The sequence below is a fragment of the Hordeum vulgare genome, chromosome 4H (assembly GCF_904849725.1).
Source record: "Hordeum vulgare subsp. vulgare chromosome 4H, MorexV3_pseudomolecules_assembly, whole genome shotgun sequence".
NCBI lineage: Eukaryota > Viridiplantae > Streptophyta > Magnoliopsida > Poales > Poaceae > Hordeum > Hordeum vulgare.
In genome coordinates this window covers 489,318,713-489,462,891 of record NC_058521.1, presented here as the reverse complement: position 1 = coordinate 489,462,891, position 144,179 = coordinate 489,318,713, and the positions used below count along the sequence as shown (strand labels likewise).

At 45.4% G+C, this 144,179-nt stretch overlaps 1 pseudogene; it reads right to left on the bottom strand.

Annotated features, from left to right (window-relative positions):
• Positions 1–46,865: 46,865 nt before the first annotated feature.
• Positions 46,866–110,484, bottom strand: LOC123450649 (annotated as a pseudogene).
• Between the last annotated feature and the right edge of the window lie 33,695 nt (positions 110,485–144,179).

Here is a 144,179-nt window from a genome sequence, read left to right as displayed (position 1 = left end):
GAAGTGCTCATAGGAATAGGGTGTGTGTGTGTTTATATAAATGAGTGTATGCATATTTATATGGATGCTTGTGTTTGTACTATTTTTAAGAAAAACAAAAGAGAATATCATACGGAAACCAACGTTCGATGAAAACTGATAAAAACCACGAGAAAATGATGTTTTAAAGTTTTGAAAAAATCTGGAAAAAAATACGGAACATTAAGAGGATGATATTTTATTGCCACATAAATTTTCAAGTTGAAACACATTAGAAGATGTGTAATGTCACTATTCAACACTGATTTTATCTTTTTTCATAGCTCACTTCTCGTAATATGTTTCAACTTGTGATTTTGCATGGCAATAAAACATCACCCTCTTAACATCCCATATTTTTGTATTTTAAAAAAAAACTTTAAAATGTGGTTTCCACAAAGCTTATTGATTATTGGTTTTCGTATGATATTCTTTCGTGTGGCACATCAAGGAGGGGGAGTAGGAAGGGGAAAAGGGGATGTGCGATATCTCGAGTAAGAACAACTTCTCTCGCCTGGTTCGGTCTTTACATATCCTACATTCTTAAGAAGTTGCTCCCAATTCTCTTTACATGCACGGTGTCCACGTCATATGGCTAGAAGGCATTCTCTCAATCTATGGATTCTCCACCTCAACATTGCCATATCACCACGCTTCTCAGTCCGTCCCCGTTTGATTGACCATACATGGTTCAGATCTGCAGCCAAAAAGTTCATCCCTGTTTAGAGTAGAGATTGAGAGGGAGTTGAAACTGATATATGAATGAACAATGTATCCTTATTGATGATAAACAAGGCTATATATACAAAGTGACGGGACGAACGAACGCGACCTTTACAAAGGACGCCACAAAGGCGGTAACCAGTGGCGGTTACTTATCTAAGGCGGTTGTTAAGCACGAATTATTAGGATTGTAATTATTCCTTAACACTTCCCCTAATCTATGCTTGTCTTCAGTTATATGCACCATCTTGATAAAGACTCCTTTAGTATGTTTGCCTTGGGATTGTTTATCATCTTCATATTGAAAAATACTCCTTCGAAAACCCAGTGGGAAAAATATGAGGAAAATAGTGTAGATACATTGTTGAAACTCCTTTAAACCCAGTGGGGAAAATAAGGATAGAATGATGCAACTTATAATGATTATTATCTCTTCATAACTCATATGAGAAAAACCTTTGAAGAAGGAGAAAACTCATCGATAAGTTTAGAGAACAATTAATATATCTTGAGTACTTCCTTTAGAAACCCGATAGGGAAAATAGAAAGTATGATATATGATCTTTGAGAAGATATTGCCTTGTTAAAAACCATTATGAGAAACTTTGAGAGAAAACTCATAAGGGAAAAGCGTGCTATCTAATATGCCATTGAAAACTCCTTTAAAACCCAGTGGGAGAAATATAAGGACAAAATGATATGGCATATATGGACACTTGTGTTTATATTGTCTCATTAGAAACCTTTTATGAGAAAACAATAGGGGAAAACTTATTAAGGAAAAAGAATACAATATATGCAATCTGATGATTGCTAACATGTTATAGTTTGGGAAATTACTCCCCCTAAACTTTGCAAATTTGGTGGATGTGTCATACCAATTACATTGATATGATCATGACATTGTGAATAATCTGTTGGATTGTCACAATATTCTCTTTGCAAATTGTTTCCTTACTTTTCAGTGATTTGTGAGGATAAGTAAGTTTTGAGCATTCTTATTTATGATATTGCTCTTCAAATAACATGTAGGTATTGAGAAACACAAGTGGAAGTATCTTGATAAATCAAGTTAGGTGATTCCGATTAATCTCAACCACATGATTTTGAGTGTGGTTAATCATTATGCTAAGCGATGTATATTTTGTAATGCTTTTAGATAAAGCAATTATGTTCGAATGATAATTGGAAATAACCATTAAAGTCCATTTAGATGACTTGCATACGAAGGCTATTCTAGTAAATCCAGTCATTGATATGACTCGTTGGGATCAAATAAAGAGCCAATATAATTATATCATATCATGGTCATATCTTGTATTTCTTGATGGAAATATCCAAGATTTACTGTATCCTTCAGATATAAGATGATATTCCTTATATCAACCATATACGTTTTGTTGGGGTTGCACTCTGAATAAAGATAGCAAATATAGTGTCAGGCGTGACATAGTTTGCAATTATATGAGTGATTTGACATTAGTGAGATATAGAACTTCAGGTCCTAGCATCACTTCATTAGCACCCCAGGTATGAATGGATTTGTGCCTTATCAAAGGAAGTATGACCATACTTGTATTTTGTTGTTATTGTATATCCACATTGTACTTCTCATATATGTTTTCGATATATGTAGACTGAAATGTTTTCCTGATAGAATGTTCAAGTTGTAAGCTTAAGTTAAATTTGGTTGAAACCAAATTTTCCGTCTTGAGATGATTTAATGTATTTTTAGGTCTTGTAGAGATATTGATGATGAAATCATTGACATACAATGAGGTGATGTAAGGAAACCAAATTTTGGGATTCCTTTATTAACACATAAACAATCATCATTCTTTGAGTAGTCCTTTCAATAAGGAACTCAGCTAGTTGGTAATTGTTGGAAATATGCCCTAGAGGCAACAATAAATTAGTTATTATTATATTTCTTAGTTCATGATAATAGTTTATTATCCATGCTATAATTGTATTGATTGGAAACACAATACTTGTGTGGATACATAGACAAAACACTATCCCTAGTAAGCCTCTAGTTGACTAGCTCGTTGATCAAAGATGGTCAAGGTTTCCTGGCCATGGGCAAGTATTGTCACTTGATAACGGGATCACATCATTAGGAGAATCATGTGATGGACTAGACCCAAACTAATAGACGTAGCATGTTGATCGTGTCATTTTGTTGCTACTGTTTTCTGCGTGTCAAGTATTTGTTCCTATGACCATGAGATCATATAACTTACTAACACCGGAGGAATACTTTGTGTGTATCAAACGTCGCAACGTAACTGGGTGACTATAAAGATGCTCTATAGGTATCTCCGAAGGTGTTCGTTGAGTTAGTATGGATCGAGACTGGGATTTGTCACTTCGTATGATGGAGAGGTATCTCGGGGCCCACTCGGTAATACAACATCACACACAAGCCTTGCAAGCAATGTGACTTAGTGTAAGTTGCGGTATCTTGTATTACGGAACGATTAAAGAGACTTGCCGGTAAACGAGATTGAAATAGGTACGCGGATACTGACGATCGAATCTCGGGCAAGTAACATACCGAAGGACAAAGGGAATGACATACGGGATTATATGAATCCTTGGCACTGAGGTTCAAACGATAAGATCTTCGTAGAATATGTAGGATCCAATATGGGCATCCAGGTCCCGCTATTGGATATTGACCGAGGAGTCTCTCGGGTCATGTCTACATAGTTCTCGAACCCGCAGGGTCTGCACACTTAAGGTTCGACGTTGTTTTATGCGTATTTGAGTTGTATGGTTGGTTACCGAATGTTGTTCGAAGTCCCGAATGAGATCACGGACGTCACGAGGGTCTCCGGAATGGTCCGGAAACGAAGATTGATATATAGGACGACCTCATTTGATTACCGGAAGGTTTTCGGAGTTACCGGGAATGTACCGGGAATGACGAATGGGTTCCGGGAGTTCACCGGGGGGGCCCACCTACCCCGGGGAAGCCCATGGGTGTTTGGGGTGCCACACCAGCCCTTAGTGGGCTGGTGAGACAGCCCAATAGAGGCCTATGCGCATAGGAAAGAAAATCAAAGAGGAAAGGAAAAAAAAGAAGGAGGTGGGAAAGGGAAGAAGGACTCCACCTTCCAAACCAAGTAGATTTCGGTTTGGGAGGGGGAGACCTTCCCCCTTGGCTCGGCCAACTCCCTTGGGAGTCCTTGGAACCCAAGGCAAGTCTCCCCCCTCCTCCTCCTATATATAGTGGGGTTTTAGGGTTGATTTGAGACGACTTTTCCACGGCAGCCCGACCACATACCTCCACGGTTTATCCTCTAGATCGCGTTTCTGCGGAGCTCGGGCGGAGCCCTGCTGAGACAAGGTCATCACCAACCTTCGGAGCGTCGTCACGCTGCCGGAGAACTCTTCTACCTCTCCGTCTCTCTTGCTGGATCAAGAAGGCCGAGATCATCGTCGAGCTGTACGTGTGCTGAACGCGGAGGTGCCGTCCGTTCGGTACTAGATCATGGGACTGATCGCGGGATTGTTCGCGGGGCGGATCGAGGGACGTGAGGACGTTCCACTACATCAACCGCGTTCACTAACGCTTCTGCTGTATGATCTACAAGGGTACGTAGATCACTCATCCCCTCTCGCAGATGGACATCACCATGATAGGTCTTCGTGCGCGTAGGAAATTTTTTGTTTCCCATGCGACGTTCCCCAACAGTGGTATCAGAGCCAGGTTCATGCGTAGATGTCTTCTCGAGTAGAACACAAAAGTTTTTGTGGGCGGTGATGTGCGTTTTGCTGCCCTCCTTAGTCTTTTCTTGATTCCGCGGTATTGTTGGATCGAAGCGGCTCGGACCGACATTACTCGTACGCTTACGAGAGACTGGTTTCATCGCTACGAGTAACTTCGTTACTCAAAGATGACTGGCGGGTGTCAGTTTCTCCAACTTTAGTTGAATCGGATTTGACCGAGGAGGTCCTTGGATGAGGTTAAATAGCAACTCATATATCTCCGTTGTGGTGTTTGCGTAAGTAAGATGCGATCCTACTAGATACCCATGGTCACCACGTAAACACATGCAACAACAAAATTAGAGGACGTCTAACTTGTTTTTGCAGGGTATGCTTGTGATGTGATATGGCCAACGATGTGATGTGATATATTGGATGTATGAGATGATCATGTTGTAATAGATAATATCGACTGCACGTCGATGGTACGACAACCGGCAGGAGCCATAGGGTTGTCTTTATACTAACGTTTGTGCTTGCAGATGCGTTTACTATTTTGCTAGGATTTAGCTTTAGTAGTAATAGCATGAGTAGCATGACAACCCCGATGGCGACACGTTGATGGAGATCATGATGATGGAGATCATGGTGTGACGCCGGTGACAAGAAGATCGTGTCGGTGCTTTGGTGATGGAGATCAAGAAGCACGTGATGATGGCCATATCATGTTACTTATGAATTGCATGTGATGTTAATCCTTTTTGCACCTTATCTTGCTTAGAACGACGGTAGCATTATGAGCTGATCTCTCACTAAAATTTCAAGACGAAATTGTGTTCTCCCCGACTGTGCACCGTTGCGACAGTTCTTCGTTTCGAGACACCACGTGATGATCGGGTGTGATAGACTCAACGTTCACATACAACGGGTGCAAAACAGTTGCACACGCAGAACACTCGGGTTAAGCTTGACGAGCCTAGCATGTGCAGACATGGCCTCGGAACACATGAGACCGAAAGGTCGAGCATGAATCGTATAGTTGATATGATTAGCATAGAGATGCTTACCACTGAAACTATTCTTGACTCACGTGATGATCAGACTTGAGATAGTGGATTTGGATCATGTACCACTCAAATGACTAGAGAGATGTACTTTTTGGGTGGGAGTTCTTAAGTAATATGATTAATTGAACTAATTGTCATGAACATAGTCTAATGGTCTTTGCGAATTACGACGTAGCTTGCGCTATAGCTCTACTGTTTTTATATGTTCCTAGAGAAAATTTAGTTGAAAGTTGATAGTAGCAAACTTTGCAGAGGATTGTCCTCGTTGCTGCGCAGAAGGCTTATGTTCTTAATGCACCACTCGGTGTGCTACACCTCGAGCGTCGTCTGTGGATGTTGTGAACATCTGACATACACGTTTTTGATGACTACATGATAGTTCAGTGCAAAATACTTAATGGCTTAGAAGCAAGGCGCCGAAGACGTTTTGAGACGTCACGGAACATAAGTGATGTTCTAAAGAGATGAAATTGTGATTTCATGCTTGTGCCCTTGTTAAGAGGTTCGAGACCTCCGACAAGATTCTTTGTCCACAAAGTAAAGGAGAAAAGCTCAATCGTTGAGCGTGTGCTCAGATTGTCTGAGTACGACAATCACTTGAATCAAGTGGGAGTTAATCTTCCAGATGAGATAGTGATGGTTCTCCAAATTCACTGCCACCAAGGTGTGAGATCTTCGTGATGAACTATAACATATCAAGGATAGATACAATGATCCTTGAGCGATTCGCGATGTTTGACACTGCGAAAGTAGAAATCAAGAAGGAGCATCAATAGTTGATGGTTTGTAAAACCACTAAGTTTCAAGAAAGGCAAGGGCTAGAAGGGATACTTCGTGAAACGGCAAAACAGTTGCTGCACTAATGAAGAGACCCAAGGTTAAACCCAAACCCGAGACTAAGTGCTTCTGTAATGAGGGGAACAGTCACTGAGGCGGAGCAACTCTAGATACTTGGTAGATAAGAAGGCTGGCAAAAGTCGAAAGAAGTATATTTGATATACATGATGTTGATGTGTACTTTACTAGTACTCCTAGTAGCATGAGGGTATTGGATACCGGTTCGGTTGCTAAGTGATTAGTAACACGAAATGAAAAGCTACGGCATAAACGGAGACTAGCTAAAGGCGAGGTGACGATACGTGTTGGAAGTGTTTCCAAGGTTGATATGATCAAACGTCGCACGCTCCCTCTACCATCGGGATTGGTGTTAAACCTAAATAATCGTTATTTGGTGCTTGCGTTATGCATGAACATGATTGGATCGTGTTTATTGCAATACGATTATTCATTCAAAGAGAATAATGGTTACTCTATTTGCTTGAATAATCACCTTCAATGGTTTATTGAATCTCGATCGTAGTGTTACACATGTTCATAATATTGGTGCCAAAAGATACGAGTTAATGATGATAGTACCACTTACTTGTGGCACTGCCGCTTGAGTCATGTTAGTATAAATTGCATGAAGAGGCTCCATGCTGATGGATCTTTGTACTCACCTGATTTTGAATCACTAGTGACATGCAAATCATACCACATGAGCAAGGCCTTGTTTTCATTGAGATGAAACAAGATAGTAACTTGTTGGAAGTGATACATTTTGATGTATGCAGTCCAATGGGTGCTGAGGCACGCAGTGGATATCATTATGTTCTTACTTCAATGATGATTTGAGTAGATACTAGAGTATTTACTTAATGAATCACAAGTCTGAAATATTGAAAAGTTCAATTCTGTTTCGGAGTGAAGTTCGTCGTAACAAGAGGATAAACTGTCTACGATATGATCATAGAAATGAATATCTGAGTTACGAGTTTTGGTACGCAGTTAAGACAATGTGGAAATTGTTTCGCGGTTCATGCCACCTAGAACATCATAGTGTGATGATGTGTCTGAACGTCATAGCCGCACACTATTTGGTATGGTGCATACTATGATGTCTCTTATCGAATTATCACTATCGTTTATGGGTTAAGCATTGGAGACAACTGCATTCACTTTAAATAGGGCACCACGTATTTCCGTTGAGATGACACAACATAGACTGAGGTTTAGAGAAATCTAAACTGTCGTTTCTTGAAAGTTTGGGGTTTCGACACTTATGTGAAAAAGTTTCAGTCTGATAAGCTCGAACCCAAAGCGGATAAATGCATCTTCATAGGATATCCAAAACAGTTGGGTACATCTCCTATCTCAGATCCGAAAGCAAAGTGTTTGTTTCTAGAAACGGATCCTTTCTCGAGGAAAGGTTTCTCTCGAAAGAATTGAGTGGGAGGGTAGTAGAACTTGATGAGGTTATTGAACCATCACTTCAACCAGTGTGTAGCAGGGCGCAGGAAGTTGTTCTTGTGGCGCTTACACCAATTGAAGTGGAGGCTGATGATGGTGATCATCAAGCATCGGATCAAGTTACTACAAGCCTCGTAGGTCGACAAGGTCACGTACTACTGCAGAGTGGTACGGTAACCCTGTCTTGGAGGTCATGTTGTTGAGCAACAGTGAACCTACGAGTTATGGAGAAAGCGATTGTGGGCCCGGATTCCGACAAATGGCTGGAAGCCATGAAATCCGAGAGAGGATCCATGTATGAAAACAAAGTGTAGACTTTGGAAGAACTACTTGATGGTCATAAGACTATTGAGTAAATATGGATCTTTGAAAGGAAGACAGACAATGATAGTGACAAGTCACTATTAAGAAAAGCTCGACTTGTCGCAAAGATGTTTTCGACAAGATCAAACAGTTGACTATGATGAGACTTTCTCACTCATAGCGATGCTAAAGGTCTGTTAGAATTATGTTAGTTGTTGATGCATTATTTATGAAATATTGCACGTGAGATGTCAAAACGTTGTTTCCTCGACGGTTTCCTTGAGCAAACATTGTATGTGATACAACCAGAAGGTTTTGTCGATCCTAAAGATACTAGCAAGTATGCAAGCTCCAGTGATCCTTCAATGGACTGGTGCAAGCATCTCGGAGTTGAAATATACACTTTGATGAGATGATCAAAGATTTTGGGTGTGTACAAGGTTTATGAGAAACTTGTATTTCCAAAGAAGTGAGTGGGAGCACTATAGAATTTCTGATAAGTATATGTGGTTGACATATTGTGGATCAGAAGTAATGTAGAATTTCTGTAAAGCATACAAGGTTGTTTGAAAGGAGTTTTTCAAAGGAATACCTGGATTGCGCTACTTGAACGTTGAGCATCAAAGATCTACGGAGATAGATCGAAAGCGCTTAATAGAAGTTTCAACAAGATGCATGCCTTGACAAGTTTTGAAGGAGTTCAAAATAGATCAGCGAAGAAAGAGTTCTTGGTTGCGTTGTGAGGTGTGAATTTGAGTAAGACTCAAAACCCGGCCACGACAGAATAAAGAGAATAGACGAAGGTCGTTTTCTATGCCTTAGACGTAGAATCTAAAGTATGCCATGCTGTGTACCGCACCTGATGTGTGCCTTGACTCAAAGTCTGTTGAGAGGTACAGAGAGTGATCCATGATTGAATCACTAGCAGCGGTCAAAATTTATCCTTAGTAACAAATGGACTAAGGAATTTTTCTTGATTATGGAGCTGGTTAAAGAGTTCGTCGTAAAGGGTTACGTCGATGCAAGCTTTGACACTAATCCGAATAACTATGAGTAGTGAAACGGATTCATATAGTAGAGTAGATATTTGGAGAATTTCCGAATAGCACGTAGTAGCAGCATCTATAAGATGACATAAAGATTTGTAAAGAACACACAGATCTGAAAGTTTCAGAACCATTGACTAAAACCTCTCTCACGAGCAAGACGTGATCAGACCCCATAACTATATGGGTGTTGGATTCGTTGGAATCACATGGTGATGTGAACTAGATTATTGACTCTAGTGCAAGTGGGAGACTGTTGGAAATATGCCCTAGAGGCAATAATAAATTAGTTATTATTATATTTCTTAGTTCATGATAATCGTTTATTATCCATGCTATAATTGTATTGATTGGAAACACAATACTTGTGTGGATACATAGACAAAACACTATCCCTAGTAAGCCTCTAGTTGACTAGCTCGTTGATCAAAGATGGTCAAGGTTTCCTGGCCATGGGCAAGTGTTGTCACTTGATAACGGGATCACATCATTAGGAGAATCATGTGATGGACTAGACCCAAACTAATAGACGTAGCATGTTGATCGTGTCATTTTGTTGCTACTGTTTTCTGCGTGTCAAGTATTTGTTCCTATGACCATGAGATCATATAACTTACTAACACCGGAGGAATACTCTGTGTGTATCAAACGTCGCAACGTAATTGGGTGACACTATAAAGATGCTCTACAGGTATCTCCTAAGGTGTTTGTTGAGTTAGTATGGATCGAGACTGGGATTTGTCACTCCGTATGACGGAGAGGTATCTCGGGGTCCACTCGGTAATACAACATCGCACACAAGCCTTGCAAGCAATGTGACTTAGTGTAAGTTGCGGGATCTTGTATTACGGAACGAGTAAAGAGACTTGCCGGTAAACGAGATTGAAATAGGTATGCGGATACTGACGATCGAATCTCGGGCAAGTAACATACCGAAGGACAAAGGGAATGACATACGTGATTATATGAATCCTTGGCACTGAGGTTCAAACGATAAGATCTTCGTAGAATATGTAGGATCCAATATGGGCATCCAGGTCCCGCTATTGGATATTGACCGAGGAGTCTCTCGGGTCATGTCTACATAGTTCTCGAACCCGCAGGGTCTGCACACTTAAGGTTCGACGTTGTTTTATGCGTATTTGAGTTGTATGGTTGGTTACCGAATGTTGTTCGGAGTCCCGGATGAGATCACGGACGTCACGAGGGTTTCCGGAATGGTTCGGAAACGAAGATTGATATATAGGATGACCTCATTTGATTACCGAAAGGTTTTCAGAGTTACCGGGAATGTACCGGGAATGACGAATGGGTTCCGGGAGTTCACCGGGGGGGCCCACCCACCCCGGGGAAGCCCATGGGTGTTTGGGGTGCCACACCAGCCCTTAGTGGGCTGGTGAGACAGCCCAAGAGAGGCCTATGCGCATAGGAAAGAAAATCAAAGAGGAAAGGAAAAAAAAAGAAGGAGGTGGGAAAGGGAAGAAGGACTCCACCTTCCAAACCAAGTAGATTTCGGTTTGGGAGGGGGAGACCTTCCCCCTTGGCTCGGCCGACTCCCTTGGGAGTCCTTGGACCCCCAAGGCAAGTCTCCCCCTCCTCCTCCTACATATAGTGGGGTTTTAGGGCTGATTTGAGACGACTTTTCCACGGCAGCCCGACCAGATACCTCCACGGTTTTTCCTCTAGATCGCGTTTCTGCGGAGCTCGGGCGGAGCCCTGCTGAGACAAGGTCATCACCAACCTCCGGAGCGCCGTCACGCTGCCGGAGAACTCTTCTACCTCTCCGTGTCTCTTGCTGGATCAAGAAGGCCGAGATCATCGTCGAGCTGTACGTGTGCTGAACGCGGAGGTGCCGTCCGTTCGGTACTAGATCGTGGGACTGATCGCGGGATTGTTCGCGGGGCGGATCGAGGGACGTGAGGACGTTCCACTACATCAACCGCGTTCACTAACGCTTCTTCTGTACGATCTACAAGGGTACGTAGATCACTCATCCCCTCTCGTAGATGGACATCACCATGATAGGTCTTCGTGCGCGTAGGAAATTTTTTGTTTCCCATGCGACGTTCCCCAACAGTAATACCATATGATTCACGACTATTTTGAGTCATAGATTGACTTATTGAAGGTTTACACGGTACATGTTGCGATTTTTTGATTCAAAATTGTAAGCCCTCCACGGACTTCAATATAGAATTCCGAAATGAGTGACTCATATGAGCATGTAGCCACTTCATCCATCAACTGCATGGATCGTATTATTATTTTTATTAGCAATGACATTTAGTATCAAAATATAGTTCCACTCATACCAACAGGGTATTTTACATCGTAATCGTTGTTTGGTCTCTGCGTGATCCCTTTTGCTACAAGGCTCGCTTTTTCACCACCTCGTTGACTTTATATATGAATGAGAAGTTTTAGTATTCCATATGAAAGATACTTATGAGGAGTAGGTATTACAGTGGTAAATAGCACTTGTTTGCAGATCGAGTGCTATTCTTCATTACTTGCTTCCTTCTATGTGAACCAATATGAGTGCAAGAGGCACTCTACCATGGATTTTGGTTCAGGGCCCAAAAGGTTTTAGCAATTTTGTGAAGAAATATATGTCGACAAATGTAGACTTTTGTTGTATGATTCTAGAGGAACCGATGGAATTTGTGGAAATAATTTTGTTCCCTTTAACTCATTGTGATTTCCTACAACAATGGAGTCAAGGTGTTTCGATGCCCCAGCACCAAAACATTTGTGCACATTTATGTCGGGCTTTAGATGATGAGCATCCTGTGAGATGTTTTTCAACTTGATGTTGAATTACATGTACTGGTTGAGGATTTGATTTCCTTTGTTTCGCGGAAGCATATGCAAGATTATATCTCGTGTAGTTAGATTTCTCCCCATGTTGCTCTCATTTCGGGAGAATAGTGGTTTATGGGGTGCCTTCACTCCTTGTGACACTATATTGCAAGAATATAAAATTGAGTGACACCTTTGTCATGGTTAAATGTATGTGGTAGATTTGCAATGTGTTGCAAATATGTGATTCTAAACTTCTAGTTCATATTTTTTTTACTATGTGGATATAAGGACTGAATGTCAATAACATTTCTAATTCATTTCTCGGCATTCTTTGTGGTACTTATCTCCCCCTAATGCCGGAAATGTCTTTATTGCTCATGCAAACAACATACGGGCTATGAATAATTTTGATTGACGGATAAACTGTTATTCCTCACATAGACCCCTCATTTTCTATGAGAGCCCATTGATGTACCCCGGAGTGGTGATATCGGTATGTAACTGAATTATAGCAGATAGGAAATACTTTGTTGGTTTCCACGTAATTACTACAAGGGGAAAGTAGTATGCAATGCAGTTGGTATGGTTTATATCATACTTACAGTGTGTAAGGATGTATGTGTCTGGCAAGAGGCTGGTAAATTTATGATTCTTTAGGATTGGTCATGTAATTAATTTCACCATCTTTGATAAGTTATTGAATTAAACCATTATGTGTATATACATAAAGTATTATATATAATCAGACATTGCTTGTGAAATGAGTTCAACGAAGTTGTCCATTCGAATGAATTTATCCCTTGTTTAGGATAATTTGCTCTTACTTTGAGAAGTTGAGCAATTAATTTAGTTATATCATTCATGGTTTTTGTGACAATAGACACACTTGAAATCTTATAAATGTTTTTATGAGAACCATGAAGTACTTATATAATACAAATAATGGTTGAGTAATCCACATATCTTCTGAATGTCTTCAAGAAAGAATAAGTGGCGCATTTGAATTTTTTAGGTGAGAGAGCCTTAAAACTTATTTCCCCTATGGCACATGCGGTGCACATAAAATCTATTGATTTGGGAAATATTATAACTTAAAAAGTTATGATCAATAGAATTGCCAATAATTTTCCTAATCAACCCCAAACCAGGATTGTAAGGCTTAAAGCCAAATATTTTGTAAGATTTAGAAAATTATTTTGGACGCAACAAAACTGAGTATGAATTGATTCATACCTACAAAATTTATCAAATATAATGTCCAAGAAATAGGATATTGGACATTGCACTACATGTAGTAGTACAAGTACAGGCAAGCAATATTTTGGGAATAATCAGGATATTACATGAGGTCTTCCATATTACTGAAAAATGAATTACGCAAACATATCATAGGTGCAAAATAAATGATCATTCGTATTGCACTATATTTTTGGTTCTCCTTCTGATGAAGATTTGAGAACATCATTTACTAGAATAGTTTCTAGTTGTATGTTTGCAAATTTTCAAATATCCAAGTGAACTTATTTGCCTTTTTAATAAATTTGTGGTGTGGTTTGACTATATGTTTGAGGGTTTGGTAATCATAGGTATGATATTTATATAACCACGCACTTGACAAACTTGAGAGTTGTCTTTGTGATCGTTTGAAAACGATATATTCAAGGTGAAAAAATATTCATCCGTCATGTACTTAGCTTGAGAACATATAAAATGCAATATGTACATACTTAGCTATTAAGAGAATAGCCATAACACATTTTCCTCAAGGTGGAGTTATAGTGGCAATAATACCATGGATGAATACAATGATCGATGTCATGAATCATCTTAAAATAAATACTCTCACCTAACATGAATTTAGTGCATTTGGAAATGTCATCCATATGTTACATGAAAATGCTCATGCATTTATTTAGTTTACTTCTAGGAGTAATAAATATCTATTGGTTTATTGATATGCTTGAGAACAATCATGGCCAAGGTGATCGTTGGTGAACCTGGGTGTATCCTTCAATACAATGCATGTGATGAAATCATTGCTAACGTTTTGGACTTCATTCTTGAGGAAGTGTGTGATTTTAGAGTCACTGCCAAAAAGCATAGAATTTGGATTTTCAACACTGGTTAGTCACTATGAAACTATAACCACAATGTAACGTGGACTTTGCAACAGTGTTGAGACACTCAATTGTTTCTATAAATTATGTTATCCATCTTGATGTATGGACGACACTATAATTAAAAATAGCGACGTAGGCTCTATTGCCATGTATTTTACCAATGTAACAGAAGGTAATCATAGATATATGCAAATATTTCCGTAGTTTCCTATGACATATTCAAGAAAAGTGTGCAAGAACAATATTTACTATGAGAGTAAATTATTTTAATGAATAAAAATTTGCTTCACATGAGCATTTAAAAGAACATAGTTGATGCTTTTCTAAACATATGTGTAGGCCTCAATTTATATAGGATAACACTTCGAAGATAATCACCGAACGTGGTGTAGATCTCACAGTAATAGAAAACATAGTCTGACTTTCGTCGGTAGATGTTCATATCTCTATTACCTTATGTTATGCTAAATGTATGAAATCACTTTGAAGGTAATCATCTGTCAAAGTGACATGATGTAGACCTTGCAATAATAGTGAATAGTCTGCAAAATTTTGAAGTAGATGCCAATATTACCTTATGATATCTTGAGGTAGTCACATATTAATATTTGAAAGAGCACTCTGAAGGTAGTCATATTATCAAAATGACAAGACGTGGACCTCACATTAGTGATGGATAATCTACAAATTATGTAGTAGATGCCACCAATACCTTGTGATTCACAAGTAAATTTTGAGATAGTCAAATTAAACAAAGTTTGTACCCTAAGCAAACTATTCTTTTGCAATAATATTATTGTGGTAATATTTTTAAATGCAAACGTGGACTTAATTATAGCAACTGGAAGGTTAAAGTGCTACAAACAATTAGCCTCATGGTTAGGCTATGTAGTCCAAATAGTCTAATGACTAGGTTGCAAATTATAGTAAGACAGAGATCTGACTTGAAAACTTTAAGGATTTATACTGGATTAGCATATAATCCCAAGGCCGGTTGCATACTTGACTAAGCCTGAGAGCTTATAATAGATAAATCTAATACCTAATCTCTTTATAAGTAAAGTACAAGGGCTAAATTGAATAACGGACGAAGAGATAAGGTCCGTCGAGGGCCTCCCTTTCTCTCGTATGGTTCAATTGGGAGGAATTCCCAAATCGATGCTTGCCCCTAGCCGGGCCGCCGGCCGCAACCACAAACGATGCCCGCAGAATTGTGCCGCCATATCCCGTAAGAGCAACTTCAACCGGCCGAACCAAACGGACGGCCATTTTGTCCGTTTTTTGTCCGTTTGGGTCGGCCCATCGGACACCCACGTCCGCTTCGGTGTTTGGGTTGACGCATGTGCCCAACGCTGGTTCGATCCGTTTTTGTCGACGTGTGAAAAAATATAAAGGATTTTTGAAAATAATAAACAAGCATAATTAAACATTAAAAGCCGGCCACGAAGACCGACGTGAGTCCACGCTTCCCCATTACATTAATTAAACATAAAAAAACTAAACTAGGAGGCGATCCTAGGCGGCGACATCGTCGTCGGGTCCCGTGAGGTCAACCAGCGTAGGCGCTGGGCCGGCCAAGGGGAACGCCGTGTTCAAGAGCGCAACTGCCTGCGCCTCCATCGTTCGTCCCGCTGGCGCTGACTATGCTGGTGGCGGTGGTAGCACAGCAGCACGGGCATGCTCCTCCTCCTCCATCTCCTATCATTCCTCCTCCGCCTCCTTCTCCAACTCCATCAACCGACGGCCTTCGGCGCGCTCCGCTCGTAGGTGCTTCGTCTTCCAGTGCAGTAGGTAGGCTTGCTCCTACTCCAGTGTCACGCCCATCACTGACCCACTCACGAACGCAACTGGTCCACTGGTAGATCTCCCGCGGCTCCGTGGGCTCGGTCTTCAGCGGAGGTGACACGACACAACCGCTACTATTACGCCTCCTCCTCGTCATCGGCCTTGCACCGCTCTTCCTCCTCGCTCTCGCAGAGAACAGCTGCCAGCGCCGCCTCCTCCTCCTCGGCCTTGTGCCGCTCTTCCTCCTCACTCTCGCATAAAACAGCTGTCAGCGCCGCCTGGTAGGCATCCTGAGCCCCGTGGTCCTCTTCGCTGATGACGGGCGGGGGCGGCGGAGGGCCTCCTGGCTGCACGCTGCGCACACCATGCCGATGCTGCTCCTCATGCTCGACCACGAACTAGAGCTCCCAATGTGGGGAGTTGGCCGCGTAGGCAGGGTTGGGCCGCTGCTCCGGCGTCAGCAGACGCCGACGGTGACTCACCTCCTCCGCGTGCAACCTGTGGACCGTGGCATGGCGGGCATCGAGATCCTCTCTGGATCTAGGTGACAGTGGTGCGGGAGGGTGACATCGGGGTAAGCAAGCGGCACACGATGCTCCCAGTGCCATCGCGCTTGGTGCACCGGGACGCTGACGCGCTGGCGAGGCCGGCGAGAAGACGCCGATGGGGAGATGGCGCGGGAGTAGAGGGGGCCTTGCCCTTGTTTTGGAAGGAGCTGGCCATGGCACGTAGCTAGGGTTTGGTCACCGATGAGGTGGCGAGATGGGGATGGGTGGGTTCTGGAAGCACATGAGGCAGAACCCACCGCACGGGCATATTAAAAAAGATCGACCACGGCCGCTGAAGCGTGGGCCCGAGGAGGGCGGCCGTCATAAATAATGTTGACCGTGGGTGGTTGGGCGGACACCGAGAGAGTGCGCGTGCGTCCGCTTCGCGTCCACGTCGACGCATTTCAATCCAAAGTTTGGGTCAGAAATGGGTCAGCGCGGACGCGTTTTGGCAATGGGTCGGCGCGTTGGGCCATCCGTATTGTCCGCACGGCCCCAAACGGACGGCGGTGGACGAAATGGGTCGCCCGTTGGAGTTGCTCTAAGAAGGTCCATACTATAGCGTGTGCTTCTCCCGATTGCAGCTTGTGCCACCGGCGTGCGAGCCGCGTCCGAGGGAGGGCTACGCACCGTGACGTGGCCGTGCTCATCCTGAGGGAGGAGCGCTGAGTTGGATGCTGCTCCCGAGAGGTGGAGGACGTCGTCGTCGCCAAACGCCCAGGTACGCTTTGCTGGGGATTCTTCCCTTCTTTTCTCTCGATGTTTTGGTGTTGATGATTCTTTTCTTCTTGATTGAGAATTTCTTCCTCGACTAATCCATCTCACCACGAGCATACGCCGGATGAAGGGATTTACAAAACATAACTAGTTATTAGATTTTTTGATTGACTGCAAAAAGACAAAAACAAATTGAAGAATTTCCTGATCGAGTTTTCCTCTTTTGTAGACGCATGTCCATTGAGTCCTCATTGCTGACTGCGACGCCGGTCCGTTCGGCGTTCGTAGTGCTTCAAGAGGAGGATGTGGCCGCTCGCCACTCGGAGCCGGTGATTGGAGCACATCCGTAGAAGGCTATGCCTCCCGTTTCTCGTCGGTCAAGGCCAAGTGGTGTCACGACGTTGGGCGCCATACACCATGGAGTGCTGCGTCGGGAGGAGCAGCGTTGGGCCGATGGCTACCGCATTCTTGGCACCGGAGGGTGTCCTCGCCTCGACCGTGCACCATAGTATCTCCCACGGCGAGCATGGCCTCGTCGTTGCTTCTCTCTTGTTGTGGCCTAACGCTCTCAATAGAGGCGTGTTGATAACGTGTTTAGAGTAGAGATTGAGAGAGAGTTGAAACTAATATATGAATGAATAGTGTCTCTTTAGTGATGACAAACAAGGCTATATATACAAAGTGAGGGGATGCGTTGAACGAACACGACCTTTACAAAGGATGCCACAAAGGCGGTAACCAATGATGGTTACTTATCTAAGGCGGTTGTTAAGCATGGATTATTAGGATTATAATTAATCCTTAACAATCCCCAAGTTCTACATGACCCTCGTGTTGGATCCTCCGTCAGCTCGCCTCCCGACCTACTCTTTCCTCTTCAACTTATCCGATTGATATGTCATCCTCTTCGCCTTCCCCTATCTCCAACCATAAACACACATGAAATAGATGGATGCATGTGAGTCGATGTTGTCGATCCACCTTCAACACCCGTCCAACATTTTATTCCCCATCTCCTTCCGATGACAGGGTGAATTAGAGCAGCCTTGGAATCGTTGTCTCCTCTACGCCCGTGTGCCGCCGCGTACGCTTGCTTGGTGAATCTGATTCCCTCTACTTACACATTTATAAACCTGAGTTGAAGCCCCACCATGACTCATCCAAATCCACCATCCCGATGTGCGGCTGCATCTTGTTCTTCCCAAGTGTAGCGGGGTGCTCAAAGAACACCTCATGGAGCACCACGGGCGGCATCTCCACCACCTCCCCTATGGCAAGGAGCCGAAGACCGACCATGGAGGTGGACTTACACGCACTCCTCCACGTCGACGTCAACTATCTGTTCCACCTCGGCCTTGAGGGGGACGAAGCGTCAACACGGGGATATCCATCGTTGACATCAGGTTGTGAGGCAGAGTTAGAGAAGACACATCGAGGTTGGCTATAGAGGATGTCATCAATTTCGGGGGTATTCCGGATCCCTCAACTGGGGAGCGACGTTTCAGTGGACGTATTCAGGTGCAGCCGGGTGCCGATGATATACAGCTGGGGCGTGCTATGAGGGCCGCTAAGCTTCGTGATATCGAGGCAAATACATGTATGCCAGTTAATACAGATTGTTCTATTCTTCATTTTTCTGAACATGAAATTTTAGACAAGACAAATAATCTAGGAATTTCATTGGGAGAGTGAAAAAGAAACAACGAAATCTATTAATGACATCCTAGACTTAGAAGTTGAGCGTGCCATTGAAATTATCACAAACTTAGCAACAGTCAAACCAATGGATGAAGCTGATATTAGTAACTTGGGTGCCACAAAATTACAGGATGTATGTGAGTTATTAATGCAAGCGGAAGGTGAGGTGATGTAGGACGAAGATTTGGGATCAGAGGGGGTATATGGCCCCTTTGATGCCCAGCACCCTTCACAATACTACTCCCACCAATGACCACGATAGCTTTATAGAGGATAAACTTTAAAAACCTTGGAAGAGGAAGGTATATCATGTATCAACGGTTAGGAGAAGCGCGAGAATCAAACAAAAGAGAAAATTCCATGATGAAATATGAGAGGAATATTTTGGAATAGCACAGGTCTAGCGGACTTGGCTAAAATAAGATTCCCGTGGGAGGCATCACATGAGCATAAACTCAATTTTATCACGTTGCAAGAAACGGGCAGAGATAACTTTACACCTAGTTTCTTAGCAACATTACAGAAGGAGTTGAGTTTGATTGGCACTGTTTACCACCGAGAGGTAGATCCGGTGGGATCCTTCTTGGGGTTAAGTTTGACACATTAGAGGTTATAAACGTGGTGTATGGTGAGTTTGCCGTCAAATTTCGTGTAAGGTCGAATGTTGATGGCTTGTGATGGGCTCTGGTGGCTGTATATGGGGCGACACAGCTAGAGGTAAAATCTGATTTTCTGGCTGATTTAGTGAGAACGTGTGGTGATGAAAGGCTTCCCATGCTGGTTGGGGGAGACTTTAATATCATCACAAGGAAAGAGGAAGAAAAAATGACAACTTCGATGGAAGATGGTCATTCATGTTCAATATGATTATTGAGAGTCTCGATCTGAGGGAGATTGACCTCATAGGGAGACAATTCACGTGGGCTAACTCATTACCAATACCAACTTATGAGAAGCTGGATAGAGTTTTGTGTAGTGTAGAGTGGGAGCAAAAGTACCCGCTTGTCTCTGTTCATGCTATGCAATGTGCAATTTTGGACCACACACCCCTACTAGTCGATTCCGGGGAAGTAACTCATGTGGGTAATAAGAATATCTTCTCTTTTGAATTAAGCTGGTTTGAGAGAGAAGGATTCACGGACCTCGTTGCTTCCGAATGGACAAGAGACTATGGTGGATCGTCTAGTATGGACAGGTGGCAAAACAAGATTTGGCACTTGCGTCAGTTTTTGAGAGGTTGGGCAAAGAACCAATCAGGAATGTATAAAGTTGAAAACAGACTTATCCAACTCATCAATGAATTGGATGTAAAAGCCGAATCTGCACTTCTGACCATCTCAGATCATAATGTCAAGACTGAGGATGAGAAGAAGTTGCAAGCTCTTCTAAGAGAGGAGGATATGAAATGGGCACCTCGAGCAAAGGTTTTGAAGGTCGTCCATGGGGATGATAACACTCATTTCTTTCATATGATTGCGAATGGCAAAAATCAGAAGAAAAAATTTATAAAGTTAGAGCAGGATGAGGGTACAATCATAGGACAGGAGAACCTAAAATTGTACGTTTCAAAGTATTATAAGAAGCTCTTTGGTGAACTGGAACACAATTTTGTCTCTCTTGATGAGAATGATAACGGTGACATGGCTTAGCTGAGTTCGAATGAGAATGAGATTCTCTCATCACCGTTTACAGAGAAGGGGGTGTTTGATGCAATAACACAAATGGAACCAAACAAGGCGCCGGGACCGGATGGGTTTCGAGCCAAGTTTTATAAAAAAGTGTTGGCACATCACTACTAGAAAAAGGCTGTTTGTGGCGCACCTGTTTTGGCTATTAATGGCGCACTATAGGTGCACCACTATTATCACGCCACTACTAATAAATAGTAATGGCGCACGCCTGGTGCACCACTGTTAATCTACATAACAGTGGTGCGCCATTACTAGGCCCAGAAGTGCGCCACTGCTATGGGTTACTAATGGCGCACTTTTAGATAATGCGCCACTGGTGTGTTTATTTATGTGCGCCACTAAAATGCAATATGGTGCGCCACTACTATGAATATTAGGATTTTTTTTGCTTTTCTGATATTTGCACAGGTTACAAAATACATTACAACACAGAATAAAAACAGCACACCACATAAGGAGCAGATTTATCGAATACAATAGAAGATTAGTCTCCGAATACAATTCATCATATTAGTCTCCGAATTCAAAATACCGAACAAAGTTAGAACATTACAAGTCACGAGACCGCGAGTAGCGAGTTTGTCTTCACATTACAAGTCGATATCTAAACTACCATCACATAGAAGAGGGTTGCGGTCACGATGAGCATCATCGCGATGAAACTGATCTTCATCCGGTTCCTCCTCCGCTCCCTCCTCTCTCCCGCTAGATAGCGCGCGTATCTAGCTTCCGCATCCGCCCTAGTGGTGTACCCTTTGTAACTGTTACCGCTGAAGGAATTCTTCTACCTCGCTGAGTTGAAACTTGTATAATTTGTAATTTATATAATTTGTAACATGCAATACAGACCTTTAACAAAGAGGGTGGTTCGTTGTGAATGTAAAAAGGAAGCATGAGTAGAAGTTCATTTTTGGGGAATATTGGTACTTTGCTGTCACATGTTCATTGACAGATATAGTAACAGAGAGTGGGGTATCATTTTTATCTCTTTTAACAAAAGAACATTTGAAGTTAGCATTCTTCGTTGTTATCTTTACATTGAACTGCAACGGTCCAAAAGGTAAAGATTTTACAGTAGGAAACAATGGTGTTAATGTGATCATGTGTGTACTGACAAGGTAAAAATCTCTTGTCACTACAGGAATTAGCTTCTTTGTGGTCTGCCATCACAGACGGTAAAGAGTAAATCCTGGACGGCAAAGAGAATATCATAGACGGCAAAGAATCTCACGGCCGGCAAAATTTCTGTGTCAGCCTACGACGACATCGTAGCTTCTTTGCCGTCAGTCTCCCCAATGCGGATGGCAAAGAGCTTTGCCGTCAGCCTTTCATAGGAGCAGTCGGCAAAGTGGTCGAGACGGCAGCCGACAGGCGTTGCCTCCGTTAGGGGCTAACGGAGGCTTTGCCGTCAGCCTCCCCCCTCTTCTTTGCCGTCAGCCTCCCCCTCTTCTTTGCCGTCTGCCTCCCCCCTTCTATGCCGTCTGCCTCCCCTCTCCTCTTCTTTGTCGTCAGCCTCTACCTCCTCCACCCCTCCTTTGTGCCCTCTTCTTTGCCATCTGCCCCCCTCGAAGCAGACGACAAAGATACTATATGACCAGTTGCTACTGCCCAAGTTGCACAGCTGGGTGCCACGTGGCACCTTTGCCGTCGGCCAGCTGACGGCAAAGGCCTTTGCCATCAGCTGGCGGACGGCAAAGAGCCTATATTGTCACATTTTTGTTTATTTTTTCTATTTCACATCACATATACATATAATTCATAGCACATATATGATAAATAGGTCACAACACATATATGATATACATATAAAGCTCATCAATGCCATTTGTTCATCAACGTACAACCCATATATCAAAAGAACCAACACATACAAAGTTTCATCCATATATACATACATATAGTTGCACATATATTGTTCATCCATATATACATATACATATAGTTCCACATTGTTCATCAACTCAAATAAAAACGGAAACTAAAGCACTCCAATGCCAGCTTCCGTGCATGTAGTACATCCAATCTGCAAAATGGGAATAAGAAAGTCAGAAGAAGAAGAACAACAACATATATATGACAAATAAGCTAAGTTGAAGAAGAAAGAGAAGAAGGAAGAAGAGAACAAGGAGAAGAAAAACAAGAAGGAGGAGGAGGAGGAGGGGAAGGGGAAGGAGAAGGAGAAGGAGAAGGACGAGGAGAAGAAGAAAAAAGAAGAGAAGGAGAAGAAGGAGGAGAAGAAGGAGGAGAGAAGAAGAAGGAGAAGAAGGATGGCTCCTTCTCCTTCTTCTCCTCCTTCTCCTTCTTCTTCTCTTCTTCTCCCCCTCCCCCTTCTTCTTCTCCTTCTCCTTCTCCTTCTCTTCTTCTCTTCTTCTTCTTCTTCTTCTTCTTCTTCTTCCTTCTTTTCATTTCTCCTCTTCTCCTCTTCTTGGAGCTAAATTAGCTAACTATGTCTTTTTGGAGCTAAATGGGCTAATTATGTCATTATAGAGGAAAACAAGCTAAGTATATAATATTAATGAGCTAACCAAGGTTCTTATGCCATTTTGAGCTTATAATGTCTTTTAGGAGCTAAATTGGCTAATTATATCATTGTTGGGGAAATTAAGGCAAGGATAATATGAAAGAGGAGAATAAAGAGGAGGAGGAGGAGAAGAAGAATAAATAAAGAAGAAGGAGGAGAAGGAGGAGGAGGAGGAGAAGGACTAGAAGGTCCTTGGCCTTCTCCTCCTTCTCCTCCTCCTCCTCCTCCTCCTCCTTCTTCTCTTCTTCTTCTTCTTCTTCTTCTTCTTTCTTTTCATTTTTCCTATTTATTCTCCTCTTCTCCTCTTCTTGGAGCTAAATTAGCTAACTATGTCTTTTTGGAGCTAAATGGGCTAATTATCCCATTTTAGAGGAAAACAAGCTAAGTATATAATATTAATGAGCTAACCAAGGTTCTTATGGCATTTTGAGGTTATTATGGCATTTTGGAGCTAAATGGGCTAATTATGTCATTGTTGGGGAAATTAAGGCAAGGAGAATATGAAATAGGAGAAGAAAGAGGAGGAGGAGGAGAAGAAGAAGAAATAAAGAAGAAGGAGGAGGAGGAGGAGAAGGACTAGAAGGTCCTTGGCCTTCTCCTCCTTCTCCTCCTCCTCCTCCTCCTCCTCCTCCTCCTTCTCCTTCTTCTCTTCTTCTTCTTCTTCTTCTTTCTTTTCATTTTTCCTATTTCTTCTCCTCTTCTCCTCTTCTTGGAGCTAAATTAGCTAACTATGTCTTTTTGGAGCTAAATGGGCTAATTATCTCATTTTAGAGGAAAACAAGCTAAGTATATAATATTAATGAGCTAACCAAGGTTCTTATGCCATTTTGAGCTTATTTTGGCATTTTGGAGCTAAATGGGCTAATTATGTCATTGTTGGGGAAATTTAGGCAAGGAGAATATGAAAGAGGAGAAGAAAGAGGAGGAGGAGGAGAAGAAAGAGTAGGAGGAGGAGAAGAAGAAGAAATAAAAAAGGAGGAGAAGGAGGAGGAGGAGGAGAAGGACTAGAAGGTCCTTGGCCTTCTCCTCCTTCTCCTTCTCCTTCTCCTCCTCCTCCTCCTTATCCTTCTTCTCCTCCTCCTTCTTCTCCTTCTCCTTCTCTTCTCTTTCTCTTCTTCTTTTTGTTCGTCCTTTTCATTTCTCCTCTTCTCCTCTTCTTGGAGCTAAATTAGCTAACTATGTCTTTTTGGAGCTAAATGTGCTAATTATCCCATTTTAGAGGAAAACAAGCTAAGTATATAATATCAATGAGCTAACCAAGGTTCTTATGCCATTTTGAGGTTATTATGGCATTTTGGAGCTAAATAGGCTAATTATGTCATTGTTGGGGAAATTAAGGCAAGGAGAATATGAAATAGGAGAAGAAAGAGGAGGAGGAGGAGAAGAAGAAGAAATAAAGAAGAAGGAGGAGAAGGAGGAGGAGGAAAAGGACTAGAAGGTCCTTGGCCTTCTCCTCCTTCTCCTCCTCCTCCTCCTCCTTCTCCTTCTCCTTCTTCTCTTCTTCTTCTTCTTCTTCTTCTCTCTTTTCATTTTTCCTATTTCTTCTCCCCTTCTCCTCTTCTTGGAGCTAAATTAGCTAACTATGTCTTTTTGGAGCTAAATGGGCTAATTATCTCATTTTAGAGGAAAACAAGCTAAGTATATAATATTAATGAGCTAACCAAGGTTCTTATGCCATTTTGAGCTTATTATGGCATTTTGGAGCTAAATGGGCTAATTATGTCATTGTTGGGGAAATTAAGGCAAGGAGAATATGAAAGAGGAGAAGAAAGAGGAGGAGGAGGAGGATAAGAAGAAATAAAGTCGGAGGATAAGGAGGAGGAGGAGGAGGAGGAGAAGGACTAGAAGGTCCTTGGCCTTCTCCTCCTCCTCCTCCTACTTCTTCTCTTCTTCTTCTTCTTCTTCTTCTTCTTCTTCTTCTTTCTTTTCATTTTTCCTATTTCTTCTCCTTTTCTCCTCTTCTTGGAGCTAAATTAGCTAATTATGTCTTTTTGGAGCTAAATGGGTTAATTATGTCATTGTTGGGGAAATTAAGGCAAGGAGAATATGAAAGAGGAGAAGAGAAACTTACCGTAGTGGTCATCAAGGAGGAGAAACACCTGGAGAAACCGCTCGGGAGTTATTCTGGAAAATAGATACTTCACAATGTCTCAGTTAGCATGATGACACTCAATTATTAATACTAGTTTATAATGAAACTCACCATGCCAATCAAAGAGAAGACGGGCATCGGCGGAGGGACTTGACCGCTCTTCTCGCACAGACCGTGAAGAGTGGGTCGTATTAGTTAGTAATGAAATAGACATTACACACATGATATGGCTAATGTGAAAAAAACTTACCACAAAAAGCTCGTACAGGGCCCGTTGACCCGCCTCATTCCGGGACCTCTCCTCCTCAATCAATCGTGCCGTGGTCTGGTCCCTCTCATCAAGAGCAGCCTGACTTGCCAATCTCTCTTTCTCAAGAGCAGCCTCAAGAGCAGCCTAGCTTGCCAATCTCTCTTTCTTAAGAGCAGCCTGGTTTGCCAATCTCTCTTTCTGAAGAGCATCCTGAAACACCATTCCTCGTAACCACAGTAATGATCAATGGTGACACACATAATGAAATGGATGAAAGTGCTGTTAGTCCGTACAACTAACCTCGATGGCAAGATCGACTGGCCGTGGACGACGCATTATCTCAGGACAGCTGGTCGACTGGCGCGCCTTGATCTCCGGGAGAGTGAGTGGACAACGTATTATCCCATCTCCAATGGCTATCGAGACATGGGGCCTCCCGCCACCAGATATTATCACCAGCTCTTGATCCAAAGGTTCCTGGCTAGGGTTAAAGTCATCCCCTTTCGTAGCCTTCCCCGCGTCCCTGTATGCCACGAGCTTCTGGTGGGATGATATGTTGGTGAAGTTATTGGGATCATCCAGGTCAGACTCAGAGAATGCCTTCGCCTTCTTGTACGAGGCAGTATGGGCCATGCCATAAAGGTAGTACAAGTGTGGCATCTCCGTCTTATTGTGATGCGCCTAAAAGAGAGGAACAAAATATTAGCATGAAGAATGAATTGCATGAATCATGAAGCAAATCACATACCCAGTTTCGTCCGAACTGAAGTAAGTTGGCGCTGCCTTGATGGTGTAGCACACCAACCATTTGGCTACGCCGATCCTTCGCATTCTTGTGGACGGCTCGCCAGCTGCCTGTGCACCACTCATCAACCAACGCCTCCCAACAATCCATCTTATCCGCGCACAATCTCGGGGGCACCTGTAAGTTATTAGAAAGAGTTTTGAGCGCTAAGCCTATGAATGAAATCAAGAAAACTACGTAGAAGGACTTAAGAATAGGTAATTACCTTCATGTATTGCTCCTTCTTCAGAAATTTTCCACGGCAATCCTTCTTCTGCTTCTTAATACCACGCGTGGCATAGTAATCTCGAATAGCCTGCGACCGAGCCTCGTGGCGTAAGTTCTGTAGTAACCGCCTACACTCGGCCTCGAGAACCCTGGCCTCCTCCTCCTCATATCCATCCTCACACCTATAGAAGGTCTGCAATCAAACGTGAAAACACCGATTAGTACAATAATTAGCTATATTGTTAATTTTAGATTATGTAAAAGGATAATTTACCCAAAAGCTCTTGATCACCATCTCGGCCCTCGTGTGGCACAAGACACCATCTATAATCTCCTCTGGCGGGGCCTGCGCAGCCTGGTAGTGCTCCCAGGAAAATCCTAGTGTAGGAACCTGACCCTCACCAGGCAACGTGACAACCCCCGAGAAATTTGTCCGGCAAAGCACACCAAGGACGGAGTTCAGACTGCAGACTCCAAGAGGGTGTACCCATCCCCTACAGTATGATAAGGCCAACACATTAGATATTTGAACAAACTTGAAGGCAAAAGCTAAAAAAAGAGTAAATGTACTTACCTATCTCCTTCAGGTTTAATCACCGGCCTCTGCTCGCGGGTAGCCGGCACGACCGGGAGATGTGTGCTACCATGCTTGTACACGGTGGCCCCGTCCACCTGCACATCGCCCTCACTATTCGTAAGCTCATCCCCGCCATCTCCGCCCCCTGAGCCACCCAGACCCTCGGTCCAATCCGGCAACTCGGTCCGATCCAGCCAGGTCTCCCATCTGGGCCTCTCCACGTCGGTGAAGCCTCCGAAACCGTAGTCTCGTGGGCCAAATGCAACTCGACCCGAGGCTGCTCCTGGACCAGAGTCTCATGGGACGAATGCCCGTCAACACCAGGCTCCTGGAACGGAGTCCCGTAGCCTCCTCCGCAAACGGGTCGACAATAGTAGTCCTATGCTCGGGTGAATGAGCTGGTGGTGGTGGCGAGGATGGCTTAACAGTCCTCATGGATCTTCCGCGGCCACCACCTCTCCCTATACCCTTCCCCTTCTTCCCTACCCGACCAGGACCTCTCCCAGTGGGCAATGCCGCCGACGAAGAAGAACCCACGGGTGGTGTCGACAGACTGTCTGCCAAGGCTCTACGGAGAGATAGGGGCGGAAGGGAAGTACCACCCCTCGTGCGGGGCGCCTGGGAAGAACCCGTCGAGCGATCTGGACCAGCGCCCACCATCTTTCCACACCTGGTGACCTGCCATGATAAAGATTAAAACAAATTAGTACAACATAAAAAAATTGAATAACTGACATGAATAATAATATGTACATGAATAATAAAGATTAAAATATATATAATTTAAGTTGTGAATCTTACAAACTAATAATAATCATTAATGAATGCATCATCGTCATCACTATCACGCATGTCTTCATGAATGACGTGCTCGTCGGGTTCAACGACGTGAAGTTGTGAAAGGCCTTCCTTTAATCATTGAAGCATTGACAGGTCATCCGCATCAGTAACCTCTACGAGTTCCAGGTCTTCTGGTTTCGGCTCAGGGCTGGAGTCGGATTCATTATCGCTGTCTACTTCCATGTTCTTGGGTGAAGCACGGCGGTTCTTGAAACGTTTCTTGGAAATACGTGTTTCTTGGAAGAATTCTCCATCATATGTGTCTGGGTTAATGTGAGGCTCATAATCCTGTTCATTTGGGAGAGGTGGTCAGACATGTGGTGGCACTTCATAAATAACATACCAACCTTCCATATTCTTATCCGTTTGGCATGCCCACGGTAGATAGAAAACTTGGGTCGCCTGTTGAACCGTAATATAGACATCGAGAACATCTAAATGGGTGTTTGGATTGATTTCAACTAGTCCTATATGTTCATGAGTCCTTCTAGTCTTCTTCGGCTGGAACCAATAACATTTGAAGACTACGATGTTCGGTGGGTTTTCACCATAGAATTGAAGTTCATAAATTGCTTCAACTCTTCCATAATACTCGATAACACCTTCGCCGATAGCAGAGACACCACAATTTGTAGATTTCCGATCGGGCATAGATAGCTCTTTGCCAAAGGTACGAAAGAGATACCCGTTGATGTTGTATTTCTCAAATGAACGGACCTTATAGTCAAAACCATTAGCGACTTGTATCAATTCGGCATCCATAGACTCTGAATTAGCCTACAAGTTTAATACGAAACGATTGTTGCATTAGCCGCAAGTTAGACCAAGAAATGAAATGGTCCATTATTGATAATTACCGTTTGTTTGAACCAAGAGATGAAACCGGGATAGCCGCCTCCTGTCTTTGACAGAAGCTCATACTCTTCAACGGAATAGTTTTCGATCATTGCTCCATCCGAGAATTTGGCGACGTAACGGCTGTTCGAAATATCCGGGAATAAGAGCAGTTCAAATGAATTGGAAGTTACGGGAAAATATGCCGAGAACTCACTCGATGTACGGCCGCACTTCTGTTAGGTTGTTGAAGATATACAATGAAATGTTCCGCCATTCTTCGACATCCAACGTTATTGGTTTCGAAGCACTGGCTGGCGCGAGCTTCCCTTTGAATAGGCTGAGGTTGGACCCACCTTTTTTAGGGTCTGCATCATTGTGCCGAGGCTTCGGATTATGCAAATGATGATTTTTGGCTTCGTAGTGTGCTGTCACAAAGTTTGCCACCTGCTCAGTAATGAATGCCTCAGCCATCGATGCTTCCATTCTACGCTTATTTTTACATTTATCTCGAAGGGTCTTCTGCATCCTCTCAGTTGCATAGCACCAACGATCTTGCACGGGCCCACCCAATCTTGCCTCGGTCGGTAGATGTAAAATCAAATGCTGCATTGGATTAAAGAAGCCCGGTGGAAAGATCTTCTCTAACTTGCACAACAACTCCGGTGCAAACTCCTCCATGTCTTCTACCACGCCAGGCGACAATTCTTTCGCACAAAGAACACAGAAGAAATAGCTCAGCTCCGCTAGTACTAGCCATTCATCCTCAGGAATAAAGCCACGTAACATCATCGGCATTACCCGCTCTAGCCATATGTGCCAATCATGACTCTTGAGACCAAAGATTTTTAATTTTTCAAGACTCGCTCCCCTCTTTAGATTCGCTGCATACCCATCGGGGAACATCAAGTGCATTTTGACCCACAAGATAATTTCCCTCATAGCTGGCCTTCCAAGATTGAACGAGGCCTTTGGCTTCGACCACTTCTGCTTTCCTTTGCCTTCTCGCATGTTTTGTAACGGTCTATGACATAGTGTCTCTTGATCGACTCTAGCCTTAGTATTATCCTTTGTCTTCCGATCTATGTCGAACAATGTACCAAAAATAGCCTCTCCGATATTCTTTTCAGTGTGCATCATGTCGATATTGTGTGGAAGAAGGAGGTCTTTGAAGTAAGGCATATCCCAAAAGCAAGGCTTGTGAGTCCAGGCGTGTTTTGAATTATACCCCTTGAAATACCCTGGACGCTCTGGATCAGGCTCGAGGGCGTTTAACTGATCCAGGATCTGTTGGCCAGTGAACGCAGGTGGTGCCAAGTTTTTGACAACTTTACCTTTGGTAAAGTTCTTCTTGTATTTTCTGGACTGATGGTCAGGATCCAGGAACTGTCTATGCAAGTCAAAGCAAGAATACTTCCAACCCTCCTGCAACCAATGAAACTGAAGAGCTGCCTTGCATTGGGAGCACGGGAACCTTCCATGCACACACCATCCAGAGAATAGCGCATACGCTGGCAAGTCATGCATAGAGTACATGTACCACACATGCATTTTGAAGTTTTCTTTTCTAGCGGCATCGTATGTCTTGACCCCATTATCCCAAGCTTCTTCCAATTCATCCTTAAGCGGTTGCAGGTACACATTCATATTCTTCCCCGGATAATTGGGCCCTGGAATTATCAACGTCAGAAATATGTTCTTTCTTTGCATAATCTGCCGAGGGGGGATATTGAGTGGAATGACAAATACAGGCCAACAACTGAATTGGGTTGCCGTCATGCCGAAGGGATTAAAACCATCCGTGGTGGCGCAGACTCGAGGATTCCTTGGATCTGTCGCTTTATCCTGATGCAATCCATTGAAATGTTTCCACGCTTCCCCATCCGATGTGTGTACCATCATCTTATTCCCATCCGCATCTAGTTCGGTTCTTTTGCCCAATTTGTGCCATGTCATCTGTCTGGCTGTCTCTTCGACCATGAAAAGACGTTGAAGTCTTGGTACGATTGGCATATACCGAAGAACACTAACTGCGATTTTGGTCTGCCTCTTCTCACCCATACCATTGTCTACCACAAGATACAGTTGGGACAAGACTCGCAATTGGGACAATAGTCCAAGTGTGCATACTCCTTCCTAAATAAGACACATCCTTTCTCATATGCATCTATCTTCTCATAGGGCATCTTAAGTACACGAAGTATTTTGTCCGACTGGTACAGGTTTGCAGGCATGACATGGCCTTTGGGTAGGAAGCGTCCAAATAGTGTCATCATCCCGTCGTAGCATTCTCTTCCCAAGTTGAACTGAGCCTTCAGAGCCATTACTTGTGCAATTGCATCCAGCTGACACAGCTCAGTGTGCTCATGGAGAGGACGTTTTGAAGACTCCAACATTTCATAAAAGGCCTTTGCAGATTCCTCCATCTCATCTTCCGAATCCCGAGCATCATCAAAGTCTTGCACCATGTCTTCGATCCCGGTACCATGCTCGTCCGTGCGACGATGGACCACCTCAGCTCTTGTGCGTTGATAGACTCACCATGAAATTTCCACACCGTATAATTAGGCTTAAAACCCCTCCTCTGCAGGTGTTTAATCATTACAGCCTCTGTCGTCTTTTTATAGTTGTCGCATCCAGGACAGGGGCAATAGTTTCTTTCCTGGCCATTTGCGAATGCGGTTTTCACAAATTCCTTTGTTTTTACAAACCATTCTTTCGTCATCTCTTTCTGACTAGGGTGACCGGTATACATCCACGCACGATCACTCATCTTGCGTAGCTAATAAAGACAGAATAAATATATTTATATATAATTTAGCATTTATATTCATCGGTTAATCAGGTTCGCCATTTTTATTACGTCCAGGCAACCTACACGCTAATAGGTAAAGATAGGTCCTAATCCCACCCGAGTATGTGTAGATTGGGTTCGTTTTCCCATGCTCTGCTCCGGATCCAACGCAAAATTTCGGTAGCACCTCCCCGCTGTTCTCCTGATACACGTCTCCGCAATAAACAGAGAGGATGTGCATCCGGAGAACAACAGGGAGGCACTGACGAAATTCTGCATCGGATCCGGAGCACAGCATACGGGAAAACGAACCCAATATACACATACTGATAAATTAATTTAATTACTTAAATCTAGAAAGTTTCATCCAAAAACCGAGCCACAGTAAATGAAGGGGCGGGGAGGAGATGAAATTTGTACTGACCCACGAATGCAGGGGCGGAGCTCGTACAACGCACGGGCAGGTCTTTGCATAGCAGACCTCATAGCGACGAGACAACTATCACATGTAAATCCACCCGATCAACACAAATATTCTAATTATGTCATTTTAGAGGAAAACAAGTTAAGAATATAATATTCATGAGCTAACCAAGGTTTTTATGCCATTTTGTAGCTAAATGGGCTAATTATCTCATTGTTGGGGAAAATAAGGTGAGGAGAATAAGATAGAGGAGAAGAAAGAGGAGGAGGAGAAGAAGAAGAATCCAAGAAGAAGGAGAAGGAGGAGGAGGAGAAGGAGGAGAAGAAGGAGAAGGTATTTTTCTTCTCTTCTTCTTCTTCTTCTTCTTCTTTCTTTTCATTTTTCCTATTTATTCTCCTCTTCTCCTCTTGTTGGAGCTAAATTATCTAATTATGTCTTTTTGGAGCTATATGGACTAATTATGTCATTTTAGAGGAAAACAAGCTAAGAATATAATATTCATGAGCTAACCAAGGTTCTTATGCCATTTTGGACTTATTATGGCATTTTGGAGCTAAATGGGCTATTTATGTCTTCTTCTGTTCTTCTCTTCTTCTTCGCTTCTTCTTCTCTTCTTCTCCTTCTTGTTTTTTTCTTCTCTTCTTCTTCTTCTTCTTCTTCTTCTTCTTCTCCTCCTCCTCTTTCCTCCTCCTCTTCTTCTACTTCTTCCTCTTCTTTCTATTAAGCTAACTAACTAACTAACCTAACTAACTAACCTAACTAACCAAGCTAACTAAACCTATCGCTAAACCTATACAACACTAAACAGCAAAAAAATAACAAAAACATAATCTACCACTAAGTAACTAAAAAAGAATCTAGCTACCACTAATTAACAAAACAGAATTTACCACTAAACTACCTACTAAATCTACTAATTAACTAACTAAATCTACTAACTAACTAAACTACCAACTAACTAAAGATAATCTACCAACTAACTAAACTGCCACTAAATCTACTAATTAACTAACCTACCAACTAAACTACATATACCACTAAATCTATTAATTAGCAAAAAAAGAAAAAAATCACCTTGGTTAGTAGTGGGCAGCCGGGGTGGTGACGGTCGGGGCGGTGGGTGACCTGGCCAGAGCTGGTGGAGGAGGGGATCGCGGGGAGGAGAGGGAACCAGGGCGAGGGGTGGCGCAATGGTGGATGAGAGGGGGTCGCGGGGAGGAGGGCACCAGGGCGATGGTGGAGCAGGGCACGGAGAGGAGGGGGCGGTGGTGGAGCAGGGGCACGGTGGTGGAGGAGGGGGGCGCGGGGAGGAGGAGGGGGCGAGCTCTGGCGGTGGGTCACGGGGAGAAGGGCGAGCTCCGACGGCAGGTCACGGGGAGGAGGAGGGGGCGAGCTGCAGCGACGGCATGGGGAGAGAGAAGGGGGCTGTGGTGAACCGTCATGGGGGAGAGAGAGGGGGTGGGGTGGGGGTTGATGACGTTAGGTCTAGTTGCCTCTTTGCCGTCTGCCCCCGACGGCAAAGTGGTAATAGGCTGACGGCAAAGTGTTGGACCGCTATGGGTTAGAGGGCGGTGTGGGGTGGGTTCTTTGCCGTCTGCGTGCATGTGCTTTGCCGTCAGCTGGCAGACAACAAATAGTACACTTATGGCAAAGAGGATGTTTTCCATCCACCTGCTCTTTGCCGTCTGGTTTTGGGTAGCTGATGGCAAAGAGTATCTTTGCCATTAGCTAGCAGACGGCAAAGAAGCAGCAGCTGGCAAATTCTCTGATTCCAGTAGTGTGTTAAATTGAACTTACAACTGAAAGGGAGGATCAAGAGGAACAAAAAAAATAACTTTAACAATCATAGTTTTGTTTTCCCTTCCAACCCAAAGTATACAATTTTAGTGGACCCCTAATCATTTTTATCTGTTTTAACAAAAGAACATTAAGTTAGCATTCTTCGTCATTATGTTTACATTGAACTGCAATGGGTCTGTCGTGGGTATAAGTGTGACAGTAGATGTGTAGGGTACGAAAGGATGGGTAGAGCCTTAGCTACGGCGAGGTTGTATGAGTTCAGGCCCCTCTGCGGTGGAGGTAAAAGCCCTACGTCTCAGTGCTCTTGGGAGCTTAGTGTCGAGTGGAGTATAGGATTACAGTGAATGCCAACCCCTGCACCAGTGGGGAAGGGCGGCTTATATAGAGTGCGTTGCCCTTCACAACGGTCCGGTGGACAGGGGTGGAGTAGTGGCGAATAAATGCCTACGTTACATGTAACGTATGTCTTAAATGCTAATAATGGTGTATGAAAACGTACGACCGTTGCCCTCCCGGGAGGTTACGATGTGCAGAGTGGAATTCAGTCGGTACGATAAATACGCTCCGAATGCTCGTCACTGACTGGATGATGGGGGGTCCTTAGTTCAGTCAGAAATGTCTAAGGGCCTTGCCCTCTGTGAAGGGTAGTCCTTGGGTAGGACCTATAGGGCAGGCCTATGACCCTACCCTGGGACTATAACCCCATCACTAGTCCCCGAATGGATCGGGGTTGGAACGACGAAGTGGTACTTGGAGTACGGATCGGACTGGTATGGATGTGACTTTGGCGTTGCTAGCCTCGGTCCATTTTATCCTTTCGACTAGTGATCCGAGTGAATATACCAGTGAAACGAACCGTCAGGGACCGAGTGCTTCCGCGGAATCTTTTGATGTGACCGGTCAAACGGACAGCGGCGGATTTTCTGGGATCTTCAAATTTTGGTTGCCGCGCGCTCAGCGGGGATGTCGACATCGTCATCGAGTAGTTTCTGCCGCCTCGATTACCGCGCCTTTATCTTCTCCACTAATATCGCAGCAGCCGGTCGGGGGATAAGATTTCGGGGCCACCTGTTAGTGACCCAGTCGGAACCTTATTTAAGCCTCTCCGGTGGGGTTTCTTGTTGCGCTGCCCTTGTTACTCGCACTCGCCCCGCTTCTCCCGTAGGTCACTATGCATTCCAAGCCTCCTCCTTCCTCTCCTCCTCTGCGGATCTGCTGCCTTCACCATGACGAAGGGGCAGACGAGCAAGCTCGAGTCACAGAAGAAGAAGAAGAAGAAGGCGGCTCCTGCTCAGCAGCGACAGCGAGCACTACCGGCGGGTTGGATCCAGGGGGATTTCCTCCCCTCCACGGTGACGACAAACGACCTGCTGGAGCTGGTGGAGCAAGGCATGATTGCCAACAAGTCGTGGAGGTTGCCGGCGGAGGGAGAGATGGAGCCGGCGCCGCAGGAGGGAGAGCGCGTCTTGCTGCTCAGCCACGTGTACAGGGGTTTCTCCTTGCCTCCCCACCCCTTCTTTAGAGGTATTATGAATCACTTCGGGGCGCAGCTCCATCATTTTCCTCCCAACGCAATAGCTCATCTCGCTGCATTTGTCACTCTATGCGAGTGCTTTATTGGATGTCCCCCCCATTGGGGGCTCTTTAAGTATATCTTCTCCGCTAGGTCTCAGATTGTCAATAAGCTTATCTAGTCGGACGATAAAACCCATCTCCTCCAGCTCTGCGGGGGCTTAGGCTTCCAAAAGAAAACGAAGAGTAGCTACCCCCCTCTCCAGTTGTCCGAGTCAGTTAGGAACTGGCAGTCTACCTGGTTCTACTGCGAGGACATAGCTTGTCCGAATGCTGCGACTGGGTTGCCGCCCTTTAGCCTAGACCGTCCGGCTCCTCCCAGACAACTTGCACTCTCCAAGTTGGAAAAGATTCAGATCCAGCCTCTGGTCGACGCGCTGATAACCGTCGTCCGCAAGGGAGTCACCGGCACGGACTTGCTGGAGACCTTTCTGGGTCGGCGCATCCAGCTGCTGCAAGCCCGACACCACGCCATGTGGCACTATGTGGGGCCTGAGGATTCCACTCAGACTCACCCAGAGTGCGTGACCGGGGAGACGGTGACAGCGTGGGTCCGTGGCATCACAGGCGCATGCGACAACCCCCAAGGAGCCCGGCGAGTGAGGCCCTTCTGCGCCGACAACCCTCCTCCAAATGAGGTGAGCGCATCTTGTCGAGTGCTTTCAATCTTCTTAGATTTATCGCTTTTCTTGTGTCGCCGCTTGGTGTCTGACGTTGTCGACTATATCTTGTGCAGGAGTGGACCAACTGGCATTCTCCCGTCTCGAACGGGAATCCCGCTGAGGAAGAGGAGGGTAGCCAGGAGGGCAGCGTGGATAGCGCCGAGTACGTCTCCGACAGTGGGGAGACGGAGGAGGAGTCTGAAGAGGAGGAGGGGGAGGCTGGGGAGCAGAGCTCGCCGCCTCCACCATCAGAGCCTCGAACTAAGCACCGTCACGAATCCGCGGCTCCGCCTGCTCCTCCAGCAGCTCCGAGTGCTCCGCCTGCTTCTCCCGTGGCTCCGAGTGTTCCGCCAGCTCCTCCCGTGGCTCCGAGCACTCGGAGCGTGAAGAGGACCAGGGACGCTGCTGCCGAGCCTACGGACCAACCGTCCAAGGTGGCCAAACCGAGTGGGCCCAAGCCTCGGAAAGCTTTGCCTCGGATGAGGATCGCTGTTCCAGTTGCCTCAGCGTAAGTGTCTTGTTCTCTCCTCTTCTTTCGATATTCGACTGAACTCATGCTTATCGGACGAGTGGATTTTACTCGACAGAGCTGCCACCTCCGCCACCTCTCTGCCGTGCCAGGACGATGATCCCATGGATGCGGATAACGTTGCCACATCTCAGCAAGGTACGTTGTGACGACTCCGAGAGTTTGCATTATTGTTTCGCGAGTGTTGTCTTTAATCTTGTCCTTTTTCTGCAACCTCATGTTGTTTAGTCGGGCTTCCTTTGGAGGTGATTCATCTGGAGGAGGACGACCAAAGGGGATCAAGGCCAACTTTGGCGCCTGTCCTTGAGGTTGTTCCATCTGCTGCTGCTCCCACCGTGGATGCGCCGCCGACCGAGCCGATGTCGTCGACTGAGGCGGTGTCCCTCGCGGCGAAACCGACTGGAGCAGGACTTGGGATGCCCAAGGAGTCTTCTGTCATGCCAGGTCCATCGACCGTCCAGTACGACGCACGACACCTCCCGGAAGACCAAGTGGGAGCCGCCAAGGAGGCCATGGTGCAGATGGAGTTGATGGTGGGTGATGCCAAGGGAGCGTACGACTCCGTCGCGTCTTTGTACAAGAGAAGCTTGGAGCTCCGAGACGATATCCGAGTAAGTGCGCTAGTAAGTGTTTACTTCCCTCTTGTAACCCACTGGGGGTCCAAGTGATATACTCGGATACAGTAGGATTATTTTGTAGTGGGTTCACTCAGAGTGAACCCAGTGGGTGTAGTCCCCAAGACTTCTGTCGAGTGCTTGCACCGGCAGTTGTCTTTATATATATTGCCCGTTATCTGAGTAGATCCGAGCTGGTCTGCCCCAATGTTGCCAGTGGGGGCACTCGGAGTGCATCCACTGGATGTAGTCCCCGAGAGTAGTGTTACTCAGGTCGGGTAATAGCATTCGCGTAGATTTGTCTGTTTGTCATGTAGCTCAATAGGGCCGACCTGTTCGAGCTTCATGCCAGTGGGGTCACTCTTAGTGAACCCACTGGGTGTAGTCCCTGAGACCGCTGTCGAGTGCTTGCATCGGCAGGGGTCTGAAGAACTTTGAGCTTTGTTTGTTTTCCTTGTTGAATGTGTCTGAGCTTCCCTTTGCGCTGATTTGGCAGAAGACTTGCAAAATGGGATCCGCGTACAATACTCTGAAGGCCGAAAAGGTTCAGCTTGCTGCGGAATTGGAGGCAGCTGTGAATGACTTGGCTGGTGTGAAGGGGGCTCTTGCCGACCGAGAGAAGTCTTTGGAGGAGTCCCGGGAGACCAACAATGCATTGGTGGCCGAAATTGAGAAAATGGGCAAGCAAAGAAGTGAACTGATGGGTCAAATGAAGGTGATGAACCGTCGATGCATTTCGCAGGAGAAGTATGTGAACGACTGGGCAAGGAAGATGATTGCACTGCTCGGTGGTAAGCTTCTTGCCGAGTGCTTCTTGACTTTGTAATTCATTCTGCGCTTAGTTTCTGCTCTTCTTTTCTTTGCAGATTTTTGTCTGGACGCTGAGGCTGAAGCGGCCGACATTGAACGGTCGGTCGTTCTGAACGTTCCACTCGACGACGAAGCCAATCGGGACATGCTCCGAGCACATATTCGCCTTGGCAGAGTGGGACCTTTCATCGGCCGTTTGAGAGAAGTCATCGACCGGGTTGACAAGGAGCTGTGGACCGAAGACGATTCCCGGCAGGAAATAGAAGGGTTGATGACTCGGCTCGAGGACGTCCCGAACAGAGTGCAGGCATGGAAGAAGTCTGTCGCTCGTTGTGGTGCGGACGTTGCGCTATCGCTGGTCCGAGTGCACTGCAAGGAAGCTTGCGAAGAAAAGCTGAAGGCGTTGCAGGTCGCCAACGCCAAGAAGCTTCGATTTGAAGATTTCATGGAGACCTTCCTCGAGACAGCCACTCGTATCGCGGACGGGATCGATCTTGAGACCTTTCTGGAGCCTGCCAGTCCCGGTGCCAGTCCTGATGACGCTTGAAAAACTTTACCTCGGTATGCCGAGTGGTATGTGTATGAAACTTGGGCCACTGCTGTTGGCCGTCACATTCGTGGTTCGGTGTGGGTAAGCTTAATCCACACCGAGCCGACTATCGTAGATCCAACTTTGAATTCGAATAGAATATTTTGCTGTTCTTTCGCCAAGTTTATTTTCTGACACAATTTTGGCTCGTGGTTTTTGTTTGGCGTTTCTTGGTGAAGCCAATGGCAAACATGCGAAGCATGTAATTGTGAGTTGTCTTCACACCCACATGAACCTCAATGAGGGTCTGCTAAGCCTCCGAGTGGATCTCGAGGATACACTCGAAGGAAGCTTTTTTACTTAGGCGATTCTGGATCGCAGCTAAGTCTCCGAGTGCATGATCTCGTGCGCACTTGGAGTGAGTTGATACTCATGTAGTTGTCAGTTGTCTTCACATCCACATGAGCCTCAATGAGGGTCTGCTAAGCCTCCGAGTGGATCTCGAGGATACACTCGAAGGAAGCGTTTCACTTAGGCGATTCTGGATCGTAGCTAAGTCCCCGAGTGCGGCATCTCATGCGCACTCGAAGCGAGTTGATACTCATGTAGTTGTCAGTTGTCTTCACATCCACATGAGCCTCAATGAGGGTCTGCTAAGCCTCTGAGTGGATCTCGAGGATACACTCGAAGGAAGCTTTTCACTTAGGCGATTCTGGATCGCAGCTAAGTCTCCGAGTGCGGCATCTCGTGCGCACTCGGAGCGAGTTGATACTCATGTAGTTGTGAGTTGTCTTCACATCCACATGAGCCTCAATGAGGGTTTGCTACCGAGTGGATCTCGAGGATACACTCGAAGGAAGCTTTTCACTTAGGCGATTTTGGATCGTAGCTCAGTCCCCGAGTGCGGCATCTCGTGCACACTCGGAGAGAGTTTTTTACTTAGGCGACTCTGGGTCGCAGATAAGTCCTCGAGTGTGGCTGTTAGCGCACACTCGGAGAGAATTTTTACTTAGGAGGCTCTGGGTCGCAGCTAAGTCCTCTAGTGCGGGTGTTAACGCACACTCGGAGAGAATTTTTACTTAGGCGACTCTGGGTCGCAGCTAAGTCCCCGAGTGCGGCTGTTAGCGCACACTCAGAGAGAATTTTTTACTTAGGCGATTCTAGCTTGCAGCTAAGTCCCCGAGTGCGGCTGTTAGCGCACACTCGGCGAGAATTTTTACTTAGGCGATTCTGGATCGCAGCTAAGTCCCCGAGTGCGGCTGTTAGCGCACACTCGGAGAGAATTTTTACTTAGGCGATTCTGGATCGCAGCTAAGTCCCCGAGTGTGGCTGCTAGCGCACACTCGGAGAGGATTTTTTACTTAGGCGATTCTGGATCGCAGCTAAGTCCCCGAGTGCGGCTGTTAGCGCACACTCGGAGAGGATTGTTACTTAGGCGATTCTGGATCGCAGCTAAGTCCCCGAGTGCGGCTGTTAGCGCACACTCGGAGAGAATTTTTACTTAGGCGATTCTGGATCGTAGCTAAGTCCCCGAGTGCGGCTGTTAGCGCACACTCCGAGATGATTTTTTACTTAGGCGATTCTGGATCGCAGCTAAGTCCCCGAGTGCGGCTGTTAGCGCACACTCGGAGAGAATTTTTGACTTAGGCGATTCTGGATCGCAGCTAAGTCCCCGAGTGCGGCTGTTAGCGCACACTCGGAGAGGATTTTTTACTTAGGCGATTCTGCATCGCAGCTAAGTCCCCGAGTGCGGTTGTTAGCGCACACTCGGAGAGGATTTTTTTTAGACCGGAGTCTGCAAACACGGAAGAATTTTGGACCTGCAAAAAATCAGTCTGCTTTGTATTACTTCAATGATACTTGTTCTTTACATTGCCTCCGTCGGCGGTCACGTGTAGAAGCGCTTCAGGAGATCTCCGTTCCATGCTCGCGGCTCGTCCGTTTCTCTGTCGAGGTTGTAGAGTCGATATGCTCCGTTGTTCAGCACCTTAGAGATGATGAAGGGTCCTTCCCAGGCGGGAGCCAACTTGTCAGGCCTCTTCTGATCCACTCGGAGCACCAGGTCACCTGCTTGGAATGTGCGACTCCTGTCATGCCGCGCGTGAAAGCGCCGCAGATCTTGTTGATAAATTGTTGAGCGAGTCTGTGCCATATCGCGCTCTTCTTCTAGTAGATCCACTCCGTCTTGCCTCGCCTGCTCTGCTTCGGCTTCGGAGAAGAGTTTGACTCATGGAGAGTTGTGAAGCAAGTCACTCGGAAGGACAGCCTCTGCTCCATAAACGAGGAAGAACGGGGATCGCCCTGTAGATCTATTCGGAGTTGTGCGGAGGCCCCACAACACCGAAGGCAGCTCGGTGACCCATGCGCCGGCGGCATGTACAACTTCTCGCAGGAGTCGAGGCTTCAACCCTTGAAGAATAAGTCCATTCGCCCGCTCTGCTTGCCCGTTGGTCTGAGGGTGCGCCACAGATGCAAAATCCACTCGGATACCTTGGCCTGTGCAAAAACCTTTGAATCTGTCCGAGTCAAAGTTTGTGCCATTGTCAGTGATTATGCTGTGCGGGACTCCGAATCTGGAGATGATGTCTCTGACAAATTTGATGGCTGTAAGGGCGTCAAGCTTCTTGATGGGCTTGGCTTCAATCCACTTGGTGAACTTGTCGACTGCCACCAACAGATGAGTGAATCCCCCTTGGCTTGTTCTGAACGGACCGACTGTATCTAATCCCCACACTGCGAACGGCCAAACAAGAGGGATTGTCTTCAGCACAGATGTTGGCTTGTGGGACTTGTTCAAATGGAACTGACAGCCTTCGACCATATCCTTTGCCATTTCATTCGCTTGTAGCCAGAATAAGCCAGCTCTGAATGCTTTGGCGACGATTGCTCTTGAGGAGGCATGATGACCGCAAGTTCCCGAGTGAATTTCTTCCAGGATTAACTGTCCCTCCTCAGGGGAGATGTATCGCTGAAGGACTCCTGAAACACTTTCCTTGTACAACTGGCCGTCAATGACGGTGAAGGACTTCGACCTGCGGACGATCTGCCTCGCTTGGACTTCGTCCTCTGGTAATTCTTGCCTCAGGATGTATGCAATGAACGACACAGTCCAATCGGGGATGATAGCAAGAATCTCCATGATCAAATCAACCACAGCGGGGACCTCGACCTCAGTCGGATCTGTTGAGCTCTTCGGTTGTACCGGTTCCTCTGTAAAGGGGTCTTCTTTCACCGAGGGGAGATGTAGGTGCTCGAGGCATACATCACTCGGGACTGGTCTCCAAGTGGATCCGAGTTTTGCCAACTCATCATCTGCTTGGTTCTTCAGTCGCGGAACATGGTGAAGTTCCAGACCTTCAAACTTCTTCTCGAGCTTCCTTACTGCGTTGCAGTATGCAGTCATGGTGGGGTTCCTGACATCCCACTCCTTCATCACTTGATTAACCACCAAATCTGAATCGCCATAGACCATCAGGCGACGGACGCCGAGTGTGATGGCCATGCGCAATCCGTAAAGGAGAGCTTCATACTCTGCCTCATTGTTGGAGGAATCGAAATGTATCTGCAACACATACTTAAGCTTATCACCTTTCGGCGATATGATCACTACGCCAGCGCCGGAGCCATTCAACATCTTGGACCCGTCGAAGAACATAGTCCAATGAGCCGAGTAGATGTGAGTCGGTTGCTGTTGTTCTACCCATTCTGCTATGAAGTCAGCCAGAGCTTGAGACTTTATAGCCTTCTTGGCTTCAAACTTGATGTCGCAGTATAACATCTCCATAGCCCACTTCGCCACTCGGCCTGATGCGTCTCGATTGTGGAGGATTTCTGACAACGGAGCATCAGAAACGACAGACACCGAGTGGTCTTGGAAATAGTGAGCCACCTTCTTTGCAGTCATGTAGATCCCATAAATAAGCTTTTGATAATGGGGATACCTCTGCTTGGGAGGAGTCAGGACTTAGGAGACATAATATACTGGCCGCTGAACCTTGTACGCTTTGCCTTCTTCTTCACGTTCGACTGTGAGAACAATGCTGACGACTTGATTTGTAGCCGCGATGTACAGAAGAAGGGGTTCTTTACTTAGCGGGGCAGTAAGAACCGGCTGGGTGGAAAGCAGGGCTTTGAGGTCGTCGAATGCAATCTGGGCTTCGTCTGTCCACTCGAAAGTATCTAATTTCTTCATGAGTCGGTACAGAGGTAACGCCTTCTCGCCAAGTCGAGCGATAAACCTACTCAAAGCCGCTAGGCAACCTGTGAGCCTTTGAACATCATGTATTCTGACAGGCCGCTCCATTCGGACGATGGTCCCGATCTTTTCGGGGTTGACATCGATTCCTCGTTCGGAAACGAAGAAACCGAGTAACTTTCCGCTGGGAACACCGAATGAACACTTGGCAGGGTTGAGCTTGATATCGTACCTATGAAGGTTGGCGAATGTTTCTGCCAAGTCAGTCAGCAGGTCGGAACCTTTGCGTGATTTGACTACGATATCGTCCATATATACCTCCACGTTTCGACCGATCTGGTCAAGGAGGCATTTCTGGATCATGCGCATAAAAGTTGCTCCTGCATTCTTCAAACCGAATGGCATAGTGATGTAGCAGAAACACCTGAATGGGGTGATGAAGGCTGTTTTTAATTCATCCGGACCATACAGACGGATCTGATGATAGCCCGAATAGGCATCAAGGAATGATAAACGCTCGCAACCCGCAGTCGAATCGACAATTTGATCAATGCGGAGGAGCGGGAAATGATCTTTCGGGCAGACCTTATTGAGACGCTTGAAGTCGATGCACATACGGAGGGACTTGTCCTTCTTGGGCACCATGACAACATTGGCGAGCCACTCGGAGTGGTGCACCTTGTGAATGAAGTTGGCTGCCAAAAGTTTAGCCACCTCCTCTCCAATTGCCTTCCTTTTGTGCGCGGCGGACCGACGCAGGCGTTCTCGGACGGGCCGAGCGGTAGGATCCACATGTAGTCGGTGCTCAGCCAACTCCCTGGGTACACCCGGCATGTCAGCGGGCTTCCATGCGAAAATGTCCCAGTTCTCACGGAGGAATTGGATGAGCTCGGCTTCCTATTTTGGATCAAGGGTGGTGGAGATGTTCGTCGGGGCGGCGGTGTCGTCCGTCAGGTGGATGCTTACTTTCTTCGTGTCGCCCGCCGACTAGAATGCGGACTCCGAAGATGGCTTCTTCGAAAGCATCAAGTCAGCGGGGTCGACCGTCTTCTTGTACTCATCCAACTCGAGGATAGCCATCTGCTGATCGACAATCCGCGACCCCTGCTGCAGACACTCTTCGGCCCGCTGCCGATTGGCTGTGATGGTGATCACACCTTTGGGACCCGACATCTTCAGCTTCAAATACACGTAACATGGACGGGCCATGAAACGTGCATAGGGCGGACGACCCAGAATTGCATGGTATGCACTCTGGAAGTCCACCACCTCGAATGTCAGCTTTTCCTTGCGGAAGTTCTTGTCGGAGCTGAAAATGACGTCCAACGCGATCTGACCGAGTGACTTGGCCTTTCGTCCTGGGACGACTCCGTGGAACTGCATGCTGCTCTCGCTAAGTTTGGACATCGGAATGCCCATCCCCTTGAGAGTGTCAGTGTACATGATGTTCAAGCCGCTGCCGCCATCCATGAGGACTTTGCGCAGTCGGTCTCCTTCCACCACCGGGTCGACTACCAGAGCCTGCCTCCCCGAGATGGGTACGTGTGCTGGATGATCCGACTGATCAAAGGTGATCGCAGTCTGAGACCATTTGAGGAACGTGGGGTTGGTCGGGGTGGCCATGTTCACCTCCCTGTTCACCAGCTTCAGTCGACTCTTGCTTTCCACATCAGCAAAAATCATTAATGTTGCGTGGACTTGGGGGAACGGACCCTCCTTGTCCTCATCATCCTGCTCGTTGTCCTTTTCACTCGGCTGCCCTTCGCCGAACCCTTGGATCAGGAGGCGACATTGCCGAGTGGTGTGCTTCGGGAATATGGCGTTGCCTTCTTCATCCATCTTCGTGTGGATCGGACATGGCTGATCTAGGATGGAGTTCCCGAACTGCTTCTTCTTGGGGGTATACTGAGCTTTCCCCTTGCCCTTGAACTTGGCATTTGTAACTGCAGCTACCTGTGCCTGCGGAGTGGACGGAGCTTTCTGCTTTTGCTTCCGATTGCTGTTCCCATCTCCGTCGGCGACTACCTTGTGCTTGCCGCTACGTATGCGGTCCTCTTCTTCGCCATTTGCATAGCGTGTGGCTATATCCATCATCTTGCTCATGGAGATGTCGCCTGTCCGACCGAACTTCAGGTACAGATCTCTGTACTGCACGCCTGCCTTGAACGCGCAGACTGCTTGATGCTTAGTGACGTTCTCCACCGTGTGGTAGAGGGTCGTCCAGCGCTGGATGAAATCGCGGAGGGGCTCATTCTGCTTCTGGACGCAGTGCTGGAGCTCCATGAGACCAGCAGGGCGTTTGCACGTGCCCTCGAAGGTCCTGATGAACACTCGGGACAGATCTGCCCAGCTGTAGATGCTTGATGGAGCCAACTGATTCAGCCACGCTCGTGTCGAGCCGTCGAGCATCAGGGGGAGATGTTTCATGGCGACCTGGTCATCTCCGCCACCGATCTGGACCGCCACTCGGTAGTCGTCCAGCCATGTTTCTGGCTTGGATTCTCCTGTGAACTTGCTGATCCCCGTCGCTAATCGGAAGTTGGGAGGGATGTCAGCTGAACGGATGGCCCGACTGAAGCACTCGGGGCCAGAGACGATGGTCCTGCTTCCACTCGGACGGTCTCTATCGTGACCATCACGGTGGGCTCGACTCCTGTCGACCTTCCTCTGGGCGATGTGCCCTCTTGCGTCGGGCCTTGGATCATACGTGTCACCGACTGAACGTCGATCATCATGTTGTCGGGGCCCGTAAGGCCCATCCTGCGGAGGGGTGCGTGAACGGTGACGATCTTCGGGATTCGTGGAACGGCTGCCCCCTCCGCGTCGCTGATGAGAGTGAGGGCTGTAAACCGACCGATGCGTGTTCGCGTGAACAGAACTGTTGTGGATCTTGTTGTGCGACTGGGAGGCCGCCGAATTCTGCTGCTGCGTCGTGTGCAACAGGGCACGGATCTGCTCGATTCCTCTACCAGCCTCCGAATCAGTCGGTTGGAGGGAATCGGCTATCTTGGCAGCGGCAGCCAGGTTGAGGACGGGTGTACGAAACACCTCGACGCTGCTCTGATGAGTGCGTCGACTGGCAGAACGGTGATGTTGACGGCGAGCGCCGGACGATTCGCCGACCTCGTGCTCGTTCCGGCCAGTCCGGTGGGGACTTTCATGGGAATTTGCCATGAGAACTTCGGCTGCAGGCCTTCGACCCAAGTACTCGGAAGGTAACTCAGTCGGAACTGAGTCCAAGCACTGGGACGGCGGCGCGACCACAACCAACTCGAGGACCGCCACTTGAGAGGACATGTTCTGGCGCGCCTGGGCGTGTCGCACCCAACGCTGGAGCCGCGGACGACGGGACCGCTTGTTGCGGCGCGTGACGGGGGCGAAGGTCGACACCGGGGCCGACTGCTGGAGAAGAAGGCCGCCGCGGGCACTGGCACGGAAGTGCGTAGCCCCGCGACTGGGGAGCGCCTTGACATCGAGAGACGCATCTCGAAGCCACGCGGAATCATCGACGATGAAGGAGAGTGCGCCGAAGAGGATCTCCCGACCCATGGATAAATCTCCGGCGGACGACATGATGAAAAGATGAAGCTGCAAACTCGCCGGAAGTCGCTTAGACGCCTGCCCCACGGTGGGCGCCAACTGTCGTGGGTATAAGTCTGATAGTAGATGTGTAGGGTACGAAAGGATGGGCAGAGCCTTAGCTACGGCAAGGTTGTATGAGTTCAGGCCCCTCTGCGGTGGAGGTAAAAGCCCTACGTCTCAGTGCTCTTGGGAGCTTAGTGTCGAGTGGAATATAGGATTACAGTGAACGCCAACCCCTGCACCAGTGGGGAAGAGCGGCTTATATAGAGTGCGCTGCCCTTCACAACGGTCCGGTGGACAGGGGTGGAGTAGTGGCGAATAAATACCTACGTTACAAGTAACGTATGTCTTAAATGCTAATAATGGTGTATGAAAACGTACGACCGTTGCCCTCCCGGGAGGTTACGATGTGCAGAGTGGAATTCAGTCGGTACGATAAATACGCTCCGAATGCTCGTCACCGACTGGATGATGGGGGGTCCTTAGTTCAGTCGGAATTGTCTAAGGGCCTTGCCCTCTGTGAAGGGTAGTCCTTGGGTAGGACCTATAGGGCAGGCCTATGACCCTACCCTGGGACTATAACCCCATCAGGGTCAAAAGGTAAAAGATTTTACAGTAGGAAGCAATGGTGTTAATGTGATCATGTGTGACTACTGACAAGGTAATAATCTCTTGTTAAATTGAACTTACAACTGAAAGGGAGGACCAAGAGGAACAAAACAATAACTTTAACAATCGTAGTTTTGTTTTCCCTTCCAACCCAAAGTATACAATTTTAGTGGACCCCTCGTCTCCTAGATCAGACCAACTCCAGAAGAAAAGGATCTCCTGAAGCCATGACTCTGATTAGGTTTACAAAATCTATTTCATTCTGAACCTTCATAGGGTACACTGCATGTACTTCAGGAGTATATATCGTCGAGAAAGTAGTATTTGATGGCAAGTTTGTCCGATAAGCAAGTTTTCCCAAAGCTTTGGGTTCAAAATTGCTCGATGCATCCATTGCAAGGAACAACATGGGGATTGCAATGGTGTGATGGATGTCTAAGTTTCCAATAACTTTAACGATGTAGGAGAAGTCACCGGCGTACCGCCGAGGTATGTAGAATATCTCACTGCTGCAATGACTTATCTTATCTTCACCTATGCTTCTTTTGCAATTGGCTTGATGATGAACTGGGAAACCGTCAACCGCCTTTTTTACCATATTTCCTTGGTTCATAAACCATTCATTGTTATTTCCCCGTAGAGGGACATCGGACCATGATTCCTTCACCTGGTGAGAACCAGAGAAGTTACTTTCTAGAGATCAGAAAATTTTAATGCTCGACAATTCATAATTTTCATAAACCAGGAGAAGGGTAGGCACCTTGTTGGTTATCCTGAGCTTGGATTTATCAGCATCCAATAGGTTCCAGTAATTTAGGACCATATAATCCTGAAGGAATACAAATCCTTCAGCGCCTGCAAACCGATCAAACACCTTGGGCAAGTACCTGTGATGAGAACTTACCGGTAAGTGCTTAAGCAATTGTACAATTTTGGTATCCAAGCAATAGTAGGATTTATGGAAAGATGAAGAAAATTGCAAAGTTACAGATCAAGCTGATTGAACTCACTTGTATGCATGTGCAAAGTTGCTGGATTCGACAACAAGATCTGAATTGCCTTGCTATGAAAGAATAACTACTGCCCGGAAAATCCGACCATAAAGAAGCCTCCACTCAAGTGGAGTCCGGTCCATAGGTCCGGTGCAATGCAATATAAGCTCAACATCACCAAAATGTTTCCTCCATTTTATGAGATTGCCAATCTCAGTGCTAACTTCCCCAATCTCCTCCACCCCAAGATGGACAGAAGGCAACTTCTTGGGGACAAACTCGTGCTTATCCCCATGACCAATGGCCGCTCTTGGGAGGTCGATCTCCAATGACATCAACCTTGGCTGCCTGTACCCAACAACAACAAGATCTTGCAGCCACGCGACCATGAAATGCAAATCCTTCTCCCACCGGAAACCCTCCTCCGCCATCGCATAGCTCAAATCGAGAATCCGCTCAAAGAGTGTCGGTTTCGTCGATCGCCACCCCATCAAGAAATTTATCAGCCTCCCTACATTGACATGGATATCCTTCTCATCATCGAATGGATGAGCGTGCACATTATCAGTGCGATGCACAGTCGGTGGGTAGACCACCAGTTGGCCCCCAATCTCCCATAGTATCCTCTGTGCCCAATACCCACGTATAACATCGGATGCCATCGGACTCACCGAGACCGGCAATGCAAGACCCCAAAATGCTGGTGCATGGAACATTGTATTCAGTGAGTTCACTGGTGCCATCACGCCCTGTGGCAATGCTACCTTGGGTGCGTCTGCATCAAAATGGACATTGAAGGACTCCATTTCCAGTGACTTTCGTGTGAGGTAGAACACGACGTCAACATCTGTAAGACCATTGCACATCCCCTGCTGTATGAACTGCCCACCGCCATACACTTCTGTGTAGAATTCCTCGGTGCCGACCTCCCCGGCCTTGTCCAGCGGCAGCCCCCGCGGCCAGACTGACGGCTGCCCGAAGTGCACGTACGGGTTCACGACCGTGCGGTTGGGATTGACGTGGTTGTACTACAGCAGAACGGAGCCGCCGCCCTGGCGATGGTCCAGATCGACATCGAAGTGCCTGGTGAGGTTGTTGCCCGCGACGGCGTTGCGGGCATCGGCGTGGTAGACGACGTGCGTGCCGTGCTGCACGGTGAAGAGCTACGCGACGGCCTTGCGGGCGTGGCCGCAGGCGGGGAGGAACTCGACGGAGCGAAAGCCGAGGCGGGCCTGGTCGGCGAGAGTGAGCAGCACGGCGCCCGGGTGGGATCAACCGGGCGTGGTGGCCTCGTCCGCGACGGCGAGGATCTGCCACCCGGGGGCGGCGAACAGCGGGCGGTGGCGTTGGTGGTGGGGCGACGCGGAGAAGACGACCCAGTGGGAGGCGCGGAGGTCGGAGGCTAGGGTTCCGCGGGGAGAGGGGGAGGCGAGGTGTGATACGTCTCAAACGTATCTATAATTTTTGATGGTTCCATGCTATTATATTGTCAACTTTGGATGTTTTGTATGCATGAATATGTTATTTTCTATCTTTTTTGGGAGTAACCTATTAACTCAGTGTCAAGTGCCAGTTCCTGTTTTTTCCGTGTTCTTGACCCTTTTCAGAGAAGAATATTAAATAGAGTCCAAACGGAATAAAACCTTCAGAATGATTTTTTCCGTAACAGAAGATACACAGGGAACTTAAGAACCAAGGCAAAGGACCCCAGGGGAGGTCACAAGCCCCCTAGCCGCGGCCTGGGGGCACCTACCAGGCTTGTGGGCCCCACGTGGCTCCTTTGCCCAACTTCTTCCGCCTATAAATTCCCTAAAATTCCAGAACCACCAGAGAGAGCCACGAAAATACTTTTCCGCCGCCGCAAGCTTCTCTCTCCGCAAGATCCCATATCGGGCACGTTCTGGTGCACTGCCGGAGGGGGATTCGGACACGGAGGGCTTCTTCATCAACACCATTGCCTCTCCGATGATGCGTGAGTAGTTCACCACAGACCTTCGGGTCCATAGCTAGTAGCTAGATGGCTTCTTCTCTCTCTTGGATCTTCAATACAAAGTTCTCCATGATCTTCATGGAGATCTATCTGATGTAATCTTCTTTTGCGGTGTGTTTGTCGAGATCCGATGAATTGTGGATTTATGATCAGATTATCTATGAATATTATTTGAGTTTCCTCTGATCTCTTATATGCATGATTTCGTATCCTTGTAATTCTCTTCGAGTTGTGGGTTTCGTTTGGCCAACTTGATCTATAATTCTTGCAATGGGAGAAGTGCTTGGTTTTGGGTTCATATCGTGCGGTGTCCTCACCCAGTGAGAGAAGGGGTAGCGAGGCACGCATCATGTTGTTGTCATCAAGGGTACAAAGATGGGGTTTATATCTATTGCATGAATTTATCCCTCTACATCATGTCATCTTGCTTAAGGCATTACTCTATTTGTTATGAACTCAATACACTAGATGCATGCTAGATAGCGGCCGATGTGTGGAGTAATATAGTAGATGCAGACAGTAACGGTCTACTTGTCTCGGACGTGATGCCTATATGTATGATCATTGCCTTAGATATCATCATGACCTTGCGCGGTTCTATCAATTGCTAGACAGTAATTCGTTCACCCCACCGTAATACTCGCTATCATGAGAGAAGCCTCTAGTGAGCACTATGGCCCCCGGGTCTACTTCACATCATATTTTCAGCTCTACACTTTTACTTTGTTGCACTTTCCACCTTCAGATATCATCTTGCAATTAATTGTGAAGGGATTGACAACCCCTTTATAGCGTTGGGTGCAAGTTTGTTTGTTTTTGCGTAGGTACATTGGTGACTTGTCTTGATACTCCTACTGGATTGATACCTTGGTTCTCAAACTGAGGGAAATACCTACTGCTACTGTGCTGCATCACCCTTTCCTCTTCAAGGGAAAAACCAACGCAAGCTCAAGAGGTAGCAAGAAGAATTTCTGGCGCCGTTGCCGGGGAGTATCAAGTCAAGAATAGTCTCCCTTCAACGTGTCAATTTCTGGCGCCGGGGACTATTCTAAGTGAAGCACATCCAAGTAACTATCGTAAACTCATCTCTTGCATTTTTTTTGCCTTTTGCCTCTCGTTTTCCTCTCCTTCACTTCTGAAAAACAAAAATTTACAAAAATACTTGCCTTTTTCATTTACCTTTCCTTTGCTTGTGTGCTATGTGCCTTCAATATGCTTGCATCTTCGCTTGCTGAAAATCTATTGGTATGGATCCTCATCCACTTGCTAATCTCTTTAAGAGATCCAATTATGTTGATCCAATTGCTAGTGAGTTGAGTGCACTTGACTATATTTATGAAGTTTTGCTTGAGATGCGTGAATCTGAAAATTGTGATGAAGAAATTTATGAAGTGATTCACGAGGGCTCCTTGAATGAAAAGCATGATTGCAATGGTTTCACTATAAATCCTATTAGTGTCAATCATGCTAAAAATATGCAAAACCCTAAGCTTGGGGATGCTAGTTTTGCTATGTCCACTACTTGTTGCAATGATCATGATTGGGGCAATGCTTTTTATTATGATTTTTAAAATTGGTTTAAGCCTCATGATGAATATGATATTTGCAATAATATTGAAAGTGGGTTTGGAGAAGTCATGACTTTAGTTGATGATAATCCCACTATTTTTGAACGCGTCAACTTTGCATGCATGTGGATCATGAAAAGAATATCCTATATGATAGCTATATGGTTGAATTTTATTATTATCCCACATGCAATTGTTATGAGAGAGGAAAATATTGTGGTAGAAACTTTCATGTTACTAAATTACCTCTCGTTTTGTTGAGATTGATATTGTCTCTTTCTTCTTCCTTGCATATGGTAGTTATTGCTTGTCTTGATAATTTGTTTCCCTATAAAATGCCTATGAATAGGAAGTGTGTTAGACTTAGATGTGATTTTCACATGCTTTATGATGCTCTCGTTGTGCTTCAATTCTTATCTTTTGTGTGAGCATCATTGAATTATCAATGCCTAGCTAAGGGCATTAAACAATAGTGCTTGTTGGGAGGCAACCCAATGAATTTATCTTTGCTTTTTGCTTTCTGTTTTGTTGTGTCCACAACATCATAATTCTCTTATGATTGTGTTTCTTATGTTTCTTTTTGTGTTTGTGCCAAGTAGAACCTTTATGATCAGTTTTGGGTGATGGTTGTTTGATCGTGCTGAAAAAGACAGAAACTTTGCGCTCACGAAATTATTTTTAATGCTTATCCAGAAAGATCTTTTGAGTTGATTCTTTTTGCTGCTGGTTTATATGCAAATTTCCCTAATTTTCGTAATTTTTCATAATTTTTGAGATACCAGAGGTATACGAAGTATACAGATTGCTACAGATTGGTCTGTTTTCGACAGATTCTGTTTTTGTTGTCTTCATTGCTTATTTTGATGAAACTATGGATAGTATCAGGGGTACTAGCTATGGAAAAGTGAGAATACAGTAATATAACACCAATATAAATATAAATCAAGATTACTACAATACCTAAAGAGGTGGTGGTTTGTTTTCTTATGCTAATGATATCACGAGTTTCTGTTTAAGTTTTGTGTTGTGAAGTTTTCAAGTTTTGGGTGATGTTCTCATGGACAATGGGATAAAGAGTGGAAACAGCTCAAGCTTGGGGATGCCCAAGGCATCCCAAGCCAAATTCAAGGACACCAAAAAGCCTAAGCTTGGGGATGCCCCGGGAAGGCATCCCCTCTTTCGTCTTCAATCCATCGGTAACGTTACTTGGAGCTATATTTTTATTCACCACATGATATGTGTTTTGCTTGGAGCGTCGTGTATTATAGGAGTCTTTTCTCTTTGTTGTGTCACAATCATCCTTGCTGCACACCTTTTTGAGAGAGACATGCACTCATCGTGAATTTGCTAGAATACACATTGAGTTTCACTTATATCTTTTGAGTTAGGCAATTTAGCTCGCATGTGCTTCACTTATATCTTTTGAGCTAGATAACTTTGCTCTAGTGCTTCACTTAGATCATTGTAGAGCACGGCGGTGTCATAATTTGGAGAAATAAAAACTCTCGATCTTCACTTATATCTTTTTGAGAGTGCTCTCTCTAAGTAACTTGGTAGTTGACGTGTGCCATGAAAGAGTCCTAAAGATGATAGGCATCCAAAGAGGATATAATAAAAACTTCCATATTCAAGTGCATTGATTAGTAAGAGAAGTTTGATTCCTAACAATTAAGTTTTGAGATATGGATTTGGTGATATTAGAGTTATGTTAGGAGGGTGTTGTGAATCTAGAAATACTTGTGTTGAAGTTAGTGATTCCCGTAACATGCACGTATGGTGAACCGCTATGTTAGGAAGTCGGAGCATAATTTATTTATTGATTGTCATCCTTTGTGTGGCGGTCGGGATTGCGTGATGGTTAACACCTACCAACCCTTCCCCTAGGAGTATGCGTTTAGCACTTTGTTTCGATTACTAATAAAACTTTCGCAATAAGTATATGAGTTCTTCATGACTAATGTGAGTCCATGGTATAGATGCACTTTCACCTTCCACCATTGCTAGCCTCTCTAGTGCCGTGCAACTTTCGCCGGTGCACAAACCCACCATATACCTTCCTCAAAACAGCCACCATACCTACCTATTATGTCATTTCATAGCCATTCCGAGATATATTGCCTCCGAGATATATTGCCATGCAACTCCCACCGTTCCGTCTCATGACTTGTGCCGTCACTTTCATATTGCCATTGCATGATCATAAGATAGCTAGCGAGATGTTTCAACGTCATATGCTAAGCTAGATTGTTGCACATCCCGGTACACTGCCGGAGGCATTTCCTATAGAGTCAGCATTGCTCTACGTATTGAGTTGTGAGTAAATAAAAGTGTGATGATCATCATTGTTAGAGCATTGTTCCATGTGAGGAAATAAAAAAAGGCCAAATATGCCCACCAAAAAATGAAAATAGGCCAAAGAGCCAAAAAAAAGAGAGAGAAAAAGAGAGAAGGGACAATGCTACTATCTTTTTCCACACTTGTGCTTCAAAATAGCACCATGTTCTTCATGATTGAGAGTCTCTTGTTTTGACACTTCCATTTACTAGTGGGAATTTTCATTATATAACTTGGCTTGTATATTCCAATGATGGGCTTCCTCAAAATTGCCCTAGGTCTTCGTGAGCAAGCAAGTTGGGTGCACACCCACTAGTTTTGCTCTTGAGCTTTCACACACTTACAGCTCTAGTGCATCTGTTGCATGGTAATATCTACTCATTCACATTGATATCTATTGATGGGCATCTCCCACTACTGAAAATCAAAAATTTGCCGTCTGCCTCGGCGGACGGCAAAGGGGGGAACCATGGACGGCAAAGGCTTTGCCATCGGTCAGCAGACGACAAACTAGACGGTAAAAAAAATCCGGTGAAGAGGTTCTTTGCCGTTTGCTTTGGTAAAGCGGACGGCAAAGAATCTTTGCCATGAGGGGGCATACGGCAAATTAACTGGGACATCATATACTGCAACGACCCCGTTAAGTGTTAACGGCAGGCCTCCTCTCTTTGCCGTCTGCCATCCCACCCTTTGCTATGTGGGGGCAGACGGCAAAGAGGGGAGAGAGAGGGGGCTGATTCACCCCTTTGCCGTCTGCCCACCCCCCTTTTCCATCTGGGGGCAGCCGACAAAGAGGGGAGAGAGAGGGGGCTGATTCACCCCTTTGCCGTCTGCCTACGCCCCTTTGCCATGTGGGGAAGACGGCAAAGAGGGGAGAGAGAGGGGGCAGATTTCCCCCTTTGCCGTCTGCCATCCCCCCTTTGCCATGTGGGGGCAGACGACAAAGGGGGGAACCAGCCCCTTTTTAATTTATTTTTTATTATATCCAGCATTTTTAACAATGATCAGGATATATATATATATATATATATATATTTGACATAAATAAATTTCTTTCCGTACTCATAACCATATTAAAATAACTCTCATCCATAGTGCATACATATTATGCAAGTTGCATCCGTACCAAACCATATATTACACCGGCCAGTTTCATCCACATGCATACAAAGTTTCATATATGTCCATATAATACAATAGTTTCAATACAAGCCATGGTACAAGAAATCATCTTCAAGCATTCCATCAATATAATCCAAGCTTCCCGTGAAGTGAAGGTAATCTGCAAAATGACAAATAAGAAAGTTAGAAGAATAATACTAGATGAAGAAGTGTATATATAGGTTATTTCGGAGAGAAATTAGCTAGGTATAGACCATTTAGGAGCTAACTAAGCTAATTATGTCATTTAGGTGGAACCCTAGCTAACTATAGGTCGTTTCGGAGCTAACTTGGGTAAAATAGGTCATTCCCGAGCAAACTATGCTTATTAAGCCATTTTGGATCTAGCTAGGCTAATTATAGGCCATTTAATACCTAAGTTAGGGGGAATAGGTCATCTTGCAGCTACGTAAGCCCTATTATGTCATTTAGGAGAGAACTTAGCTAACTGTATGTCATTTTTTATTAAATATATCATTTTGGAGCTAACTAAGCTAATTATGTCATTTTGTAGGATAATTAGCCAATTTAGCCTTTCTTGGATGAGTCTAAGCTACATAGAAGAAGAGAAAGAGAAGAAGAAGTAAAAGAAGGAGGAGGAGAAGGAGAAGGAAGAGGAGAAGAAGAATAAAAGAAGAAGGAGAAGGATAAGGAGGAAGGAGGAAGAAGAAGGAGAAGGAGGAAGAAGGAGGAGCTCCTTCTCCTTCTTCTCCTCCTTCTTATCCTTCTTCTTCTCCTCCTCCTTCTCCTTCTTCCTCTTCTCTTCTTCTTCTTCTTCCTTCCTTTCATTTTTCCTCTTTCTTCTCCTCTTGTCCCCTTCTTCGGGCTAAATTGGCTAAGAATGCCTTTTTGGAGCTAATTATGTCATTTCGAGGATAATTAGCTAAGTATAGGTCATGTTTTATTAAATAGACCATTTAGGAGCTAACTAAGCTAATTATGTCATCTAGGTGGAACCCTAGCTAACTATAGGTCGTTTCGGAGCTAACTTGGGTAAAATAGGTCATTCCGGAGCAAAGTATGCTTATTAAGCCATTTTGGATCTAGCTAGGCTAATTATAGGCCATTTAATACCTAAGTTAGGGGGAATAGGTCATCTTGCAGCTACGTAAGCCTTATTATGTCATTTAGGAGAGAACTTAGCTAACTATAGGTCATTTTTTATTAAATAGGTCATTTTGGAGCTAACTAAGCTAATTATGTCATTTCGTAGGATAATTAGCCAATTTAGCCTTTCTTGGAGCTAACTAAGCTAATTATGTCATTTAGATGGAAGTCTAGCTATATTTTATTAAAACACTAGAAATAACATACCATTATTGTCATCACAGAGGTGAAGCACGGTGGCTCTGGCTTGTTTCACCTGGAGAAGGTTGCCCTGGAGAAGGCTCGACTGTAGAAGGGTCGTGCGATGCGTTTTGGGAGATATTCTGCACCAAACATCGTTTGCAATGTGTAGTTAGCATGAGGACACTCTTAAGATCACTGCACTGAAATGAAACTCACCGTCCCCGCCACGTTAATGACTGGCATCGGCGGAGGGACTTGGCCGTTCTTCTCGCACATAGACCGTACATTTGGTTTCGACAAGTCAAACTTTTTATTTATTAATGAAACGGACATTCAAATGCAAGATTTGAAATAAGATGAAGAAGAAACTTACCACGAAGAGCTCGTATATGGCCCTGTTAGACGCATCATTCCGTGCCCTCTCCGCCTCCACCAATGCAGTCGTCCTCTCCTCCAGCTCCCTAATTTCCTTATCCTTCTCTGCCATAGCCGCCTACATTGCCTCTCTCTCTTTCTAAATAGCAGCCTGCAACACAACTCATTGTTAGCAATGTAATCATATTGGTTCCAACGCACAACATAATGCGGAAAGATAGTTGAGTCCATTAAACTAACCTCGATGGCGAGCTCGACTCGCCATGGACGACGTGTTATGTCCGGACAAGAGCTTGTTTGGCGTGCCTTTATCTGCCGGAGAGTGCTAGGACAACGTATAAGGCCGTCTCCAATGGCGATCGAGCCATGAGGCCTCCCGTTGCCAGCTATCATCACCAGCTCTAGATCAATAGGCCCCTCGCTCGGGTTAAAGTCCTCCCCTTTCCTTGCCTTCCCGTGATCTCTATACTTCACGAGCTTGTGGTGGGAGGAGATGTTGGTGAAGTTTTCTGGATGCTCGAGGTCAGACTCAGAGAATGCCTTGACCTTCTTGTACGAGGCAGTATGGGCCATCGCATACAGGTCATACATCTGTGGCGCCTCCGTCTTATTGTGACGCGCCTAAAAGAGAGAGAGAGGAAAATTGTATTAGTAAAGGACTCAAGATAGCATTAAGAATGAATTGCATGAGGCATGAAGCAAACCACATACCCAGTTCTCGCCAACTTGGATTAAGTTGACGCTCCCTTGATGGTGTGGCATGCCAACCATTTTGCCACGCCTCTCCTTGGCATTGTTGTGGCTGGCCTCCCATGTTTCGGAGCACCACTGATCCACCAAGGCCTCCCAACAATCCATCTTATCCACACACCATCTCGGGGGCGCCTAAGTTAATAAAGAGAAATTTGAGCGCGTAAGAACCAAATCAAGGAAACTAACTACAAAGCCTTAATAATATGTAATTACCTTCATGTAATGCTCCTTCTCCATCTTAGCATCACGGCACTTCGCCTTATCAATCCTAATACGCCGCATGGCATAGTAGTCTCGAACAGCCTGCACCCGAGCCTCGTGCCGAAAGTTTTGAAGTAGGCGGCGACATTCGGTTTCGATAACCTTTGACGCGTCCTCCTCATATCCCTCCTCACACATGTAGTAGGTCTGCAAACGAGACAACACTGATTAGTACAATAAATAGCTATGGTTGATTTATAATTGTGTGAAGGAGAAATTACCCAGAACTTTCGGATCACCATGTCCGCCCTCGTGTTGCACAAAACACCGTCGATCTCCACCTCCGGCGGGGCCGGGCACCCAAGTAGTGCTCCCAGGTCATTCCTACCTCTCGCTCCCGACCGGGCAACGTAACAAACCCTGGGAAGTGTTTACGGCAAAGAACACCAAGGACGCTGTTGGGCTTGCGGACACCCTTGGCAACAATCCAACCCCTACAGTATGACAAATTAAAGCCAAAACATTAGATATTTGAGAAAACGCGAAGGAAAAAGGTTAAATAAGAGTAAATTAACTTACTTGTCCCCATTTGGCCTAATCGACCACCTCTGCTCGGGGGTCGCTGGCACGAGCGGGAGCCCCGAACTACCACGCTGGTAGACGGTAGCCCCCTCACCCAGCTCCTCATCGCTACCAGCATCCCACTGGGTCTCTTGGGACGTACCCTCATCCCTGCTTTGCTCTGGAGTCGCGTGGAAGGAAGCCTCTGGGACACGAGTCTCGTGGGTCGAAGGCTCGTCGACCCGAGGCTCGTGAACCGGAGACCGTGTAGCCTCCACCTCAGACGAATCCACCCTAGAAGTCCTGTGCTCAGGTGAATCAGCTTGGGGTGGTGGCGGAGACCGTGTAGCCGCCACCTTAGAAGGCGTGGCAGCCACCGCCCTGCCTCTCCCGCGGCCACGTGTACCTTTAGTACAACATAAATACCAACATGAGTAATAAAATCTATATAAATACCAATATGCATACAACATGAGTACAACATAAATACCAACATGAATACAACGTGTACCTTTAGTGCCTCTCGGCTTCGCGGGGGGTCGACCTCCTCTCACGGGGGGCGCTCCTTGCATAGTAGAGAGCAACACTCTCCGAAGAGGCGAGGCAGGAATGGAAGTACCCATCCCATCACCCGCCGACGAAGAAGGAGCCGCGGAGTGCTTTCGACCCTTTCCCACATCTTTCAACACCTGTCATGACAAAGAGTAAATGAAATTAGTACAACATAAATACCAACAGAAGTAATAAAATGTATATAATTTAAGTGTATCATCGTCATAAATACCAACATGACTAATAAAAATTGAATACCTAACATGAACTCAAAATTTATATATAGTATAATAGTTGAATACCTGACATGAACTAATAACAATCGTGCTCGTCTATATATGCTTCAGGGTCAATAAATGCATCATGATCATCACTGTCATCAATAAATGCATCATCATCATCATTATCACAAAGAACATGTGGAAGGCCACCATTATGTAATCGGTCAAGAAGTGACAGGTCATCCGCAGCAGTATCCTCTTCTTCTTCCAGCTCTTCCTGTTCGGGCTCAGGGGTTAAGACGGATTCACTGTCGCTGTCTACTTCAATGTTCTGGGGTGAAGTAGAGCGGTTCTTGAAACGTTTCTTGGACATACGTGTTTCTTGGAAGAATTCTCCTTCATATGTGTCTGGGTTAATGTGAGGTTCGTAATCCTCTTCATTGAGGGTAGGTGGTATAAAATGTGGTGGCACTTCATAAACGACATCCCAACCTTTGAGATTTGGATCAGTTTGGCAGGCCCACGGTAGATAGAAAACTTGTGTCGCCTGTTGAGCCATAATATAGACATCGGGAACATCTAAGTGGGTGTTTTGATTGATTTCGACTAGTCCTATATGTTCATGAGTCCTTCTAGTCTCCCTCGGCTCAAACCAATAACATTTGAAGACTACGACGGTCGGTGGGTTTTCACCATAGAATAGAAGTTCATAAATTGCTTCAACTCTTCCATAATACTCGGTGTCTCCTTCGCCGATAGCAGAGACAGAACAATTTGTAGACTTTAGGTCGGGCATAGATAGCTCTTTGCCAAAGGTACAAAAGTGATACCCGTTGATGTTGTATTTGTCAAATGAACGGACCTTATAGTCAAAACCATTAGCGACTTGTCTCAACTCGGCATCCATAGACTCTGCATCAGCCTACAAGTTTAATACGAAAGAATGGATGCATTAGCCGCAAATTAGACCAAGAAATCAAATGGGCCCTTAATAGTAATTAATTACCCTTTGTTTGAACCAAGAGATGAAACCGGGATAGTCGCCTCCATGCTTTGCGAGAAGCTTATACTCTTCGACGGAATCCTTTTCGATGACCGCTCCATCCGAGAATTCGGTGACGTATCGACTATATCAAATATCCGGGAATAAGAGTAGTTCAAAGCAATTAGAAGTTGCAGAAGAATAAATTACCAAGAAGTTACTCGATTTACGGCCGCACTTCTGTTAGGTTGGTGAAGATATACAATGATCCGCCATTCTTCGACATCCAACGATTTCCCTTTCGAAGCACCGGATGGTGCGAGCTTACCTTTGAATAGGCTGAGGTTGGATCGAACTTTTTTTCGATCACCATCATTGTACCGAGGCTTCGGGTTATGCAAATGATGATTTTTGGCTTCGTAGAGTGCTGTCATGAAGTTTGCTGCCTCCTCAGTAATGAATGCCTTGGCCATCGATGCTTCAATTCTACGTTTATTTTTACACTTAGCTCGAAGCGTCTTCTACATCCTCTCAGTTGCGTAGCACCATCGATTTTGAACGGCCCCCCATTCTTGCCTCGGTCGGGAGATGCAAAATCAAATGTTGCATTGGATTAAAGAAGCCTGGTGGAAAGATCTTTTCTAATTTGCAGATCAACTCCGGCGCCAACTCTCCCATTTCATCTAGCACGCGAGGCGATAGTTCTTTAGCACAAAGAGAACAGAAGAAATAGCTCAGCTCTACGAGTACTAGCCATTCATCCTCAGGGATAAAGCCACGCAACATGACCGGCATTACCCGCTCAATCCATATGTGCCAATCATGACTCTTGAGCCCAAATATTTTCAATTTCTCAAGACTCGCTCCCCTCTTTAGATTCGCAGCATACCCATCGGGGAACATCAACCGCATTTTCACCCACAATAGCATTTCCCTCATAGCTGGCCTTTCAAGATTGAACCATGCCTTTGGCTTCACTATGCTTTGCTTTCCTTTCCGTTGTTGCAAGTTTTGCAACGGTCTATCACATAGAGCCTCCGGGTCGATTCTAGCCTTAGGATTATCTTTTGACTTCCCCTCCATGCCGAACAATGTACCAAAAATGGTCTCCGCAATATTCTTTTCAGTGTGCATCACGTCAATGTTGTCTGGGCAAAGGAGGTCTTTGAAGTAAGGCAGATCCCATAAGCATGACTCGTGAGTCCAGGCGTGTTCCGTATTATACCCTTTGAAGTATCCTGGATGCAAAGGATCAGGCTTGAGAGCGTTTAACTGATCAAGGGTCTGTTGGCCTGTCAACGCAGCTGGTGCAGTGTTTTTGACAACTCTACCTTTGATGAAATTCTTCTTGTGTTTTCTGAACTTATGGTCAGGATCCAGGAATTGTCTATGCATGTCGAAGCAAGAATACTTGCGACCAGCCTGCAGCCAACGGAACTGAAGAGCTGCCTTGCATGTGGTGCACAGGAACCTTCCATGCACACACCAGCCATCGAATAGCGCAAACGCCAGATAATCATGCGTCGAGTACATGTACCACACATGCATTTTGAAATTTGTTTTGGTAGCCGCGTCGTAGGTCTTGATCCCATTATCCCAGGCTTCTTGCAACTCATCCTTAAGCGACTCATGTACACATTCATATTCTTCCCCGAATAGTTGGGCCCTGGAATTATCAACGTCAGGAAAATGTTCTTTCTTTTCATAATCTCTCCGGGTGGCAAATTTAGTGGAATGACAAATACAGGCCAACAACTGTATTGTGATGCCGTCATACCATACACATTGAACCCATCCATGCTGATGGCAACTCTAGGTTTCCTTGGATCTTCCGATTTATCCTTATGTAATGCATCGAAGTGCCTCCACGCAAAGCCATCTGAAGTGTGTACCAGCATCTTGTTCCCATCCGCATCTAGTTCGGTTCTTTTCCCAATTTGTGCCATGTCATCTATCTGGCCGTCTCTTCGACCATGAAAAGACGTTGAAGTCTTGGTACGATTGGCACATACCGAAGAACACTATTGGGGATTTTGGTCCGATTCTTCTCACCCATGCCGTTGTCTACCACAATATACCTGGAAGAATTGCAAATGGGGCAATAGTTCAAGGCCGCATACTCAAGCCTAAATAAGGCACATCCATTCTCACAGGCATGTATCTTCTCATAGGGCATCTTAAGTACACGGAGGATTTTCTCTGACTGGTACAGGTTTGCAGGCAGTACATGGCCTTTGGGTAGAAAGCGTCCAAATATCGTCATCATCGCGTCGTAGCATTCTGTGCCTAGGTTGAATTGAGCCTTCAAAGCCATTACTTGCACGATGGCATCCACCTGACAAAGCTCAGTCTGCTCGTGGAGAGGACGTTTTGAAGACTCCAACATTTCATAGAAGTCCTTTGCAGATTCCTCCATCTCATCGTCCGAATCCCGAGCATCATCAAAGTCTTGCACCATGTCTTCAATCCCGGTACCATGCTCGTCGGTGCAACGACGAATCACCTCAGCTCTGGCACGTTGGTCAGACTCACCATGAAAAGTCCACACCGTATAATTAGGCATAAAACCCCACTTCTGCAGGTGTTTACCCATTTCAAACTCTGTCTGTTTTTTCCAGTTGTCGCAGTTGGGACAGGGGCACCATGTTTTTTGCTGGCCATTTGCAAATGCAGCTCTCACAAACCCCCTGGTTTTTGTTAACCATTCATGGGTCATGTCTTTCTGACTAGGGTGACCAGTGTACATCCAAGCACGATCACTCATGTTGCCTAGCTACCTATGGGGGCACAAGAAATAAATATATAATTCATCATCTATATTCATACGCTAATCAAGTTTGTCAGTTTTATTACGTCCATGCAACCTACACGCTAATAGGTAAAGATAGGTCCTAATCCCACCCGAGTATGTGTAGATTGGGTTCGTTTTCCCATGCTCTGCTCCAGATGCGACGTAGAATTTCGGCAGCACCTCCCCGCTCTTCTCCTGATACACGTCTCGGTAATAAGCAGAGAGGATGTGTACCCGGAGAACAACAGGGGAGGCACTGACGAAATTCCGCATCGGATCCGGAGCACAGCATACGGGAAAACAAACCCAATCTACACATACTCGGGCTGTCCATGGATAATGTTGGACAATTCGAAAGGATGGCGGTTATAAATATGCAAAGAAATGCATATTTATAGATGTCGCCCTTTCGAACGGGAGACGCATACTGGTCACACATACTCATGATTGAAGAAACCTATAGCTAGCAAGTTTCATCGGCACGAAGACCGGGACAGAGCAAATTAAGGGGGTAGGAGGAGAAGTCATTTGTGCTCACCAACAAACGCAAGGGCGGAGCTCGTCCAACGCACGTGGAGGTCGTCGAACAACTGCACATTGAAATTCACACGATCAACACAAATATGATGTTTTTATAATTAACATAATCGGAAAATATGTGACCTAACTCATAATTTACAAAACTATGACCTCGTGGGCCTCTGGAAGGCCGAAAAGCACCTTCTCGTTCAAAAGAAGGCAGAAGAGGTGTCGGGGTCGGGGCTTAGTGGCGTCGGGAGTCAGTGCCGTCGAGGGTCGGTGGTGTCGGGTGTCGGTGGCATCGGGGGTCGGGGGGTTAGTGGCGTCGGTTGTGGGGGGTCAGTGGCGTCGGGGGTCCAGGGTCAGTGACGTCGGGTGTCAGTGGCGTCGGGGGTCGGGGTTGGTCGCGTCGAGCGTCGGGGGTCGGGAGTCGTGGGCCGAGGGTTTGGGTCGGGGGTTAGTGGCGTTGGGGGTCGAGGGTTAGTGGCGTCGGGGGTCAGTGGCGTCGGGGGTCGGAGGTCGGGGGTCAGTGGCGTCGGGGGTCGATGGTCGGGGGTCAGTGGCGTCGGGCATGAGGGGTCGGGGGTCGAGGGTCAGTTTCGGGGTGCTGGGGTTCCCTTTTCCTCTTCTTTCTTCTTCTCCTCTCTCCTCTTTTTCTTCTTCTTCTTCTTCTTCTTCTTCTTCTTCTTCTTCTTCTTCTTCTTCTTCTTCTTCTTCTTTCTCCTCCTACTCCCCCTCCTCTTTTTCTCCTCCTATTCTTTTTCTTCTTCTTCTTCTTCTTCTTCTTTTTCTTCTTTCTCCTCCTCTTCCTCCTCCTCCTCCTCATCTTCTTCTTCTTCTTCTTCTTCTTCTTCTTCTTCTTCTTCTTCTTCTTCTTCTTCTTCTTTTTTATCCTCCTCCTCCTCCTCCTCTTCTTCTTCTTCTTCTCCTTCTTCTTTTCGTTCTTGTTCTAATTATTTTCTTCTTTTCCTTTTTTCTTTTTCATTTTTTTCCTTCTGCTTTTCCTCTTTTTTTCTTCTAACCTAACAAACTAACCTAATTAGCCTAATAATCTAACCAAATAAACTAACTAAATTACCCTATATATAATAAAAAGCTAACCTAATAAACTAACTAAAGTAATTAACTTTTTTAAAAAGGAAAAGAAGAAGAACTGCAACTCACCGCGGTGGACGACGGCAGGGGGCGGCTGTGGCGGCGGTGGACGACGGCAGGGGGGCAGGGGGCGCGCGGCAGGTGGCCGGCGGGCGGGAGGGGAGGTGGCCGGCGGGGGGGAGGGGAGAGAGCCGGCAGGCAGGAGCAGAGGCGGCCGGCGGGCGGGGAGGAGGGGTGCCGCGGGCGGGCACAGGGAGGAGGACGTGGGGAGGATGCCGCGGGGAGGAGGGGGCGGCGGCCGGCAGGCGGGAGCAGAGGCGGCCGGCGGGCGGGAGGGGAGGTGGTCGGCGGGGAGGAGGGCGCGGGGAGGAGGCCGCGGGGAGGAGGGCACGGGGAGGAGGCCGCGGGGAGGAGGGGGCGGCGGGCGGGCGGGGAGGAGTGGTGCCGCGGGAGGGGAGGAGGGGGCGGGGGAGGAGGCGGCCGGCGGGAGGGGAGGCGGCCGGCGGGCGGGGTCGAGCGGCTGAGAGTAACTGTCGGAGCGGAGGAGACTGTCGGAGCGGATGAGAGTGAGAGGGAGAGGGATACGGCCGTTAGGGGGGGGCTCGCTTTGCCGTCCGCCCCCGACGGCAAAGAGAAGGAGGGCAGACGGAAAAGGGAGCGCCCGTTATGGGGTGTGAGGGGGTGTACGGTGGCACCCCTTTGCCGTCTGCCACCCCTTTGCCGTCCGCCTGTGGTTCCTTTGCCGTCCGCTGGCCGACGACATAGGGAAGGCCGACGGCAAAGATTTTTTTGCCTTAGGTGTTCTCTTTGCCGTCTGCTTTGCGCCAGCTGATGGCAAAGAAGCTCTTTGCCATGTGTCAGCACACGACAAAGGAAAGGCAAACGACAAATTTGTGAATTCTAGTAGTGTCCATAGCCCGTTGATATGCCAAGTCAATGTGACAATCTCCTCCTTTTTGCCTCACAACCTCCACCACACTCTATTCCACCTATAGTGCTATATCCATGGCTCACACTCATGTATTGCATGAAAGTTGAAAAGGTTTGAGAAAGTAAGAGTGCGAAAACAATTACTTGGCCAATACCGGGGTTGTGCATGATTTAAATTCGTTGTGTGGGGATGATGGAGCATAGCCAGACTATATGATTTTGTAGGGATAACTTTCTTTGGCCTTGTTATTTCAAAAGTTCATGATTGCCTTGCTAGTTTGCTTGAAGTATTATTGTTTTCATGTCAATAGTAAACTATTGTTTTGAATCTTACGGATTTGAACATTCATGCCACAAGAAAGAAGTTACGAAGGACAAATATGTTAGGTAGCATTCCACATCAAAAATTCAGTCTTTATCACTTCCCTACTCGAGGACGAGGAGGAGTTAAGCTTGGGGATGCTTGATACGTCTCCAACGTATCTATAATTTTTGATGGTTCCATGCTATTACCTTGTCAACTTTAGATGTTTTGTATGCATGAATATGCTATTTTCTATCTTTTTTGGGACTAACCTATTAACTCAGTGCCAAGTGCCAGTTCCTGTTTTTTCCGTGTTTTTTTACCCTTTTCAGAGAAGAATATTAAACGGAGTCTAAACGGAATAAAACCTTCGGAATGATTTTTTCCGTAACAGAAGATAAGTAGGGAACTTGAGAACCAAGGCAAAGGACCCTCAGGGAGGTCACAAGCCCCCTAGCCTCGGCCTGGGGGGGGCACCTACCAGGCTTGTGGGCCCCACGTGGCTCCTTTGCCCTACTTCTTCCACCTATAAATTCCCTAAAATTCCAGAACCACCAGAGAGAGCCACGAAAATACTTTTCCGCCGCCGTAGGCTTCTGTCTCCGCAAGATCCCATCTGGGGCACGTTCTGGTGCCCTGTCGGAAGGGGGATTCGGACACGAAGGGCTTCTTCATCAACACCATTGCCTCTCCGATGATGCGTGAGTAGTTCACCACAGACCTTCGGGTCCATAGCTAGTAGCTAGATGGCTTCTTCTCTCTCTTGGATCTTCAATACAAAGTTCTCCATGATCTTCATGGAGATCTATCCGATGTAATCTTCTTTTGCGGTGTGTTTATCGAGATCCAATGAATTGTGGATTTATAATCAGATTATCTATGAATATTATTTGAGTTTCCTCTGATCTCTTATATGCATGATTTCGTATCCTTGTAATTCTCTTCGAGTTGTGGGCTTTGTTTGGCCAACTTGATCTATAATTCTTGCAATGGGAGAAGTGCTTGGTTTTGGGTTCATACCGTTCGGTGTCCTCACCCAGTGAGAGAAGGGGTAGTGAGGCACGCATCATGTTGTTGCCATCAAGGGTAAAAAGATGGTGGTTATATCTATTGCATGAATTTATCCCTCTACATCATGTCATCTTGCTTAAGGCGTTACTCTGTTTGTTATGAACTCAATACACTAGATTCATGCTGGATAGCGGTCGATGTGTGGAGTAATAGTACTAGATGTAGACAGTATCGGTCTACTTGTCTCGGACATGATGCCTATATGTATGATCATTGCCTTTGATATCATCATGACTTTGCGCGGTTCTATCAATTTCTTGACAATAATTCGTTCACCCACCGTAATACTTGCTATCATGAGATAAGCCTCTAGTGAACACTATGGCCCTCGGGTCTACTTCACATCATATTTTCAGCTCTACACTTTTACTTCGTTGCACTTTCCACCTTTAGATCTCACCTTGCAATTAATCGTGAAGGGATTGACAACCCCTTTATAGCGTTGGGTGCAAGTTTGTTTGTTTTTGCGCAGGTACATTGGTGACTTGTCTTGATACTCCTACTGGATTGATATCTTGGTTCTGAAACTGAGGGAAATACTTACTGCTACTGTGCTGCATCACCCTTTCCTCTTCAAGGAAAAAACCAACCGCAAGCTCAAGAGGTAACAAGGTGCGGGGCTTACGAGGGCGCGGTGCATGTAGAAGGCGTTCTGCTAGACACCAGCGATGCCCTCGGCGAGCCAGTGCTCCTCATCGTCGCTGCTGCCGTCGGGCAACATCCTGGCGGGCACCGTGTTGTCCGCCTCTGGGGGCGTGGCGGATCTGGTCGGCGGTGACAACTCTGGCTCGGGGGGTTGGGGATCTCGTCGCGCGTGTCTCCTGCCCCCTCAGGTTTGGCTGCGTGCGCGTGTCCGTGTTCGTCGCGTGTTTGTTTACGTTCAGTTTACCAATGGCGCACCTCCTAAGAATGCGCCGTTGGTAACCAGGGTTACTAATGGCGCACCTGGTGTGTGGTGCGCCATTACTAGTTTAAAAAAATGATTTTTTTAGTAGTAGCACACCGTGGGTGTGGTGCGCCATTACTAGTTCAAACTAGTAATGGCGCACTTTCCCCTGGTGCGCCACTTCTAAGTCTGGGAAGGGTGTCGGGCCAGGACACAACTAGTAATGGCGCAGCACACACCAGGTGCGCCATTAGTAATATGGCCATTAATGGCGCACCTATATCTGGTGCGCGAGTGCTACATAGCAGTGGCGCACCACATACATGGTGCGCCATTAATGTCCATATTAGCTATAGCCGTTTTTCTAGTAGTGCATTATAAAGGATGATCTCATGCCTATGTTTCATGATTTGTTCGATGCTCAGCTTCATCTTTTTCATCTAAACTATGGAACAATAACGTTGTTGCCAAAAAAGGTGGAAGTCACTCGCATTGAGCAGTTCAGGTCGATCTGCTTGCTAAATGGGAGTTTCAAAATTTTCATAAAGGTTGGCACGAATAGGCTCACGCAGATAACACATTATGTTGTTCAACCGACTCAGACAACCTTCATGTTTGGAAGACACATACTAGAGGGGGTGGTCGTCTTACACGAAACGTTGCATGAAATTCACAAAAAGAAACTTGATGGGGTTATCTTTAAGGTGGATTTCGAGAAGGCATATGATAAGGTCAAATGTCCCTTCCTTCAACAGGCCTTGCGTATGAAAGGGTTTAATGAATCCTCGAGGGATCATGTTTCCTCTTTCATACAACAAGGAAGTGTTGGGATTAAAGTTAATAATGATATAGGTCATTTTTTCCAGACTCATAAGGGACTGAGACAGGGTGACTCAATGTCACTACTGTTATTCAACATAGTAGTGGATATGTTGGCACTCCTTATAGGTCGGGCTAAAGAGAATGGTCAGGTAGGAGGGCTAGTCCCACACCTAGTGGAGGGGGGGTATCCATACTACAATCTTGCAAAAGCTAGAAACATGAAGCTTGTGCTTTGTCTTTTTGAACAATTTTCTGGACTCAAAATCAACTTTCACGAAAGCAAGTTGTTCTGCTTTGGGAGAGAAAAGGAGGAACATAACGCTTATAGATAGCTATTTGGATGTGAAATGGTCTCATTACCCTTTAGTTACCTAGGAATCCCCATTCATCATAGACGGTTGATGAATAGTGAATGGAAATGTATTGATCGTAGATTCAAAAAGAGGCTAAACTGCTCGAAGGCCAAGTTGATGTCTTATGGAGGAAGGCTGGTGCTGATAAACTTGGTGTTTTCAAGCCTGCCGATGTTCCTTCTATCTTTATTTGAAGTACCGTAGGTCTACGGAAAAGATTAGATTTATATCGCTCTCATTTTTTCTGGCAATCTGATGAGGCTAAGAAGAAATATAGATTAGCAAAGTGGGATATTATCTGCAGACCAAAAGACCAATGGGCTTAGGGATAGAGAATTTAGAGGTTAAAAATAGGTGTTTTCTTAGCAAATGCCTATACAGTCTGTCTACTGAGACTCGCGGGATGTGGATACAAATTTTGAGAAATAAATATCTACATTCTAAGTCTCTAGCTCACGCCACGAGTCGTTCTACTCACCTTTATGGAAGGGGTTAATGAAGGTGAAGGCAATATTTTTTCAGAGGGTCAAGTTCTTAGTTGGCAACGAAACCACGACCAGATTCTGGGAGGATACATGGTTGGGAATACACCGCTAGCTTTGCAGCATCCTACCCTATATAATATTGCACAACGTAAGGAAGACTAGTTGCGACAATATTACAACCAATACCTCTAAATATCCAATTCAGGCGAGCGCTAGTGGGATAAAGATGGAATGACTGGATACACTTGGCCACACGTTTGATGGATGTTGAATTGTTGGACCAGGTAGATTCCATTCACTGGAAATTATCTACATCGGGTAGATTTACCGTGAAGTCGATGTACATTGATCTAATTAATTCTTGACCACTTTCGAGAGCTTTACATATTTGGAAGATCAAGAAGCCGCTTGATACGTCCATTTTGCATCATGCTTTCATGTTGTTTTTTATTGCTTCTTGGGTTGTTATATTACTTGTGGTACCATATTTATGCCTTTTCTCTCTTATTTTGCAAGGATTATTTGAAGAGGGAGAATTCACGCAGCTCGAATTCTGGACTGGAAGGGGAGCAAATCCTAGTCCACTATTCTGCACATCTCCAAATGCCCTGAATATTTACGTGGATTTTTTCTGGAATATATTAAAAATACTCGGCGAAAGAACTACCGGAGGGGGCCCACCACGGCCCCACAAGCCCCCACTCCGCCACCACCCCCTGGTGGCGGTGGGCAAGCTTGTGGGCTGCCTGAAGGCCCACTAGCCCCCCTCTTTTGCTATATGATGCGTCCTGACCTGGAAAAAATCATACGGGAGCTTATTCGTGGTTTCGCCGCCGCGACGAGGCGTGAGTAGATCCAATCTAGAGCTCCGGCAGGACGATCATGCGAGGGAAATTTCCCTCCCGGAGGGGGGAATCGTTGCCATCGTCATCACCAACACTCCTCTCGTCGGAGGGGAGGCATCTTCATCAACATCTTCATTAGCACAATCTCCTCTCCAATCCCTAGTTCATCTCTTGTAACCAATCTTCGTCTCGCGACTCCGATTGGGACTTGTAAGGTTGCTAGTAGTGTTGATTACTCTTTGTAGTTGATGCTAGTTGGATTATTTGGTGGAAGAGTTTATGTTCAGATCCTTGATGCTATTCATTACACCTCTGGTCATGATTATGATTATGTCTTGTGAGTAGTTACTTTTGTTCCTGAGGACATGGGATAAGTCATGCTGATAATAGTCATGTGAATTTGATATTCGCTCGGTATTTTGATATGCTGTATGTTGTTTTTCCTCTAGTGGTGTTATGTGAACGTCGACTACATAACACTTCACCATATTTGGGCCTAGAGGAAGGCATTGGGGAGTAGTAATTAGATGATGTGTTGCTGGAGTGACAGAAGCTTAAACCCCAGTCTATGCGTTGCTTCATGAGGGGCTGATTTGGATCCACTAGTTTAATGGTATGGTTAGACTTTGTCTTAATTCTTCTTTTGTAGTTGCGGATGCTTGCGAGAGAGGTTAATCATAAGTGGGATGCTTTTCCAAGTAAGGGCAGTACCCAAGCGCCGGTCCACCCACATATCAAACTATCAAAGTAACGAACGCGAATCATATGAACATGATGAAACTAGCATGACAGAAATTCCCGTGTGTCCTGGGGAGCGTTTTTCCTCCTATAAGACTTTGTTCAGGCCTGTCCCTTGCTACAAAAGGGATTGGCCCACTTGCTGCACCGTTGCTACTACTTGTTACTTGTTACTCTTTGCTTGCTACGTTTCACCTCGCTACACCATCACTTGTTACCGCTACTTTCAGTGCTTGCAATTATTACCTTGCTGAAATCCGTTTATCAGAGCCTTCTGCTCCTCGTTAGGTTCGACACTCTTACTTATCGAAAGGACTATGATTGATCCCCTATACTTGTGGGTCATCAAGACTCTTTTCTGGCATCGTTTCCGGGGAGTGAAGCGCCTTTGGTAAGTGGAAATTGGTAAGGAAACATTTTTATACCGTGCTGAAATTTATTGTCACTTGTCACTATGGAAACTCTTCCTTTGAGGAGTTTGTTCGGGGTATCTTCACCACAAACGGAAGCACGAGGAGTTGCTCCTCAACCTGAGGTACCTACTAAAAATATCTTCTATGAAATTCCTTTGGGTATGCTTGAGAAACTACTAGCTAATCCTTTTACACGAGATGGATCTTCACATCCAGACTTTCATCTAATCTATGTAGATGAAGTTTGTGGTTTATTTAAGCTTGCAGGTTTGCCCGAGGATGAGGTAAAGAAGAAAGTCTTTCCTTTATCTTTTAAGGACAAGGCGTTGACATGGTATAGGCTATGTGATGATGCTGGATCATGGGGCTACAATCGGTTGAAATTGGAATTTCATCAAAAGTTATATCCTATGCATTTAGTACATCGTGATCGGAACTTTATTTATAACTTTTGGCCTCGTGACAGGGAAAACATAGCTCAAGCTTGGGGGAGGCTTAAATCAAAGCTATATTCATGCCCCAATCATGAGCTCTCGAGAGAAATCATCACTCAAAACTTTTATGCTCGGCTTTCTCATGAAGATCGTACCATGCTAGACACTTCTTGTGCTGGTTCTTTTATGAAGAAGGATATTGATCACAAGTGGAATTTATTGGAGAGAATCAAACGCAACTCTGAAGATTGGGAGCTAGAGGAAGGTAAGGAGTCAGGTATGAATTTCCAGTTTGATTGCGTTAAATCTTTTATTGAGACAAACACTTCTAGAGATTTTAGCGCTAAGTATGGACTTGACTCTGAGATAGTAGCTTCTCTATGTGAATCTTTTGCTGCTCATGTTGATCTTCCCAAACAGAAGTGGTTTAAATATCATCCTCTTGTAGAAAGAAACATAACCAAAACTAATCTAGTTGAGGAGAAAATCATAGCTTTTAGTGATCCTGTTGTTCCTTGTGCTTACACTGAGAAACCACCATACCCTGCTAGGATGAAGGATTATTCTAAAGCTCCAACTGTGATACGTAGGGGTTACATTAGACCACTTGCACCCCTTGAGGAGATTAGAGTTGAACCTAGTGTTGCTATTATCAAAGATCTCTTAGCCGAAGACATAGACGGGCATGTTATTAAATTCTATGAGGACTCCGCTAGAATTGCTAAACCTCACGCGAAAGACAAACACGGACCTGTAGTTGGCCTGCCCGTTGTTTCTGTTAAGATAGGAGATCAATGTTACCATGGTTTATGTGATATGGAAGCTAGTGTTAGTGCAATACCCCGTTCTCTATATGATGAAATCAAAGATGAGATTGCACCTGCTCAGTTAGAACCCATTGATGTCACTATTACACTAGCTAATAGAGACACTATCTGCCCTTTGGGAATTGTGAGAGACATAGAAGTCCTGTGTGGTAAGATGAAGTATCCTACTGATTTCCTCGTCCTTGGTACTGCACAAGATAGCTTTTGTCCCATCATATTTGGTAGACCCTTTCTCAACACTGTCAATGCTCACATTGATTGCATTAAGCAGTCTGTCACAGTAAGTTTCGAGGGTGTGTCTCATGAATTTAACTTCTCCAAGTTTGGAAGACAAACCCATGAAAGAGAGTCGTCTGGTAGAGATGAAATCATTGCTCTTGCCTCTATTGCCGTACCTCCTACGGATCCTTTAGAGCAATATCTGTTTGAGCATGAAAATGATATGCATATGGAGGAGAGAGATGAGATAGATAAAATTGTCTTAGAACAATATCCTATTCTCAAGAATAATATGCCTGTTGAACTGCTTGGGGATCCTCCCCCACCAAAGGGTGATCCTGTGTTTGAGCTTAAACAGTTGCCTGATACTCTTAAGTATGCCTATCTTGATGAGAAGGGGATATATCCTATCATTATTAGTGCTCTCCTCTCAGAACGCGAAGAGAAGAAGTTACTAAAAACTCCAAGGAAGCACCGCGCTGCTATTGGATATACTCTTGATGATCTTAAGGGTATTAGTCCTACTCTATGTCAGCACAAGATTAAAACTCATCCTGACTTTAAACCAGTTGCTGATCATCAAAGGAGATTAAATCCTAAGATGAAAGAGGTCGTTAGAAAATAAATATTAAAGCTTCTGGAAGAAGGAATCATTTATCCTATTGCTCATAGTGATTGGGTAAGTCCAGTACATTGCGTACCTAAGAAGGGAGGTATCACCGTCATTCCTAATGATAAGGATGAACTAATCCCACAGAGGATTATTACCGGCTATAGAATGGTGATAGACTTCCGGAAACTGAACAAGGCAACCAGGAAAGATCATTATCCTTTGCCGTTCATCGACCAAATGCTAGAAAGGCTATCAAAACACACACACTTCTGCTTTCTAGACGGTTATTCAGGTTTCTCGCAAATACCTGTTGCACAATCTGATCAAGACAAAACCACTTTCACCTGCCCTTTCGGTACCTTTGCCTATAGAGGTATGCCTTTTGGCTTATGTAATGCACCTGCCACCTTCCAAAGATGTATGATGGCTATATTCTCTGACTTTTGTGAAAAGATTGTCGAGGTTTTCATGGATGACTTCTCCGTTTATGGGTCTTACTTTGATGATTGCCTCAGCAACCTTGATCGAGTCTTACAGAGATGCGAAGAAACCAACCTCGTCTTGAATTGGGAGAAGTGCCACTTTATGGTTAATGAAGGTATCGTCTTAGGACACAAAATCTCTGAAAGAAGCGTTGAAGTTGATAAGGCTAAGGTTGATGCAATTGAGAAAATGCCTTGCCCCACAGATATCAGAGGTATACGAAGTTTCCTAGGTCATGTTGGTTTCTATAGAAGGTTCATTAAAGACTTCTCTAAGATTTCTAGGCCTCTTACCAACCTCTTGCAGAAGGATGTTCCTTTTGTTTTTGATGAGGATTGTGAGGAAGCCTTTGAAATACTTAAGAAGGCTTTGATAACTGCACCTATTGTTCAACCACCTGACTAGAACTTGCCCTTTGAAATCATGTGTGACGCTAGTGATTATGCTGTTGGTGCTGTTCTAGGACAAAGAGTTGACAAGAAGTTGAATGTCATTCACTACGCTAGTAAGACTCTAGACAGTGCCCAAAGAAACTATGCCACTACGGAAAATGTATTTTTAGCAGTCGTGTTTGCATGTGAAAAGTTCAGATCTTACATAGTTGACTCCAAAGTCATTATTCACTCTGATCATGCTGCTATTAAGTACCTCATGCAGAAGAAGGACGCTAAGCCTAGGCTGACTAGATGGGTTCTCCTGCTACAGGAATTTGACTTGCACGTCGTTGACCGAAAGGGTGCTGACAACCCTGTAGCAGATAACTTGTCTAGGCTAGAGAATGTCCGTGATGACCCACTACCAATTGATGATAGCTTTCCCGATGAGAAATTAAATGTCATCTGCACTTCACTTAGTGCACCGTGGTATGCCGATTATGCAAACTATATCGTAGCCAAATACATACCACCCAGTTTCACCTATCAACAAAAGAAGAAATTCTTCTTTGATTTGAGACACTACTTTTGGGATGATCCTCACCTTTATAAGGAAGGAGTAGATGGTGTTATTAGATGTTGTGTGCTTGAACATGAACAGGGACAGATCCTGCAGAAGTGTCATTACGAAGCCTACGGAGGACACCATGCTGGAGATAGAACTGCCAATAAGGTATTGCAATCAGGTTTCTATTGGCCCACTCTCTTCAAGGATGCCCGTAAGTTTGTCTTGTCTTGTGACGAATGCCAAAGGATAGGGAACATCAGTAAGCGTCAAGAGATGCCTATGAACTATTCACTTGTCATTGAACCATTTTATGTCTGGGGCTTTGATTATATGGGACCCTTCCCGAGTTCCAATGGGTACACTCACATCTTAGTTGCTGTGGATTACGTTACTAAGTGGGTAGAAGCTATCCCCACTAACAATGCTGATCACCACACCTCTATTTAGATGCTTAAAGAAGTCATATTCCCAAGATTTGGAGTCCCTAGATACTTGATGACTGATGGCGGTTCACACTTCATTCATGGTGTTTTCCGCAAGATGCTAGCTAAGTATGATGTCAACCATAGAGTTGCATCTCCTTATCATCCTCAGTCTAGTGGTCAAGTTGAGTTGAGTAATAGGGAGATCAAGTTGATCCTACAAAAGACCGTCAATAGATCTCGAAAGAACTGGTCTAGCAAACTTGACGATGCACTATGGGCTTATAGGACTGCTTATAAGAATCCCATGGGCATGTCACCGTATAAAATGGTTTACGGTAAGGCCTGCCATTTACCTCTTGAGCTAGAACACAAAGCTTATTGGGCAATCAAAGAGCTCAACTTTGATTTCAAACTTGCCGGTGAGAAGCGGTTATTTGATATCAGCTCGTTGGATGAATGGAGAGCCCAGGCATACGAGAATGCGAGGTTGTTCAAGGAAAAGGTTAAGAGATAGCATGACAAACGGATACAGAAACGAGAGTTCAATGTAGGTGATTATGTCTTTCTATACAATTCTCGTTTGAGATTCTTTGCAGGCAAGCTTCTCCCTAAATGGGAAGGTCCCCATGTTGTCGAGGAAGTATATCGTTCCGGTGCCATCAAAATCAATAACACGGAAGGAAATCTTCCTAGAGTGGTAAATGTGCAAAGAATCAAGCATTACATCTCTGGTACTCCCATAAATGTTGAGACCAATATCATCAATGTCATAACTCCAGAGGAGTACATAAGGGATGTTTATCAGCCTGTTTCAGACCTTGAAAACGAAGATGTATCTGTTTCGGCAAGAAATTGGACTCAGGTACTTTTCCAATAGGAAATTTCCTCAGTTTTGGAATTTTTGGAAAATTAGAAAAATATAAAACAGTCCGGAGAGCAAACGAGGCAGCCACAAGGGCCCACTCCACCACCACCCCCTGGTGGCGGTTGGCAAGCTTGTGGGCACCTCGTGTGCCTCTCGGACTCCGTTTTCTTGCGGATGACTCCTTCTAGCCCAGAAAAAATCAATATATAGTCGCCCGAAGGTTTTGATCTCCGTACCGCGCAGTTTTCCTTTGTTTTCGTTTCGAGCTTGTTCTGCCGCAGATTTAGGTCAAGATGTCTTCTCAAGATTCAGAGGGAGAGAGCTATGTGGTTGACTACCTTGCTAACCCCAAGGTCTATGGGGACTTGGAACCATATGGCTGGACCACTGATGAGGAAGAGGACTATGAGCCCAAAGGGAAGGAGCAAACGAGTTCCGATGAAGAGGAGGCTCCTCTACCTCAACCTGCAAACACCCATGTGGAGTTCAAGAAGTCAAGCCTCCCTGACCATAGGAAGAAGCCTAAGACCTTGTTTATCCCTTCTCGTTTCTTACAGGAGAGTAAGCAGGAACTTTGCCATAGAGTCTTGAAACTTGAGGAAGAAAATGACGATCTAAGGGAGCAAAACTTTTTGCTCAAGTGGATATTAGACAAGCTAAAGACTGCTCCAACAACACCACCATCACCACCAAAGGAAGACAACTAAGCATTGGTATGGGCAATCCCCTTGGCTTCTTCCAAGCTTGGGGGAGTTGCCCTGGTATCGTATCACCTTTATATCTTTTGATATTACCTTTGTTTTAGTTCTTTCCTTTTTATTTTTTATTTCTTCTTTTAGAGGAATAAGTCTTTAGTTTTTAGTTTGAGTCTTTTTCTTTTGTCTCTCCCCCGATGTATTCGAGCTTACGAGCTATATAATAAAGAGTGTCGTAGTCAAGGGCTTTGCTTTGTGCCATGATCAATAGTATGAAAAGAACGATAGCATGAAAGATCATGAGACGATCTTATGGAAAGTGAGAACTTCACTTATGACACGTATCATTGTTGAGAATAAATCAACATAGGCCTCAGTCATTGTTGCAATTAATAAGAAGTAATAAGGAAAGAGAGGTTCACATATAAATATATCATCTTAGACACTTTTTACAATTGTGAGCACTCACCAAACTATTACATGCCTAGGAGTAGATGTTGGACAAGGAAGACAACATAATGAATTGTGTTTGCTTGGTTCCAAACAATGTTATATGATTAGAGATCCCTTAGCATGTGACGATTGCTTCCACCTCATATTAGCCAAAACTCCCGCACCAAGTAGAGATACTACTTGTGCATCCATAAGCCTCCAACCCAGTTTTGCCATGAGAGTCCACCATACCTACCTATGGATTGAATAAGATCCTTCAAGTAAGTTGTCATCGGTGCAAGCAATAAAAATTGCTCTCTAATATGTATGATCTATTAGTGTGTGGAAAATAAGCTTTGTACAAACCTGTGATAAGGAAGACATAAAAGCGACAAACTGCATAATAAAGTTCTTTGTCACAGGGGCAATATAAAGTGACGTTCCTCCGCACTAAGAGGACACACATTCAAACCTCAAAAGCGCATGACAACCTCTGCTTCCCTCTGCGAAGGGCCTATCTTGTACCTTTACTTTTTACCCTTGTAAGAGTCATGGTGATCTTCACCAATTCCCTTTTTGCCTTTGTCTTGGGTACCGTCACATGCTTGGGAAAGATCTATATTCATATATCAACTTGGAGTTGAGTACTCATGCTTTATTGTTGTTGACTTTACCCTTGAGGTAAACCGTTGGGAGGCAAAACTATAAGCCCCTATCTTTCTCTGTGTCCAGCTGAAACTTTGACACCATGAGTACCACGTGAGTTATAACAATTGTGGAAAACAAAAGACATGATTGAGTATGTGGGTTTGCCTTACAAGCTCTTATTTGACTCTTTCTGATGTTGTGATAAATTGCAATTGCTTCAATGACTATGGACTATTGTTTGTTACTTCTCGGTAAGGTTTTTGCTTCATGCTTTGCTTTGTGAAGGAATTGTTACTTTCCCATAAGAATCTTTATGATATATTGCTGTTCTATGTGTGATCATGACGCCCTCATGTCCGTATTATGTTTTATCGACACCTTCGTCCCCAAACATGTGGACATGTTTATATGGAACTTGGTTTTCGCTTGAGGACAAGCGAGGTCTAAGCTTGGGGGAGTTGATACGTCCATTTTGCATCATGCTTTCATGTTGATTTTTATTGCTTCTTGGGCTGTTATATTACTTGTGGTACCATATTTATGCCTTTTGTCTCTTATTTTGCAAGGATTATTTGAAGAGGGAGAATTCAGGCACCTGGAATTCTGGACTGGAAGGGGAGCAAATCCTAGTCCAAATGCCCTAAAAATTTACATGGATTTTTTCTGGAATATATTAAAAATACTGGGAGAAAGAACTACTGGAGGGGGGCCACCAGGGCCCCACAAGCCCCCACTCCGCCACCACCCCCCTGGTGGCGGTGGGCAAGCTTGTGGGTTGTCTGAAGGCCCACTAGCCCCCCTCTTTTGCTATATGATGCGTCCTGACCTGGAATAAATCATACGGGAGCTTTTTCGTGGTTTCGCCACCGCCACGAGGCGGAACTTGAGCAGATCCAATCTAGAGCTCCGGCAGGACGATCCTGCCGGGGAAATTTCCCTCCCGAAGGGGGAATCGTCGCCATCGTCATCACCAACACTCCTCTAGTCGGAGGGGAGGCATCTTCATCAAGATCTTCATCAGCACCATCTCCTCTCCAATCCCTAGTTCATCTCTTGTAACCAATCTTCGTATCGCGACTCCGATTGGTACTTGTAAGGTTGCTAGTAGTGTTGATTACTCTTTGTAGTTGATGCTAGTTGGATTATTTGGTGGAAGAGTTTAGGTTCAGATCCTTGATGCTATTCATTACACCTCTAGTCATGATTATGATTATGTCTTGTGAGTAGTTACTTTTGTTCCTGAGGACATGGGATAAGTCATGCTGATAATAGTCATGTGAATTTGATATTCGTTCGGTATTTTGATATGCTGTATGTTGTTTTTCCTCTAGTGGTGTTATGTGAACGTCGACTACATAACACTTCACCATATTTGGGCCTAGAGGAAGGCATTGGGGAGTAGTAAGTAGATGATGGGTTTCTGGAGTGATAGAAGCTTAAACCCCAGTCTATGCGTTGCTTCGTGAGGGGCTGATTTGGATCCACTAGTTTAATGCTATGGTTAGACTTTGTCTTAATTCTTCTTTTGTAGTTGCGGATGCTTGCGAAAGAGGTTAATCATAAGCGGGATGCTTGTCCAAGTAAGGGCAGTACCCAAGCGCTGGTCCACCCACATATCAAACTATCAAAGTAACGAACGCGAATCATATGAACATGATGAAACTAGCATGACAGAAATTCCCGTGTGTCCTCGAGAGCGTTTTTCCTCCTATAAGACTTTGTTCAGGCCTGTCCCTTGCTACAAAAGGGATTGGGCCACTTGCTGCACCGTTGCTACTACTTGTTACTTGTTACTCTTTGCTTGCTACGTTTCACAGCTACACCATCACTTGTTACCGCTACTTTCAGTGCTTGCAGTTATTACCTTGCTGAAATCCATTTATCAGAGCCTTATGCTGCTCATTGGGTTCAACACTCTTACTATCGAAAGGACTACGATTGATCCCCTATACTTGTGGGTCATCACCGCTCACAATTAAGATTTTCATGTGCTTTATACACAAGGGAGTGGTGTTAACCAAACATAATTTGATAAGAAGACGATGGATAGGCAGTCCTAAATGTTGCTATTGTGATCAAACTGAAACAATAAAACACCTCTTTCTTGATTGTCCATTGGCCAAATTATTGTGGCGCACTGTGCATATAGCTTTTAACATCTCTCAACCAACCAACATTAACACGCTATTTGGGATGTGGCTCAATGGAGTAGACGGAACGATAGCGTATCATATCAGGAATGGAATAAGTGTGCTATCTTGGGCTATATGGAACACGAGAAACGATCGTATCTTTAATGGAAATGGTATCCACAATTTTTTGCAGGTTATATATAGAGCTACAACTTGGATCTGTACATGGTCGTTACTCAGCCATGTGGACTCCAGGGAGCTTATGGTTATTGGGTGCAACCGGTGGGAGACGGTCGCACGGGCTATCTTCAGCCGGTTTGGATGGCGAGCTACTAATAGACTAGGTGTATAGGCATCGTAGTCTATTTATTTGTTTTTGCCGGATGTGGCACTTCATATTCGCCTGTGAGAATTAGTTAGTGAACTTTGCTTTGTACTTCACAACTTAAGACTTTGTTTGGTTACTTCTTTAATAAAATAGTGCATGCATCGATTGATGCAGAGGCCGGGGGTTGTGATCCTCCTTTTCCAAAAAAACATGTTGCCTATAAATAACCATGCTCTGATTTGCAGTTGAGAATAAGATGATGACGCATGGAACATTCAGCCCTTGCTAGGAGCCCTATACACATAACACTCAAGAATATACCCCTCCAAGTGTTAGCTTTGCAAGGGGTTCGCCTATTCTACCAAGTCAAATATAATAAGGCCATCTAGCATATGTTAAAAAGTTTTTATAAGGAGATGGTGTGCAGTTATTTTCTTTCAGCGAATCTTTCTTATGCTCGAGTATGTATGTGTGAATTTGGTTTGCAATTTATGGACGATGATGGGAAAACACATGAGGTAATTATTTGATATTAGGGAGGACTGGGAGTACTACTTTAGGTTATGCCCTCAGACTAATATTTTTGCAGGCTCGATATATAGATTTGTTTGGATGATTTGTGTTGCTGTCATTTATTTAAAATTTGTTATTCATTGACTATTTGTTTTGATTTGAGCAGTAATACCAACACCTTGGGGTGGCACTAATCTACTAATAACTCGCCCACTCTGATCTTCTTTATGCAAATCTTTGTTTTTCCATGTCGACAAGGTTAGTTAATGAAAATTCAAACAAGGTGCAAGTGAGGTGGACCAATGTAATTGTATAATGTAGTCGAGGTATACTCCCATCTCCCTCGTGTTATTTCTAATTCCACGAAGTCATTAAGTTGTTTTTTACTCTCTTATGACTACTGTTGATAATGTAGGAAAGCTAAAAATATTTTGGTATCCATACATATACTAATATACAAAATGTTAGAGATGTCCTCCTTTCTCATTATCATGTTGTTTTATAGACATGAAGGTAGTAAGATATATATGTACCCTGAAATCAAAGATTTACAAATTTTATGCCAAGTGATGCTCTTTCAGACTCCATGCTTAGTCCCAAGCATGTGTTCTTTGTGAGAGCTTCTGGAGTCTGGACATAAGTTTGCCAAAACAACCAGGCTATCACAATTATTAAATGCCATGTTCAACCATTTAACTATCATAGTAGTTCCTCATTTTTCTTCCCAAGTTGCTAATTGGTCATACAACATTGATATGTGGGGTTAATGAGAAGGCACATGTATCCGAGTCATGGTAACAACTGTAGAATGTCACTCAATTTTGTACGAAGCCAGAAAAGTGAAAACATGGTAGGCAACATCTAAGGAGCAAACAAACAAACGTTCAAGTTTTTATTGTTTCCTGGTTGCTTTCTGGGCTTGAATTTCTTACAGTATAAATATTTTGAGTTGTTTAGATATAGTAGATATTGGTACTTGGAGTTCAGCTATCAATATAGTCATGTGTTTATTCTCTATTTTAATCAAATTCTTCTATAAATTATCGCAACAACGCCGGGGTATCATTTAGTTACTAAGAGTTTGTATTGTTTCCTGGTTGCTTTCTGGGCTTAAATTTCTTGCAGTATAAATATTTTGAGTTATTTAGATATAGTAGATATTGGTACTTGGAGTTCAGCTATCAATATAGTCATGCGTTTATTGTCGATTTTAATCAAATTCTTCTATAAATTATCGCAACAACGCGCGAGGTATCATCTAGTTACTACGAGTTAACCCTCCCACTCACACAACCCAAACTCTTTAAACACACTCGGCACGCACGCCTCCACCAACCGCACTAACATGCGGGGCCCAATGGTCAACGTCTCCACTAGCCGGGTGCTCTATGATCCCTCCTTCTCTAGTTCACTCGTGCCCACTTGCTCGCTTGAGGGTAGGGACTTGCGAGCCATGACCGTCTGAGAGTCTTGTGTTTCACCTTGCCCCAAAGACGATGACGACGAAAAGTGTTGTTATGGTGTTGATGGATCCTCCCAAGTCGACAGCAAGACTGGGAGCTGGCTCCATTGGACGCGAACACGGGCGCGCATTATTCTGCCACTCGCTCCATCTTATGCTCCATGACTCGCATGGGGGTGTAATTAGCCTACATGGTAGAATTTTCAATAGAGGGGGACCAGAACTCACTCGAACTATTGCACCTTTGACTTTCTTCACTTGCAAGACATGGAGCATGGGGTGGATATTACTGGTTGCCGGCAGCTGAGTCTTCTAGGCCACCACACCCACTCGCGTCATGTAACAGCCAAAACCGACGCTCTAGAAGATTCGCTTTTATTCCGTTGTCGTCGTGTGATTTATTTGGTTGTCGGATTCATCATCGCATCATGCGCATCATCCACATTGCATCGGCACTACGTTGCTGTTATCTTTTCAAAACTTGCATCCGTTGTTAGTTGTTTGTTCCCTCCATTATTATCATTGACTGCTTTGGGACCAACAACACACACATGCGTTCACGACATATTTAATTATTATTTATAAAAGTGTGTATGAAACTTTCTCGAAATGGTTTGAAAGTTGGCGTGCGGTCTTAATATAGTGTAGTTAGCCCTCCTACCAAATTTCATCGCAATCGGAGTTTGTTTGATACCATATCCGTTAAATGTATAGAGGCACTATAGTTGGGTTTAAAGTGAGACGTTTTTGGTGTTTAAAATCTTTGTCACGGGACACAAATCCCCCTCTCTTCTCAGCCTAAGACACCCTACACAACCCATCGAAACGGTGCAAAATTCTCTAGCCTAGCCCTCCCTTGCTATAAATAGACTACCAAACCGTCCAAATTTGGCCAAAAACCCTAGACCTAGCGTTACCACGCAGCCAGCAGCCTCCCTCATTTTTTTCCATGCCGGCCAAGTCCGTCGCCGCCACTTGGCACCGTCCCGCTCGCCAGCCGCCACGTGCACCGCTCCCACATCCATTACCAAGCTGCCACGTCGCCTCCCGTGCCACCTTGGGCCCGACAGGCCCGCCCCAGGCCTGGGTCGACACCACCAGGCTCGAGCGCTGCTCCCGCATGCCCCATGGTCAGGGAAGCCAGCGCCAGTCCCGCTGCCCCGTCGGCGAGCCGTCACCCCACCAGACCACCGCGCCCCGCCGTTAGTCGTCCTTCTTCCTCCTCTTGTACTCCCTATAACCGCCTGCCGACCCTCTCTCTTGTAGGTCAACCCCAATGCCATGGACACCGAGGATCCCGCAGTCGGCCTCGTCGCCTTGCTCCACCACTAATACTGCCCGGATCGGGCGCCGGCTCACCAGATCCGGCTGCCCCGGAACGCCCCACCGTGGACCTCCTCGCCTTCAGCCTTCGTCGCCATCACCCTGCCTTTGCCCGAGCACGAAAGAGAAATTAGGGATGCGCCCCGTTGATCCGCACGTGGGCCTCGCACAACAGCCAGGCCAAGGCCGAGCCGCACCTTTGCACCCCAATGCCCAATTACCCCGTGCTCAAGCCCAACCGAGTCATTTCTCCTGCCGTCCCAACCACGCCTCAGCCTTCCGGAGCCCACATGGGCTTGGCCCGCGAGGTGAGCACTCCTACGGCGACAGAAATCTTCCGTCGTCTCTTGAGCTTGCGTTGGTTTTTCCCTTGAAGATGAAAGGGCGATGCAGCATAGGAGCAGTAAGTATTTCCCTCAGTTTGAGAACCAAGGTATCAATCCAGTAGGAGAATCATGTCAAGTCCAGAGTACGTGCACAAACACAAAAGAGGTTGCACCCACCTCTATAAAGGGGTTGTCAATCCCTTCATGATTGATTGCAAAGTGAGAACTTGAAAGTGCGTTATATCGACTAGAGGGGGGGTGAATAGGAGATTTTTAGAATTTCATCACTGAGGAAATTCCTTTTGAGGAAATTTCTCACTGATGACTAACTTACAGCGGAAACAGTTAAGGATCAGACGTGCAAACGTTCACAACATCAGTATTACAGAGTGAAGGTTGTGAAAACAGATTGCACAGTAAGCAGGCATGCAGAATACAGATGATGATTAACTTAAGTGAAGAATTTGGGGTTGAGGAAATTCAGAGAAAGTCTTCAGCAAATTCTTCAAACAGTCACGGTGAAAGTCATCAACACATAATACAGAGAAAGTAAAGAGTTGAGGAATTAGAACCGATTCTTGGTGAAGACTGTTGTTGATGACCCAGTTCCAACTGCTGTGACAGTTGTACATCTGGTTTGGAGCAGCTTGGTATTGAAACCAAAGGACACCCAGTCCCGGGACACACAGTCCCTACCGTATTCTCCTTGAGCTAAGGACACACAGTCCTCGCCCAACACTCGTGGTAAGTCTTCAGGGTAGACTTCCAAACCCTCACAAACTCGGTCACCCGACGATCCACAATTGACTGCTGGATTGCTCTAGACCATGACGCCTAACCGTCTGGAGGATGAACAGTCCTCAAACGTAAAAGGCTTCAGTCCCACACAGGAACAACTTCTTCAGTGATGCTTAATCACTAGGTTTGGTTTGTGGTTTCGGTGTGTGGTGTATTTCCTCACTGATGATTTACTCTCGAAGGCTCTGAGGAATTTGGGTTGCTCTTATGTCAAGTGTCAGTTTCTAATGGAGCAGCCAACCAGCTAGTGGTTGTGGGGGGCGGCTATTTATAGCCTGGGAGCATCCTGACATGATTTGACACTAATGCCCTTAAATAATATGACCGTTGGAGTGGATAAGACCAGTGACTTGGCGTGGTTATCGAAACGGTCGGGACCCTCAACTGTGAGAGTCCTCATGTCACTCATATTCCTCACTTGAGGCTTTTGGTAGGATTTGGCTTGGGTTGAGCATCATGAGGAAATTCATTCCATAGTGTTACTTTGACCCCCTTTAACAGTACGGTGTTCCTATTCATCAAATGCGAAGAAAGTAAAACAGAAAACGAAAATCTTCACGCTTCAATTTCTTCGGAATGATTTTCTTCAGGAACCACCGGTCTTCTCAATATCAATATCTTCATGAGGAATATCAATTTCATCACAGATTTCTCGTGATTCATTTCTTCAGCTTCAGACCAATTTCTTCAACTGAAGACATATATTTTTAGGGGTTGATATTCTTCAAATATCTCAAACTCCTCAATGACTTATAGATCCTGTGTACACTTATAAACACATTAGATACTTAACCTATAAGTCTTCAAACCACCAAAATCACTAAGGGGCACTAGATGCACTTACAATCTCCCCCTTTTTGGTGGTTGATGACAATTAGGTTAAGTCTTCAACAGGGAATAAAAATGTGGAGTGTAAATACTCAATTGAGGAATTTGAAGACAAGATTCACAGAGACTCCCCCTGAAGATGTGCATACCTTGAGGATTCTGCTTTTATAGCAGATGCACGTTGATGATTTATATCATGGAGATCTCCCCCTGAATCTTGTAAATCATGCATACATATAGCATATCATATGAAGAAAATGAAGATGCATGATGGCAAATGGTATCTGACGAATTCCAGCATGCGTGCATTAAAACTTGAGGAATAAGCATGCGAAGAAAAACGTTCAAAAGCGTCAGAATACCATCGGGCTTAAGTTACAACTCATTACATAAAAACTTCAGAAGAGCCAAGAGTTTGTAACTTAAATATAGTTCATAGGCCCCAAAAATAAATCCCGTTTGAAGACTAACTCTCAAGTTTCTCCCCCTCTGTCATCAAGTGACAAAAAGGGACAAACTGAGGACTAACGCCCGTGAGGACTTCATTTCTTGGCGGTTGATGAAGATCCTTGACGCTTCTTGGGTGTAGTCTTCTTCCTTGGGCCGGTTGCGGTGTCGAGTTGTTCCTCATCAGACTCAGCAGTGCGGAATGAAGAGAAGGAGTTGTCTTCAAGATCTGGCACTAGAATGGGCCTGAACTTCTTCTTGGGAGGCCACGACCACTCAAAGTCTTGCTCAAAGTTCATTTCTTTAAACTGGCCATCAAGGGGCCTGCTGCCTTCGTCAATCACAGACTTTCCTTTTCCCTCAATGGGCTCGAAAGTCTTCTTGTTGACCCGGATAGGAGGCATATAACCAACATGGTTTTGGAAATCAGCATGGAAGTTGATGCCTGTCCTTGTCGTGATGAATCTCATGATCCATGGGGCATAAATTTTGTGATCAAAGGGGCACATGGCATTGTCGGCCAAAGTCCTCAAGAAGAAATCATGGATATTCATAGGAATACCGTGAATGATGTTGAAGAGGATATTCTTCATGAGGCCGACAACATCTTCTTCATCGTCATGGCCTTTGATTGGCGCGAGCACACTGCAGAGAATGCGGTAGACAGACCGGGGTGTGTACTTGAGCTCATGGACGAGTAATGTGGTTCTTGAGGGTTTTCCTGCAGCCAAAGGCTTCATGAGGACTTCCATCATTCCATTTGGCAACTCACGCTCACCATAAAGCTTCACTGCCCCATCTGAAGGAATTGGTACGGGCAGTTCTCTGAGGAGTTCAGAAGCAGGAGCCTTGTAGTGAGTGTTTTGGGTCATCCAATCAAACACCCAGGTGTTGATGTCATCAGCATTGCCAGAGATGTGCAGAGTTGCATAGAATTGAAGAATAAGCTCACTATTCCAGTCTGTTATATCTGAGCACATAGGGAGCAAACCTGCATCGTGGAGTACACTAAGGACTGGTTCCATGCAGGGTATTGCTTCAAGCTCATCATGAGGAATGTGCCTGTGCTGGAATATCTTGTTGCGTCCACAGAGCACAGAAGCATAGTAGTTCATCTGAGTCCTTGTCCAAAACTTCAGATGCGTCATTTGAGGCTTGTCATAAGGATTCTCTCCGATGAAATACATGCGTTCCTCAAAGAAATTTTCTTTCTGAAACTTTGGCCGCTTCGAGAATGGCTGGCGCTGAACTGGCTTGACATTGTGCTGAGGAATGGGAGGGGAAACAATCATGGCAGTCTCTGGGTTGAGCACAATGAATTCATTGTCAGGGGCGGGAACATTTTCTTCAGCATTTTCCTCAGGTTGAGGAATTTCATCAGCTGGAACTTCTTGCTCTGGCTGAGCTTCAGACTGAGGAATTTCTGCATCTTTCTCAGCTTGAGGAGTTTGGTCAGCCTGTTCAGAATGAGGAGGCTGCTCAGGATGGACATTTTCATCAGCTTGTTTTTCTTCAGCTGGCTTTGTGGCAGAGGCATTTTCATCAGCTGCTGCAGCTGAAGCTTGAGGAATCTCTGTCTGAGGAACATGAGGTTGAGGACTGTCATCAATCTGGATTTCCTCATCAGTGTGTTCCTCAGAGGCAACATCCTACATTTCCTCATTTGCCCTTGTAGTTTGGTCACCAATGACGACCATTTGATATGAAGGTGCAACATTTAGAGGCACCGGGTCCAGAGGGGCAGATTCTTCAGTTTCCTTGAGGCGCTTTGCCTCTATCTTTTCTTCTGCTGAAGAAGCTTTTCTCTTCTTTGCTTCCTTCTCAGCAGCTCTTGTCTTCTTCGCGTCTGATGCAGACGAGATTGTCTTCTTCACCTTTGAAGCTTTTGGTGAAGGTGTTCTTTCTGCAGATTCTTCAGCTGGTAGTGAGGAACCAGCTGGAACAGAGTCATCAGCCTGCTTTGAGGAAGCAGCTGGATCAGGAGCAGTTGCATCAGGGGTTGCAGTTTCATCAGTGGCGGTCTCGGTGATGATTTCTTCAATGGCCGACTCATCAGCACGGCGCTGTTGGTGTTGTTCCTCAGCTTGAGGAATTTCCTCCTCATCAGGAGATGCATCTTCTGGCTGCTCAACCAGGGGCTGAGGAGTTGGTGCTGGTGGTGGGTGCCGTTTGTTGTAGTCATCAACAACACTAGTGGCTAGCTTGATGAAATTGCGTTTGATGCCTTGGCGGTCTGACAGTTTGTCACACTTGTCAGTCAAGACTTGCAGCTCTGCCTGGGTTGACACCAGTGCTTCAGGAGTCAGCTTGAGGAGATTTTGCCTGAGGAATTTCTCCTTTTTGGCCTTTGCAATCTTTGCCTGCTTGGCCTTCTGTTCCTTTCACTTGGCTTCGTTTACGAAGGTGGCCACCATGTGGCTGATGCCAAGAGGAAGTTTCAAATCATCAATGGGTGTGTTTGGGTCCTCATACCATACATTGATGAAGTCGAGGAGGACCTTGGGGTCCATGGCCAGAGGAATAGCACTGCCTGATGCTTGTGCTACCCGTTCTTGCTTGTTTCTGATGATGGCTTGCAGGGTTTCATCATCATACTCATCACTTCCCTCTGATGCAGACGGGACTATGATGATTTTGCTGGGGCTTGGCAGAGGTGCACGTTCAGTAGTTGCCAAAGTCTTCACAAGTGGTGTTGAAGACTTTGTCTCCGAGCTAGTTGCAGCCGGGAGTGAGGAGCTGGAGCTGGCGGTCGTAGGCTTTACGACATTCTTCTGTACTGGCTTTAGAGGTGGAGCCGAGGATTTTGGTGTAGATGAGATGGGTGCTGAGGGTTTTGGCGCTGATGGTTTTGGTGTTGACGGTTTTGGAACCGAGGGTTTTGGAGTTGAGGGTTTTGTGACAGAAGCCTGTGTAGACTTCTCTTGAGGCTTTGAAGCCTTTCGCTTTGTTGGCGCAGACTGCTTTTGAGGAATCTCTGAGCCTGAAGTTTCTGCTGCTGAGGAATGAGCAGCACCGGAGGCAGCAGCTGAGGATTCATTAAATTTCTTCACTGCAGTTTCAGCTTGCTTCTTGAGCTTGGCCAGATGCCTTTCTTTTTCATCTGGGTTGTCATCAAGTGTCATAAGACTTGAGGGATGAGCAACTTGATGATCCTCAAGTGGAGCCCTTCTGCCAGGAGGCTTCAAAGTGAATTTCTTCGCATATTTTGGAGTCACAAACCTGTACTCCTTCCATTCCTTCGCCCATCTGCGTTCAATCTTCTGCAGCCTAATCTTTTTCTTGGCCATTGTCTCAGGTTCTTCTTCAGGCGTACAATAGTCCAAGTATACGTCCTCAGGAATATCAGCAGCTGTGTTCTGCTCCAGTTTCTTTCCTCCCTTCTGTTTCCTTTCTTCCTCCATTTTCTTCACACGAGGAATTTGCTGATTATTTTGAACTCTTGATGATTCTGATGAGCCTTGAAGAGTTTCTTCCAGAAACGCTGTAAATGAGTTAATGTGATGAGAACCAAGAGATTCATCAGCTGACATGTGTGTACCTGTGAACAGAGTATAGTTGCGAGTAATTTGGAGAGGTAATATGCGTTCTCAGATTTGAAGAAAATGAAAAAGTTTGACAGTTTGAGGAATATAACCAGTGGTTGAGGAATTTGCCTAAGCATACTGTTCTTGGGTTCCAGAGTTGTACATATCCGAAAATTTGCACAATTGAGGAATCTCGTGAAAATCTTAGATGCTTAGCTAGTTCATCAATGATTGTGGTGATAGATAGTTTTTGAGGAATCACGTGCACATCGTATCTTGAGGAAAAACTGATTTCTCATAGAAGGGGTAAAATTTCAGATCTAATCTGCTGTAAAAATGGGATATATTTACCCTGGAAGGTGCGAACGAAGAACACAGAAAGTAGTGTTGGAGAGGCTCTTCGGTCGAGTGTCCAATGCACCCTAACTTGGTAGCAGAGGACGTCTACGGCGGCAGCGGACGTAGATGTTCCGACTCCGGCGTGATCCTGGTGACGAAAAGGTCGAGGCAGTGAAGCTCTTCCTTACCGGCGACAAGACTACCAGCGGTGGCGCTAGGGTTCGATGGAGAGTGCGATGGCAGAACAGTGATGAGGCGAAGAAGAGGATACCGAGGGGGATAAGGATCTATTTATAGCCCGAAAGTTACTGTTTGGCGCGAAAGTTTCGGACCGAATAGCCCCTGCCTCTACGTCTCGGCAGGACACGTGTAGCTCCCGTACGATGCGGTGGAGATAGTGGAGATCGTGGTTATCCGATCGTGGGAAGTGGGGGTTCAGTTACTGTTCCTTTGAAGAAAACAATTTTTGAAGATTTGAGGATTTTTGTTACAAAATCATCAGCTGACAAGGATGTAGTAAGGATTTTGAACAAAGTTTCAAGTAGAACGCATATGAAGAATTGAATAGACTGGATAAGTATAGCATAGAGGGAAAGTAGGGTCCGATCACATTCACTTAGCAGAAACATCAACTTGAAGAAATAGCAATAAGTGAATGCTGTTGAGGACTAGAAATCACAGTCTATCTAGGCAAATGAAAGTCATCAAGTGTTTTTGAAGATTTTGTAATACATCATCACAATGAAGAATAACTATTTTGAGGAAAAAATGCATTGTGAGGATATTGATCATTTGGAGAAAATCAACTTTGAGGAATTTCACATTGGGCGGTGGCGTTACCCACCATATAAGAATGTTGATTACAGACGCCGCGTACAATTGTCGTAGGGCCCTGAGAATCAATTTCTTCGTTAATTTATTCACATTCAGAGAGACTTTCTTCATTAGTTGAAGAAAATCGTCTCATCATGTGTTGCACATCTAAGTCATCAACTTTGCATAAGTGTTAGGATGTGTGCATGTTTTTACAAAACATTTGAAGACTCTAAGATATTTAGCTCACATCGCAACTTACAAAACCTTTTCTCATCCAAGGGCTTAGTGAAGATATCAGCCAGTTGATCATCAGTCTTCACATGGTAGATGAGGATATTGCCCTTGAGGACATGGTCCCGAAGAAAATGATGACGAATCTGGATGTGCTTGGTCTTCGAGTGTTGTACTGGGTTATATGCAATCTTGATAGCACTCTCATTGTCACAGTAGAGAGGCACATTCTTCATGTTGATGCCGTACTCCTTGAGGGTTTGCTTCATCCATAGTAATTGAGCACAGCAAGAACCAACAGCAATGTACTCAGCTTCGGCAGTGGAGAGTGATACGCAGTTCTGCTTCTTTGAGGACCAGCAAACTAGTGATCTTCCGAGGAAATGGCATGTGACAGATGTTGACTTGCAATCCACACGGTCACCAGCATAGTCTGAATCAGAATACACTACCAGATGAAGATTGGAGCCCTTGGGATACCATAATCCTAGTGTTTGTGTGTGAGCTAAGTATCGAAGAATATGTTTCACAACCTTATGGTGTGATTCCTTCGGTTTTGCTTGAAAACGTGCACACATGCAAACACTAAGCATTATATCTGGCCTAGATGCACATAGATACAATAAAGAGCCAATCATAGAACGGTATACCTGCTGATCAAAATCTTTACCATTTTCATCAGTGCCGAGGTGGCCGTTGGTAGGCTTCGGAGTCTTGGCACCTTTGCATTCGTGCATGTCGAATTTCCTCAGAACATCCTTGAGGTATTTCTCCTGTGATATGAAGATTCCATTGCTTTGTTGACGAATTTGAAGACCTAAGAAGAATTTCAGCTCCCCCATCATGGACATCTGGTATTCTTCACTCATCATGTAGGCAAATTCATCACTGTATCTTTTGTCAGTACAACCAAATATGATATCATCAACATATATTTGACATACAAACAACTCATTATCATAGGATTTTGTGAAAAGAGTTGGATCGAGTGAACCAGGTTTGAAGCCTTTCTTCATGAGGAATTCCTTCAATGTATCATACCATGCCCGAGGGGCTTGCTTGAGACCATACAGAGCCTTTTTGAGTCTGAAGACTTTGTCTGGATTCTTTGGATCCTCAAAACCTGGGGGCTGAGCAACATATACTTCTTCCTCAAGCTTACCATTGAGGAATGCATTTTTCACATCCATTTGATATAAGGTGATGTTATGATGATTAGCATAAGCAAGTAGACTTCGAATAGCTTCAAGTCTAGCAACAGGTGCAAAAGTTTCATCGAAATCTATTCCTTCAACCTGGGTGTAGCCTTGGGCTACAAGTCGTGCCTTGTTCCTCACCACTTGACCGTCCTCATCTTGCTTGTTTCAGGAAATCCACTTGGTGCCGATGATGTTATGCTTGCGAGGATCTGGTCGTTTGACGAGCTCCCATACGTCATTCAGCTTGAATTGAAGAAGTTCGTCTTGCATGGCTTGGATCCACTCCGGTTCCAGAAAAGCCTGAGCTACTTTTGAGGGTTCTGTGATGGATACAAAGGAAAAAATGCCCAAAAAAGTTAACTAAGTGTGAAGCTTTTGAGCGAGTGAGAGGACCTGGCACGTTGATGTCGTTGAGGATTTTGTCAAGTTCTACTTCATTTGCAATCCTCGGATGAGCTGGTTGAGGATTTTGTCTGGGCTGAGGAAGTGGTGCTGTTGCAATTTCCTCAGGAGCATCTTCTTGGTTTTTATCAGCGATGGGGATCGTTTCTTCACCAATTTCCTCAGTGGGGACAATGTCTTCAGTAGGCTTAAGCTTTATTGCTTCCTCAGGAGACAGCTTATCTAGATCAGAAGGCAATTGCTCTCTTTGCGAGCCATTAGTTTCATCGAACCGCACATCTACAGTTTCAACAACTTTGTTGTGATAGTTGTTGAAGACTCTGTAGGTGTGCGAGTCCTTTCCATTACCGAGCATAAAACCTTCATGTGCCTTAGGTGCAAATTTTGAGCTATGATGAGGATCTCTAATCCAGCATTTTGCACCAAAGACTTTGAAATAACTTACATTGGTTTCTTGTCAGTGAGGAGTTCATATGAGGTTTTCTTGAGGAATTTGTGAAGATATACCCTGTTGATGATATGACATGCATTGTTGATTGCTTCAGGCCAGAAGCGACGAAGAGTCTGATATTCTCCAAGCATAGTTGTTGCCATTTCAACCAGAGTCCTGTTCTTTCTTTCGACGACACCATTCTGCTGAGGAGTATAAGGAGCAAACAATTCGTGAGTTATACCAAGTTCATCAAGATAATCATCAAGACCAGTGTTTTCGAACTCGGTTCCATTATCACTCCTGATATGTTTGATCTTGATGCCGAAGTTCGTCGAGGCCCTTGAAGAAAATCGTTTGAAGATTTCCTGCACTTCAGTTTTATACACTATAATATGCACCCAAGTGTATCTGGAATAATCATCAACTATGACAAAGCTATATAGAGATGCTGCATTGGTTAGTGTGGCATAGTGAGTAGGTCCAAATAAATCCATATGAAGCAATTCGAATGGACGTGTAGTAGTCATGATGGTTTTAGAGGGATGCTTGGATCTGGTCATTTTCCCAGATTCACAAGCACCGCAGAGATGGTCCTTGAGGAATTTGACTGATTCGATGCCGACGACATGCTTCTTCTTAGCGAGCGTGTGCAAATTCCTCATGCCTGCATGACCTAGTCTTCGGTGCCACAGCCATCCTTCTGAGGTTTTTTCTAGTAAGCAAGTGGCTGGTTGAGGACCTGTAGAGAAATCAACAATGTACAAATCCCCTCTTCTTACACCTTCGTAGACTTTGGATCTATCAGATTCCATGATGACTACACATCTATATCTACCAAAGATGACAATCATATCAAGATCACAAAGCATTGAGACTGACATAAGGTTAAAACCAAGGGATTCAACGAGCATCACTTTGTCCATATGACTATCCTTGGAAATAGCCACTTTGCCAAGTCCCAATACCTTGCTTTTACCTTTGTCAGCATATGTGATTTGCTTCAGAGGTGATGAAGTTAATGGCATATTCATCAGTAAGCTTTTACCACCAGTCATGTGATGTGTGCAGCCACTATCAAGAACCCACTCAGTATTCTTGGGTTTGTCATCTTGCAGATGAATTAGTACAACTTACCATCTCATATGCTTCAGATTTGAAGAATATGATATTAATTTCATCAGATCAGAATTTCATCATAACAGAAATATAAGGACGTGTGAAATATCTCTATTTCATCAATCATTAGCTTGCGTCCTATCAAGTATTTCCTCAGGTCTCCAGCAAATTCTTCAAATGATGATTTTCATCTGGAGACCTGACCTGCAGAAGTGATTAGTTTGATTTCTTCACCACCCACATCTGAAGGGGTGGCAAGGCGTTCATCATCCTGCGAGCACCATATGAGAAAGGTGGCATTGAAGCTAATGCACTTCTCTTAATAGTAGGGGGGTTAAAGTACTCATATGAGTATGCAGAGAACTGGTTTGAGGATTTATGAACATAATTATTTGAGGAGTAGAGCTCATATTCATATTCCTTGTAGTTTCCCTGCATGTTAGACGCATAAGCACGGGTACGAGCATAGTTTTGACGAGTTGAGGATTTTGATCCTCTTGAAGACTTTGGTCCTCCTGAGGAATTTGATCTGGGGTTCAGATTCTTCAGAGGTGATGTCATGAGGACATTCACATGAAGATTTTCAAGACAACTTTTGGGAACCCAGATTTTCCTCAGAGGAGGGCCATTCCTGCAGTTAGTTCCAACATATCGAGCAAATACTTCACCAGATTGATTTTTGAACAGTTTATAGTTGGAATCAAATGACTCACCCGAGGAATAGGATAATTCACATGAGAAGCCAGTTAGATTAGATGGATCAAAAGGAGGCCCAGTAGCAGCAACCCATGAGGTTTTGGGATACGGCTCAGGTTTCCAATAAGATCCATCAGCATTTAATTTCCTCTCAAAGGCAATTCCTTCTTTCCTCGGGTTCCTGTTCAAGATCTGCTTATTGAGCACATCACAAAGGGTTTGGTGTCCTTTGAGGCTTTTGTACATGCCTGTCATGTACAATTCCTTCAACCCTGCATTTTCATCAGTAACATTTGTGTTTTCCTCAAGTGAGGAAATAGACACAGTAGGTGCAGTTGAAGAATTTGTAGCATTTGATGATTCTGGTGAGGAATTAGCAGTTTCACGTTCAATGCATTTAAGACATGGAGGAATAAATTCAACTTGACTAGCGCTAATCTGTTGAGCTAGTAATGAATCATTTTTCATACGAAGATCATCATGAGACATCCTCAGCTTCTCAAGATCAAACTTTCTTTGAAGGAATTCGTAGGAAAGCTTCTCATGATCAGTGAGGAGTGTATCATGACGATCCTGAAGATTATCAAATCTAGACTGAAGATTTTTCATGTCATCAGCGAGGATTTGATTAAGATTCATTTCATCATTCAACGGATTATCACTTTTGTCTAGCAGTTTTTGAAGCTTTTCCAGAGCAGTTTGTTGTTTAGTGGCAATGATGGCAAGTTTACTGTAACTGGGTTTTTTGTAATCATCATGTTCACAGTCACTTGAATCAGAGGAGGAGGCATTATTTGATACCTTTGAACCTTTTGCCATGAAGCAATAGGTTGGAGCGAAGTCATCAACATAGTCATCAGTATGGATAGTGCAATTATTTTCTTCAAGATTGAAGATTGACTTGCTAATGAAATTGGTTGCTAGTGCAAGACTAGCCTGTACGGATTCCGAGTCTTCTCCAGAGCCTTCTTCTTCATCACATTCCTCTGATTCTGCCTCGGAATCCATTTCCTTGCCAATAAGTGCCCGAGCCTTTCTGAAGCTAGTCTTCTTGTGTGAAGAGGACTTTGAAGATGAGGATTTTGAAGATTTCTTCTTCTTCTTTGAGTCATCAGAACTTTCATCCTTGTATTTCTTCTTCTTTGATTCCTTTCCCCAGCGGGGACAATCAGCAATGTAATGACCTGATTTCTTGCACTTGTGACAGGTCCGTTTCTTGTAGTCCTCAGATGCAGATTCTGATTTCCTCATGTCTCTTCTTGATGATTTACCGAACTGGCCTCGTCGTGTAAATCTCTGGAATTTCCTCACAAGCATTGCAAGCTCCTGACCAAATTCTTCAGGGTCACAACTGCTGTCATCTGTGTCTTCTTCTTCAGATGAGGAAATTGCTCTTGCCTTCAGTGCACGTGGTCTGGAATAGCTTTGTCCATATAGATCTCTCTTTTCTTCTAGCTGGAATTCATGAGTATTTAGCCTTTCGAGGATATCAGCTGGATCTAGCATCTTGTAGTCTGGTCTTTCTTGAATCATCAGAACTAGAGTGTCAAATGAAGAATCTAAGGATCTCAGCAGTTTCTTCACAACTTCGTGATCAGTGATGTCTCGAGCTCCCAGTGCTTGCAGTTCATTTGATATGTCAGTGAGGCGATCAAAGGTGTCTTGGCAGCTTTCATTGTCATGTCTCTTGAAGCGATTGAAGAGATTGCGAAGAATATCAACACGAGAGTCACGTTTGGTTGATACTCCTTCATTTACCTTGCATAGTCTCTCCCAGATCAGTGTTGCAGAGCCCAAGGCACTTACTCTTCCAAACTGGCCAGGGCTCAGAAGACCACAGATGATGTTCTTCGCTTGAGAATCGAGTTGCTTGAATTTCTTCACATTAGCTGCAGTGACACTGGCAGAGATGATGGGGACTCCATTTTCCACAATATACCAGAGATCATTATCAATAGCTTGTAAATGCATTTGCATTTTGTTCTTCCAGAAGGGAAAGTTCTTTCCTTCGTAGGTAGGACATGCTGCAGTCACCTTAAACATGCCTGCAGTCGACATAACTAAAACTCCAGGTGGTCAAACCAAAATCACACAGAACAAGGGAGTACCTTGCTCTGATACCAATTGAGAGTGCGTTATATCGACTAGAGGGGGGTGAATAGGAGATTTTTAGAATTTCATCACTGAGGAAATTCCTTTTGAGGAAATTTCTCACTGATGACTAACTTACAGCGGAAACAGTTAAGGATCAGACGTGCAAACGTTCACAACAGCAGTAGTACAGAGTGAAGGTTGTGGAAACAGATTGCACAGTAAGCAGGCACGCAGAATACAGATGATGGTTAACTTAATTGAAGAATTTGGGGTTGAGGAAATTCAGAGAAAGTCTTCAGCAAATTCTTCAAACAGTCACAGTGAAAGTCATCAACACATAATACAGAGAAAGTAAGGAGTTGAGGAATTAGAACCCGATTCTTGGTGAAGACTGTTGTTGATGACCCAGTTCCAACTGCTGTGACAGTTGTACATCTGGTTTGGAGCGGCTTGGTATTGAAACCAAAGGACACCCAGTCCCGGGACACACAGTCTCTATCGTATTCTCCTTGAGCTAAGGACACACAGTCCTCGCCCAACACTCGTGGTAAGTCTTCAGGGCAGACTTCCAAACCCTCACAAACTCGATCACCCGACGATCCACAATTGACTGCTGGATTGCTCTGGACCATGACGCCTAACCGTCTGGAGGATGCACAGTCCTCAAAGGTAAAAGGCTTCAGTCCCACACAGGAACAACTTCTTCAGTGATGCTCAATCACTAGGTTTGGTTTGTGGTTTCGGTGTGTGGTGTATTTCCTCACTGATGATTTACTCTCGAAGGCTCTGAGGAATTTCGGTTGCTCTTATGTCAAGTGTCAGTTTCTAACGGAGCAGCCAACCAACTAGTGGTTGTGGGGGGCGGCTATTTATAGCCTGGGAGCATCCCGACATGATTTGACACTAATGCCCTTAAATAATATGACCGTTGGAGTGGATAAGACCAGTGACTTGGCATGGTTATCGAAACGGTCGGGACCCTCAACTGTGAGAGTCCTCATGTCACTCATATTCCTCACTTGAGGCTTTTGGTAGGATTTGGCTTGGGTTGAGCATCATGAGGAAATTCATTCCATAGTGTTACCTCGACCCCCTTTAACAGTACGGTGTTCCTATTCATCAAATGCGAAGAAAGTAAAATAGAAAACGAAAATCTTCACGCTTCAATTTCTTCGGAATGATTTTCTTCGGGAACCACCGGTCTTCTCAATATCAATATCTTAATGAGGAATATCAATTTCATCGCAGATTTCTCGTGATTCATTTCTTCAGCTTCAGACCAATTTCTTCAACTGAAGACATATATTTTTAGGGGTCGATATTCTTCAAATATCTCAAACTCCTCAATGACTTATAGATCCTATGTACACTTATAAACACATTAGATCCTTAACCTATAAGTCTTCAAACCACCAAAATCACTAAGGGGCACTAGATGCACTTACAGAACTGAAGGCAGAAAGTGCAACGAAGTAAATGTGTAAGGCTGAAAATATGATGAGAAGTAGACCCCGGGGCCATAGTGTTCACTAGAGGCTTCTCTCAAAATAGCAAATATTACGGTGGGTGAACAAATTACTGTTGAGCAATTGATAGAACCGCGCAAAGGCATGACGATATCTAAGGCAATGATCATACATATAGGCATCATGTCCGAGACAAGTAGACCAATACTTTCTGCATCTACTACTATTACTCCACACATCGACCGCTATCCAGCATGCATCTAGTGTATTGAGTTCATGACGAACAGAGTAACGCCTTAAGCAAGATGACATGATGTAGAGGGATAAACTCAAACCAATGATGAAAACCCCATCTTTTTACCCTTGATGGCAACAACACGATGCGTGCCTCGCTACCCCTTCTGTCACTGGGTGTGGTCACCGCATGGTATGAACCCAAAACCAAGCACTTCTCCCATTGCAAGAATCATAGATCAAGCTGGCCAAACAAAACCCACAAATCAAAGAGAATTACAAGGATATGAAATCATGCATAAGAGAGATCAGAAGAAACTCAAATAAGATTCATAGATAATCTGATCATAAATCCACAATTCATCGGATTTCGACAAACACACCGCAAAAGAAGATTACATCTGATAGATCTCCATGAAGATCATGGAGAACTTTGTATTGAAGATCCAAGAGAGAGAAGAAGCCATCAAGCTACTAGCTATGGACCTGTAGGTCTATGGTGAACTACTCACGCATCATCGGAGAGGTCATGGTGTTGATGAAGAAGCCCTCTGTATCCGAATCCCCCCTCCGGCAGGGCACCAGAATGTGCCCCAGATGGGATCTTGTGGAGACAGAAGCTTGCGGCGGCGGAAAATTATTTTCGTGGCTCTCTTGATTTTTTCTGGGATTTTAGGGAATATATAGGCGAAAGACCTAGGGCAGAGGAGGCCCAGGGAGCCCACAAGCCTGGGAGGCGCGGGCCCCCTGGCCGCGGCTCGGGGGCTTGTGGGGTCCCTGGGTGGCCCTCTACCTTGGTTCTCAAGTCTCCCGATCGTCTTCTGTTTCGGAAAAAAATCTTTTCAGAAGTTTTATTCCATTTGGACTCCATTTAAAATGCTCCTGTGAAAAGGGTCAAAAACACGGAAAAAACAGGAACTGACACTTGGCATTGAGTTAATAAGTTAGTCCCAAAAAAGATATAAAAGGCATACAAAACATCCAAAGTTTGACTAGATAATAACATGAAACCATAAAAAATTATAGATACGTTGGAGACGTATCAAGCACGCCTATGCTAAACCCCGCTCGTGCGTCGTTTAGCTAACCTGTGCTCTGTCTTTAATTAAAGTAGTTACGTTTGCATAATCATTCGTGTCACATTTTGTATAATAACATAGGCATGATTCATATAATTTTCGAGTAAAAAAAATCTAAGGAATTTAACATAGGCTATTTTGTGTGATGCCCTTTTGTATTTTTCGATGATTTAATCCGTGCTTCGGAGTTAAACAAACTTAATATTAAAAATGTTCAGAATTTTGTGTAGATTCACAATATCCAACTTACATGCATGTGTAAAATATTTAAACTTGTTTGCATTGTTTTGCGTAAATGCCATGTTAAAATGATTTATTTCATAACTCAACAACCGTAGTTGCGATTTAAATAAACTTTATATGAAAAATGCTCTACCCTTCGTGCTCTACATGATTGTGGCATTTGCATGCATAATAGGCTGAATCTACATGCTCATATATTTGTTGCAAGTGCATCGTGAATACGTCTAAACTGTTATTTTATTCAATATGGTGTGGGTGATTGCATTTAGTCCGTAGGTCTTTTGCATATGGTTCCTTCGTGAGAATTGCTCTAGGATATGTCTACTTTGATGCCATGCCTGTGGGTGCCATGTAGGTTATCATTAACATGTTAGTTTGTTGCTCCCAATGTGATATCATGTTAAAAATTGCAATTCGTTTTCGTAAAGATCCATTTTCAAAGCTCGAATTAAGCAAACCATGTCTCTTTTGAATGTGCGCAATGGAGTGATTTGAAGCATGCTATGTGTAGTTGTTGTTAGTAGGTTTCCCATGCCATGTATGCCATGCTTAGCTATAGTTTTCATCATGTGAACATGCTAAAACGATGTTGAAATTTGGTAGGGTCAAATATTTCTAAGTCTGAGAATCTGATTATTTCAGAATGTCATGTTGTAGGGATGCTAGCTATGAATGTGTGCATATTTAGACATTGCTAGTGTGGAATGAATGCATCATGCCTACTACCATGCGGTAAAGTTTCATGCCATTATATGACCTACAAGGTATGGCTTTTCTTGCTGTCAATATGCCATCATAATAAAAATTGCACTGTTAAAAACTGATAAGTTTGAAATTGTGTTCAAGTAGCCATTTTGTAAGCTCGTTTTCTAGTGATCCGTGCTTATATTCAATTTGTCATTAGGGGATGGTTGTTGTGCATCTTGTCCACTATTGCCTCATGTCTTCTTTGAGCATTGTAGATTCATGTAGCTTGGTGTTTTGATGTGCGCAAAATGCCATGTTGCTATTTTTTGGCAGGTTATGTGTATTTATTGTATTCGATGCATTTGTGAAACCTTTGCTCCGTTTTGAACATGTCATATATGAAACTTGTTTAGAATTTCATGTATTTTCTTAATATCTTGCTACATCCATGGTTTGGAATGTTTGTGGTTGTCATTTGCATACATGTTGCATTCATGTCATATTGTCTTGTGATGGTCATATCTTTTAGACCGTAACTCCGTTTTAGACGATCTATATATGTAAATCGACTAGAATGACGTGTAGAATCACATGGTAAAATTTATTTTTATGTTTAATAAATATAAGATGTGTTTAATTCAGATCTGGACCAATTTCGAAATTAACATATGGGGTCGTTTCGGAAATATTATAAGTTGTTTCCGACCTCATTTAAATTGCCTAGATAATGTAGTTTATTTATGCTTTACCTCTTGCCATGTTTAACAACATTTAACTTTGTTGTGTACCTAAAAGGGAGTGAACTAAATAACTCAAGTATGGAGTTTCATCAATATGCAACTCGTTGCATATTGAGCTTCATTTAATGTGTAGAAGTTGATTGTTGTTCTTTACCATGTCATGCATAATTAAATGGACATGTATCATATTTGATTGTGCATCATTCCATGTATATGTTATGGTTTTTATCGTGTGTTGATTGTTTGTTTCCGGATTATTTTTCTCGATAGTGCTCCGAAACCGCTTCAAAGTGTGAGGATTCGTTCGACTACGCCTGTTCGTCTACTTCATGGATTCGTTCTTCTACCAAGTGGGATCACAGGCAGGATGATCATTTCCTTAGATACCCATACTATCATTTCTATGCTAGTTGTCTTATTTCTATTGCTATGTCTCGCAGCCTACCACATGTTATGTGAAGCCTCCCAACATTGCCATGAAAAGCCTCTAACCCCCTCCACATCCCAGCAAACCTTTGTTTGGCTATGGCACTGCTTGCTCAAACCATCTTATAGCATTGCTGGTTGGAGGTGCAAGTTGCTTTCCATATGGCAACATGGATTCCTTGTTCTATCACAATATTATTGCTATTTAATTTAATGCACATATATATTTGGTGAAAGGTGGAAGGCTTGGTCTTTTGGCTCGGTGTTTTGTTCCGTCTTTGCCGCCCTAGTTACTTGTGTACCGGTGTTATGTTCCATATTGAGCGCTCCTAACATGCTTGGGGTTGTTATGGTGACCCCCTTGATTTCCGTTTTAGAATAAAACTCTTCCGCCAAGGCCCAACATTGGTACTATATTTTCCCAACATAATGATAATGAACACCGCTAGTAAAGCATAGGGCGTCATGAACTCGAGGATTAATTCAAAATAATACAGGGGGCCAGTGTTGATGGTGTTGGTCCCAAACAAAGCCACTTGCGGGGCCACCCTGGGGTAACTCGGGGGATTTCTATCAGGCCATTGTACGTAATGCTCATCCGATTATGCCTTGAGAACAAGATACGCGGCTCCTTTTGGGATCGTCGGCATGTCGGGTGGCCTTGCTGGATTTGTTTTAACTTTCTCGAAAGTCTTGTGCACGGGATTCCGAGGATACTTTGGGCTATATCGAGCTTGAGTTTTTCCACCGGGAAACCGAGAAGACTATGACTTTTTTCCGTGGTTGAGGTTACCCCATGCAACTTTTTGTAGTTTGTGATGGACTAATTGGAGCACCCATGGAGGGTTAAATCTTCCGAAAAGCCATGCCTGCGGTTATGTGGAAACTTGGAAACTTTGTTTAACACCCGTCATAGCAAACTTGAAGTAAAATTAATTAAAATATGCTAACTTTGTGCGTAATCGTGACCGTCTCTTCTTGTGAGTTCTGCATCCGATAGAGGACATGGTGGGGTTATGTTTGACTCACAAGTAGGTGTTCGAGATCATTTCTTGATCATTATTAGTTCACGTCCATTTATGCGTACATCACCCCCCTCTAATTCTTGTACTCCTAAGTTAGCCAGTCAAATAAATGCTTAGTGCTTGGTGCAGCCTCATGACTTAACCATACCTCACCCATTAAGGTTTACTAGTCTTGATACCTTTGGAAATGATATCGCTGAGTCCTTATGCCTCACAGACTACTACAACAATAGCTGCAGGTATAGGTAAAGTGATACTTTGACGTGAGCGTGATGATTGTTCTACTTGGAGTTTCTTCTTCTTCGTCATCTTCATCGATCACGGGTGGGTTCCTGGCCGGTAGCCTGGGATAGCAAGGATGGACGTCGTTTGTTCTCATTTGATTTCGCCCATAGTCGGACCCTGCTCTTCTGATTGGTGATAGAATGTATGTTTGTATTGATATGATCATGTTTAGCTTGTGGCAAGTGTAAGCCAATTTCATATACTCATCTATTCTTTACATGTACTTGTAATGATATCCATTCTTGCGAAACGACGAGATGTGCTTCTATACCTATCGAGGCCCTCGTGCGACAATAAGAATAGGATCGCATCTTGGGCATTACACGCGAGAACACGGTACCGTCCATAATAGCAAAAGGCAAGTTTTTGGTGCGGCCGTTGCGCAATCGACGTTTGGATGAATGGATGTAACTTCAGCAGCACTACATTTCCCACGGCAAACTCTATGTCCGTGTGATGATGTATGATCAAAAGTATGTCTAAAGGGGGGGGGTGATTAGACTACTTGAAAAAAATTAAAACTTAAACTTTTCCCAGTTTTATGGGTTGGTAAGTTTTAGCGAATTTACCAAGTCTAGCACGCCCTGCATATGCAAGTATACGAGTTGTGCAGCAGAAAGTAAAGACATTGAAAGTGAATGTAAAGGGAGGGATAAGAAGGTCAAACGCAATGAAGACACAAATATTTTTGGCATGGTTATGATAGGTGGTGCTATTGTACGTCCACGTTGATGGAGAATTCAACCCCATGAAGGGTAGCGGTTGTACGAGTCCATGAAGGGCTTCACCCACAAAGGGTCCACAAAGAAGCAACCTTGTTTATTCCACCATGTCTTACGTCCACGAAGGACTAGCCTCACTCGGGGTAGATCTTCACGAAGTAGGTGATCTCCTTGCCCTTACGAACTTCTTAGTTCAACTCCACATGATCTGGAGGTTCCCAAGCAACGCATAACCGATCTAGGAGACACCACTCTCCAAGAGGTAATAGATGGTGTGTTGATGATGAACTCCTTGCTCCTGTGCTTCAAAAGATAGTCTCCTCAACACTCAATCACTCTCTCAACGCATGAGTAGGTGGTTCTCTCTCATAAAATTAATGGTGGAGGGGTATTTATAGCCTTCACCAAAAATCCAACTGTTACAGCATTATTGCCTAACTCGGTGACACCAAAGATAAAACTGGGTGCTACCGACTAGTACAAAAAGTCCCAACTTTTTTGCTTCTCGATGGGACTGAATGAAACTTCTCAGTGAGACTGTTTGGCTTAACCTGGGCCGTTCCATCACTTTGGTGGCTCCGAAATTTAAATCTCAAACATTCCAAAACTCAAAATCTCGACCACAGAAACTTAGTCAATGATCCTTGCTTCCACCGAACGCAGTCTCGGTTACACTGAGAAATTAGGGTTTGGCTTAGGTTCTGTCTGGGATGACTAAGTGAGACCGAAGGGGGGAATCTTGGTAGCACCAAATTGGCAACTTAGAGTTTTGGGCAGAATTCTATGCGAGGAACTGTCTGAGGCTTTTCGTGGCATGTCTCTAAGAACTTGAGCAACCAAATCATCTTTAGTACCTCATCCCCTCTTAATAGTATTGAATTTCCTATGGTTTCAATGTGAACAAATCACGTAAAGCAAAATGTAGTATCTTGAAGCTTTTGCCAGTGTGATTTCTTTGCATCCAAGGGGTTCCTCATCAGAAATCCTAACCAATCCATTCACTGAAATTTTCCTGAAATATACTTTATAAGCCTATTAGTTCAATGAGTTATATGTTGTAATTAATTACCAAAACCACATAGGGAGAAGTTGTGCTTTCAATCTCTCCCTTTTTGGTAACCGATGACAACATATGGATCAAAGTTTCGACAATGGATATAATCAATGCATAATATCATTGATTTGATAAATATGTGATAAGCAGGAGCTCCCCCCAAAATTGTGCATTATCAATTAGGATTATGGGTCACTCTTCCATGTCACATATATCCTGGTGGAGCGCACAAAATGATATGAATGAATTGCAATGCACACATCACCAGGCAGACAAGTGAATGATCATAATATATACCACATAGATAGGCAATAGAGCATCAACCATAAAGCGTATGATCAAACACGACGTAGTTCAAATCAGGAGACGAGCAAAAGTAAACCATATGTATCAAGAATGAGCAAGAGAAGCAGAGCAAAAAGGTAACACACACTCTGTTGAAGCCCCGTGACCTATGCAAATTCTCCCTCTTTGGCAACAAGTTACCAAAAAGTTCGAACCATATAGAGCTAAACGTCGATCTAGGTTGGCTCTCCTCCACCTGGTGGTGAAGTGTGCTGACTTGTCGCTCTAGTGGTCATCGAAGGAGTCGAGAGTAGTGCATCGACGAATGCTTCTGGCGAGGTCTACTGGGCTGGTGGAGTGGAAACTAGAGGTAGTGACAGTGTAGCAGTAGTAATGGCAGCAGGGGTAGCGTCATGAGTAGATATTGTGGCTCTAGCCTATGTTATTGGCATGGCTGCAGATCTAGGCATATTAGTGAACTGGCTAGTGGTGGGTAGAGTCTCATCATCACTAACTCCGACCACATCCCTCTCAAGCTGCTCTATGGCAGTCTGAATCTCCGTCACTTTAATATCAAGATCATGGATCTTCTACTCAACCACCCTCTCGAGGCTAGCTTGGGTCTTGCTGATGTCACATCTAGGCTCTGTTCTATCCTATGTGTCATGGTTTTGTCACGAGAGATGTCCTCATGAAAGGACTTAGGTGTGAGGCCATCACAACTATGTGGGGACTTGAATGGGGTAGATCAGCATCAAGAGACGCGATTTTACCCAGGTTTGGTCCCTCTAATGGAGGTAAAAGCCTATGTCCTACTTTTGGTGTTTATTATGACGATCTCGATTACAAGGGTGCACAATTGATACCTAGCTCTTGAGGATTTCTAACTTGTCCTTTCTACTTCACGAGCTCCCCTTTATATATAGGAGGAGGCCATGAGATTACATAACATAACTGGTGACTTATTCCTTCTCCTACTGACTTGGGCGAGGGAGAATCTTATAATCCCCAAGTGCAAGGAATCATCGTAGCACTTTCTGAAGATGGAAGTGGTAAGTATGGAGTGTCGAACCCACAAGGAGCTAAAGGTAAGATAAATATTCTCTCAAGTCCTATCTGCCACCGATACGACTCTACATACACCGAACATTTGCTTCTATCTAGTAACGAGAAATAAAACTGTGTTGTGGGTATAAAGAGGATAGCTTTGCATGATATTGGGGAACTAAAATATAATAATAGTTGTTGCACTAAATAGTGTTAGAATATATTACGATATATTACAAATAGCGAGTGTGGAATAATGATAGTATCGTGTGCGGAATTACCCTAGGCAATTGATAACAAGATCAGTAATCATTCTTGCAATTTTATATGAGGGACATGCATGAGCTAACATACTTTCCGTACTTGGATCATATGAACTTATGATTGAATCTCTAGCAAGCATCCACAACTACTAGAAATCATTAAGGTAAACCCAACCATAGCTTTAAACATCTAGTCCCCTTTACCCCCATACGTAAACAACCCCCTTACTTGGGTGTAAGCTTTTGTCACTCTAGCTACCCACTATAAGCGAATCATGGACATATTGCAACACCCTCCAGCATGAATCCTTCACGTGTGCACCTCACGGAAGGCACCTTATGACAACACCAATATAAAACATACACTCAAACCAATCAAGATCATCAGTCAACCCAAAGGACAACATAGATCTACTCAAACACCATAGGATGGAAGCACATCATTGATTAACAATATGTGGCATAAAACGCCATGTTTAGGTAGGGTATTATAGTGGGGTGCGGGAGAGTGGACCGCTGAAAAGAGACGAGGAAGGTGATGAAGACGGTGATGTCGATGAAGACGATCACCGTGGTGATGGCTCCCCCGACGGCACTCCAGCGCCGCCGAAAGAGAGGGGGAGAGAGTCTACCCCTTAGGATTCTTCCGCATGGACTCTATCCATCATGGGAGAGGTTCTCCCTCTGGTCCTTGCCGCCATGGCTCCCATAGGGGCGAGAGCCCCTCCGAGATTGGATCGCCTTCTCTCTGTTTATCTCCTGTTTTCGTTTCTGTTTTTTGACCCTTCACCGTTTCTTAAATATGTGAAGATCCGTAACTCCGATCGGGCTAAAATTCTAAGGGGATTTTTATCGGGAAAATATATTTCTTGCTGCGGAAGGAGAGCCTTAACCGACTTAAAGGCTGGCCACAAGCCATCAGGGCGCCCCGAGGTCGAGTCGTGTTGCCTTGTGGTGCCCTCGGGGCATCGTCTGTTGGGAAACGTAGTAATTTCAAAAAAAATGTACGCTTCACAATGATCTATCTAGGAGAAACCAACAATGAGCAATGGGGTAGAGCATCTTCATACCTTTGAAGATCGCTAAGCGGAAGCGTTACTAGAACACGGTTGATGGAGTCGTACTCATAGCGATTCAGATCGCGGTGGGTTCTAATCTAAGCGCCGAACAACGACGCCTCCGCGTTCAACACACGTGCAGCCCAGTGACGTATCCTTCACCTTGATCTAGCAAGGAGAGAGAAGAGGTTGAGGGAGAGCTCCGGCATCACAACAACATGTTGACGGTGGAGCTGCGTGGTACTTCGGCATGGCTTCGCCAAGCGCTATGGAGGACGAGGAGGAGTAGAGGTAGGGTTGCACCGAGAGAGAGATGAATTGTGTGTGTAGCCCCAAAACCCCTTGGGTTTATATAGGAGGAGAGGGAGGAGGGTGCACCACCCCTAGGGTTTCCACCCTAGGTGGTGCGACAACCCTAGATGGGGAGGGCCGACAGCCAAGTGGAGGAGCGGCGGCGCCCTAGTGTGGGCTTGGCGCCCAAGGCAGCCCCCACGCCTAGGGTTTGCCCCACTTGGCCCTCTTTTGCGCCTTGGGCTGAGGTGGGAGGCGCACGAGCCCATCTAGGGGCTGGTTCCCTTCCACTCTTGGCCCATGCAGCCTTTTGGGGCTGGTGGCCCTTCCTAGTGGACCCCCGGAACCCTTCCGGTGGTCCTGCTACATTACGGGTGATTCCCGAAACACTTCCGGCGATCAAATCCTCTCTTACTATATATGAATCTTTACCTCCAGACCATTCCAAAACTACTCGTGACGTCTGGGATCTCATCCGGGACTCTGAACAACCTTCGATAACCACATACTATTCCCAGTACAACCCTAGCGTCATCGAACCTTAAGTGTGTAGACCCTGCGGGTTTGGGAACCATGCAGACATGACCGAGACACCTCTTTGGTCAATAACCAACAGCGGGATCTGGATATCCATGTTGGCTCCCACATGTTCCACGATGATCTCATCGGATGAACCACGATGTCGGGATTCAATCAATCCCGTATGCAATTCCCTTTGTCTATCGGTATGACACTTGCCCGAGATTCGATCGTCTGCATCCTTATACCTTGTTCAATCTCGTTACCGGCAAGTCTCTTTACTCGTTCTGTAACACATCATCCTATGGCTAATTCCTTAGTCAGACTGAGCTCATTGTGATGATGGATTACCGAGTGGGCCCAGAGATACCTCTCTGTCACATGGAGTGACAAATCCCAGTCTCGATTCGTACCAACCCAACAAACACTTTCGGATATACCTGTAGTGCACCTTTATAATCACCCAGTTACGTTGTGATGTTTGATACACCCAAAGCATTCCTACAGTATCTGGGAATGATACTTGACATTAGAAAAGCTTCAGCAGACGAACAATGCGATCTAGTTCTATGCTTAGGGTCAGGTCTTGTCTATCACATCATTCCCCAATGATGTGATCCCGTTATCAATGACAACCGATGTCCATGATCTGGAAACCATGATCATCTATTGATCAACGAGCTAGCTAACTAGAGGCTCACTAGGGACACATTGTGATCTATATATTCACACATACATTATGGTTTTCGGTTAATACAATTATAACATGAATAATAGACATGTCGGTGTTTACTCACAACATAAGCCATGGGTAGGATAAAGATGGTTGGAACCGAAGTGGCACCGGAGGGCGTTGGGAGGATGGTACAAGCATGGAACGCAAGATGTACCCAGGTTTATGGCTCTCCGTAGAGATAACACCCCTAATCCTGCCGGAGTGTATGATGTATGACTGGGACTACAAAGTGCTCCTGGAGCTGTATTGTGGAGGAGGAAGAAGGAGAAGACGGCTCGCGTCTGCCTCTCCTATCTGGTGTGTGTGCATGCTAAGTTGACCGATTCTCTCCATGGAGGGGGGCCGGGGGGTTTTATAGACGAACCCACCGACCTACAATATGGATAAAAACACAAGAGTGAGACCCGGCTGGCAGCCTCGCCGGCTGGCCGGGGGTCCCACGGGGGTCTTGTCTTGTCGCTGGAGGGCCCCGCCGGCTGTGAGGTCCCGTCTGGCTGTGCGACCCGCCGGCTAGCCAGTAAGGATCTCGCGTAAGGTTGACGCAGGACACGTGTGGTACGTCCGGCGTCGTCCAACGAGAATTGTCATGGGCAGACAGTACGGCCGTCTCCACTGTTCCCACGCCGAGTGCAGTAATGGAGTGGGAGTTTGATGGGCCGACACTGTGCAGGGTGATGGATCGGAGCCGGAGGACGTCAGCGGCGTGGCCGCCGACGCTGTACCTGCCGTGCACCCCGATCCAGTACCTTTGCTGACGCGTAGCCACCTTTAACCGTAGGGTCTTGTCATGACTTACGATCTGATGTGACTTGAGCTCCCTAGCCGGCTAGTCGCTTGACTAGCCGGCCTCGGCACGGTCGCCTCGCCTCTAGCCGACCGGCTTGGCCTGGACGGCCAGAGGGAGGTAACTGTCTCGCCTCTAGCCGGCAGGTGCTTCCTGGCTGGCCAAAGAGTTGGCCGTCTCGCCCCCAGCCGACACGCCTGCCAAGGGGACTTGTGCTTTGCAGAATGGTTCTTGTTGTTCCTTCTTGGTTGAAGGCAAAGGAGTAGGCTCGATGAGCCTACCCCGGGGTTATCCCCCCGACAGTAGTCCCCGAAGCTGGGGAGGCCCGCGGCCTTGGAGCGGGTGGCCTCACTGGCTTGAGTTGTTTGCTATTGAATTCCTGCCGCCGCCTGCGGTAGGAGACGCCGGCTCGGAAGCCGTCTGGCTTCCAAGTGTCGCATCGGCTTTGTCGTAGGTCGCGCAAATTGCGCCACGTGCTAGGCCCGGCCTGACGTGATAATGGATTGTTTAGATGACGGGACTAGGCCTGAGCCCTGGTTCCCGCCACGACGCCCCCTCGGCCCCTGCACGAAGGATCCTCTGCGGATTTACTCCGCGACGGTTGGGTTTCGGGAGTCGTAATGCCTCCATAATAATCGGAGATGATGGGACCGGTGTGCACCGGATCCCCTCCCCACGATCCGTCGTGGGGTTTAAATGGGGTGCGGGGGTACCGAGGAGGGCATTCGCCCCCTTCTCACCCCGCACTTGCGCTCCCTCCTTCCCCGAGCCCAAAGAAAGAGAGAGTATCATCTTCTTCTTCATCTTCGCCGCCGCGCAGACCGTCGCCGCCTCCCCTTCGAGCTCCCGCCACTCGCCGCCATGTCGAGCAGCTCTTCCAAGTAGGGCCAGCACAACGGTGCCTGGCTCGGCAGCGACAGCTGCGCCAAACAAATCGACGCGCTCCGCCATCGCCGAATGCTGCCTCCGGCCTCCCTCGTGTCCGTGCGGATTCCCGGAGCCGAGACTGCCCGACGCCGTAGGAGGGAGAAGTACTCGTGTTCTATGAACACTTCTACAGAGGCTTCGGGCTTCCGGTGAGCACCTTCTTCACCAACTTCCTCACATTCTTCGGCTTGCAGCCGCACCATCTGGCGCCAAACACCATTCTTCAGCTCGCCTCGTTCGTCGTCCTGTGCGAGGGTTTTCTGGGGATCGAGCCCCGCCTCGACCTATGGCAGAGCGTATTCTTCTTCAAGCAACAGTCCATTAAGATGGACAAGGCCAAGGTGGAGAAGCTCGATGGCCCTCGCCCGATGACCCCATGCGGCGCGACACTGGTGCATCATCGGACGAAGTGCCGCTTCCCCTAGATGCCGCTCCAGGACTCCATCAAGCAGTGGCACAAGGGCTTCTTCTATGTGAAGAACATCATCCCCTCCCACGACGCCATCAACATGCGCTCCTTCGCCATCGAGCCTCCGATGGCGAAGAAGAACTGGCAAGCCAAGTACCCGAAGTCAATTATTGAGGTAGCGCAGATAGGCGTCTACCTCGAAAACCTAAAGACTCGCGGCCTCCTAGGCCGCGACCTGTTCACCACCATGATGACCTGCCGGATCCCGCTGCTGATGCAACAAAAGACCTTCCAACGGCGCCAGAAACGTGCTATGGCACCAGGAATCCTTCTGCTACGGCTACGCCTTAAGGGACTTCCTAGGCAAATATGGAAAGGATTTCCCCCGTGGCCTTGGAGCCTTGCGTTGGTGCTCCCTCGAAGCGGAAAGGGTGATGTAGCGCAGCATTGGTAAGTATTTCCCTCAGTTTGAGAACCAAGGTATCGATCCAGTGAAGGAGTATCACAAGTGCCTGCACAAACACAAAAAGCTTGCTCCCAACGCTATGAAGGGGTTGTTAATCCCTTATAGATTGTTCGCCAAGTGAGAACTGAAAGCAACAAAGTAACAAAGCAAAGTAAAAGCGAAAATGGAAACGATAGGTGTGAATAGACCCGGTGGCCATAGTGTTCACTAGTGGCTTCTCTCATGAAAGCAAGTAGACGGTGGGTGAACAAATTACTGTCGAGCAATTGATAGAACCGCGCAAAGTCGTGACGTCATCTATGGCAATGATTATATCTATAGGCATCACGTCCAAAACAAGTAGACCGATACTTTCTACATCTACTACTATTACTCCACACGTCGACCGCTATCCAGCATGCATCTAGTGTATTAAGTCCAAAAGAACAAAGTAACGCCTTAAGCAAGATGACATGATGTAGATGGACAATCTCATATCTACGACAAAGCCCACCTTGTTACCCTTGATGGCAACTACACGATGTGTGCCTTGCTGCCCCTACTGTCACTGGGAAAGGTCACCACACGGTAAGAACCCAAAACCAAGCACTTCTCCCATTGCAAGAATCATAGATCTAGTTGGCCAAACAAAACCCAAGACTCGGAGAGACTTACAAGGATATCAAATCATGCATATAAGAAATCAGCAAAGGCTCAAATATATATCATAGATAATCTGATCACAAATCCACAATTCATCGGATCTCGAAAAACACACCGCCAAATAGGATTACATCGGACAGATCTCCATGAAGATCATTGAGAACTTTGTATTGAAGATCCAAGAGAGAGTAGAAGCCATCTAGCTACTAACTACGGACCCGTAGGTCTGAAGTGAACTACTCACGAGTCATTGGAGGGGCGATGATGTTGATGTAGAAGCCCTCCAACTCCAAAGTCCCCTCCGCCAGGGCACCGGGAAGGGTCTCCAGATGAGATCTCGCGAAAACGGAAGCTTGCGGCGGCGGAAAAGTATTTTCGTGGATCCCTTGATTTTTTTCTGTATTTTAGGGAATATATGGCGAAGGAGCTAGGTCAGGGGCGCCAGGGAGGCCACAAGCCTGCTAGCCGCGGCCCCCCTGGTGGCGGCTAGGGCGCTTGTGGCCCCCCTGTAGCTCTCCTGGCTTGGCCCTCAAGCCCCCTGATCTTCTTCAGTTCGGGAAAAATTTATTTCGGGGATTTTATTCCTTTTGGACTCCGTTCCAAAATCAGATCTGAAAAGAGCCAAAAACACAGAAAAACAGGAACTCGCACTTGGCACTGAATTAATAAGTTAGTCCCAAAAAAGATATAAAAGGTACATAAAACATCCAAAGTTGACAACATAACAACATGAAACCATAAAAAATTATAGATACGTTTGAGACGTATCAAGCATCCCCAAGCTTAACTCCTGCTCGTCCTCGAGTAGGGAAGTGATAAAGAATGAATTTTTGATGCTTTTATGCTACATAGCATAGATGTCTTTTGTAACTCCTCTTATGTGACGTGAATGTTCAGTTCCATTAGATTCAAAACAATAGTTTGCTATTGACGTGGAAACAATAATAATTCAAGCAAACTAGCAAGGTAATCATGAACTTTCAAAATAACAAGGGCAAAAGAAAGTTATCCCTACAAAAGCATATAGTCTGGCTATGCTCTATCATCATTGCACAACGAATTTAAATCATGCACAACCCCGGTATTGGCCAAGTAATTGTTTCACACCTTTACTTTCTCAAACCTTTTCAACTCCCACGCAATACATGCGCGTGAGCCATGGTTTTAGCACTATAAGTGGTGTGGAGTATGGTGGAGGTTGCAAGACAAAAAAGGAGAAGATGGTCACATTAACTAGGCATATCAATGAGCTGTGGAGATGCTCATCAATAGATATCAATGTGAATGAGTAGGGATTGCCATACAAATGATGCACTAGAGCTAAGAGTATGTGAAAGCTCTTAAAGAAAACTAGTGGATGTGCATCCAACTTGCTTGCTCACGAAGACCTAAGGCAATTTTGAAGAAGCCCATCATTGGAATATACAAGCCAAGTTATATAATGAAAATTTCCCACTAGCTATATGGTGGTGACAAAACGAGAGACTCTCAATCATGAAGATCATGGTGCTTAATATGCACAAGTGTGGAAAGGTGGTAGCATTGTCCCTTCTCTCTTTTTCTCTCATTTCTTTGGTGGGATCTTTGGCCTCTTTTTTTTTGGTGGGCATCTTTGGACTCTTTTATTTCCTCACATGGGACAATGCTCCATCAATGATGATCATCACACTTTCAACTCAAAACTTAGAGCAATGATGACTCTATATGGAATTCCTTCGTTAGTGTACCATGACAATGATCTAGCATGGCATAGACATTAATGGAAACATCATGCTAGCTATCTTACGATCATGCAATGGCAATGTAGACGTGGTGGCACATGTCATGCTAGTGGTTGCATGGCAATATATATCTCGGAATGACTTTGAAAAAGCCATAGTAGGTAGGTATGGTGGCTGTTTTGAGGGAGGCTAATGGTGGGTTTTGTGCACCGGCGAAAGTTGCACGGCACTAAGAAGATAGTGATGGTGTGTGAAAGTGCATCTAAACCATGGACTCAACATTAGTCATGAAGAACTCATATACTTGTTCCAAAAGTTCTATTAGTAATCGAAACAAATCATTTAACACATACTCCTAGGGGAAGGGTTGGTAGGTATAAACCATCGTGCGACCCCGACCGCCACACAAGGGATGACAGTCAAAAGACTAATCATGCTCAAACTTCATCACATATCGGTTCACCATACGTGCATGCTACGGGAATCACTAACTTCAACACAAGTATTTCTAGATTCACAACACCTTACTAATATAACTTCAATATTACCATAACCACAACTCAAAACTAATTGAGATGAATCAAACTTCTCTAACTATTCAATGCACATGAAGGTGGAAGTTTTCGTATCCCTTTGGATAACTACCCCTTTTGAGACTACTTTCAAAGCATAGATCAACTACCAAGGCACGCACCGCTGTGCTCTAAAAGATATAAGTGAAGCACATAGAGCAAAAGCATCTAGCTCCAAAGATATAAGTGAAGCACATGTGAGCTGATTTGTCTACCAAAAGATATAAGTGAAGCTCGACAAAATCACGGTGAGTGCATGTCTCTCTCTCTAGGTGTGCAGCAAGGATGATTGTGACACAACAAAAATAAAAGACTCCTACGATACAAGACGCTCCAAGCAAAAACACATAACATGTGGTGAATAAAAATATAGCCCCAAGTAACGTTACCGATGGATTGAAGACGAGAGAGGGGATGCCTTCCCGGGGCATCCCCAAGCTTATGATTTTACGGCATCCTTGAATCTCTTGGGGTGCCTTGGGAATCACCAAGCTTGAGCTCTTGCCACTCTTTATCTCTTTGTCCATACGAACTTCACCCAAAACTTGAAAACTTCACAACACGAAACTTAAACAGAAACTCGTGATAACATTAGTATAAGAAAGCAAACCACCACTTCCTTAGGTACTGTAGCAAACTTAAATTCTACTTATGATAATGTTGGGTTACTGTATTTTCAATCTTCCATGGCTAATACCCCCCGATACTATCCATAAGTTTCATCAAAATAAGCAACCAACACAACAAAAACAGAATCTGTTAACAGCAGACCAATCTGTAGCAATCTGTATACTTCGTATACTTCTGGTACTTAAAAAATGCTAAACAATTACGACTGTCTGAAGAATTTGCGTAGCAATCAGCAGCAAAAAGAATCAGCTCAAAAGCTCTTACAGAAAAAACAAAATTTTTTTCGTGAGCAGAAAGTTTCTGTCTTTTCCAGCATGACCAAACGATCATCCCCAAGACTAATCATAACGGTTTTGCTTGGCACAAACGCAAAAAGGAACACAAAAAACACAACCATAACATAATTATGAAAGTATGTAAAACACAAAACAGAAAGAAAAAGTATATATTCGTTGGGTTGCCTCCCAACAAGCGCTTTTGTTTAACGCCCTTAGCTAGGCAAAAGGTGATGGAATCACGTATAGTCATCTTTGGTGCTCAAACCATAAGTAGCCCTCATCATAGATTCATAAGGAAATCTTATTTTCTTTCTAGGAAAGTGCTCCATGCCCTTCTTTAAAGGAAATTGAAATCTAATATTCCCTTCCTTCATATCGATGATAGCACCAATAGTCCTTAGGAAAGGTCTACCAAGAATAATGGGACATGAAGGATTGCAATCTATGTCAAGTACAATGAAATCCACGGGTACATAGTTCTTATTTGCAACAATAAGAACATCATCGATCCTTCCCATGGGTTTATTGACAGTAGAATCCGCAAGATGCAAATTAAGAGAACACTCTTCAATCTCATGAAAACCAAGAATATCACATAAAGACTTTGGAATCGCGGAAACACTAGCACCCAAATCACACAAAGCATTGCACTCATAGTTTTTGATCTTGATTTCGATAGTAGGTTCCCACTCATCATGAAGTTTTCTAGGTATAGAGACTTCTAGTTCGAGCTTCTCTTGAAGAGATTTCATCATAACATCTACGATATGCGCGGTAAAGGCTTTGCTTTGGCTATAAGCATGTGGAGAGTTTGCAATGGGTTGCATCAAAGAAATGCATTCAAACAAGGAGCAATTATCATAATTGAATTCCTTGAAATCCAAAGTGGGAGTTTCATTACTACCCAAAATTTTGATTTCTTCTACTCCACTCTCCACAGCTTTATCATCAAGATGGGCGGACTCCGAATCATTGGGGCGTTTTTCAACCAAAGTGGATTCATATCCAGACCCTTCATCAATAGGTTTGACACGCGATAACAAAGATTCAAGAGGAGACACACCAAGCACCTTCAGATCTTCGTGATTTGCATCACTAGAACGCACCCTTTTAAGCCATTCATGCCTAGCGCGAATTTGGGCGGTTCTTTCTTTGCTCTCATTCATGGAGACACGCATAGCTTTCAAAGTTTCATCGAAGTTGACCTTGGGAGGAGCACATCTAACTTCCAAAGCATCAATATCACAAGACATCCTATCAACGCTCTTAGCCAAATCGTCTATTTTGAGTAGTTTTTCCTCTATGGACGCATTGAAAATCTTTTGAGAGTTTATGAACTCTTTGATATTACTCTCTAAATCAGAGGGTAATTTGTTGTGATTTCCATAAGTGTTGTTGTAGGAATTGCCATAATTGTTAGAGGGGTTACTAGGAAAAGGCCTAGGAACATAGTTTCCTCTAAAAGCATTGTTGTTGCCAAAATTGTTCCTACCAACAAAATTAACGTCCAAACTAGCGTTGCTACTCTCAATCAAGGAAGATAGTGGCATGTCATTAGGATCTAAAGGAGCGTTTCTACTAGCAACCAAATTCATCAACTCGTCCATGTTAGCACTAAGCGAGTTAATTTCTTCTATAGCGTGTACCTTTTTGCTAGAAGGTGACCTTTCAGTATGCCACTGAGAGTAGTTGGTCATGATATTGTCTAGGAGTTTTGTAGTGTCTCCTAACGTGATTTCCATGAATGTTCCACCTGAGGCGGAGTCCAACATATTGCGAGAAGCGAAATTCAAGCCAGCGTAAAAGATTTGTATAATCATCCATAAACTCAAGCCATGAGCTGGACAATTTCTAATCATAAGCTTCATCCTCTCCCAAGATTGTGCAACGTGTTCATGATCAAGTTGCTTGAAATTCATGATATCGTTACATAAGGAGATGATCTTAGCCGACGGAAAATACTTGGATATGTAAGCATCTTTGCACTTATCCCAAGAATCGATACTATTTTTAGGCAAAGAAGAAAACCAAGTTTTTGCGTGATCTCGCAACGAGAAAGGAAAAAGCTTCAACTTAATCACGTCATTATCCACATTTCTTTTCTTTTGCATATCGCAAAGCTCAATGAAGGTATTGAGATGGGATGTGGCATCTTCACTAGGAAGGCCAGAGAATTGCTCTTTCATAACAAGATTCAGCAAAGTTGCGTTGATTTCATACGATTCCGCACTAGTGGCGGGAGCAATCGGAGTACTAATAAAATCATTATTATTGGTACTCGAGAAGTCGCAAAGTTTGGTGTTTTCAGCCATGATGACTTCAACAAGCAAACAAGCACACAAGCAAGCAAGAAAACCGGCAAAGGAAAACGGCAAAAAGGCAAAAGGCAAAAGAAAACAACAAAGGATAAAGGAAAATGAAAACAACAAATGTGAAGTGGGGGAGAGGAAAACGAGAGGCAACTGGCAAAAAAAGTAAATGCAAGAGATGAGTTTGTGAGACCTACTTGGATAGATCTCTCCTTCCCCGGCAACGGCGCGAGAAATACTTCTGCTGATGCAACAAAAGACCTTCCAACGGCGCCAGAAACGTGCTATGGCACCAGGAATCCTTCTGCTACGGCTACGCCTTAAGGGACTTCCTAGGCAAATATGGAAAGGATTTCCCCCGTGGCCTTGGAGCCTTGCGTTGGTGCTCCCTCGAAGCGGAAAGGGTGATGTAGCGCAGCGGTGGTAAGTATTTCCCTCAGTTTGAGAACCAAGGTATCGATCCAGTGAAGGAGTATCACAAGTGCTTGCACAAACACAAAAAGCTTGCTCCCAACGCTATGAAGGGGTTGTTAATCCCTTATAGATTGTTCGCCAAGTGAGAACTGAAAGCAACAAAGTAACAAAGCAAAGTAAAAGCGAAAATGGAAACGATAGGTGTGAATAGACCCGGTGGCCATAGTGTTCACTAGTGGCTTCTCTCATGAAAGCAAGTAGACGGTGGGTGAACAAATTACTGTCGAGCAATTGATAGAACCGCGCAAAGTCGTGACGTCATCTATGGCAATGATTATATCTATAGGCATCACGTCCAAAACAAGTAGACCGATACTTTCTACATCTACTACTATTACTCCACACGTCGACCGCTATCCAGCATGCATCTAGTGTATTAAGTCCAAAAGAACAGAGTAACGCCTTAAGCAAGATGACATGATGTAGATGGACAATCTCATATCTACGACAAAGCCCACCTTGTTACCCTTGATGGCAACTACACGATGTGTGCCTTGCTGCCCCTACTGTCACTGGGAAAGGTCACCACACGGTAAGAACCCAAAACCAAGCACTTCTCCCATTGCAAGAATCATAGATCTAGTTGGCCAAACAAAACCCAAGACTCGGAGAGACTTACAAGGATATCAAATCATGCATATAAGAAATCAGCAAAGGCTCAAATATATATCATAGATAATCTGATCACAAATCCACAATTCATCGGATCTCGAAAAACACACCGCCAAATAGGATTACATCGGACAGATCTCCATGAAGATCATGGAGAACTTTGTATTGAAGATCCAAGAGAGAGTAGAAGCCATCTAGCTACTAACTATGAATCCGTAGGTCTGAAGTGAACTACTCACGAGTCATTGGAGGGGGGATGATGTTGATGTAGAAGCCCTCCAACTCCAAAGTCTCCTCCGGTAGGGCACCGGGAAGTGTCTCCAGATGAGATCTCGCGGAAACGGAAGCTTGCGGTGGCGGAAAAGTATTTTCGTGGATCCCTTGATTTTTTTCTGTATTTTAGGGAATATATAGGCGAAGGAGCTAAGTCAGGGGGGCGCCACGGAGGCCACAAGCCTGCTAGCCGCGGCCCCCTGGTGGCGGCTAGGGGGCTTGTCCCCCCTGTAGCTCTCCTGGCTTGGCCCTCAAGCCCCCTGATCTTCTTCCGTTCGGGAAAAATTTATTTCGGGGATTTTATTCCGTTTGGACTTCGTTCCAAAATCAGATCTGAAAAGATCCAAAAACACAGAAAAAACAGGAACTGGCACTTGGCACTGAATTAATAAGTTAGTCCCAAAAAAGATATAAAAGGTACATAAAACATCCAAAGTTGACAAGATAACATCATGAATCCATCAAAAATTATAGATACGTTTGAGACGTATCACCCGCCTCTGCAGAGACGGCCTCATCTGATATGCCAGATGAGCGACCGACACGATCCCTGTCGGCTCTCCACGAAAAACTTCCATGCCGGCGCGGTGGCGAAGAACGTGAACCAAATCTCCTCCGCCAACATGAATGAAGGTGGGGATTGGGAATGGGGGCTGGTCCCTTACGACAAGGCCCATCCTCCCCCAATGGTGAGTGTCTTCATGGATCTTGCTTCTCTTTGTCTTTTGAAATTGTTGTTTCCTCTATTCAGCCGGCCGCAAACTCTGTTGCGTCAGTTGTTTGAGAACCTGGAAGTGCTCAACCCGCCGGCTCCTGACGTGGAGACGTGAGACCCCTTGGAGATTGAGGACGAGGGGATGATCGAGCCGCGGGACGCCGTCTTGGAGGAGGCACTGGAGTCGGAAGGCTCCGAGCCGTCTGGTGAGCACTTGAGGCCTTCCCTTGTTGATTAGACGGACGATGAAGAGACACCGCCTTCTTCATATGATGCAACCTTCGAGGAGGATGCCGAGGAGGTGGAGGAAGTCACCAGCCCTCCCCTGACACGAGGGCGCCGCCACGCTAGCGAGACGCCCATGCCTGGCGAGGCGGCCAGGAACAAGGGAAAGGGTGCCACAACCTCCAAATCGGCCCCCAAACGCACTGCGCCCGGACATCCAGCCGGAGGACGAGGAGGCGGCGCCAAGAAGCGTCGAGCCGGCGCCAACAGGAAGCAGGTGACCATCGTGGCGGGGTAAGAGTCCTTCGTTATCTCTTTTTGTTTTGTCGTGCGAGGATAGGATCCTCAAATTGTGCGTGGCAGGGAGGCAGAAGACGTGGAGGAAGAAACCGCCTCCGCCACCGAGCGAGCTGGCTGGGCAGCGGCTGACGCTGCCCAGAAGGCTTTGGAGGACGAATCCATCCTTCGCTGGGAAGTGGCGGCGAAGAAGATCGCCGCGGGCCAATCTCAGCCTAGCCGGGCTCAGAACCCAAGGAGAAGCGCTCGAAGGCTAGACATGACCCCTCCAAGCGAACTCGAGTGGAGGAGCTAGCTAGCGAGGCGGCTCCGAGGCGCACCCAGAGAACTAAGGCGGCCAAGCCTCCCGAGTCGGCCGTCTCCACACCTGCAGACCTCGAGGTGATCCCCGACATGCCGGAGGCCGAAGTAGGCGACGCGCTGGAGCTGAACCTAGACGCGCCGGAGGTGATCATGGATGCGCCGGAGGCGGCCGATCCACCCCGAGCTGCAGAGAGAGCGCCGACCGGAACATCCACGGAGCCGGCCACTAACCAGCCACCTGGAGCCAGCGCCATCATCGTGACCAAGCGCGGCCCAGCCGCTCTAGGAGCCGGCTCCAGCACGGGGAGCCGGTGTTGGAAATATGCCCTAGAGGCAATGATAAATAGTTATTATTGTATTTCTTGTTTAAAGATAATTGTTTATTATCCATGCTATAATTGTATTGGATGAAAACATATATACATGTGTGGATACATAGACTGATAGACAAAACAATGTCCCTAGCAAGCCTCTAGCTGGCTAGCCAGTTGATCAATGATAGTCAAGGTTTTCTGACTATGAGCAAGTGTTGTCACTTGATAACTAGATCACATTGTTAGGAGAATCATGTGATGGACTAGACTCAAACTATGAACGTAGCATATTGATCGTGTTGTTTTATTGCTATAGTTTTCTGCGTGTCAAGTATTTGTTCCTATGACCATGAGATCATATAACTCACTGGCACCGGAGGAATACCTTGTGTGCATCAAACGCCACAACGTAACTGGGTGACTATGAAGATGTTCTACAGGTATCTTCGATGGTGTCCGTTGAGTTAGTATGGATAAAGACTGGGATTTGTCACTCCGTGTGATGGAGAGGCATCTCGGGGCCCACTCGGTAATACAACATCACACACAAGCCTTGCAATCAATGTGACTAAGTGTAAGTCACAGGATCTTGTATTATGAAACGAGTAAATAGACTTGCCGGTAACGAGATTGAAATAGGTATGCGGATACCGACGACAGAATCTCGGGCAAGTAACATACCGAAGGACAAAGGGAATGACATACGGGATTATATGAATTCTTGACACTGAGGTTCAACCGATAAGATCTTCGGAGAATATGTAGGATCCAATATGGGCATTCAGGTCCCGCTATTGGATATTGACCGAGGAGTACCTCGGGGCATGTCTACATAGTTCTCGAACCCGCAGGGTCTGCACACTTAAGGTTCAACGATGTTTTAATATAGATGAGTTATATGTGTGGTTACCAAATGTTGTTTGGAGTTCTGGATGAGATCACGGACATCACGAGGGTTTCCAGAATGGTTTGGAGACGAAGATTGATACATAGGATGACTTCATTTGGTTACCGGAAGTTTTCGGGCATTACCAGGAATGCACCGGGAGTGACGAATGGGTTCCAGAAGTTCACCCGAAGGGGGGCAACCCTCCCGGGGGAAGCCTAAGGGACCTATGGGTGGCGCACCAGCCCTTAGTGGGCTGGTGGGACAGCCCAAGAGGGCCTATGCACCAGGAAAAGAAAAACCAAAGAAAAGGAAAAAAAAGAAAGGTGGGAAGGAAGAGAAGGACTCCACTTTCCAATCCTAGTTGGACTAGGATTGGAGTAGAACTCCTCCTCCTCCCTAGACAGCGCACCCTTAAGGGCTTGGCCCTCAAGGCAAGCCTCCTCCCCCTCCCTCCTATATATAGTGGTGATTTAGGGCTGATTTGAGACAACTTTTGCCACGTGCAAGTCAGATCTAGACACCATAGTTTTACCTCTAGATCGTATTTCTGCGGAGCTCGGGCGGAGCCTTGCAGGAGTAGATCCTTCACCACCACCGGAGCACCGTCGCGCTGCTGGAGAACTCATATACTTCTCCATCTTTCTTGCTGGATCAATAAGGCCAAGATCAACGTCGAGCTGTACGTGTGCCGAACGTGGAGGTGCCGTTCGTTCGGGGATGGATCGCGGGACGGTTCGTGAGACGGATCGCGGGACGGTTCATGGGACGATTCGCGGGGAGGATCAAGGGATGTGAGGATGTTCCACTACATCAACAACGTTTCTTAACGCTTCCTGCTGTGCTATATACAAGGGTACGTAGATCCAAATCTCCTCTCGTAGATGGACATCACCATGATAGGTCTTCGTGTGCGTAGGAATTTTTTTTGTTTCCCATGCGACGTTCCCCAACAGTGGCATCATGAGCTAGGTTCATGCATAGATGTAATCTCGAGTAGAACACAAAGGGTTTTGTGGGCGGTGATGTTCGATTTTCGGCCCTCCTTAGTCTTTTATCGATTCGGCGGTATTGTTGGATTGAAGCGGCCCAGACCGACATTATTCGTACGCTTACGAAAGACTGGTTTCATCGCTTGACATGCAACCTCGTTGCATAAATATGACTGGCGGGTGTCGGTTTCTTCAACTTTAGTTGAATTGGTTTTGACGGAGGCGGTCCTTGGAGAGGTTAAATAGCAATTTGCACATCTCTGTTGTGGTTTTTGCGTAAGTAAGATGTGATCTACTAGATACCCATAGCAGCCACATAAAACATGCAACACCAATTAGAGGACGCCTAACTTATTTTTGCAGGGTATGCTTGTGATATGATATGGCCAATAACATGATGTGATGTATTGGATGTATGAGATGATGGTTGTCTTTAAACTAACGTTTGTGTTTGCAGATGTGTTCACTATATTGCTAGGACGTAGCTTTAGTAGTAATAGCATAAGTAGCACGACAACCCCGATGGCGACACGTTGATGGAGATCATGACGATGGAGATCATGGTGTGGCGCCGGTGACAAGAAGATCGTGCCGGTGCTTTTTTGATGGACATCAAGAAGCACATGATGATGGCCAAATCATGTCACTTATGAATTGCATGTGATGTTAATCCTTTTATGCACCTTATTTTGATTAGAACGACGATAGCATTATGAGGTGATCTCTCACTTAAATTTCAAGACGAAATTGTGTTCTCCCCGACTTGCACCGTTGCTACAGTCGTTGTTTCGAGACACCACGTGATGATTGGGTGTGATAGACTCAACGTTCACATACAACGGGTGCAAAACAGTTGCACACGCGGAGCACTCGGGCTAAGCTTGACGAGCCTAGCATGTACAGACATGGCCTCGGAACACATGAGACTGAAAGGTCGAGCATGAATCGTATAGTTGATATGATTAGCATAGAGATGCTTACCACTGAAACTATCCTCAACTCACGTGATGATCGGACTTGAGCTAGTGAATCTGGATCATGTACCACTCAAATGAGTAGAGAGATGTACTTTTTGAGTGGGAGTTTAGCAAGTAATATGATTAGTTAAACTCTAATTATCTTGTACATAGTCTAAGTTCACTTTGAAAATATTTGTGTTGTAGACCAATGGCTCATGCGACACTCACCCTGAATTTTAATATGTTCCCAGAGAAAGCTAAGTTGAAAGATGATGGAAGCAACTTTGTAGACTGGGCTCGTAATCTTAAGTTGCTCTTGCAAGCTGGGAAGAAGGATTATGTCCTTAATGCTGCGCTAGGAGATGAACCACCCGCCGCGGCTGACCAAGATGCTAAGAACGCTTGGTTAGCACGCAAGGAGGACTACTCAGTAGTTCAATGTGCAGTCTTGAATGGCTTAGACCCGGGACTTCAACGTTGCTTTGAGCGTCATGGAGCATTTGATATGTTCCAGGAATTGAAGTTTATCTTTCAGAAGAACGCCTGGATCGAGAGGTATAAGAGCTCCGATAAATTCCATGCTTGCAAGATGGAGGATAATTCGTCTGTTAGTAAACATGTGCTCAAAATGTCTGGATACTCAAACCGTCTAGCTGAGCTGGGGATTGAACTCCCGCAAGAGGCTATCACTGACAGAATTATTTAATCACTGCCACCAAGCTATACGAGCTTTGCGTTGAACTATAACATGCAAGGGATGAACAAGTCACCCGGCGAGTTATTCGCGATGCTGAAAGTCACAGAGTTAGAACTCCATAAAGAGCATCAAGTGTTGATGGTGAATAAGACCACTAGTTTCAAGAGAAATGGCAAAGTAAAGAAGGGCAATTCAAAGAAGAGTAGCAAACTGTTGCCAATTCGACGAAGAAACCCAAAGCTGGACCTAAGCCTGAAACAGAGTGTTATTATTGCAAGGATATGGGTCACTGGAAGCGCAACTGCCCCAAGTATCTGGCTGATAAGAAGGCGGCCAATGAAAAATCAGGTATATTCGATATACATGTTATTGATGTTTACTTAACCAGCTCTCATAGTAGTGCGTGGGTATTCGATACCGGTTCTGTTGCTCATATTTGCAAGTCGAAATAGGAACTGCGGAGTGAGCGAAGGCTGGCGAAGGATGAAGTGACGATGCGCGTGGGAAATGGTTCCAAGGTTGATGCAATCACCATCGGCACAGTTTCACTTCAGTTACCATCGGGATTAGTTATGACCTTAAATAAATGTTATTTAGTGCCTGCGTTAAGCATGAACATTATATCTGGATCTTGTTTATTGCGAGACGGTTACTCGTTTAAGTCATAGAATAATGGTTGTTCTATTTCTGTGAGTAATATCTTTTATGTTCATGCACCCAATGTGAGAGGATTGTTCATATTGAATCTTGATAGTGATAATACACATATACATAACATTGAGACCAAAAGAGTTAGAGTTAACAATGATAGCGCCATGTTTTTATGGCACTGCCGCTTAGGCCATATTGGTGTAAAGCGCATGAAGAAACTCCATACCGATGGACTTTTGGAGTCACTTGACTTTGATTCACTTGACACGTGCGAACCATGCCTCATGGGAAAGATGACTAAGACTCCGTTCTCCGGAACAATGGAGCGTGCAAGTGACTTGTTGGAAATCATACATACCGATGTGTGCGGTCCGATGAGTGTGGAGGCACGCGGCGGATATCGTTATTTTTTCACCTTCACTAACGATTTGAGTAGATATGGTTATGTCTACTTGATGAAGCACACGTCTGAAACGTTTGAGAAGTTCAAGCAATTTCAGATTGAAGTTGAAAATCATCGTAACAAGAAGATCAAGTTCCTACGGTCTGATCATGGGGGTGAATATCTGAGTTTCGAGTTTGGTGCTCACTTAAGACAATGTGGAATTGTTTCATAGTTGACACCGCCTCGAACACCACAACATAATGGTGTGTCCAAACATCGTAATTGTACTTTATTAGAGATGGTGCAATCTATGATGTCTCTTACCAATTTGTCGTTATCGTTTTGGGGTTATGCATTAGAGACAACTGCATTCACATTAAATAGGGCACCATCAAAATCCATTGAGACGACACCATACGAACTGTGGTTTGGCAGAAGACCAAAATTGTCGTTTCTTAAAGTTTGGGGACGTGATGCTTATGTCAAAAAGCTTCAGCCCAAAAAGCTGGAACCCAAAGCAGAAAAGTACGTCTTCATAGGTTACCCAAAAGAGACACTTGGGTATACCTTCTATCTGAAATGCGAGGGCAAAGTGTTTGTTGCTAAAAACGGAGCTTTTCTTGAGAAGGAGTTCCTCTCGAAATAATTGAGTGGGTGGAAGATAGAACTTGATGAGGTTGTCGAACCTCTAATTTCTCTAGATGGTGGCGCGGGGAAATGGGAAACCCCTATTGCTGCGGTGCCGGTTGAGGAGCAAGTTGATGATGATGATCATGAAACTTCGGATCAAGTTGCTATCAGACCTCGTAGGTCGACAAGATCACGTACTGCTCTTACGGTAATCCTGTCTTAACGATTATGTTGTTGGACAACAATGAACCTGCAAATTATGAAGAAGCAATGGTGGGCCCGGATTCCAACAAATGGCTGGAGGCCTTGAAGTTCGAGATAGGATCCATGTATGAGAACAAAGTGTGGACTTTGGAAGTACTACCTGAAGTTCGCAAGGCTATTCAGAACAAATGGATCTATAAGAAGAAGACGGACGCAGATGGTAATGTGACCGTTTATAAAGCTCGACTTGTGGCAAAGGTTTTTTCACAAGTTCAAGGAGTTGACTACGATGAGACTTTCTCACCGGTAGCGATGCTTAAGTCCGTATGAATCATGTTAGAAATAACTGCCTTTTACGATTATGAAATCTGGCAGATGGATGTCAAAACGGCGTTCCTTAACGGTTTTCTTAAGGAAGAGTTGTATATGATGCAACCCGAAGGTTTTGTCGATCCGAAGAATGCTAACAAAGTATGCAAGCTCCAGCGATCCATTTATGGATTGGTGCAAGCATTTCGGAGTTGGAATAAGCGCTTTGATGAGGTGATCAAGGCATTTGGGTTTACACAAGTGGTTGGAGAATCTTGTATTTACAAGAAAGTGAGTGGGAGCTTTGTGGCGTTTCTAATATTATATGTGGATGACATATTGCTGATTGGAAACAACGTGGAGCTTTTGGAGAGCATAAAGGATTACTTGAATAAAAGTTTCTCTATGAAGGACCTAGTAGAAGCTGCTTACATTCTAGGCATTAAGATCTATAGGGATAGATTGAGACGCGTGATAGGACTTTCACAAAGCACATACCTTGATAAAGTTTTGAAGAAGTTCAAAATGGATCAGTCCAAGAAAGGGTTCTTGCCAGTATTTCAAGGTATAAAATTGAGTAAGGCTCAGTGCCCAACAACTGCGGAAGATAGAAAACAAATGAGTTCCGTCCCCTACACTTCAGTCGTAGGTTCTATCATGTATGCAATGCTGTGCACTAGACCAGACGTCAGCTTGGCCATAAGTATGGCAGGTAGGTTCGAGAGTAATCTAGGAGTGGATCACTGGACGACGGTCAAGAATATTGTGAAGTACCTGAAAAGGACTAAGGAAATGTTTCTCGTGTATGGAGGTGACAAAGAGCTCGTCGTAAAAGGTTACGTCGATGCAAGTTTTGACACCGATCCAGATGACTCTAAGTCGCAAACTGGATATGTATTTATTCTTAATGGTGGTGCAGTAAGCTGGTGCAGTTCCAAGAAGAGCATCGTAGCACATTCTACATGTGAAGTGGAGTACATGGCTGCCTCGGAGGCAGCAAAGGAGGGTGTCTGGATGAAGTAGTTCATGACAGATCTTGGAGTTGTGCCAAGCGCACCAAATCCTTTAACTCTGTTATGTGGCAACACTCGTGCCATTGCCTTAGCAAAGGAACCAAGGTTTCACAAGAAGACCAGACACATCAAACGACGCTTCAACCTCATCCGCGACTACGTCAAAGGAGAGGACGTGAATATTTGTAAAGTGCACACGGATCTGAATGTAGTAGACCCACTGACTAAACCTCTTTCACGGGAAAAACATGATCAACCCCAGAACTGTATGGGTGTTCGATTTATTACAATGTAAATCACATGGAAATGTGAGGACTAGACTATTGACTCTAGTGCAAGTGGGAGACTGTTGGAAATATGCCCTAGAGGCAATGTTAAATAGTTATTATTGTATTTCCCGTTTAAAGATAATCGTTTATTACCCATGCTATAATTGTATTGAATAAAAACATAGATACATATGTGGATACATAGACAAAACAATGTCCCTAGCAAGCCCCTAGTTGGCTAGCCAGTTGATCAATGATAGTCAAGGTTTTCCGACTATGAGCAAGTGTTGTCACTTGATAAATGGATCACATCATTAGGAGAATCATGTGATGGATTAGATCCAAACTATGAACGTAGCATATTGATCGTGTCGTTTTATTGCTATAGTTTTCTGCGTGTCAAGTATTAGTTCCTATGAACATGAGATCATATAACTCACTAGCACCGGAGGAATACCTTGTGTGCATCAAACGTCACAACATAACTTGGTGACTATTAAGGTGTTCTACAGGTATCTCCGAAGGTGTCCGTTGAGTTAGTATGGATCAAGACTGGGATTTGGCACTCCGTGTGACGGAGAGGTATCTCGGGGACCACTCGGTAATACACCATCACACACAAGCCTTGCAAGCAATGTGACTAAGTGTAAGTCACGGGATCTTGTATTACGGAACGAGTAAAGAGACTTGCCGGTAACGAGATTGAAATAGGTATGCGGATACCGACGATCAAATCTCGGGAAAGTAACATACCGAAGGACAAAGGGAATGACATACGGGATTACATGAATCCTTGACACTGAGGTTCAACCGATAAGATCTTAGGAGAATATGTAGGATCCAATATGGGCATCCAGGTCCCGCTATTGGATATTGACCGAGGAGTACCTCGGGGCATGTCTACATAGTTCTCGAACCCGCAAGATCTGCACACTTAAGGTTCGACGATGTTTTAGTATAATTGAGTTATATGTGTGGTTACCAAATGTTGTTCAGAGTCCCAGATGAGATCACGGAGGTCACGAGGGTTTCCGGAATGGTCCGGAGACGAAGATTGATATATAGGATGACTTCATTTGGTTCCTGGAAATTTTCGGGCATTACCGGGAATGTACCAGGAGTGACGAATGGGTTTCGGAAGTTCACCAGGAGGGGGCAACCCTCCCGGGGGAAGCCCAAAGGACCTATGGGTGGCGCACCAGCCCTTAGTGGGCTGGTGGTACAGCCCAAGAGGGCCTATGCGTCAGGAAAAGAAAAACCAAAGAAAAGGAAAAAAAAGGTGGGAAGGAAGAGAAGTACTCCTCTTTCCAATCCTAGTTGGACTAGGATTGGAGTAGGACTCCTCCTCCTCCCTAGCCGGCGCACCCTTGAGGGCTTGGACCTCAAGGCAAGCCTCCTCCCCCTCCCTCCTATATATAGCGGTGATTTAGGGCTGATTTGAGACAAATTTTGCCACGTGCAACTCAGATCTAGACACCATAGTTTTACCTCTAGATCGTATTTCTATGGAGCTCGGGCGGAGCCCTGCAGGAGTAGACCCTTCACCACCACCGAATGGTCATCATGCTGCCGCAGAACTCATCTACTTCTCCGTCTTCCTTGCTGGATCAAGAAGGCTGAGATCATCGTCGAGCTGTACGTGTGCTGAACATGGAGGTGCCGTCCGTTCGGCACTAGATCGGAACGGATCATGGGACGAATCGCACGATGGTTCGTGGGATGGTTCGCGGGGCAGATCGAGGGATGTGAGAACGTTCCACTACATCAACCATGTTTCTTAACGCTTCCTACTGTGCGATCTACAAGGGTACATAGATCCAAATCTCCTCACGGAGATGGACATCACCATGATAGGTCTTCGTGTGCGTAGGAAATTTTTTGTTTCCCATGCGACGTTCCCCAACAGCCGGCTCATGAAGACTTGGCGTGTGGCCAACACCGAGCGCCTAATGATTACCCCAGGCGCCGAGCTCAGCGGTCTCCCGGAACTAGTGGCAATGTTTACCACTAGCCAGGACAAGGTGAAGCAAGCAGTTAGGGTGGCCCACAGCGATCTGGAGCACGTGGAGGAACACGCCAGGGTGAGTCCTTCATCCTTTGCGCCTTCATCGCCTTGGTTTTGGTTTTTCTGCTCTTGAATCAGTGGGGGCGCGCCAGTGCACTCACTGGGTGTAGCCCCCGAGAATCGGGCCGACCAAGCATTGGCCGGGCCAAATCTCCTTGTGCTATGCTTTGTCTTTGCGCTTTTAGTGCGGGCGCGCTAGCGCACCCACTGGGTGTAGCCCCTGAGAATCGGGCCGACTATGAATTAGCCGGGCCGAATCTTACTTCTTGCTTCTTTTGCTTTGCTCGTAGGAGCTTCATGACGCCCATGTGCATGTATACAACATGCTGCGGGCCCAGACCCAGGCCGCTGACGACCAAGTTGCTGATCTTCAGGGCCGGCTGGGTGCGGCCGTCTCAGAGCGAGACGCCTTGCGCGAGGCGGACCAGCGGCTCCAGCAGCAGCTGACTCTTCTCTAGATGGATAAGAAGGATAGTGAGGCAGCCCTTCAGGCCGAACTGGGGCAGCTGCGCACCACCCTTGAGGAAAAGGACACCTCCTATGCTGCCGACACGGAGCGTCTTAAGATGGCTCATCTCGAGGAGATGAAGCTCAAGGACGCCGCCCTGAAGGAGAATGAGGAGGCCCTGATCCAGAAGCAGGCGCAGCTGGCCAAGGCGATGGAGGCGGCCGCGGCCCTCCAGGAAGAGCTCTCCTGCGCAGCCCAAGCGAGTACGATGCGGGAGCGCGAGGCCCCGGAGGAGGCCCGCGAGACCAACATCCATTTCAACCATAAGCCCTTCTTTCATTTTGTCTTGAATTTTCTTCTTTGTTGATCTCCCCTCTTATCCTTCTTCGCACCCCTTCCCCTGCCCCAGGAATCTTCCCTAAGTCACGGGAAGCGGCTAAAACGGTTGTTGAGACCAGCCGCGAGGAGCATCGTGCTGTTGGTGAGGAGGTGGATGCCGACGCCGGTTGGACTGTGGAGGAAATTGCCGTGGGCATTAGAGCCCGCCTGCTCGTCCTGGACGAATCCATGGAGCAGCTCTAGTGCGTCGGCACGTCGATGATTAAGGCCCTGTGGCCCGAAGCCGTGGAGCCGGCGTCAATGAGCCGGCTGTCCTGTTGGCTTGCAGCTGGTGGCGATCGCCTTGACGCCTGGCGCGCCTCAGCCGCGCGTGCTGGTGCCTACATGGCGTTGCGCTTGGCCAAGTCCTGGTATCGGAACCTGGAATTGGGAAAGCTCGTCGCGTAGCGCGATGACTCGGAGGGGGAGCTGCAGGCCGTGGAGGACCAGCTGCGGATGAGGGCCAGCGACATTGCCTCTTATGCCGCCTGGGACGACCTCAACTTGGAGCGGGATGAAGATGGCAACGTGATCCCTGAGGATTTGCACCATCTTCAACTGTATGATGCCGATGGCAGCTCCGACGAGGCGACCCTTGAGGAGGAAGCTGCCGACTCCAGCAGCGAGGCTTATGCCGACTCCGCCAGGGACGGAGCCGAAAGCTCTCGTGGAGGAGACAACGCAACCGTCTAGGGAGTAGCCGACGATGGTGAAGCCACCACTTCAGGAGCTGCAGCCGGGGCAATAGACGAGGCCGCCGCCCCTTAGCTGGTTCTTTTGTTTTTTCATTGACTCTGCAATGTATCGTCAGTCCAACAGTTCCACCCACTTGGGGTGTTTATTGTAATGAACTTCGGCCGTGGGCCAAATGCTTTTGAATGTATATATTCTGCATTAAATTCGTAAACACCATGCGTGCTGACTTGCATTTTCATCTTTTGATTCCTGCTTGACTCCTTTTTCTCCAACCCCTTCACTCCCTCTAGCATTCACCTTGCCGACCCGACAGCCGTGACCCGGTCTGTGACTGGGTCAAGGATTCTTCCTTTGAGAGTATTGTACTTAGATTTTTCGAAGCCATCAAGACTTAAAGACTCAAACACAAGCCAACAGAGGCCGTCTAGAATAATAAGATCGCACAAAGGATCAAACCAACCCGAGCCGGCTACCCTTTTTGTAGTTGAACTTTTCATGCAGCCGGCCTTACCTGGCGCCGCCTCGTTAGCCGGACAGCCGGGAGCTGGTCTGTAGCTGTTATGAGACGGCGAGGGTCAACCCGGCGTACACTATATGCTCTTCTACAACTAAGGAAATCGTTCGGGACGGCTGGCGAGCCCCCGAGCTCGTATAGCCGGACCAAGGGACTCACAAAATGAGTGAAGACTCTTGCTATGAATCCAAAAGAGGCATTCACTGGAAATCCCGAAGAGGGAGAAAGATACATATGTACATGCTCTTTTCCATTTTTCTTACTTGCCTTCTAGAAATAGAACGGGTGAAGCAACGCCGCGTTTCGTGGACGCTCCGTCTCCTGGCCGGAGTCGTCTCTCTTGCGCTTCCTTGGTTTCTGGGCATCGATCACGTAGTATGCATTGTTATGCAATGCCCGGCTGATGATGAAAGGTCCTTCCCATGGGGACGACAACTTGTGCTGGCCAGCCGTTCGCTGGATTCTTCTGAGCACCAAGTCCCCCTGTCTGAAAGAGAGAGGTTTGATCTTTTTGCTGTGGTAGTATCTCAACTTCTGTTGATAAATGGTCGTCTGGCTCAAGGCTAGATCACGTGCCTCCTCGAGAAGATCGACGCGGTCTTTTCTTGCCTCCTTCGCTTCTGTCTCTGTGTATAAGGTGACCCGAGGCGAGTCGAACTCGACATCCGTGGGGATGATTGCCTCGGACTCGTATACCAGAAAGAATGGGGTGAAGCCGGTTGACCGGTTCGGCGTGGTGTGGAGGCTCCACAACACTGCCGACATCTCTTCAATCCAGCAATCGGCTGACCTGACAAGTGGCGCCACCAACCTTGGCTTGATGCCGGCCAGGATCAGGCCTTTAGCCCTCTCCACCCCGCTGTTGGATTGTGGGTGCGCCACCGACGCCAAGTCGAGCCGGATGCCGTCCTTGGAGCAGTAGAGTGCCAAAGCACCCTTGGAGAAGTTGGTGCCGTTGTCGGTGATGATGCTGTGGGGGACGCCATAGCGGACATCAATTTCCTTGATGAACCTGACGACCGTGGGGCCGTCAAGCTTCTTGATGGGCCTAGCCTCGATCCACTTGGTAAATTTGTCGATGGCTACCAAGAGATGCATCATGCTGCCTCGAGCGGTCTTGAATGGCCCCACCATGTCCAACCCCCAGGCGGCGAATGGCCATGATAGGGGGATGGTTTTGAGGGTTGAAGGTGGCATGTGGCTTTGCGCGCCAAAGCGTTGGCAGCCCTCGCATTTGTTGACCATGTCCACGGCCTCCTCGAGGGCCGTGGGTCAGTAGAATCCGTGGCGGAACACCTTGGCCACCAGGGTTCTAGAGGCGGCATGATGCCCACACTCCCCCTGGTGAATGTCTCTGAGGATCTCCTGCCCCTTTTCTGTTTCGACGCGGCGCTGGAACACGCTAGTCACGCTACGCCGAACCAGCTCGCGATTGATCATGGCGTAGGCTGCTGATCTGCGCTGAATCTGCCTTGCCTCTGCCTCATCTTGAGGAAGCTCGCCGCGAAGAAGGAAGGCCAAGATGGGTTGAGCCCACGACGGAGCAGACAAAAGGGCTGGCTCCATCTCGACCTGAGTCTCAGGGGCTTCTGCAGCCCCCACGCTTGATGAAGCAGTCGTAGGCTCGAGACTTTCTGTCTCTGATGCCGTCGTGGCAGCCAGCTTGCCGTCTACCTCCATGACGTCCACCCACTAGGTGTCGAGACGACATGATTCGAGGCTTGGTGAAGCCGGATTTGTTGTTGTAGCCGGTGGAGTAGTCGTAGCCGGCAAAGCAGTTGTAGCCGGCACAACAATTGGAGTCGGCAGAGCCAGTGTAGCCGGCACAGTTGGCGTAGCCGACGACGCTTGTACTAAAGGATCAGTCGGCACAAAAATTGACGCCGACTCCGGAGACGGCTTGATGGATAGCTTGTGCACCTGTTCGAGGGAGACGTTGGCTGGAATTGCTTGTCTTGTAGAGCCGATCTTGGCCAATGTATCAGCCGCCTCGTTGTCCGCCCTGGGAACATGGTGAAACTCACAACCCTTGAAAGGGCTGCTGAGCTGCTGGATGAGGAAGCGATAGCCCGACAGTTGGCGTCCCTGGCGTCCCATTCTCCAGAGACTTGCTGCACCACGAGATCCGAGTCGCTGAAGCAAAGGAACCGCCGGATGCCAATCTCCTTGGCAAGCCGGAGGCCATGAGCGAGCGCTTCGTACTCGTCGACGTTGTTGGAGGCGGCAAAGTGAATCTAGAGAGCATACTTGAGTTGGTCTCCTTTCGGAGACGTCAAGACAATGCCGGCTCCGAGAGCAGTTCGCATCTTCGAGCCATCGTAGTGCATCCGCCAATGAGTGGAATCTGGAGGCGGCGGCTCAAACTGGGTTTCGGCCCAATCGACAAGGAAGTCGGCCACCACCTGAGACTTGATGGAAGTGCGCGGCTCGTAACGGATGTCGTGGTCGGCCATGGAGATGGACCACTTGGAAATACAGCAAGTCGCATCACGGTTGCCCATGATTTCTGAAAGTGGAGCAGTGCTCACCACAGTGATGGCATGCTCTTGGAAGTATTGCTTCAACTTCTTTGCGGAAAGGTAAACACCGTAACACATTTTCTGGTAGTGGGGGTAGTTTTGCTTGCAGGCGGACGAGACCTTGCTGAGGTAATAGATAAGGCATTGCACTAACAGTACCTTGCCCTCCTGCTTGCGCTCTACTACCAGCACTACACTAACCACGCGAGTGGTCGCTGCAATGTATATGAGAATGGGTTCCCTTTCAACCGGTGCTGCCAAGATTGGCAGGCTTGAGATGAACCGCTTGAGGTCGCGGAAGGCTTCGTCCGCCTGGTCGTTCCACTCGAACTTGGTTGTTTTCTTCATGAGCTAGTAGAGTGGAAGTGCCTTCTCGCCGAACCGGCTAAGGGACGCCAGGCAGCCGACGAACTTCTAGACATCGAGGATTCGAGCCGCCTTCACCGTCCGCTCGATGGTGCCGATTTTCTTAGTGTTCGCTTTGATGCCACGAGCGGACACGAATAACCCCAAGAGCTTGCCGCCTGGAACCCCGAAGACGCACTTCTCCGGGTTGAGCCGGATCTTGTACTCGCGCAGGTTGGCGAACGTCTCCCGCAAGTCGTCAAGGAGACTAAAGTGCTGCTTGGTCTTGACGACGATGTCATCCACATAGACTATGATGTTTCTGCCAATCTGTGGCAGTAGGCACTGTTGCATGCAGCGTTGGAATGTCGCACTAGCGTTCTTCAGACCGAACGTCATGGTGGTGTAGCAGTAGGCCCCGAAGGGCGTGATGAAGGAGGTCTTCAGGCGATCAGCTAGATCCAGCTTGATTTGATGATAACCTGAATAAGCATCGAGAAACGACATCAATTTACAGCCAGCTGATACGTCTCCAACGTATCTGTAATTTTTGATGGTTCCATGCTATTATCTTGTCAAGCTTTGGATGTTTTGTATGTATTTTATATCTTTTTTGGGACTAACTTATTAACTCAGTGCCAAGTGTCAGTTCCTGTTTTTTCCGTGTTTTTGACCTTTTTCAGAGGAGAATATTAAATGAAGTCCAAACGGAATAAAACCTTCAAAAATATTTTTTTCCAGAACAGAAGATATGCAGGGAGCTTGAGAACCAAGGCAAAGGGCACCAGGGGAGGCCACAAGCCCCCTAGCCGCGGCCTGGGGGGGGAGCGCCTAGCAGGCTTGTGGGCACCCTGTGGCTCCTTTGCCCTACTTCTTCCGCCTATAAATCCCCGAAAAATCTGAAATCACGGGAGAGAGCCATGAAAATACTTTTCCGCCGCCGCAAGCTTCTGTCTCCGCAAGATCCCATCCGGGGCACGTTCTGGTGCCCTGCCGGAGGGGGGATTCGGACATAGAGGGCTTCTTCATCAACACCATTGCCTCTCCGATCATGCGTGAGTAGTTCACCATAGACCTTCAGGTCCATAGCTAGTAGTTAGATGGCTTCTTCTCTCTCTTGGATCTTCAATACAAAGTTCTCCATGCTCTTCATGGAGATCTATCCGATGTAATCCTCTTTTGCAGTGTGTTTGTCGAAATCCGATGAATTGTGGATTTATGATAAGATTATCTATGAATCTTATTTGAGTTTCTTCTGATCTCTTATATGCATGATTTCATATCCTTGTAATTCTCTTCGAGTTGTGGGTTTCGTTTGGCCAACTTGATCTATAATTCTTGCAATGGGAGAAGTGCTTGGTTTTGGGTTCATACCGTGCGGTGACCTCACCCAGTGACAGAAGGGGTAGCGAGGCACGCATCATGTTGTTGCCATCAAGGGTTAAAAGATGGGGTTTATATCTATTGCATGAGTTTATCCCTCTAAATCATGTCATCTTGCTTAAGGCGTTACTCTGTTTGTTATGAACTCAATACACTAGATGCATGCTGGATAGCGGTCGATGTGTGGAGTAATAGTAGTAGATGCAGAAAGTATCGGTCTACTTGTCTCGGACGTGATGCCTATCGTCATGACTTTGTGTGGTTCTATCAATTGCCCGACAGTAATTTGTTCACCCACTGTAATATTTGCTATCATAAGAGAAGCCTCTAGTGAACACTATGGCCCCCGGGTCTACTTCACATCATATTTTCAGCCCTACACTTCTACTTTATTGCACTTTCCGCCTTATAAACCTTGCAATCAATCGTGAAGGGATTGACAACCCCTTTGTAGCGTTGGGTGCAAGTTTGCTGTTTTTGCGCAGGTACTTTGGAGACTTGGCTTGATACTCCTACTGGATGACACCTTGGTTCTCAAACTGAGGGAAATACTTACTACTTCTGTGCTGGATCACCCTTTCCTCTTCAAGGGAAAAACCAACGCAAGGTTAAGAGGTAGCAAGAAGAATTTCTGGCGCCGTTGCTGGGGAGCATCAAGTCAAGAATAGTCTTCCTCCAACGTGTCAATCTCTGGCACTGGGGACTGTTCTAAGTGAAGCTTATCCAAGTAACTGTCGCAAATTCATCTCTTGCATTTGCCTTTTTTTGCCTCTCATTTTCCTCTCCCCCACTTCTGAAAAACAAAAATTACAAAAATATTTGCCTTTTTCGTTCGCCCTTTCTTTCGCTTGCTTTCCCTTTGCTTGTGTGCTATGTGCCTTCAATATGCTTGCATCTTTGCTTGCTAAGTATCTCTTGATATGGATCCTCATCCACTTGCTAATCTTTTCAAGAGATCCAATTATGTTGAACCAATTGCTAGTGAGTTGAGTGCACTTGACTATCTTTATGGAGTTTTCCTTGAGATGTGTGAATGTGAAAATCATAATGAAGAAATTTATGAAGTGATTCACGAGGGCTCCCTGAATTAAAAACATGATTGCAATGGTTTCACTATAAATCCTATTAGTGTCAATCATGCTAAAAATATGCAAAACCCTAAGCTTGCGGATGCTAGTTTTGCTATGTCCACTACTTGTTGCAATGATCATGATTGGGGTAATGATTTTTCTTATGATCTTGAAAATTTGTTTAAGCCTCATGATGAATTTGCAATAATATTGAAACTGGGTTTGGAGAAGTCATGACTTTAGTTGATGATAATCGCACTATTTTTGAAGAGCGTCAACTTTGCATGCATGTGGATCATGAAAAGAATATCCTTTGTGATAGATATATTGTTGAATTTGAATATTATCCCACATGTAATTATTATTAGAGAGGAAAATATTGTGGTAGAAACTTTCATGTTACCAAATTACCTCTCGTTATGTTGAGATTGATATTGTCTCTTTCTTCTTCCTTGCATATGGTAGCTATTGGGTGTCTTGAAAATTTGTTTTCCTATAAAATGCCTAGGCATAGGAAGTATGTTAGACTTAGATATGTTTTTCACATGTTTCATGATGCTCTCTTCGTGTTCGATTGCTATCTTTTATGTGAGCATCATTGAATTATCAATGCCTAGCTAAAAGGGCGTTAAACAATAGCGCTTGTTGGGAGGCAACCCAACGAATTTATCTTTGCTTTTTTGCTTTCTGTTTTGTCATGTACACACCATCATAATTCTGTTATGATTGTGTTTTTTATGTGTTTCTTTTTGTGTTTGTGCCAAGTATAACCTTTATGACTAGTTTTGGTGATGGTTGTTTGATCTTGCTGAAAAAGACAGAAACTTTGCGCTCACAAAATTATTTTTCATTCCTATCCAGAAAGAGGTTTTGAGTTGATTCTTTTTTCTGCTGGTTGATATGCCAATTTCCCCAATTGTCATAAATTTTCAGAATTTGTGAGATACCATAAGTATACGAAGTATACAGATTGCTACAGACTGGTCTGTTTTTGACAGATTCTGTTTTTCTTGTGTTGATTGCTTATTTTGATGAAACTATGGATAGTATCGGGGGGTACTAGCCATGGAATAGTGAGAATACAGTAATATAACACCAATATAAATAGAAATCAAGTTTTCTACAGTACCTAAAGAGTTGGTAGTTTGTTTTCTTGTGCTAATGATATCACGAGTTTCTGTTTAAGTTTTGTGTTGTGAAGTTTTCAAGTTTTGGGTGATGTTCTTATGAACAATGGGATAAAGAGTGGAAAGAGCTCAAGCTTGGGGATGCCCAAGGTATCCCAAGCCAAATTTAAGGACACCAAAAAGCCTAATCTTGGTGATGCCCCGGGAAGGCATCCCCTCTTTCGTCTTCAATCCATCGGTAACGTTACTTGGAGCTATATTTTTATTCACCATATGATATGTGTTTTGCTTGGAGCATCGTGTATTATAGGAGTATTTGCATTTTGTTGTGTCACAATCATCCTTTCTGCACACCCTTTTGAGAGAGACATGCATTCATCGTGAATTTGCTAGAATACTCATTGAGCTTCGCTTATATCTTTTGAGTTAGGCAATTTAGCTCGCATGTGCTTCACTTATATCTTTTGAGCTAGATAACTTTGCTCTAGTGCTTCACTTAGATCTTTTTAGAGCACGGTGGTGTCATATTATGGAGAAATAAAAACTCTCGATCTTCACTTATATCTTTTTGAGAGTGCTCTCTCTGAGTAACTTGGTAGTTGGCTTGTGCTATGAAAGTAGTCCTAAAGATGATAGGCATCCAAAGAGGATACAATAAAACTTCCATATTCATGTGCATTGATTAGAAAGAGAAGTTCGATTCCTCTCAATTAGTTTTGAGACATGGACTTTGTAATATTAGAGTCATGTTAGTAGGGTGTTGTGAATCTAGAAATACTTGTGTTGAAATTAGTGATTCCCGTAACATGCACGTATGGTGAACCGCTATGTCAGGAAGTCGGAGCATAATTGATTTATTGATTGTCATCCTTTGTGTTGCGGTCGAGATCGCGCGATGGTTAACACCTACCAAACCTTGCCCTAGGAGTATGTGTTTAGCACTTTGTTTCGATTACTAATAAAAACTTTCGCAATAAGTATGTGAGTTCTTCATGACTAATGTGAGTCCATGGTATAGATGCACTTTCACCTTCCACCATTGCTAGCCTCTCTAGTGCCGCGCAACTTTCGCCGGTACACAAAACCACCATAGACCTTCCTCAAAACAGGCACCAATACTACCTATCATGGCTAAGCTAGATCATTGCACATCCCGGTACACTGCCGGAGGCATTTCCTATAGAGTCATCATTGTTCTAAGCATTGAGCTGTGAGTAAATAAAAGTGTGATGATCATCATTATTAGAGCATTGTCCCATGTGAGGAAATAAAAAAAAGAGGCGAAAGTTGCCCACCAAAAAAAAGATATGGAAAGAGGCCAAAGAGCCCAAACAAAAAAAGGAGAGAAAAAGAGAGAAGGGACAATGCTACTATCTTTTTCCACACTTGTGCTTCGTAATAGCACCATGTTCGTCATGATTGAGAGTCTCTTGTTTTGTCACCAACATATACTAGTGGGAATCTTCATTATGTAACTTGGCTTGTATATTCCAATGATGGGCTTCCTCAAAATTGCCCTAGGTCTTTGTGAGAAAGCAAGTTGGATGCACACCCACCAGTTCTCCTTTTGAGCTTTCACACACTTATAGCTCTAAGTGCATCCGTTGCATGGTAATCCTTACTCATTCGCATTGATATCTATTGATGAGAATCTCCATAGCCCTTTGATACGCCGAGTCAATGTGACCATCTCCTCCTTTTTGCCTCACAACCTCCACCATACTCTATTCCACCTATAGTTCTATATCCATGGCTCACGCTCATGTATTGCGTGAGAGTTGAAAAAGGTCTTAGAAAGTAAGAGTGCGAAAACAATTACTTGGCCAATACCGGGGTTGTGCATGACTTAAATTCGATGTGTGGCGATGATGGAGCATAGCCAGACTATATGATTTTGTAGGGATAACTTTCTTTGGCCTTGTTATTTCAAAAGTTTATGATTACCTTGCTAGTTTGCTTGAAGTATTATTGTTTTCATGTCAATAGCAAACTATTGTTTTGAATCTTACGGATCTGAACATTCATGTCACATGAAAGAAGTTACAAAGGACAAAAATGCTAGGTAGCATTCCACATCAAAAATTCAGTCTTTATCACTTCCCTACTCGAGGACGAGCAGGAGTTAAGCTTGGGGATGCTTGATACGTCTCCAACGTATCTATAACTTTTGATGGTTCCATGCTATTATCTTGTCAAACTTTGGATGTTTTGTATGCATTTTATATCTTTTTTGGGACTAAATTATTAACTCATTGCCAAGTGTCAGTTGCTGTTTTTTCCGTGTTTTTGACCTTTTTCAGAGGAGAATATTAAACGAAGTCCAAACGGAATAAAACATCCGAAAAGATTTTTTCGGAAGAGAAGATACGTCGGGAGCTTGAGAACCAAGGCAAAGGGCACCAGGGGAGGCCACAAGCCCGCTAGCCGCGGCCTTGGGGGGGGCGCCTAGCAGGCTTGTGGGCCCCCTGTGGCTCCTTTTCCCTACTTCTTCCGCCTATAAATCCCCGAAAAATCTGAAACCAGGGGAGACAGCCACGAAAATACTTTTCTGCCGCCGCAAGCTTCTGTCTCCGCAAGATCCCATCTGGGGCACACTCTGGTGCCCTGCCGGAGGGGGATTCAGACACGGAGGTCTTCTTCATCAACACCATTGCCTCTCCGATGATGCGTGAGTAGTTCACCATAGACCTTCGGGTCCATAGCTAGTAGCTAGATGGCTTCTTCTCTCTCTTGGATCTTCAATACAAAGTTCTCCATGATCTTCATGGAGATCTATCCGATGTAATCCTCTTTTGCAGTGTGTTTGTCGAGATCCGATGAATTGTGGATTTATGATCAGATTATCTATGAATCTTATTTGAGTTTCTTCTGATCTCTTATATGCAGGATTTCATATATTTGTAATTCTCTTCGAGTTGTGGGTTTTGTTTGGCCAACTTGATCTATAATTCTTGCAATGGGAGAAGTGCTTGGTTTTGGGTTCGTACCATGCGGTGACCTCACCTAGTGATAGAAGGGGTAGCGATGCACGCATCGTGTTGTTGCCATCAAGGGTAAAAAGATGGGGTTTATATCTATTGCATGAATGTATCCCTCTACATCATGTCATCTTGCTTAAGGCGTTACTCTGTTTGTTATGAACTCAATACACTAGATGCAAGCTGGATAGCGGTCGATGTGTGGAGTAATAGTAGTAGATGCAAAAATTATCGGTCTACTTGTCTCGGACGTAGACATTTTGCTAGAGGCTACTCTCAAAATAGCAAGTATTACGGTGGGTGAACAAATTACTGTCGAGCAATTGATAGAACCACGCAAAGTCATGACGATATCTAAGGCAATGATCTTGCATATAGGCATCACGTCCGAGATAAGTAGACCGATACTTTCTGCATCTACTACTATTACTCCACACATCAACCGCTATCCAGCATGTATCTAGTGTATTGAGTTCATGACGAACAGAGTAACGCTTTAAGAAAGATGACATGATGTAGAGGGATAATCTCAAACCAATGATGAAAACCCCATCTTTTTACCCTTGATGGCAACAACACGATACGTGCCTCGCTACCCCTTTTGTCACTAGGTGAGGTCACCGCACAGTATGAACCCAAAACCAAGCACTTCGCCCATTGCAAGAATCATAGATCTAGTTGGCCAAACAGAACCCACAACTCGAAGAGAATTACAAAGATATGAAATCACGCATAAGAGAGATCATAAGAAACTCAAATAAGATTCATAGATAATCTGATCATAAATCCACAATTCATCGGATCTCGACAAACATACCGCAAAAGAAGATTACATCGGATAGATCTCCATGAAGATCATGGAGAACTTTGTATTGAAGATCCAAGAGAGAGAAGAAGCCATCTAGTTCCTAGCTATGGACCCGTAGGTCTATGGTGAACTAATCACGCATCATCGAAGAGGTCATGGTGTTGATGGAGAAGCCTTCCGTGTCCGAATCCCCCCCTCCGACAGGGCACCAGGACGTGCCCCAGATGGGATCTTGCGGAGACAGAAGCTTACGGCGGCGGAAAAGTGATTACGATGCTCCCTTGATTTTTTTGGGAATATTTGGGAATTTATAGGCGCAAGATCTAGGTCAGGGGGACCTCTAGGGGGCCCCCAAGCCTACATGGTGCGCCCCCTTGGCCGCGGGTGGGGGCTTGTGGGCCCCTGGGGCTCTTCTGGCTTGGCCCTCAAGCTCTCTGATCTTCTTCCGTACCAGAAAAAATCTTTTCGGGGATTTTTTTCGTTTGGACTCCGTTTCAAAATCTCCTGTGGAAGTGGTCAAAAACATGGAAAAAACAGGAACTGGCACTTGGCACTGAGTTAATAGGTTAGTCCCAGAAAATAAATAAAAGGCATGCAAAACATCCAAAGTTTGACAAGATAATAGCATGAAACCATGAAAAATTATTGATACGTTGGAGACGTATCAAGCACCAGGACTGGATTGGCCAACCAGTCCGGGTGGAAGACCTCCATGATGAAGCCGACTGTAAGGAGCCGGGCATTCTCTTCTCCAATTGTGCGCCGCTTCCCCTCGGCGAAGCGGCGCAAAGGTTGTTTCACCGGCTTTGCATCTGGTCGCACGTGAAGTTTGTGCTCGGCGTACTTCCTCGAAACTCCTGGCATGTCTTTGGGAGAGCATGCAAAGATGTACCGATTCTTATGAAGGAACTCGACGTGCTCGCCTTCCTATTTGGAGCTGAGGTTAGCCTTGATGGCGACGCACTACTTGGGGTTCGCAGGTTCGAGTGGCACATGCTTGGTTTCTTTGGCCGGCTTGAACGAGCCTTCGCCGGCCGACTGGGATGGAGTAGGGATCGCCGGCTGCTCGGTAGCCTGAGCCACAAGCCGGTCAATCTGCCTTTTCTCCTCAGCAATCACCACGGCGTCAGCCAGACGGTTGCTGTCCTGTGCACACTCGAGCGACTTCTTGTAGTCGCCAGCGATGGTGATGATGCCCTTTGGACCCGACATCTTCATCTTGAGGTAGGCGTAGTGGGGGATGGCCATGAATTTGGCCAGAGCCGACCTGCCTAGCAGCGCCTGATACGGGCTGCTGAGATCCACCACCTCGAACCATATGGATTCACGACGGAAGTGAGCCTTGTCGCCGTAAAGGACATCCAGCTGGATTTTGTCGATCAGCGAGCAGGACTGTCCCGGCACGATGCCGTGGAAGACAATGCTGGTCGACTGGAGGTCCTTCTCCTTGAGCCCAAGCTTGAGCACGGTGTCGAGGTAGAGGATGTTGATGCTGCCGCCGCCGTCGACCAACACCCGGGAGAACCGGCAGGTGAGCCTTTGGGAGGCGAAAGTGGGGTCGAGGACGAGCGCGTATAAGCAAGGATTTGGCATCACTGCATGATCATCAACCCCGCTCCATGTGATGGGCTTTTCAGACCAATGCATGTATTGGGGAACCGGGGGGACCGTGGCATTCACCTCGCGCCGACGTCGGCGTTGGATGTGCTTGTCGTCACCCTCGATGGTGAAGACAATGAATGCTCCGTCTTGATGGGGGTAGTCGTCGTGGAGACGGCCGTCATTGTGAGGCGGCGGTGGCGGATCCGGAGCTGGACCGGGAGCCGGAGCATGAGGCGCTGCAGCTGCACCTGGGGTAGCCGGCAGGCCCTCCCCTTGCGACAGTCGTCATGCAAAGCTGCAGTGTCGAAGGGTATGGGTAGAGGGCTTTGCCCCAGAGTGCATCTTGCAGGGTGCGTCTAGCATCTGCTCGAAGCTGAGCTTGGGCTGGCAGTCGTTCTTGCCGGTCCGCCTCTGTTGAGAGCCGGCTTGAGTAGCCGGCACCTCTCCCTCCACGTTGGCCACCAGCTTGTTGTTGGAGCGTGAATCAAGTTGATCCGCCTTGCGCTTGTTGTTGTTTTGGCCGCCTCGATTCTCGCCAGCCGGCTTGGGAG